Below are 121691 nucleotides of genomic sequence, written 5' to 3' on the forward strand. Positions count from 1 at the left end.
CACAGGAATGTTACACTGACCCCGATATACCCACTCAGGGGGAAATACCATGATATCCGTTGATACATTTAAACTACATCGTTGACGATATTTGGGTCTAAGTGTAGACCTGCATAAACTAGACTAACATCTAGTCTCTGAAATGAACATTTGTTTACAGATAAATACAGTTGTTAAATTAAATAACATATAACAAAAAGGAGCCAAGAGACTTTCTCATTTTCAGATCATACCTGATCCCCGATACTGCAGTAATCTAGACTTGCTAAATATTATAGACTTGCGTGGGCTGTATTGGATATGTTTGTTACAGGGTCTGTATAACAGACTACTGCATGAGAAGAGAGACCATATGATATCTATTATATGGTCTCTGATGAGAATACACGTATGCTTGTCTCAATCTCAACATATATTGATTTCTCATTTATATTGTTTCTGATGCTGATTTCATATGAAATATAGATAAGTGGATTTCCCTATTCTTTTTTCTTTGTTTGTTTGTTGCTCAAGAAATGGCACAGGACAACCCACGACAACAGATATATAATGTTGAACAAATAGTTCGAACAAGACATAAACACAGCATGACACTGTTCATCCGGAAACCGCTATTCCCGGACGAATACGTTTTGAATAATTCCAATGAATATGTCGAACGTTAACGTCGTAAATATGATATTAAATCCGTCTATTTAAAAGTCCGGATGATTTCCCTGGATTGAGAAGGTCTCACTCTGCACGGAGTATAATATTTAGCTTGACCCATTGACTAACATAGAGTAAATGCATTCAAATAGACTAACATCTAGTCTCTGAAATGAACATATCGTACAGAAAAAAAACAGTTGTTCAGTTATCTTAATAAAAATATAATAAAAGGGAGTCCAGTGACTCTCTTCATTTTCAGATACTGCAGTAATGTAGACTTGCCAAACATTATAGACTTGCATGGGCTGTATTTGATATATATTTGTATGAGGGTCTGTGAGACAGACAGGCCACCTAATTACACAATGCCTTTCCCTCCTTTGAAAAAAATACCTGGTGCTGTATGGAACAGAGATTGCTAAACCTGCATTTATATAATCTGGATTTGCTATTTTTTCATGGAAATACATATATTCCACAGTGATAGTGCAGAACTAGTTTGCCACTGATCAGTGACTTGCGTGTGTTCAATACTGTGATTATGTAATACTTGCGGAAAATGATTTTCGACTCGGGTTTCTATTCTATACAGAAGGACTAGCTTGGTTTGACATGATAATCGAGACTGGTTATCTCTGTCGTTGACGTTTCATATAAATTTGATAAAGCCGGTAATATCTTTATGGTTGGTTATAAAACAAATCCGATATGACCTGGGTGTCTCAATGATTTTACGAACACTTCTTTCAATTTTGAGCTATACCCATACTGTTCACACCACAACGTCTAGTGACACCATTATACACGCAATAAGTGTATGAAATATACCATATAGACTACATTTTGTTAAAATTATACCAAACCGTTTACGTTTAACGTTTAAAATACTGTTTCTTAACTGTAAAGAATATACGATGTATACATATATATGCAGATCCGTAGTGTGACATGACCACTTTGTTTCCAAGACCGAAGTGAATAAATTCAAGAAAATGAACCAAGTTTACAATGATTGAGCAAGTCTAGATTGCCTGAACTCGAAATTAAGTATTGCTTCAGGTTCCATTCGGATTTTATTTTTTATTTTGTAGGGATATATTTTAAATAGGATAACATTTTATGGGACTAAATGTTAGTCTAATGAATGCTGAAGATACCAACTTGCCGCCGACAGGTTAATTACAGGTATAGTTCTATCTGATCATAAGGCGCAATTCCTGTTTAATGTCTCTTTTATGAAACCATTACCACAAAGTGTTAACGAACCACCAGAGTTCAGCAGGCACAGTTAACCCTAGGGGGGCTGAGTATCGCCAGACCCCTGCCGATGACCAGGTTCACTTACCCTTAATCTACTGTAGCGAGTGTGTGTTAGTTACGCATTGTCGACCTCGTCTTATATGGTCAGGGAAAGTGTAAACAATATTGACACTACAACATAACGTCCCATTCCTTGTATGGTATGTTGATAGTAAAGTGATGTATTTCTACATCATTTTTTATCTAAATATCAGTATTTTACTCCAGATTTCTTTAAGCCCGACGAGGTCCACTTATTATTATCATCATCACCACCACCACCACCACCACCATCATCATCATCATCACCACCACATTATCATCATCATCATCATCATCATCATCACCACATCATCATCATCATTATTATTCGGAATGACGATGACATTAAATGACAGTCGGATACACAGTAGTGACGTCATTCTTGATTGATTTTCTGTGTTTTCGAGAAACACATTGTGATACAGCTTTTGGTGAACCAATTAAGTCTTGAATAATTGCTTTATGACTCATCGATCGATTACCATTCATAATGCGAGATAATTATTCGCGTTGTTCTCTTGAAGTTCTTCGTTTCTAAATCATAGATTAACGTGGAACATATGTACACAAATCATCCAAATACATTTGTAGAAATACTCCACGAAAGCTATAAAAGGTGTGATTTACTTCCAAACCTAATCAACGCTCCTCGCTTTGAAGTAAGAACAGGGGATGAAACCTGTTTTCTTTGTCATCCTGCATGCTGTGAACACACACACACACACACACACACACATAAACACACACACACACACACATTCACACACATGTAGATCTCCACTAAAACACGTGGGGCACTATGCTCTCTGGACCGTGGCAATCTCAACATCAAGTTAAGATGGCGACTCTGTGTCATGTGATATTGTTTTATCGTCTGCTTCTCATGTTACTTTGGCGCTCTATTCTTGGTCGGTGCATTCGCTGCAGGAGCTTCTGACTATCGGTGCTTACTAATTTGGGATACTTCCAACTGCGTGCAATGCCGGTAGGTCACGTGACGAACCGGCGTTGTCATATTCGGAAAGACTACAACTTTCAAACAGTTGACATTCTCTGTACGGAAGTTAGAAAGTGAATGAATAAATTTAGCACCGGTTGTTCACTGAGGCAGTTTTGTTCCCCTGCCTCTGATCAAGTTTCAGGAGTGAAACAGGCCGTTCGCGTACGCTCTCTCGAGCAGACGAGAGTTGGAGCAGCAAAAGTTTGTAGCAGACGATATCAGGTCGCGTCTTTCAAGTGTGACTCAGGGAGGTTCAACGCTCGTCCTTTCAAGCGAGCTGTTGTGTATTTTCTACCTGTGGCTGATTGGCCGATCAACGCTGAAGGTGGGTCGAAGCAGGCTGACCTGGAAAGCAGCTTACGCGGAGTAGTGGGAGCGATATAGTTATGAATACTTTGTGAACAGGCTGGGACGGTTATGAATACATGCTTGTTCACCATCTACTGTTGTTCGGCGAGGTAGGAAGGTCGCCTAACCCACCGCCTGTTGGGAAGGGACGACACACGACGATAGTGTGTGGACGCAGGAAACATTTGAGGAGTGTTGCATTACAACAGTAGGCGGCTGTGGGATAGATACATCATCTGCATTTGCGATCAAGACCTGCCACGAGTTGCATGACAACAATATTTCCGAGGGAAAACGCTATTCCAACCTAGTTCCCATGTTTGGATATTAACTACAGGTGCTATCAGAGGCTACGTTTGTAGCAGACGACACGGGACGATGAAACGAGAAGCCCACCTCTCGTGTCTTATTGTAATACTCGTTTTTGTAATAGCTTGCTCGGAGGCTTTGACATTCTACGGAGGCAACACAACGTATGCCAAATTTCCCAAATGGAATGCTTGCATCAACGCTTCTCTGAAATTCGAGTTCAAGTCCACAAGCGGAGACGGTTTGTTGATGTACACAGACGATAACGGACGATATGACTTCTTCCAACTTGCCTTGAAGGGGGGACAGGTAAGATTATGGATGAACGTGGTGGACGAAAAGGATGGTGTGGTGCAGTTGGTTGTGGGCAAGAACCTCAACGACGGCAGATGGCACAGCGTGGAGGTGAAGAGGAACAGAATGAACACCACCCTCTTTGTGGACAGCTACCAGAGTAGCATGATGTCCTTCGGGTCAGATTTCCAGTTTGGAGATATTTACGAAAATAATTACGTCTTCTTTGGTGGCATCCCTCCAGGATATGAAAATAATCTGAAAGGATTAGCCCTGCCCTCGTCCATGTTCGAAACGCGATTCAGTGGAATGATTAGGAATATCCTTTACTTCAACTGCACATGCATACCCGTGCGCGCTGAGATGCTTGAGAGCAGAGATGTGTCCCGGATACCCAAGGAAGCATGTGAGAAGAGCAACAACTGTCCAAGTCACTGTGCGTGTATCAGTTTAGATGGAGGCCCTGGATGTGAATGTTTTGAAACTCGACAATGTGCAGACCGTAAGTTCATTTACGTTTTCATAATACATATACAGTAAAGTACGGTTATAACGAACTAAAATTAGTAGTCCCTTGGAGTTCGTTATAACCGTGGTTCGTTATAAGCACATATGCAGCATAACTACAGCAAATAGTCGGGACCAAAACAGTAAGTTCGTTATAACCGTAAGTTCGTTATAAGCGTGTTCGTAATAACCGTAGTCTACTGTACTCTAACTACAACTACTTGTATGGTACACACACATATTCCCACATATATAACTGCGAGAAAACATTAAAACAGAGCGTTAAGTATTCATGCAGCTAACAGAAACCAATAACATCCACACAAAGGATTAACCTAAATTCATAATTTGTCCGGGTAATCCTTGGTAAGATATTTACAACTTACGCAGATTTATGACATGACCCGTAATAATCTTTAGCCACTAAGCTACCCGTGCCCTATTCAGAGTGCAATGAACATGGTGGTCTGTATTTTGTGTTCAAAGAAGACCTGATACTCCCACACGCGTTCCCTTCATCACACACTAATAACATTGTCGATAAACAGGCTACCCTGCACTCCTTCTCAACCAATCAACGGATAACCCCTCCTGATATTTCTACCATAAAGAGTCTATACATAATCAGTACATACGTTTTATGTCTTTGTACCAGTATAACACTATCGACAAAACACTGATCTACTGAACCAAGATTTTCAATGCTTTGGAATGTATACTGTTACAGTTATAACCTTTCATTACAAAACGAAGTCCATGCTTCCTTTAGAACGGTTTTATTCAAAGGTGTAACTAAGCTTTAATAGAATGGTTTTGAAGGACCCATGCTGATTCCTAACACGAAATACAATGTCCTACCAAGTCATACACACGCTCATATCAGCTGGCAACGTAAGGTTTAATGATAAAGTAGTCTGTGTATCCTGTCAAAGGAGCAATAGCTCCACAAACAGGAATGTCAACATCCCTTATTGACCAGGTGTGAAACGGGTGTTGACAGGCGATGCCAATAGCTGTCACTACAGAAATTGACATTTTTTGGTTGTTACAGTATGCAATGTTAACAGAATATATACATTGCAACAATTCATTATACCTATTTTAATTAGCCTTATAACGGTATATGCTAGTACTTATGGTCAAGCAGCATACAACCAAATTGAAACATTGAGACCAATTGCATCTTCCATGAACATATACACGGCAATGTTACCGTTGAAAATAAGGTATAAAATGTCCTACCAACTTATTGACCACCAGTACATGCTGGTTCGAAACGACAACGCAATATTCCACCAAAGATATTTCTCCTACACCAATAATGAGTCCATACATTCATAGCACTTCTATTTGATCGCGAGTATAACCTAATATTCCTAACACCAGGACAAATGTTCCCGCATACGGTTACTATTTCAAGCTCAGCATATATCAAGAGCACAGCTGTTGACAGATAATGATATATATATATATATATATATATGATCCTGCAGTCAATATGGGTATGCAACTCAACAAGTGCACTACTTCATAACAAAACCTGTTCGTGGGTAATTCATACCTTATAACAAACACCCGTGAAGGCATATGGTTCCAGGTACACATCGTCATGCCAGATTATGACATTAGACTCTGATCCTAAGCAAATAACCAGGCATACAAAGTTTCCGTTACATCATAGTGTAGTTGTATTGCCTCATCATGATTTGTTCAATCGGGGGAGTGGCTAATTCTTGATCTATAGGACAGATACACTGATAATACGTAATTGTAGATAATATGGCTTTACATAATAAATTAATCATTTGCCAGGAACATGTGCATTTTAATAATTATGTATTAAGATTTATTATTATTTATTTGAATTTGGACAAACTAAACCAGGTGACAGCTTGAACATGACCTTTTCAAGATTCAAGATTCAAGATTCTTTATTCAGTATTTTGGGCCATTTGGCCTAGAGTACAATTACAATTACAATAATTGCTGCGTCACGTGGTGTCAGGAAAATAAATACAATTAGTCGTATTTCACATTAAATACATGGTTTAAGTATAAGGCCAAAGCCTTTACAATGTTGATATTTTTGGAGTTGAGTAGATTACATAAAGTCATTATGGACATTGGATAACCAAGGCAAATAGTGGTTCTGACAGAAGAATATTTTGAACATATAAACAAAACATGAAATTCATCCTCTAAAGACCTATTGGTAGATATTGTATTTCAATGTTTAAGTTTGATATTACAGCACTTATTGCAAATGCGTGTCCTTTTAAGGTAATGTTCCATAGCGTTTTTGGCCAACCTGTTAATAGAGGATTAATTAATCCTTCATACCAATAAAGTACCAGAAGCAGTTGTCGGTCAACACATTGTTTACAAAGGATTATTCCATTTCGACTGCCCTAAATCTACACAAATGGTTTAACACACACAGCTCTATGATATCAGGGACAAGTCAAGTACAAACTCATGTGATTGTAATTGATCGAACATGCACCTGACCCTAAACAGGACCAACACCCTCAGTATTGAACCATCTGTTTCAAGTCACTGGCTCCTACATGGGGCATGTTGGTCCAGTTGGGTTTGTTTGAGCAAATATTGACCCTCCAGGCCTATTGTAACTAGAGTACTGCCTCAACATCAGGCCCATCCGCCTCAACACAGAACTTATCAATTACAGGTACACGAGTACATCCAATTGAGCAGCAGCTGATTTGTGTCAGAGGGATGTTGTAGGATCACGTTATATTGTAAACATTATTCCCAAGTCAATGGGCTTAGATGGTCGAGTACTTAGAAAACCATGTAAGCTGTTTCATAATACCATTGATCCTACATAGATATAGGAAAGGTTACACAGTGTCTCCATCCTTCAAAATATATATTACAACATGATCAAATTCATCAAGAGAAAAAGGGACACACTCCAAATGTTGAAATGTTACTTTCCATTTTGATATAAGAACTCTGGCAAGATGGTATCAGCCTCTGGTTCTATTAAAGTTAGGGTTCACCCAGCAACATGGTACATACCATCTAAATTAAGCTTCAATAACTTTGAAAAACATTATAAATTTGATTCTTTCTCCATAGATGTATAGAAATTTGTAATTATGTTAGACAGATATTCACATACATGCATGCATGGTTGTACATTTCGGATCCACAGACACTATGCATGCATGATTGTACATTATGGATTCCACAGACACTATGCATGCATGATTGTACATTTTGGATCCACAGACACAATGCATACTCATACTGAGACATGTATGAACGTCTTCTGTATAAATTCCAGGTTTCAGACAAATACCCGGCTGGGACCTTGGCCGTGGGGGTAAGCCAAGCTGTGTGCTAGACCAGCTGTAGGGGATGCTCAGATGTTTGTTTTGCTTAATACTATAGAAGCAAAGCATGTTTGTAGATCGTAATACGGTACTAAACATTTGATTGTTTTCGCATTTTTGTTTAGGCAAGGTCGCATGCCTTGTCGTTTTGCAGGGCAGTCAATGAAATCATTGTTTACATCATCTGCATCAAAGTAATGTTTGTTACAAGGCATGTCAAACATTATGTATGTTTTTGAAATTGGTACGTAGTTGTCGGTCATTGATATATAGTTTAGATGTTTGCAGTGATCATGTGTTCTCATCGCAACATCTAACCTTCATCTCAGGGCATCATACTCACTAACCAATGTACCAGCAGTCTCTTTAAAAATCAAAAGTCTTGGCATACACTGCCCATGTGTGTAGGACCTGCATATATGCAGTTATCATATTATGTACACTGTGCCATTTCAATACCTACATGTAATTCCAGTTCAAGGGAAAAGATGCTTTTGTACATATAATGCAGCGCAGCGCATCTCATATCTTTCATTGATAATCATCCATGTATATCTTATTTTTGATTATGAAAGAAGATATTGTAAAATGGTTCAATGGGTTACAACTTTCCTCCAGTATTAATTGCCATTTGTTAACATAAATGTTTAAGGAGAGAGGTTTACCAAGTGTTACATCTGAAAATGCAGTTCTTGACAATCATGGGGAAATGTATACATAAATACATTTCATTTTTTAAAAATACATAATTAACTTTAGAAATCCGAACTTTAAGATTCGTTTTGAGTGTCCTTGAGTTTTCGGTCCCATTTCCAAGCCATTTGGACGTACATTAACAGCGCGAAGCAATCGAGACGGGCGTCTCCTCTCTTCAGCCCGTCGTGTGTTGCACGGCACAATCGTTTCCTCAATTATCGCAATCGTACTGGTGTAAGAGGATGAAAACCTGGACCCAATTATGATATTTTGAATTTCAAATTTAGAACCATCCACTACGTTTGAAAATGTGAAGTTTGAAAAGGACAAATGTTATTCTTCGTGGTATTTCCAGATTGACCAGGGGGCTTGGTATTTTTTAATGACGTTCGTAAACAGATAGGTTAGTTAGGGCAACAGCCCAGTGCAGCTCATCTTTGTATAACAAATGAGAGGATGTTTAACTTTGTGATGCACCACGATGAAGGAGCCCCGCTGCTAATGTAACACATTGTTCGTACTCCGCAACACGTGGTCTCACAGCGGCTAAATCAATGGATATACAACTGTCCATAAATCATTTGACACACACTGACTGCAATATGAATGGAATGTATGACAATGGAGTCTTGGTGTATGCACTATATCAAGTTTAGTAAATAAGAAACATACCAGGCTGTCATATTTGTAAAATGCATATTTATGTGGCCATTTCAGATTTAAGCTAACCCAAAATTAAACAAAGTTGTTTTCACGGCATATACAAATGTTCATGTCACGAGTGGTCTCGTGATTTCATATATAAATAATTCGACAAATCAATGAGCATTAGCTGGAGCATTGCTTGGAATTTCAAGTCGACATTCAGAATGTTGGTTCAACTAAACGCTGAGATAAGAGAGGGTCGTTATTACAGACATGTGCAAATTCGTTCAACTGTACAAGTAATGGCTTGAAGAGATCAAGTGTTCAGAATTCCGATGTAGTTTGCCTGTTTTAATTTTTTACCCACTGACATGAGTAGTTCCGTGAGTGACAGTTTGGACGTGTATTCAGGATATTCTTTTTACTTTTCCCGAACACCTGGTGTCATTGATTTTCTGTTATCCTTTCATATAATTGTCTTTGTCTTTTACGCCCAGTGAAAGCTGTTTCGTGGGAAAATTGTGAATGGTTATTCCCTCGTGTTGACGTTATATTTATAGTCAGTAATCAGGGTTTGTATTGATTACTCTAGCATACATTTCAACTTGCATTATTCTGATGGAAGAGAAGGAAGAAAAATAATATTGAGCATTGGAGATAAACATTTTTGAACAAGGTGGATAAACGATAAAGAATAAGGAAAAGAGTTGAATAATATGGATGAAGTAATAAATAATAATAAATGGATCATTTATTATCGCCTATGGAGCAAAGGTATAAAGCAAGCGGGACATACTACATATATACATATTCTTGCAAAAGAAGTAATGAGCAACGACGAATAATAAACACGGAAGCTTATGAAGATGCGTTGCTTCACAATAATTTGTTAACTTATCCAATGCACAAACGTCTCTTTGGATGGAATCTACAAATGCGATGTTTTTGGCGACAAATGATAAGTATGAAATGTGGGGTGAGTCACTGAAACATCCCCCTTCCCCATCCCAAAGAAGTCATTGCACGGTACATACGTGTAGCGTTGAGAATCATAAGAGAAACCCGAATAACATGGCAGTGACGTTGTCATGACGACACTGCCTCAGTGCCAAGAGATGAGAAGGTTCTATGATGATACCATCATAGTTGACTGCATACCAAGTCCTGACAATGGCACATACAGGTTGCGGCTGTTTTTGGCAACATGAGTATTTTGCGAATGTCAGCAAGAAAAGCTTTCTCTAACGGTAGAGGACAACCCGTCCATGATCGTCGGCTCCCAGCATCATTCGATGCGATTATGATCCTCGGCGCTCATGGCTTTCACAGAATTGGTAAAGGTCTGAGACATGACTTTTCTGGTGCCGTAGTTAAATTAACTCACTCATTCACTCGTATAGGTGTGTGACCATGTTTCAACACACAGCATTGTTCGTCTCAGACAACGAATACATCCATCACCGTCACACTAAGCTGCATAGAGAAGGAAGCGGGTCAACAGTCATGACTGTCCTACCTGACGTTAATACCCAACTGACATTCTTGACCGCTGGTCAGAAATAACCGTGTCAATGAACGTGCCTCATAAGAACGACGGTATCTTTGAAACATGTAATGAAGAAATAAATAAGTGCTACGCTTACAAATTGATTTAGTAAACATAAATAAACACTGTAAAATATATAAAAGAAAGATAGTTGTTTATCGTGGCACATGTACATATTCATTACAACCAACTTTTGATATTATGTCATAACGTAATGCTGATGTATTACGCCTTAGTTTTAATGAGATGGTGAATTTGATAAGTGTTCCCCATCGCCTAGCAACAGCATCCGTGACTGGTATAGGGATGAAGTATAAACGTTCTTGTGTGCATACGTTGTGAGGAGTAACCTGGGACGTGGATGCTTATCTGGCGATGCAATTTGTGTCGGGGTAACCAGGTGTTGTAGTCCTGTACTGCTGCATTCCTACAACGAGAAGACGCGCATCCCCATACAATCTGGGAAGACATAGCCTCGGCATGACTTGCCCTATAGGATGACGAGAGGGGAGGAGGTGTGTGTGTGCGTGTGGTTTGAGTGGGGAGGGGGGTGATGGTGTCATATGGGTTAATGAGAATAACGCTCGAGGAGACTCAGGATCCCCCATATAAACATACTCAGCTCCAACAGGATACCACAACATGCATCTCGAGTTGTTTCACTTTTTTAACCCTAGGCATATGGATTCAGAAAGTTAGGATTATTTTGGTTTTACTGCAATGAAAGTGCTAATTATAGGAACATATTGACAGCTGAATGATTTCGCACATGGCTTTGGTACGATGAACTATTGCCGCCTGCAAATGTCCAATCCATGTCCAGCATCTTGTAAACAGTGAGGTTCGGAGACCAAGACTGATAGCCTTTGAAAGTGAACGTTAACAGTGATGATTGGCAATGGGAACTTGAAGTGCTGAAATAATGATTGCCCATTATGGAGTTGGAGGGTCATATCACCGCGGGTGACCAATACTTCGCGTTGTTTTATAGGATCATAATCAGTCCGCTGCCGCTGATGAATCACCAGAACGTTTATGACCACATACCTGTCCTTGTTCCACTAGGCGGTGGAGTAGCCTAGTGGGTAAAGCGTTCGCTCGTCACGTCGAAGACCCGGGTTCGATTCCCATGGGTACAATGTGTGAAGCCTATTACTGGTGTCCCCCGCCGTGATATTGCTGGAATATTGCTAAAAGCGGCGTAAAACCATACTCACTCACCCCATTTCATGGTGATTAAGAATTGACATCCGAACAAGCCTACTAATCTGAATTTATTATTACATCATCAAATTAAGACATAAACCCAATTTTCGGTATGCTGTTATATTACCCCAAAATAAGCCCTCAAATGAAAGCCTAGCGTGTATAATTCACTTCTGTCTATAGGTAAATGTATGTGTGTCCTTCTAGTACTTTCAGGTATAACTTCCACCAAACACTAAAAATCCCGTAAATTAGTTAAGGATGGGGAGAAACGACGACATTCCTGAACCATCCTGAACATCACTGGGCGACAGACGTGTCCTTGCCAAGCTTGTTGGGCAGGATACAAACAGGTTCTGATGTTGGCTAACGAGAACGAGGGATAACCTCTAGACCGTAACTACTTCTCTATTACAACATACAGGTTCAGCGTACCTTCTGAACTGGAATACGCTACCCATGAATACAGATGCATATGTTAATAGAGCTACCCGGCCTATAAGTGAAAGCATTTAACTAAGCTTCACATCAACAAGTTTTTCAAAAAGTTAATATATACGTGTGATGAATTTAAAACTTATATAGAGCGTTTACATTTCCCCTTACGCTAGTATGTTTTTTTTTCAAAACTAGACATGAACTGGCGCGGCTAAGCTGTTTTTTTCTATTTTATGATCTCTGGTTTAATGTAGTCGTTGTGGGATTGTGGGTGAATTGAATGTCTACTCTGAACTTTTAGACAAGGTTTTAGTCGAATGAGGTCGTTGTACTACATTTGTCTTGTTTCAAATGTGTTCCCGGGCGGTCAAATTATTAAATAGTTGAACCATTGCTTTGATATGAAAATCTGACAACAAAATCATTCGGTTGTACAGGCTCAGGGTGATGTCTTTGAAGGATAGTCATGTTTCTCATCAAGATAGCCGCGGGCGTTTTGTAGATGGTATCGTACAATCTCCCGCCCCCGTATGCATGACGCAAGGGGGTTTATATGTCTGATTTCCATCATACGTATTTATGTCTGGCGAGGCCTGCAGATGTCTCAACCCCCCGCCCCCTGTGAATCAGTTTCACGTGCAATATTATGCTTGAGCATGTGCGCATTCCTGTAACAAGCCCAGTGAAGGTGATCAAGCCTTGTATCGTAATCGGTGTTTATTTTTTTCGTATGTTCCTCCGCAAAATACTTCACTGCACACGCCAAAAAGCATTACTATTTGTTTTAGAGTGTTCGCCTTTTCGAGGGATGATTAAATGTGGACTAAGAATTTCTAGTAACCTCGTGTCATTATGTTGACCTCATTATGTGGAAAATGAGGTATGAGTAATGAGTATAAGAGTTAATTAAGTAAACTAACTCAATTAACTTTAATTGAAAAGGCGCCTTGAGATGAGAAGGGCACGAAGAGGCTTAGATCTATCATCTTCTTGGAATAAAATATGTCTCTTCCGGCATTCTTATATTAACCCGTCAGCACATATGTTTGTGTAACCATGAAATTCTGATTAAATGTTAAGTTAGTCCATTAATGGTAACAGCGCACTACCGACAAAATGAATTCATGAAATTTTAATACAAAATCTTGTTTCTTATAAATACATTTCCGCCAAATGAATCGTCTCGCCATGCAGACAATAAGTATTGCAAGTATGAATTCAATCTGCTATATCAGGTTCCTTTTTCACCTTAAAGGCCATAGCTGATAACCCCCCCCCCCCGAGATATTTGATAAATTAATGCAGTGTCATTTATACTTCTTCCTTGATTAAATCAGCTACAACAAAACATGCGATATATACATCTTGTCACAGACTCGTGCAATAAAACCTATCTATTCCAACGTGTGAAAAATGGAAATCAAGCATGCACCAAACCAACACGAAGACGCCACTATCACTGATGAGAAACATATATGCGTTTGATTAGCAGCCAGAGTAAGACTAACATAGCACGTTTTCACGTTTCAAAATTTCAAGCTGTCAAAAGGGACGTAACTCCTTGTCAACGGAAGTACCTGCAAGAACAGGTGAAGACAAAAATCTGATCCTTACGCTATGGGGAAACAGATGCCGTCAGTTTATCATGGAGGTCATCAAGGGAAAATACTTTCTCCATCTGAGTAGCCTTCTAAACTAGAAGATGAGCCCTGCCAAGATCACTGGTTTCCGCACACCACGGACCTAATTACAATTTCACGCCATTACACGCCATCATGCATTAAGCTTTTGGGTAGTGTTTCTGTTGTATGAAACTACGAGGGGCATATACACGTTTTTTCACATTTTAAATCTATTAAAGTAATTTCGCGTATGGGTAGAAAAGGAGAGAAGTGTGGACACAATTTGATTACTTATTAAATATAAAACGTAAAACGTGTTTATGCACATGTATTCCTTTCAGCACCGATTAAAAGAAGGTCCAGCGATAAAAAATGATCTTCATTTACCAGTGTATTATATTTCCATTCTTTTGTGATAACTATTTATCAAAATAGAATGGCTTGATACATAAATCAGCATATATCATAATACAATGGAGATATAATACATTGAATAAAAAGGATAATAAATATACGCGATAAATACTGGTGACGCATACGCATTTACCCTATCGCGTCCCCAGTCGTGCCCTTAAACGTCCATTTTAAATTATTGACGTACATGTTGTTTAGATTTACGTAAGGTTGCATTCATCAATCGTAAATTTAAGATTAATTCTGAATTTCATCTGAATGAGTTATCGGCCTCCCTCGATGAGCCCCGTATTGGTGTCTAGTTATACAGATGCCCTTAACCAAAGGAGCTCATATATATTTCACGCATCGTTAATAATACAAGCAACCTTTAAATTGTCAGATTTGTTTCCCCATGACAGGAAATGTCAGAGTTGAACACCTCTTTTAGTCCAGCGATGAGTGCAATCTCGCCGCCATCTTTACCGGAAGTGCCAGTGCCTTCTGTCACATGAACACACAGACTGGTCACGTGACATTTACAGTGGTAAATGTTAATGGTAGGCCTCTGTCTTGAACTTTTTGAAAATAGACACATAAGGACCACGGTAAAAGTAGAATTTCGAATATGGTTACGACTAATATTACTACGGTATGGAAATATATATTCTATATAACAGATTAAACTGGTGTTCATGCCATATTTGGGGCGATCGGGTAGCCTAGTGGTTAAACCGTTCGCTCGCCACCCTAAGACCCGGGTTCGATTCCCGACATGGGTACAATGTGTGAAGCCCATTTCTGGTGTCCCCCGCCGTGATTTTGCTGGAATATTGCTAAAAGCGGCGTAAAACCAAACTCACTCACTCATACCATATCGGCAGCCTCATGCTTCCTCGGCCATATACTGTGCAGAATTCCACAATTACAGGATTAGTTGTAGTAGATACGAATCCTATGTTAGATCTGATAAGTATCCTGTTCAACTCCTTAAATCATTCACCCAAAGGCTTCCCGAAGCTGTCACATCGAGTGGGGACTCAACGGTCGTTTTAGGGGAAGAATGCCTTCATTGTGTTTCTTTGGCCTGCAATATGAAGGTGTAATATATGTATTTTAGGAAACCAAAACGATTCCAGTTTTGCAAATGCAAGTCTAGCTATATCTGTTCCATCAGCACCGGAAAAGGCGTTTTTAGAGGAGAGAAATGTTTTGGTTAAATCTTTTTTGCATAGACTATATATTGATCTAGATGTATCTTGTCACTTGAAGGTTGGGGTTTGGCTTCGCATACACCATGTGTGTGGGAGTATCTCTGTGTTAAGATGTATCGCAACGTTCATGGCAAAATGTAAAAAGGATGGGGGATTTGAGAATTTATGGCTAGAAGGATTTATTCCCAAACCACCAACCCGCGAACCCGTGAAAATCCGGGGTAGAATAGGTCTTCAGCATCCCATGCCTGTCTTAAGAGGCGACTATGCTTGTCGTAACAGGCGACTAACGGGATCAGGTGGTTAGGCTTGCTGACTTGGTTGATGCATGTCATCGTATCCCAATTGCGTAGGTCGATGCTTATGATGTCAATCACAGGATTGTCTGGTCCAGACTTGATTATATACAGACCGCCGTCATAAATCTGGATTGCGGCGTTAATTAACACACAAGCAAACAAACCAAACCAAACCAAACCAACCTGCGAGCGAAACGGAAACAGTGGTAACAAGCTTGTGTCAACATGGCTACCAATACACGCTGGGAACATACTGACGCGTGAAACCTGAAGCCGAACTGACAATAATGTTCAGTTTGTACTGCTAATTCACAACCCCCTCTACTCATTGTGACGTCACACACTGAACGTGCCTGTCGAGTTTATGGCTGTATTTCCGAAATGACTTTTATGTAGTTTTCTCACATTCGTAACCTTCACATTGGGGTCAAAGTGGGGTCAACACAAGTGAATGACAAGGTCATAAAACACCCCATAGCGGCAACGAAAGTGTTTTGATCGTTCAAAGATGTGTCTCGACTCGTGTGTATTATTATTGGGTTGACAGTGAGTCTGTTGACATTTGAATTCCCGACTTGCGAGCTTTGTTTGCGGGGCAGGTACTATGGGTGCAACATTTGGTGATTCAGTGAGTCATCTGAGTATCACATATTCCTTGCAAGCACCGGCTTCTCTGGAGATAACACGCGATTACAAATCAACAACTTGCACATGTATCAACTCTCCTCGATTCTCGGAAGATCCGTGAAGATTTTTTTTATAGAATTGGTCTTCAGCAAGCCATGCTTGTCGTTACAGGCGACTAACGGGATCGGTGACCAGGCTCGCTGACTTGTTTTTCATGCATGTAATCGAATCCTAATTGCGTTGATCGATGCTCATGATGTCAGTCACTAGAATGTCTGGTCCAGACACGATTATGACAGGTCTTTGATAGACACTTAGAAGTTGGAAGAACATGAATACAAGACAATGTTTAATGGATAAGAACTACTTAGTTCTTTGTAACGACGCTCCAGGGCTAATTCTTGCCCCTCCCTATGCACCTGATGGTACAGACATGGTACATGGTACATGGTACATTCACCTGATAGTACAGACACAGCGTACATGGTACGTTCACCTGATAGTACAGAGACAGCGTACATGGTACGTTCACCTGATGGTACAGCCATGGTACATGGTACGTGCACCTGACAGTACAGACACAGGGTACATGGTACATTCACTCGATGAAGGGCAAGAAGTAGCCCTGAAACGAATATAGAAAACTAAATATAAAGTTGTTATCCACAAAAAAGTGTCATGTATTCAGAGACTAGAAGCAATGGCATGTGACGAGTCGTAAAAAGGTTTGGGTTCTGGACAAGCATGTATTATTGCACAATATGTTTTTTGCATATTATTTTGTAAGTACAGGAAGTAAATGTAATGATATACCTAGTGGCAATACCTTACAAGCCTGGATTATGAGTCCACGTAACGCTGTCTATCTCAAAATATTTCCATCTACGAGTTTTAAAATTCTAACTTGCTCGTCATCCGAAGGCCCACGTTCGATTCCCGTATCAGTCCATCGCTGTGGTATCGTTGGAATCTTGCTAAAAGCGAAACCAAACATCACTCACTTACTCAAAATGCAAATCCAAACGATCGTAAATGAGTTTGGGATGTTGTTCTTTAAATATATACATTATTCTCAAAATATAACGTGGGACTGTGAAATACCATGATGTACTGGTTACGAGTGGTGCGTCATGCGCTGTTATAGTGCAAGGGAAGGCAGAAGCAACATTACTACACAATCACTGTCTGCACACACAAGGCTCAGACAAGACCTAATACCCTCTTTGTCTACGGCCTACTCATGATGACTTTCACCTGGCTCAGCAAAATCTTTAGACTTGCTCGCGTTCCTTTGTAACAATTAATTTGATAACATTTACAGTAGCAGAATATGGGATTTACTGTGATTTGTGTATGTGCCAATATATTAGTTTAATACAACACCAGGAGCAGTGTGTTAAAGGATTACAATCGTCTCGAATTAACTTAAGATCCTTAAGCATTCTCTTCTTGAAAGACGCTCCACATGTGTTGGTTAACAAAGGGTTAAGCATTCTTGTACACGTCGTCAATCACTTGGTTTGACAAGGTCGTTATCGGACAGAGTATCTGGTAATACCCTATATGCAGATAAGTGGTCGGACTGTCGGTGACTTAGCCTGGTAACGAGTATCCATTGAAGATGAAAGCTAAGCGGGTGTTGGGGTTTGAGGAGGGGTGGTAAAAAAATGCGTGGGTTCATTCAGAATAACTTGGTCGTGGATACCCCGACGTCAAACACCGGGAGTGCCGACCCACATTCTACTGGGTGCAAACTGGGCGTGTTCCTGATTTTCCCAACTTGTAAGGGTATACCGTTACGATTCCCGTTTCAGAGATTGTTTACTTTCGTGAACAAAATATACAGCCACTGACAGCAATATTGAATAATTATAGACTGGGCAATTGCTTGGGTTTTGGTATTGAGTATTGAACGTAGAGTAGAGTTAAGAGTCTACTATATATCTATTGAGGAGTAGACACTCAACTGCTGACATCATATATCAAAGCTTAATGTGAAACTTTCTTATTCCGTAAGTATAAGTTACGATACGTTTGGTAAATATTGTATGCAACTAAACCCATGCAGTTGAATATACGTTTAAAAACATTACATATACATGCAATTTCTTTTAAGTGAGTGAGTATGCTTTTACGCCGCTTTTAGCAATATTGCAGCAATATCACGGCAGGGGACACCAGAAATGGGCTTCAAACATTGTACCCATGTCGGGAATCGAACCCGGGTATTCGGCTTGACGAGCGAACGCTTTAACCACTAGGCTACCCGACTGCCCTCAATTTGGTTGTAGGGTATCTGAATATAGACATGTCTGAACAACAAGAGTTTTGTAAGACAGGTGTGATACACTGCTCCATTACAAAGGACAAGTTTGGCTTGGTTATGAACACATCTAAGCATCTAAGCGAGTTCAGAATAGCCAATATCAACTCTATGGAAAATATTGTGATGAACATTTGTAATAACTGAATGAAAATAAAGTGATTAATTATTGTATACAATACCGCATCTTTTTCTATTTTGACTCCATGTTCAAATAACCTGTAGTTCACGTCGTTAAAGAGGATGTCACCGCTACAGTGTACGTTACCCCAGTCAGTGTACCGGTTTGTTAAACTGAGCCAGTAAAACAGGACATTGAAAGATAGACGTCCTTTGATGGTGTCCTAGATGTCCCAGACGTCGTACAGATCTCTCGACACTGACTGATGCAAGCTTTCAATATTACAGACTAGTAAATGTAGGGATGATGAATATACAAGAAGAAGTCTGGGATCTTACATTGGGGTGTGGAACATCAGATTCCCACGGAACCATTTGGTTATCGGGAGGCTATTGTCAAGGTGCTCCAGCCATAGCGTACCATGTCGGTCGACCTCGTTGTCTGACTGTTGGAAGCATAACATTATCTGTGTCAAAATGAAGTTTGGAGAAGGCGCAAGAGTATTGCTTATGGTAACGCTTGTGTCGATATGCCAATGCCTCCGTTTCCAAGGAATGCATTACACATATGCTAAGTTCCCAAGATGGAACACTTGTCACAACGCTTCCTTCAGTCTGGAGTTTCGAACCCAGGATCCTAACGGTCTCCTGATGTATACCGACGACACGGGGATGTATGGCTTTCTTCAACTCTCCATCGTCAACAGCCAGATGAGGTTGTGGATGAACGTCCCTGATGAAGAAGAGGGACTTATTTCTCTGACATCCGGGAGCAATCTCAGTGATGGTCACTGGCATCAGGTGGAGCTGAAGAGGGAGGTGATGAACATAACGGTAATCCTGGACGAGGATCAGTCAAGTATGATCTCAATACAAGGGAAACCAAGTTTCTTTGGTGGACAAAACAACAGCTTCTTGTACCTTGGAGGTGTGCCATTCAGGTACACGGAGAATCTTAAGGGTCTGCCAGTTTCTTCTTTCATGTTCACGGCACCCTTCAGTGGTGATTTAAGGAACATCTTTTACTACAACTGTTCTTGTGTACCCTTCAGACCCCCCATGTTATTGTCCCGTGGGGTCCAGGCAGTGCCCAGGGAGGCGTGCGAGGCGCTGGGTGTAAACACTACTTTGTGTCCTGCAGAATGTGCGTGCATCAGTTTAGATGATACTTATGAGTGCGGGATGTGCAGCAACTCCACCGATTGTGGCTACGAAGACGCCGTCGACGGTATGTTATATGTTACTGATGATGCATTTATGATAATACAGATGATAATGATGATGATGATGATGATGATGATGATGATGATGATGTGATAATACTGACGACGACGACGACGACGATGATGATTATGATGATGATGATAATGCAGGGTTCTGGATTATTTCTCCGGTCACCAGATACATGTTCATCGTTATCACTGTGAGAAATATTCGTTTTTCTTACCAGTTCCCCGTGGGGAATACCGCTAAAAAAATAATAAAATAGATATAATTTAACTTAAGGTTTTCAGTTTACATAACAAACTGCCCTTCCATATGATGAACTCTTTTTTTAAAAATAAATTCATGGTTCAAATGGACGTTATATGTCGAGTTCAGTCTTATTCAGAGCTTTTCATATAATTCATATAATTTAAGCCCCTTTTTTTCCCTATTACGCCCATTGAAATCTGTTTCTTTCGATAAGCGACACTGGTTATTCTCTGGCGTTGACGTTTTATATTTGCAATGTACGTCGTCAATCATTCCTCGCGAGATCCATTTTAAGCTTCAAGGATTAAAATAATTTACATTCTAATTCAACACCGTGCTTTCCCCTTTGTATCAATTTAGTTCAGCTGTATTCAAAGATTATTCAAGCACACAGTTGACCCATATGCACGCTACGCGTTTGAACACGTCTGTTACAGTAATATTTTCACTCACGTGCTGGTGGCTCTGTAGTCGTTGTGTACAGAAACGTATGTGTCAGCACAATACGAGGCGGCTGGTCAGAAGAACATGTTACGGCCCAATAGAAATATTGATTTTCTCGCATGACCGACTTCCCTGTTCAGTTGATACGCTTACAACAATCTGACTGGGTGTTAATTATTCGTAGGCTGAAATCGGGTCGTGGACAATGAATAAAACCGTTGCCATGACAATCAAATAAAAAAGGGGAATAACCGATTAAGTTTGGTTATTATCTCACTCGTTTGATGGGCGGTGGAGTAGTCTTGTAGTTAAACCATTTGCTCGTCACACCTAAGGCCTGGGTTCAATTTCCTAAATGGATAAAGCTCATTTCTGTCCCATACCATGATACTAATGATATATTTCCAATAGCGACGTAAATCTCAACTCATTTCGTTCGTATTATGGGTATTTTAAAATATAATAATTCAGCATATGTAGAAATATATTCATGTTTCCAATACAGCGAAACCCCATTTATACAATTACTGTTAGAAAGGGACATTTGTAAATACGAAATTCGGACGGGCATTCAACTGTCTGAAACAACCTATAGTCTACGTAATAACATCCCTACCAGGTTCATTTCTCAATACATATAAACATCAGTTAGCTATATATATAGCTGCTCGAGCTGTTTAGAAGTATTACGTTTATGCCCTCTAATCACTATTGAAATAGTTGAAAAAGATCGACGATTAATCCATATAATCCCCACACATCACTTAATCACATCTCGTATATCATAGCTGTGTAAACTCTACGGGAAGTTCGGGTGCTGTTATATTGTATGAACCCACTTCATTCTTAACCGATCGTGCGTAACTACGTTATGGAGCTAAACGTATAATCATTTCGAATTATTGAGTAATTATTGTCTCGCCCTTTGTTGAGCGGGTGATGGTGGCACGATATAGTTTATGTATGTATGTATGTATGTATGTATGTATGTATGTATGTATGTATGTATGTATGTATGTATGTACAAATGTATGTACAAATGTATGTATGTAAATTATACGTACGTATGTATGTATGAGATTTTGTATCGAGTTCATTTTATGGCGTAAAGGACAGGTTATTTTATACGGGTGACACCGGTGTGATAGGATACGCTCACCTGTTCGCGAACTCCTGGTATCATCGCTGTTAGTGAACACATGCTCACGATATATTCGGAATCGTAAAATGAATATGATTTTAGTAGATCTTTCTTATGATTATGGAAATGGTTTTGTTGCTTTTTTGTTTGTTTGTTTGTTTGTTTTTTAACGCCGCACTCAGTGATATGATGGCAGTCTGTAAATAATCGAGTCTGGACCAGACAGTTCAGTGATTGACATCATGAGCATCGATCCACACAATTGGGATGCGATGACATGCATCAACCAAGTCGGCGAGCCTGACCATCCGATCCCGTAAGTCGCCTCTTACGACAAGCATTGTCACCTTTTTACGACAAGCATGGGTTGCTATAGACTTATTCTACCCCGGATCGTCACGGGTCTTATTTTTGTGTACTGCTACAGTAGTCCTAATATCTTCTGCAGCATAAAACTCGATCTATTCACTCAGATTGTTTACATACGGCATTTATTTTATCCTTGCTTAATTTCGACAATCAGTTAATTAGAAAAAACCGTACAAAATGAATCATTTCATTATTTCAATAATCCGAAAAATTGAAATCTGACAAAATGATAAGCTTTTGTCTGTTACATCGTAAACGTAGATATAAGGGTCACCACTTATTTCTCCTCTTTACAATTACTGACATGAATAATGCATTCGTTCTCTTCTATAAAGTTGATATGGGAGCGCTCAGGTCATTCAATGGGAGCCTAGCCCGTTTACATACATCTGTCGCTCCTTTATTTATTCTTTGTTGAAATTTCTTCGATTACTGTTCTGATTTACATATTTCGAATACAACCAGGGCACCATACAATGAATACAGCGATGTTTGCAGGGTTGGCCTTTCAGTTCACTTCAATTCACTTCAATTCACTTCAATTCACTACTTCTTTAAGCTTAGGGTGTTGACATGAATTATCTTCTATCATGACAAACACGACAGGGTCTCGATCCTGGAACAATATCACACTATGACATTTGACCTCATTAATAGTGTAGGATATATGGGTCACGGTCAATGTCAAAGTCATGTTTTCGTTCTGTAACCAAGAGACCATACGTTTCTTAGTGGTAATACACTTTAGAAATCAGCAATTTTTTCTACCTCCACATGACAGTGACTGAGTATGGTTTTACACCGATTTTAGCAATATTCCAGCAATATCACGGCGGGGGACACCAGAAATGGGCTTCACACATTGTACCCACGTAGGGAATCGAACCCGGATTTTCGGCGTGACGAGCGAACGCTTTAACCAGTAAGCTACCCGAAAACCCTTCACGTGACAGGCTAGTATTGATGCAATGTATTAAAATTGCTATGTTCATTTTCAAATATTTATATATACTCGAAATACCTTCAAGATCACCCGATTATTTCAATTGACGATAGGTAATCTGCCATAGCTGGTTGGAAAACTTCTACCTTTTAAGGATACTCCGTGAAATAATTGTCAAACATGAATCAAATTTGCCCATACGATTTCTGCCAATACAGCAATCGAACATCACAATACCATGTCTTATATATTACAGCCATGTTTGTAAGAAATAGTCATGTTCCCAATACAAGCAATGTCCTATTCATTGCGATATGCTCCACAGAATAATGCCATACACATCGTTGTGGTTGATCTAACTACTGCGGAGAAGATTGTCGTTATATGCTAAAGAATACCCCAGTCACGACCCCCGTGGACTTGGCCTGGCCAACGTGGGTCGGCTTTTTGTTACCAGGAGTCGTGTTGAGTGAATGCGTTATTGTGGGTCCGTTCTACCCCTTTTGATTGGCCTACTTTACATCAAAGTAGGTCATTGAAACGTGAATGCTTATTCTGTTTGGACTATCATAATATGTGTGGTTTTCCCTTTGAACTGATTTGTGAATGAGTTTGTTTTTTAAGATATATGAAAAGGCGTGTCAGTTTGATTTGGCAATAAGGTTGAACACAGGTGGCTCTGTACTTACGTTAACGTTGTTTTATGGAAATAAAAAACGTCAAACGTTATCCGCCAAAATAGATTCCTTCGAGCGCAAAAGGCAAAAATAGCAGTAAAAACTACAGTAAACTACGGTTATAACGAACTCAAAAGGGACCTCTAACTTTAGTTTGTTATAACCGTAGTTCGTTATAAGCATATATATAGCATAACTATAGCAAATAGCCGGGACAAAAAATCAGTTCGTTATATCCGCCAGTTCGTTATAAGCGTGTTCGTTATAAACGTACTTTACTGTATACAAATGAATCAATGAAAATCAGTGATGACACCAGGTGTCTTGTCCACGGGCATGTCCTGCCACCCAGGAGCGCCCGCCACTCAACCAGCTTAGATAAATATGTGAGTGTTTGTTTCCTGAAGTAGTCCAAATCATATTGTAAGCAAATTTTCCAAAACGTCCTGAATGTGTTATTTTGTAGCATCCATATATCTTTCCCATAGTGCTTAATAACACAGGCCCTAAAGGAGACAGGGGTTAGCCTAGGTCCCCATCTCTCGATTGCTTATCATAAGAGGTGAAAAAAATTGATAGGATGACAACCTTGTTGACTTTGTTGATTACTGGTCATCGGAAATATAAGCGACGAATTCTTTTTCATCATCGTAAGATATCCATTAAAACAGTCCCCTGTACGATACCAATTATATCATAAACACGTCTATGAATTAATATTAAATAATGATGATACTACGAAATAGCTCAATCACTGGATTGTCTAGCCCAGACACGGTTATTTACAGGCAGCCATGATAAAGCTTGATAATTCTTACTGCGTCGCAAAACAACAAGCAACAACCTTATCACGAACGCACACTTCTTCTTGCTATATATTCACGATCATGTTTCGTCGTTATGTTAAGTCATGCCTCCGACCAACAAAAGACACGAGAAGGACCCTGGCAGGCAAAGATGTTATGGTCTGTGAACATTTTTCACATCATCTTTTTCAATGAGGATTGCGGATCTTTGTTGTTTATCATTGAGGCAAAGGAGGTTGAGACGTTAGACCAAGTGGTGTGGTGGCGTTGGTGCTGTTTCTATAAACAACACCCATTGAACCAACGGGTTCTGGGTGAACGCTTCAACACACTTAAGAAAATATTTACAGAAATAGATTATTGAACACCTGAAGTAGACATATGTCTCAGTAATTTGACACAGCGCATCGTGTTACAGAGGCTTGAATGTACATTTAAGAACAATGTGTCGTTCCTAATATGGTGCTATTAAATATTGACCATAGAGACTCTAAAGGGCACACCTTTGGTAAACCATTCTATTCAAACTGGTTGTGCCAAAAGGTCTGGATGGGCTCCAAATCTTGACGACACCCGTTAGTCCAGTGCTCCTCCCGGCTGGATAGTGTGATATAGTTATACGGATACCACTACGTTTGACATTGTACCGTTCGGATTAACGGTGGCGCTTTCCACTGAATAGTAATTACAAGGTTTCTATACGGGATATCTATAGAAACAGAAGAAACATGGCAAGACACACATACAGACACATGTACAGACACACAAAGGCACGAGGACGTATACATAGAAACTTGTTGATCTGCATCACGGTCACTTAACGTCTTGCCGTCGTTCCCCATCGCGAAATACACGTAAAACCCAAACCCACTTGATCCTCCAATACTGTCAACAGAGAGAGTTCCACGTGTAAGCTTGTTTGTTGTCATTGTGTATCAAGTAAGTAGCCCAGGGCAAGGAATTCTTTGTCTGGTTGGTTTCCATAGCCACAAGAGCAGGTTTCAGCCAGGGAGGATTGCTTCGTGTAATGCTATGTAGGTATCGATTTGTCATATCAATATTCACTGTACCAGGTAATGCTCCTGGGCAAGACGTGTTTTCACGCCTTCTTCGTGCTTCCAGCCATTCAGTAGTCTCCTGGGAATCTTCCGAATGCACGAAGGTCCGCTGACCACAACACATAGGTATTGAACAAGTTCTAGAATACAAACCTTCGTTTGCTTATTCCCTGTTTGCCAACACATTAATTTGAATCTACCGTTCAGAATTTCTATTTTTCGCCATTAGGCTGTTTCGTTACTGGTTTTAAGGGCACGTCTTTGAATATTTGTAATAATGTAAACTTCATACATGTAAAAACATGAAACAGGCAGCGACTGTAGATCATGATGTACTTACATGTGGAAAATGGGTTGGATGCAATTTAACAAACCACATTCCCTTACCTTTCTTCAACTTTTATTCATTGAAAGTATTCAAAATAACTGTATTTACATCATATTGTAAGTATTACACATATGTTTTTCATTAATGTATCTGTTCTAGATGTATCAAACCAGCCTTTGGATATGCTATGCAAAACCAAATTCTTTGGCTATTTGATTAAAATGAGTCATCCAGCTTCACGCTGGTTAATTAATATCAGACTGACCGCTTGACCGCTCCACTTGTAAACAACGGTCATGATGAACGAATTAAGTATCCATTATTTAGATGTACATGATGAAGGCATGGAAAAGCACATCTGGAAGGCATGAAGAATGTCGGGTCATCGGATGCCGGCGACTTGAGAGGGAATTCATTACAACACGTGCTGCTAATGAACGGTTATTGATGCATCTGCGATGTGGAATCTAGGGACCTGTTTACTGAGATATAAACATACATGAGAAAACATATTGTTTCTGCTAGGATATAAAGCACAAATCGGAAATTATTGGCAGGAAGTCCTTCGGAAACGCGGTATGTTACCTTCTGTGGTTCAAGGCGTCATTGAGATTGTCGCCTCAGGCAAATGATTCTATTCTTGCAACCTCCAACCCGGATATTTGAAATATATATTTTCTCGAAGTCAAGTTATTATTACCTGCTCTTAATGGTGTCACAGACACATTGCAGCTTTTGGAAGCATGAGCACCGAACGATCACACCTTAAGCCTCTGGTTTGAAAAATACGTAGAAATATCATTCTGGTAAAACGACCGCAATCTACCACTGCATAGTGGTCGTAAATTCAGTTGAAATTGAAATGTATAATTGCCTAATATATATTTACCATGCTGATTGAAAAAATCCGTTCCTGACAATGAGAGGTAAATATCTACGAAACGTGGTAGTAAACATCAATAAAGTGCATCACTTTGGGCTTTCCTCCTGAAATATTTCTGAATATGCAGTAATACCCAACCAACACACTCAATCACGCAGAGACAACCAGTGTTTGTTTTTGACGAAGGGAAAACCCGCAGAAAAAAACAGGCCATATCTACGTTGACGTGGCGAAGACCCGCTGAACAGACCAGTGTACGTTTACGTAACATATTTCCGAAGAGCAGAAACCGTGGCCATAAATCAGGACCATTTGTCAAAAGGTCACAATGCGATTATGGTCAGCTCATCATATCATCATATCATATATCACAATAAAACGTTAACCAGGTCACGTGCTAGCTGTCCCTCCCACGAACTTCATGACAACGTAAATATCGCTGGACAGAGCATTCATGCATCACGGCCGAAATAGCCATCGGTCACTGTCGAGTAATGCTGGTGCTGTTCCCCCTTGGCTGTCTATACCTCGTTTAAATGTGATCTCATACACATTTAATGCTCTTCAATAGTCTCCGTTCATGCACTATGCATAAATCGATATATTTATAGTGACGTAAACAAAACATTGGATGAATTACTTCCCGTCTAGGGTCAGATGAGGTCAAGCTTCTCATGACCTTTGCCTTCACATACATTGATACTGGCAGGTTAATTGGACACTGCTTACCTGTCGGGCCATGTTGCTCGGCTCAGGTGAGATACAGTGTCGCTGCTATTGATCCTCCAGGTAGCAGGTATGTCAGTTCACTTTGCCATACGCCGCAACAAGATCGATAACGGAACAGGTGTTACTGTATGGTGAGCACACGCAGTGGTGGTATATGGTCCTCTGCTAGGGCTGGACGGGTTACCGTGTCAACGCGTGTCCTGTTATCAGCATCAGATGAGCACGTTTGATATTTGACTCTATTGAACGATTTGTCATAGAGGATCATACATCTCCCTTCCTCTTTAACGATAATATGATAACGAGGGGATGCGTTTTACGACTTTTTCATCACCTAGGAAAAGGCTACATGTTAATGCTCAGATTACGAGTCAGGGCTTGACAGAAACACCAGTTTCTGTTAATAGGAAAAATTAACCCGATCCCCTAATTTAACGCTAGTTAACCAGTAGAACAGTGATAATCAAATCAACTCAATGTGTCACCTGTCACAATGTGTACTATATCATGTGCTGTTTTGAGGAAACATTACTGATACAGATATGTTGTCCACGGGGTATGTTGTCCACGAGGTATGTTGTCCACGGGGTATGTTGTCCACGAACTGGACAATAAATAACTGTCTTCGTGTATGGGTCAAATTACGTGGGGCACTTAATCCGTCCATTAGTTTAACACACATTTGGAGTTCATGATTATTAATAATATTATTAATTAACTCCAGATTCAATATGTCATAATATAATATTATCATCAGGCGTATTTGCTTGCTATACGTTGTTTGCGCTGTTTAAACTGCTATACGTTGTTTGTGCTGTTTAAACTAATGTCGCTTTTAAAAAAAAGTGACAAAATCATTGTATAATCATGCCTCTGATAATAGCGAAATCTGTTGTACTATACAATGAGTACATGTATGTGTTTATGAATTACTATCAAATGGGGTGTTCGCCAAAATGCGTATCCTGTCCCATCCAAACTCAAGAAATGTACGGTGTACAATCCTCTTAGGTTAGAAAGTGAGCCAATGCAAAACAAGTGGTGGACTAACCCCCTTGCCATGAGCCTAGTTCATTCAGACTGTACGTAAAACACATTATGTAAATTCCTTCATTATGCCGATAGATATGTATATGACATTAGATAAAATACCTTTCTTTCTTTAGCTGTTTCTAACGCCAATTTATGCAAATATTCGTATGCAAATTATATTTATGCAAATTGTGTGAGTCGCGGGTGCTACTCGTAGGACAGGGTATGCTTATCCTTTACAGAAGCACCTGGGCCCACTTGCACAAAGCGATCTTAGCGCTAAGACTATTGTAAGCCTATGTTAAAGTATGGGAGTTACGATCATCATAGCGCTAAGATCACTTTGTGCAAGTGGGCCCTGGTGTCATCACTGATTTTCAGTGATCCATTCTTATAATTTTCACCTCTATTTTGCCCTTTACGTCTAGTGGAATCTATTTCGGTGCTTAATCGAGACTGGTGATTCTCTGGCGTTGACGTTTTATATTAAATTTATATTTGTATTTATATTTAAATTTACTACCCTGTCAGTTGGCACAACACAACAATTTCTCTGATCCATATTTCGACGTGTGCGACAAACACTGGCTGCGTTTATCACTCCATAAATCAGATATAATCTGCAACGATCATTTTACATTTACAGCAGTGGTTATTATGACAAAAAATATGGAAAATTGGTTATTTCCGTTTGTGTACATACGTGGCGACCTTTGAACCATGTGACTTTTGGATCTAATTTTGAGGTCATTATCCACGTATATTTCGCTACAGAACATTAGCGGTGCATGACTCTACATACCGGCACATAGACGTCAGTGTGAGTGGTCTAGATACTATCTTATTATTCAGAGGCGGGTCGTTGCACTCAATGAGGGATGTTTTCTGAAGGAAACGTCACGTGGACCGCTGACGTTAGCCTCGATATGGAAGCTTAGCGTAGAGAGCCCTTAATCGACCACCTACGATTCATAAATTATTCATAGTTGTCTGAAAGATTTAAAACAACGTGACCCAGATAATTACTGAACGGTAAAGGACTGAATATTGAGCGTCAACCACAATCTACAATATTAGGCGTTATTAGGCAATATTGGACTAACATTTGTTGCGGAAATAAAGTTATCTTATTTTAAAATATATACCTTCGAAATAGGAAATAAAATCCAAATGGACTCTGATTAATTTACCAGAGGTGAAGCAATCTAGACTTGCCAAATCATTCTAGACTTGATTCATCTCTAATTTATTCTCTGCGGTCTTGGAGACATAACAACTTGTATGGATACTCAATACGTAATGTACACGAATAGGTGTCATATACAAATGAAGTTTTCCTCTTATAAATTGTGAAGAACAGCAACTTCAGCACTCAGAACGACAAGGGGCAGTGTGGTAGCCTAATGGTTAAAGCGGTCGCTCGTCACACCGAAGGTCGGAGTTCGATTCCTCATAAGAGGATATTGATATTGCTGGAATATTGCGAGAAGAGGCGTAAAACCATAAACACTCAGTCACTTATAACGACCTATCTGGTCATCCAGAGCAAGATGCAATTTGATTTCTTGATTTCTTTGATATCTGACAAAAGTACATTGACGGTACCTGCGAAGGACGCCTGTATTGTGCCTGGTTGAGTGTGTCATTGCCCCCAGATATTCACAAGCCGACTTGGAATGCTGCTGGCTGCGCCTTAAACCATTCAGCCACCAACACCCACTGCTGGTTTACTTACTGACTTGATATTGTTTGTTGTACAACGCCGCACTCGGCAATATTCCAGCTATATGACGGCGGTCTGTAAATAATCATGTGTAGACCAGACAATCCAGTGATTGATATCATGAGCATCTATCTTCACGGGATCCCTTGTCACAAGGTTACTTTGTCAATTAGGACAAGGATAACATGCAACAATGATACAGCTGTGATGTTTCTGTCTTCACTGACTTATTGTGTTAGTCCTGACAGTTTCATATGACAATCCGAAATTCGACGCTGAAAATAAGTGTTTAACACACCTATCCGATCTCACTAATGTATAATTCAAGAACAGTTTCATTATTTCTAAAGCTATAAACAAGTTATTTCTTCAAGGCTGTGTGACACATAATACCTCCAAGAGAAAATGAACTGCGCTCTAAGTAACAGATGCACAATACAATGACGTTAAGTACGCCAGCCATGGCACCCTTCCTCTTTTATCTCCGTCAGGTTGTATTCCTAGTCGCGTATGCATGTGACAGTCGAAGCGTAAAGAATGTCACCTAGCCAGAGTCGTCAGTTGCAGCACTGTGGGGAAGGGGAGTGGTATGACAAGGCCTCGATACGCCGGTAAAAATAGCGTCACAAAAATGAATTCCTACACCCCGCCTAACCTCGGGAAAACTCGAGGTTAAAAAGGTCAAACTGGCATATTCTATTATCTTTTGAGGGGTGGTTGTCAATAGCGCTGACCTTAGTGGATCGTTCGGTGTCACATCTTCATATACAGTTTTACCCCCGCCACAAGGTTATGGTGGATTAATCCAACTGTCGGGTTAGCTCCTTAGGTCACATGCTTTGTTTGCGGTTTAACGCCGCACTCAGCAATATTCCAGCTGTATGACGGTGGTCTGTAAATAAGCGAGTCTGGACCAGACAATTCAGTGATTGACATCATGAGCATCGATCCACGCAGTTGGGATACGATGACATGCATCAACCAAGTGAGAGAGTCTGACCACCCGATCCCATTAGTCTCCTCTTACGACAAGCACAGTCAGCTTTTATGGCAAGCATGGGTTGTGAAGACCTATTGCACCCTGGATCTTCACGGATCTTGGGTCTCATGGAATATTCCAGAAATGTCACGGCGAAGGCACCAGAAATGGGCTTCACACATTGCACATTGTGGGCAAATGAACCCGGGTCTCGGCGCGATGACCAACCTTCATCCTCTAGGCTATCACACAGCCACAGATACAATTGTTCATATGTTCTCCATGGTACCAAAAATATGCTTGTTTCCAACATAGTCGATATAACGACGTGACATTACCCGCATGCACATACATAGGTATGTATGTATGAACACATTGTGAGTGGCGGGTGCTACCGGTAGGGCAGGACAGGGTTACCCTAATGGCGAACACCTGGTGTCATCACTGATTTTCAATGAGCCATTTGTATCATATTCACCGCTACCTTGCCTTTAACGTTCAGTAACTGTAATCTGTTTCTGCGAACAATCTACACTGTTTATTATTCTCTGGCGTTGTCGGGTTTATATTTATAATAAACTCGAAAGTTGCGAATAGTATAGAAATTGCTTATTCAGCAATATTTATTCTTTCATATGCGTCATTCGCAAGCCGACAATGACAACGTGGTAGTTTAATGACACCGTCACTCACTATGACAACGCCACTATATATGTGTCATAAATATTTAGGTCATCATATGAAGAACCCAGTATTACAATAAAAACACGTAAATAACGTCCTCGCATTATAGCAGCTTAGAAAGTGGAATGTTTTTCAGACACTCGTGTAGAATGTGTCGGGCGTAATGAGATTCATGGTTTGACCCACTCCAGAAAACTTTGAAAGAAAATGCCCAGGGGTATCTTTGGCGAAGCTCGCAGTCCCTACTCTGCTGTTTTTACATGTATGTTTTCTATACAGTCGGAGCAGCCTTGGGTAACATTCTTTTAGGGACGCATTCTTGATTATATTTGCTGTGAATATGTTTGCAACAATCGCATATTTTCAGATACAGTAAACTACGTTTATAACGAACACGCTTATAACGAACTGGTGGATATAACGAACTGTTTTTGGGGTCCAAGCCAATTGCTGTATAAAAGGTGTACAGTAAACAGTAAACTACGGTTATAACGAACTCAAGTGGACCACTTATTTTAGTTCGTTATAACCCTAGTTCGTTATAAGCATATCTACAACATCTATACAGCAAATGGCCAGGACCAAAAATAAAGTTCGTAATTTCCGTCAGTTCGTTATAAGCGTGTTCGTTATAAACGTATTTTACTGTATATATGTATGTAACGAACTACGGTTACAACGAACTAAAATTAGTGGTCCCTTTGAGTTCGTTATAACCGTAGTTTACTGTACTCATAATTTCATAAGATCTGTTCAGCTGCCTTATTCCTAAACATGATGTTTTATTTCAAAATGTTGCAAACCACCATCCATCCCGAAACTCTTATATAAACAGCTTCAGTCGCCAGCTAAATCTTCTCCAGTGCCATGGAGATGAACGACAAGAAGCAATAATCAATCATAAGTGTGGAAGGTTTCGACGTTTTGGATGTAAAAGATATTTTTTCTCATATCAGATATTTAATGTAACTTATTACACTTGGTTTTAATACATCTTGACAGTGAAGTATCAATATATTACCCGCGAGTCAATCATCTTTATGATGACACGGGCGGTCGGGTAGCCTAGTGGTTAAAGTGTTTGCTCGTCACGCCGAAGACCCGGGTTCGATTCCCCACATGGGTTCAATGTTTGAAGCCTATTTCTGGTGTCCCCCGCCGTGATATTGTCGGAATATTTCTAAAAGCGGCGGAATTTAATACTCACTCATGATGCCTGGGTAACGTTATGTGCCGTGTGCAGCGACCCGTGTCGTGGGGCAGACAAGCTACCCCCTGTGTTAGCTTGACAAAGACTAGATTGTGCTGTGTCATTAATCTCTAGAATCACCACAGTGCCCCCTGCCAAACCCAGACAATCTTGATAGACTTGAGGTGGTTATATGAATGTTTTGGTTCAGTTTACTGGTTCTGTAAATACCGTAGGTACACATAACGCATGTTTTAAATTGGACAACACTCTATACATGTACCAGTTTGTTTCTTTGTTTGTTGTTTAACGCCACACTCAGCAATATTCGAGCTATATGACGGCGGTCTGAAAACAATCGAATTTGCGCCAGACAATCCAGTGATTGTCATCATGAGCATCGATCTACGCAGCTGGGATACGATGATATGCATTAACAAGGTCAGCGGTTCTGACCACCAATCGATTTTTTTCTACGGATTGTACTATCGACGCGTCACCACATCTTTGCCTGTATCGGCGATTGACTTAAAGCTAATTCGGATCCTATTGGCTTATGGCATAACAATGGTATCAGAACATTCCGGAATAAGATATTCAAGATAACCTGAGAACATATTGTCAACTAAGAAAGTCCAGCTAAGTCCCCTTCGGGCAGTTGGGTCCAGCCCATGTTTACAGAGGCGTGCAAGCCGACAAACGGCCCATGATTTTCTAAAGTGGTGGTTTGTCCATAGCCATGGTGTTAAGGGGCAAAGAACCAATGTATCATCTTTTGATGGAGAGCCGTGTCGTTACCTGTGTGTCGATTTTGTCAACAAATTGATGGATAATGACCCGTGAACGGCGAGACAGCCGTGTAGTTTCACACCGTGATTGTAAGGGAAGGGACGAGAAGTAGAAGGTTGGAAACTTGAGAAATGCTTTGGACGTCAAGGATCATCTGGAGCGTATTGGGTCTCTCGGTCTTTTCATTTCTATACTCTTAGATGCCTATAGAATCTAGACTACCGTTTAGTCCAAGAAATAAAGTTACCTTACTTAAAAATATATATCTACAAACTGAAAAAACAATCCAAATGGAGCCCACTGCTGAGTCCATCTAGACTTGCAAAATCATTGTAGATTTGAGTTGGATTCATTTTGTTTGTTTGTTGTTTAACTCAGCAATATTTAAGCTATATGACAGTGGTCTGTAAATAATCGAGTCAAGACCAATCCATGAGCATCGATCCACCAATTAGATACGATGACATGTATCAACCAAGTCAGCAGGCCTGACCACCCGATCCTGTTAGTCTCCTTTTACGGCAAGCATCGGTTGCTGAAGACCTATTCTTCCCCGGATCTTTACGGGTCTCATTTTGTCTGAATGCTCTGGAGACAGACTGTACAGAAACGAATGGTGCATCTAAATTCGTACAACTCTCACATGTAACATTCAAATAGAATGAAAACGAGTGTAATCATTCAGTATGAAATGAAACCACAAGTGTTCATGATAGCTATTTGAGAAAACACCCCACTCCACTGTGAACAAACTGGCGTGAACATTGTCACATGTACAATGAAATTCAATTACTAGAACTCTGTACTCTTTATATCGCGTGTTACGATGTAACAATACAGTATGCTATCATTGTAATATACTTATCTCGAATAATCCTTTTATCTCGAACAACGGATAACTCGAAACATGACAGTTTACATGACAGTTTACATGTCTGGGTCTCTTTGACTCAGAGAGGGTTCAATTTAGTTTATGGTGGCTGAAAATATTAAATTCTTTGAAGTACATCAGGTGACATCTGAACGACGCACCCCGGAGCGTGCGTGTAGGGGGGCGTGCGGGGTGGGGGGGGGGGGGGGGGGTCTCTCGGTTCATCTTGTTATTTCAGAGGGGGCGTACAGTGTCTCTTGACGCATGTCAAGTATTTCGCTACGTAGCCCCGAGGAATCTTTCCAGCTGGTTAGATATCATAGATTCTACTGGTAATATAGGCCTATTCTTAAGCTCCTATTATAGGATTCTTTGTCCTAGACACGACCAGATTCGGCGACGAGTAAAACTTATCGTTGTTTAACATAAGTTTAACCCGTAGTCGTGTGTTTTATTTGGCCACTCCTACACATGCATCATAGTTTTACTACTATGATAAATGCTTATATCTTGTCATCCAGAGGTTAGCGTTTTGTTCAAACCCTGTTCTACATGTTTAACGGAGGATGTACTCCAGTGAAACACGCCACTAAACTAGTGTCAGACCAACATGCCCCGAGCCAGGAATGCCTTGAGTTCATGTGTGTGGCCGTCGGCTAGAGAGGCTTGGTGTTATCAAGCAATATTGTTTTTTAATCACACGTGTGTATTTGTTGCTAAGATTGAAGTAACTATGACACATTCCACCCGTGAAATGTCACCACTTTATACACACACCCTACAACTCAACAGCGCCTACAACGCAGTCTTAACATTTACAGGCAAATATATTCCTTTGGGATCTAAAACCATTAACACCTTTCCTACAGATCAACATTTGGTCCCAGTAATCTTGTTTTAAAATATATATCCACAAAATAGAAAATACAATCCAAATGGAGCCCAGAACAACGCAACTAGACTTGTCAAATCATTTCAGACTTGATGTGGATTATTTTTTTTAATATATTGTCCCGGGTTTAGGAGACAGACCAACTTGCCGATTAATAATCGGATTAAAGGTACTAACGCACAGTTGTCAGTGCTTATCAAAATTAGATTTGCAAAAAGATTGAACTATAAAAATACAATATCCAAGGTTTAACAAGTGAGTTATCAGATTACCATTCTTAAAATAAAACACATTATTATCAGAACCTGTTCCTATGGTATGGATTCATTATCAAGGCGGGGGTTTCAAGTTCCTGCGCAGACCCGTCTCACACCAGCGTCCCTATCCCGAAAAGGATGCTGTGTGTTAATGTAAATGTAAACATGATTATATAATAGTCAGTTGGGGGTCTCATCCCCTTCCCAGACGCTGTGTCGAGGTACGTGCTACGCTGTGAGCCGAGTTGGAGTTGCGTGGATGGGTACATGACACAGGAGCAAACACGACACACCTTGAGTAAATTGAAACACTTCTCTTCTACATGTCCTACCTGAAGCGAGGGGTTCTTTTACAGAAACAACATTACGGGTGACGTAGCTCGTTACGTTTGTCGTCGAGAGGTGCATCTGCGCTCTGGTACATCACAGGAGTGGTTAGGAATTCATGCATATTGCACACATCTGTGACATGACTTTATTTTTAAGAAATATCGTTTTTCACGTCGGTACAAAACTGTTACTGCCGCGTATTGTTGGTCGTAATTAGATGATTATAGTTTTACGCCGCTTTTAGAATAAGTCCACCTGTGGCACGATTGAGGATGTGGGGGTTTCACCAGAAACTCGAACCCATTTTCTGGAACCGAGTGATCTGTAACTCTAACAAGCTTAAGGGACATATGCAAGGCATTGAAAGTGTTCAATGGATGATTTCTATGCGATATAAGAAGATGCGAATGACAAGGTCATACCCTAGTTATGCCTTAAGAATGGGATCAGGTTAACTTTCAGAAGACAATCGCTGATAACATCATGTGTGTGCGGACAAATGAATACCGCAATCTGGAATAGGAATCTGGCGTGACGAGAGAATTCTAAACCACTTGGCTACCCCGCACTTCTTTTATTATGTTAAATAGAGAAGACTTGGGAGCATGATCCAGTTGGGGTATCTTAAAGGGACTGTGCTGTGCTCTCTGGTGCCACATTTCAGTCCAGATCTGGATGTTGTAATAAGTGACCTGATTGTGTCTCTGTTAGAATAAGACCGCCTCCGTGGCCCAGCGGTAGAGCGTTCGCCCGGGGAGCGGAAGGTCCGGGGTTCGATCCCCGACCGCGTCATACCAAAAGACGTTAAAAGATTGTACTTGTTGTTACCCTGTCTGGCGCTCGGCATTTCGGGGCTAAAACAAGAAGTGGTCGGCTCGGAGTCAGTATACTGTGTCTGAGTGGGGTATTCATGTTAAACCGCGGCATGGTATCTCAGTGGGCTAGCACTATAAATCGGCATCAGTCCGGACTAGTACAAGCAGCCACACACATACACGTGGACGCGACGTTAACCCCAATTTCACCTCACCTCAGCTGGAATAATCTATATTTGTAGATTGATTATGCATCGTACAACTTTTGCGTACTGAGTTAGCTGACAACTAATGCGATCTTTGAACTGTTTGACTGCCAAATTACCACAGGCTAGACTCCCTTTAAAGTGACAGTGGTTGGTTGGTTGATTTGTTGTTTAACGCCGCACTCAGAAATATTCAAGCTATATGACGGCGGTCTGTAAATAATCGAATCTGGACCAGACAATCCAGTGATTGATATCATGAGCATCGATCCACGCAATTGGGATCGATGACATGCATCAACCAAGTCAGCGAGCCCGACCACCCGATCACGTTAGTCTCCTCTTACGACAAGCATAGTCACATTTTACGGCAAGCATGGGTTGCTGAAGACCTATTCTACCCCGGATCTTCACGGGTCTTAAACTAACAGTGAAATATGTCCCCATCATATTAATTATGCTGGAGGCTAGGTATACGCGAGTATCGAGAATACGTATTAAGTCGTACGTATTGAAATGAACGTATCCATTTGGAATTGTGTTTACAGAGTCACAAAATCACAGCATATTGCACTGATTATACTCTCCGACAGAACTATGTATGTGTAACGCCCTGTTTTGAAACACTGGCTTTTGAAACCGAACATGAATGCATTATCAACATTAAAAGGAGCCATGGTCATGCTCTTGCGTAACCCAGTCGTAATTAAGCTCACAGTTACACACATGACGCATCTCAAAGTCAACACAGACGGGAGTCCTGGCGTTGATTCCTCGGTGGTGGGGCGTTTGATTACTGTGTTTGTGTTCTCTGATGTAAGCGTCGACTTACATTGTTGAAGTTGCACTTTGTCTCCGAGCGGATAAACGACGTGTTTGAAGACGGCGGTTTTACTGGAACGCTGGTGTTGAGTTTTATAAAGACTTGATTTAAACAACGAGGTGCACATGGTATGAATGTATCATTCATATGTAGAATAACAATGCTATGATATGATATTATACTAATCGTGTTACAGCGGTCTTTGATAGTGATATGTAATTCAGCAGTTGGGTAAATCTCAGACAGTTCAATAAAGCAGAGATAATTATCTTAATCCTGTTATGACATATATAATGAATTTTGTTCATGGAACTTTGGAGAGAATTCAGGAAAGAGTAGGTCTCTGGTATCCATCCTAGCAACCGACTTATAGGCGCGTAGGGGAGATTGGTTTAAGCCGCGTTTAGCAATAGGACGGAATTCGAATAGAACACGGGCCTATTAGGGATTGATCAGTTACAGTGTGCAAACTGGCTGAGTGTGTCATCGTGCCCCGAGTGCTTGTTGTTAACCTGGCTAAGATTCGATTATGTACAGCATTCTCTCGTCACACCGAAGACTCGGTTCGATTCCCATTTGGGTACAATGTGTGAAGCTCATTTCTGGTGTCCCCTGTGAAATTGCTGGAATATTGCTAAAACCATACTCACTCACTCATTATTTACAGGTCGCCGAGATATATCCTGTACCTGGCCTAAATGTTTTTCCTATAGGCAGTCAATTGTACGAATTGTGTTGTCTCTGTGCACCCTCCGTCTACCCCATCCCCTCCTTGTCAAATGGCACCGGTAGTATTTCAAGCTTTGACGAAGTTAATGATCGACTGGTCTCGGATCAATTGGCGGCCATAGCTTCTCACATTCAACACGCTCAAACCCAACTTGTTTGTGTGCCAAGTCGAATGTTATCATGATTATAAATCTAGAAGGTAAAGATTAACCTAATGATTAAGAGACATTGTCTCGGTTCTCACATAGGGGACGCTAAATACACCGATATCTGGACTGGCAATATACTTCATATCGTGAAGCCGGGCTCCCCTTTAACACTCTTGATGGGTATACTGTGACAGAAATAGCTCTGTAATGCTTGACGAGGAATGCGGGAACACAACGCTTGTTGGAAATACCTTTAGCTGCACTTTACATCTCTGCCAATTCACGCCAGATGAGCACGGGGCGATGCAGACCGTCCTTGAAACAAATGCCACGGTTATTTTGTTGTAGGAAGTGATGTTTCTTCTGTAGATTGTCTGCGTATGGGTTTTGATGGATGTTGTGCTCGGTATGTTTATCACACGCTTGTAAAAAAACAGTTATGTTGTAAACAAACACCGTTTGTGGAGCTTCCTAGTTTCAAACCAATATGCAACACCCAAGACCTAAACTGTTTCGCCAGCAAACTGTACACCAGTTTGTTTAACGAGATGGAGGTCTTCAGAGGAAATATTGCGATGATGGACCCCCTGGGCAGGGCAAATGGCTGTGAGGTAGCCCTGTGGTTAAAGCGTTCGTTGTCACGCGGAAGGTCGGGTTCGATCCCACATGGGCAGTATGTATGTTGCTGAAAGTGCTAAAATTGCTTAAATTGGCGTAAAGTCCACCCATCCACCTGATTCCGTTAGTCGCCTCTTACGACAAGCATAGGCGGCTTTTATGGCAAGCACTGGTTGTTGAAGACCAATTCTTCCCCGGATCTTCACAGACTGCCTTGATATTGATGGCGCATACGAAACAGTCGATAATTCACTCATGTAATGGCCTCAAATAGACGGACATGTTCTTTTGTCTTCTCATCTCCATGACGTCGATTCAATATGACATTGCATCTATTAAAGCTAATCTGACATGCATTCACCAACAATAAGACATGTATTGACAACTTGACACAGTGTCCAACATCAGACACAGATTAAGTTTTAAAATACAGACACCATATCATATTTAAATGCCAGACATCTTTGGTTTGATTGCGTTATTGCATTGTTTAAAAGGCAAGGTAATTCAATATGCGTTTCTTTGTTCTTGCATGGTCAATACTCCCGTCATGTTTCATGTCCAATAAAACCAATTCACTTGATGAATCGTGGATGGTCTGTTGTATAATGAGCTGGAGGCATTGCGTTTGAGTTGATTCACTGCCTGACCCCTTTCAGATCCTTGAAACCACGCTGAGTTGAACTTCAATAATGTGTGATTACGCCTAATTGGCAAACTTGCCTCTTACCAGGGCCAGTACTGATATTTTCCAGCTGCCCCGCTATAACGCGTTAATTTGACGTTGCTTTTCAATTGAAAGGCAATTACACAGACCATATCAGAATGGAGGCATTGTGTTTTAAACAGAAATGGCAAGTGTCTACATTTGAAATAGTTTAGTGAAGACATGTTTGATGAGTGTCCTCTTTGCAGTTGTGTTCATGCAAGTATATTTATATATAGTGATTGATAAAGAATTGGATCTACGTATACAAACATGGTGATCGTAGCTGAACCTGTTTAAACACGTGTTACACATGTGGAAAATGGTTTCATTATTAATAAGTGAAGTCACGTAGCAGGCAAAATATTAATTCTGCAGAATGAGAGGGGGATATTAAGAAAATGCATTTAATTTATCAAAACCAAGATAGATGATAAGTCTTGCTGGCTGTACATGATATGAGCATTAAAATCAAGTTCAATATTTATTGTGTAATAAAAGATGTCACAGACAATAGTTTGCTCTGGAAAAATATATAAGGGTTGTAATAACTGACAAACTAAACCATACTTGCTGGTTGAAGTATTCGACACATAAAAATGGCTTCATTATACTGCGACATGGTCTTTTCACCAATGCATCACGTGACTGGCGAATGAGAGCGCCGACAGCATTTCAACAGTTAATTTATTTCTTGTCACGGTACAGCGACTAGGGCGAGATGACATTTTATGATTGCAATCACAAAACGCCAGAAAAGCAGTCATTACATCGGAGTACACAGAGGGCAGGGGCCTTTGCTATGTGTGACTCAGTGATAAGGGTCTAGTGACATAGGGTTATGGGAAGAGTGCAGTGTCGGTAAAAACATTACCCATGATTGATGGCTATATCAACAATTATTATATATCATAGAAGAAAAAGTTGAAAAGGAATTCAACAATATTTATTATTTTTACAAGATTTATTAATTTCTTGGGCGTTAACGATGAACTAAATACTTATCTTTGATGCTATGTTGATTTCTGTAGATACACAAGGGTAGCTGTTTGTAACCTGACGCTTTATTTTTTCTGTGTTGTTTATAAACGTTTCATGTTTCACTGGCCACACATGTTAGTTTGTTTTGTTTGTTTGTTTGTTGTTTAACGCCGCACTCAGCACTATTCCAGCAATATGACGGGGATCGATAACATGCATCAACCAAGTCAGCGAGCCTGACCACCCGATCCCGTAAGTCGCCTCTTACGACAAGCATAGTCGACTTTTACGGCCAGCATGGGTTGCTGAAGACCTATTGTACCCCGGATCTTCACGGCTCGCCACACATGTACATATATGCATAGGGGAACATATTTAGGCCAAATTTAGGCCAACATAGAAGTATGTACTGACAACTAAGGGAACAAATAACATGATTAGACACTGAAAGTGTCTGAGTGTTGTTTAATGCCAAAGTATGTAATATCCCAGCAATATCTCGGCTGTTGTACAACTGTGTATGGTCCAGACAAACCGGTGGTTGATATCATGAACATCCACCAATCCATCGCAGTACGATGATACACAATCAGGTTCACGTTTAACCAACCGATCTCAATTTCAGTTTTCTTACCCTTTCGCGAACACCGGTGTCATCGCTGATTTTGAATTTTCCATTCATATAATTTCCACAGCTATTTGCTCTTTATGTCAAGTGGAATCTGTTTCGGCAGAAAATCTAGACTGGTTATTCTCTTGCATTGACAATTTTTATTTACACCACGTATCCGTTGCTTGGAGTCTAATCTTTCCCGGATTCCACAAATCGTAGCATCTCATGTCTCCCATCTTCCTGTCAGCACTAAACACGTCTTGTTACCCATTATCACTTCACAATTTCAGTTATACCCCACGGCGTGTAAGATATGGACAAACATTTCTCACTATGGTGCATGTCCTCTCCAAGAACTTTCAACGGCTTTCAATAGTGACATGTCAATTGGATAACATGTCATATTGGTTTCTACAGCATCTTGTTTATAACACTGTCTATGGTGTTATCTCTCGATATGCTGAGTTCATAGTCTCCCCATCTGTCTGATAATGACTGACAGATCCCTGACTGGTTCGTTATCCTTGCTCCGTTAACGCGAATACACCACCTGGGCACACAAGCTATGAGACTGAACCCAGTTGAGCCATCTGGAAGCTGATACTGACCACTGGCCTTGTGTTCTCTGTTTCACTGATGGCTTCAGGGATTGCCCCATAGGGTGCTGCGATTGCCCCCACGTGGAGCATCTTCCCTGTGATAACAGATAATGGGAATCGAATAGAGGGTTTTGTTTACTTAACAGATGGCGTCCATCGAATACATAGATCTCTTTACAAGATGGAATTGGTAAATCCGAGCATTTTACTTCAAACAACGCGATCAGCTTCTGAGCTTGTGACTGTTTATCTGATGCAGAGTTCAAACCACTAAAGGAAATGATGATAAATATTAAATTAATTAATTAATGGGACAAAACACGCTTTTGCGTAAACCTGAAACCGAAAAGTGAGACAAACTTCGGGAAATTTGGCAGTCCCAGAACGTTTGGCTTAAGTCCATCGAACTCCACTTCTTTTGTTTTCTGGGGGTACGGGTGGCCCAGTCGTCTGAGGCGCCGCGATTCGCTGTGCAGAATTGCATCTCTTGGGCACGCCAGAAACCTATGATTGTGGGTTTGAATCCCGGTTCACCCCGATTATGTTTCTAGGTTTGTCAGCACCATACCCGTGCTCGTGGGTTTCACTGAAGTGGTAAAAGTCTGAGACCTGCATCACTTCAGGCTTTCCTCCCACATTAAGCTGACATGCGGCGATATAACTGGAATACTGTTAAAAGCGGCGTTAAACCCAACTCACTCACTCACACTCACTCTTTTGTTTTCTAAGTGAATTTATTATGTGTACTTATCCAGCAAATGTTTGCTTTGTTTACACAGACGCATTGTCTCAATGTCTTTCGTGGTACTCATCACAATGTCTAGATCTAGATTGGGCACTACAAGGTGGAACATAGGCCTTCTTTGAATCACTGGTGGGTCAGTTGACTAAGGAGTTGCGTCCCTTATTTTTGTCAGGAACATGCTCGTGGGTTCGAATCCCGGTTCGCCCTGACTATGTTTTGAGGCTTGTCAGCACCATCGCATGTAGGTTTCCCCGACGTCATAACGTCTAAGGTCTGCATTGCGTGGAGCTTCCCCTCACATCAAACATACACGCCGTGATCTAACTCAAATAATGATCAAAGCGGCGTTAAACCTAACTCACTCACTCACTCGTTGTACAGAAGCAAGTATGGTTTTACGCCGCTTTTAGCAATATTCCACCAATATTTCACGGCGGTGGACACCAGAAATGGGCTTCACACATTGCACCCATGTCGGGAATCGAACCCGGGTCTTCGGCGTGACGTGAGAACGCTTTAACCGCTAGGCTACCCAACCGCCCCTAATCAGAATGGGAATGTATCAACTATACCCATACACGTTGTTAGTACTTCATGAGATCAACCCTAAAAGTTGAACCGTGTTTCTTTTGAAAATCCCATTTAAGTTGTTTCCGATCCTCCCTTTGAAAAAAAAATGTTTGCGGATTCTAGGGTAGAATAGATCAGGTACCCGAATCTTTTCGAATGATAGGGATAGGTGGCTAATGGTGTTTGACTGGTTCCTAGTGTGTATGATATATCGAACCAGTGAGTTGCTTCTGCCTTCAACCATGGCTCCATTGTTTACAGGTCTGTGTCATATTTATAATATTGTTGCCCACGCCGTAAAATAACATTCACTGACTCACTCACCAGCTTGAATTTCGAAAGACCAAAGACCAATGTATTCTCCTTGAATAGGTAAAGTTCCAACCGATTGTTTCATATTAATCAGTTTATCGGTCATGCCACACTGAAAGAAGTAAGGACCAACCGATTCTTTCATAAAGCGGCGGTCGGGTAGCCTAGTGGTTAAACCGTTCGCTCGTCACGCCGAATACCCGGGTTCGATTCCCGACATGGGTACACTGTGTGAAGCCCATTTCTGGTGTCCCCAGCTGTGATATTGCTGGAATATTGCTAAAAGCGGCGTTAAACCATACTCACTCACACACTCACTCACGATTCTTTCATATTACAACGGTTAATTGCATGACAGTTTAACTATCGTATTATGAAAAAATCGGGTGATCCTTAACTTCTTGTGAGAAGTATATGAAACATTACAACGAACATGACATTTCACAATAGACACCGTCAACATCACGTACGTTGACATAATGTGAAATGTTGTCGATATCCACTCCAGAAGAATATGAAAGTTTCAATGCTTCAATGGCTTGTGATCACGTGATCTGTCTAGTCCCACGGCAATACATTGTGAAAGACTGATGAGTGTACAACACACCTTCCCGCCCACGCGCCATACATCGGAAATACTTAATGACAAATGCTTACCTGTGTTAAATATAAATATCTGGGTTATATATGCCATTACTGCCATTACAGCCTAAAATCTACCGCTGTTGTCTGGTGCACAATAGTGCCCTTGAGATAGGAGTGTTCTATGTCAAATGCACCTATGACCCTACTCTTGACGATAATGCTGCAGCATTTTTAGCGTGTCATGTTATATCTCATTTTAATACGTATAACAAATCATTTTGCTGGAATAGCACACCGCGATTCAAGAGGGATGTATATGTATATGTATATGTATATGTTGATTGTATTGAGGTATGGTTATTCTTTGTACAAAGTGCCACAAAAACCATCAATAAATCACTGTCATATTTTCAGTCCCTTAGACTAACACAGTCTATGAAAACATTTCTTTCAAATAATTGTATTTGTTTTATGATTGGTGTCCACTTTGCTTTGAGGATTAACAGTGCGGTTCCATATCAAGCGATATGACTTTCGCTCGGAAAGCAGAGCAGAGACATGAGCTTGTGTTTCCAGGAGACCATAGTCATATTTAGGCTCTGTAATATAGACAAATTCATTTACAGAGCCGAATAGTGGAAACAATTTTGTATTGTCAGCGTCCGCGCGTTATCTGATCTGCGTGCTGTTACTGTTGTATATGAATTAGATACATTTTCACGGGTGATGATTTCAAAAGATTATACGCAATAAAGTAAAGTATCACTTATGTAACCCCTATCTATAACATCTATAATTTTACGTAGGCTCTGTATCATTTTACAAGCAATGAAAAGGTAAAAGGTATCGTCGTTTTACATATGGGCAGCCGATGAACATTTCTATGTGGGCAGCCTATGAACATTTCTATGTGCAGCTCATGAACATTTCTATATGGAAAGCCCATGAACCTTCATATTTAAGCCGCTCTTGAACACTTATATTTGGCAGCTCCTAAACATTTATCTTTTGGGAGCTCAAGAAAGTTCTGAGTGGACAGCCGATGAAAGTTTCGATATGGATAGCTCACGAACAATTTTATTTAGGCAGCACATTAACATTTCTGTCTCTATGTCAGCTTATAAATATTTCTTTCACTGGGTCAGCTCGTAAACATTTCTGTCTCTATGTAAGCTCATAAACATTAATTTTCTGTGTCTATGTCAGCTCATGAACATTTCTTTCTCTATGTCAGCTCATGAACATTTCTTTCTCTATGTCAGTTCATAACATATTGTTCTCTATGTCAGCTCATGAACATTTCTTTCTCTATGTCAGCTCATGAACATTTCATTCTCTATGTCAGCTCCAAAAAAATTCTTTCCCTATGTCAGCTTATAAACACTTCTTTCTCTGTGTCAGCTCATGAACATTTATTTCTCTATGTCAGCTCATAAACATTTCTTTCTGTATGTCAGCTCATAAACATTTCTTTCTCTGTGTCAGCTCATAAACATTTCTTTCTCTGTGTCAGCTCATGAACAGTTCTCTCTCTATGTCAGCTCATGAACATTTCTCTCTCTATGTCAGCTCATGAACATTTCTTTCTCTATGTCAGCTCATGAACATTTCTTTCAACCGATAAGAACTGATAGGGAGCTGCTGAGATGACATGTTCCTCGCCAAGGCCACCATCAGCTCTGTAAATAAATTTAGGTTAAGTTCATTTTCTTCACAGGACAGGTGACGATACAAACTTAAAATGGCATGTATGGTTCAGTATAGACACATGTGTATAACGTATGGAGTTGCATGTATATATCTGCTAAGTACAGAAGTACATGTAATCTGATTGCACGGTAGCTATGCTTGGAAAGGAAAGCACTCACGTGTATTTACATAATATTACAAGACGACTAGAGGGGTGTATAGTTATCTCGTGTCTTTACACAACATGCTGTCTGATAAGAAGATTAACAGTCACCTCGGCCGTCCGAGTGGTGCTGCGGCGGAGGGTGTCAGAGTGGGGAACGGCGTTAATTAGCGAGTACATCACCTGTTTGTTGACGGGGGGAACGCGGGGGTGATGGGCATTCCCGTGTAATCGGATCTACCACCGACTGTCAAGGAGACTGGGAGTGCGGAGCGTCATGACCTTCTTTGGAGCCAAGGAAGACGGACGGGACTACTGCAAAATAGACTGACATTTAGTCTCTGAAATCTTATATAACACAATATCGTTCTTGAGCTTGCTTTCGTATGCATTTCTAGATATATTTTTTTTCATAAAATAAATATATTCCACGGTCACTGTGCAGGACTGACTGCAAGTGTACATCATCCGTTGTCCAGTCCTTTTGTATTGAAATTGATTAGAATGTGGCCCCATTGACATGCCTGTATAACTTTGAGGTAATACTATACCTTGCCAAAAAGGGGGTTGGTTGGTTGGTTGGTTGCTTTGTTGTTTAACGCCGCGCTCAGCAATATTCCAGCTATATGACGGCGGTCTGTAAATAATCTAGTCTGAACCAGACAATCCAGTGATTGATATCATGAGCACCGATCCACGCAATTGAAATCGATGACATGCATCAACCAAGTCAGCGAGCCTGACCACTCGATCCCGTTCGTCGCCTCTTACGACAAGCATAGTCGCCTTTTACGGCATGCATTGGTTGCTGAAGACCTATTCTATCCCGGATCTTCACGCCAAAAAGCGGAAATTGACAATCCATCATAAACAGCACGAAAGCTGTTTGTCACATGTATTAAGTCACGGATAGAGCCTGATAGATTTGACAGTAACCTTTAAGAGTTCAAAAAACTTATGTAAACAATAATATCCATTTCAATCATCTTGATATTCGTGCATGTACACAATTGTGATATTCAAAATGCTATCTTGATTGAAAACAGATCGAATGTTACCTTAGGCGGTTATATGCTGTAAAGTGATACGACAATTATGCACCTTCCAGAAATAGTTAATTACGTGTAATCTTTATTGACCCATTCACTCTGAAATGAACATCGTCAGCCTATACGCCCAGCATTGTAAATGTCATTCACTCCTGCTATAGACAACGCATGGCCCGGTGACGGCGTAATGACTGACAAAATGTCAATAGTTTACTATTTCCGCTCATTTAACGGTTGAAAGAGACGCAACTGCAGTACGTTCGTGATGTATAAGCTCTTATTCCGTTTTTGGATTGTTGCTCAACGCTTCAGTTAGCTATATATCAGAGTCGTACAACTCGATCTTTTTTAGGCCTCTCTTACATCAAACATGGGATCTGTTCTTACATTAATCCCCACAAGTTTGATGATTTGAGCATCGTATTACCATATGACTTACTTTATGTCAATAATATCTGTCAAATATACGTTACATCATCATGCTTCTCTTACATAAACTTCATATTGTAATATTGTACATTTAAATCAAATACTCTTCTGACAACCGGGATCGTTCACCCATGTTTTATGGAAATAAATGGACACATATCTTAATAGGTATACATAACTTTACTTTGTTTAATACACATCCACAATGTCATGCTACGCTCAACAATATTCCAGCAAAATGACCCGACAAACCAGTGGTTGACATCATGAACAACGAACTGCGCCATCGGGCTCAATAACAGGCCGTCCGCCAAGTAACCAAGGCTAGTTACCCAAACCTCTGTAGTATGGTCTTACAAACATGCGGTACTCGGGATATATTCTTCCTCGAAATCTTCATATTGCAGGAACATTGCTCTTTGCAGTATAAGGCCATTCCAACTCATAACAACACCGCACTATATAACGTAAATATATTACAGTTAAGGAGGCGGTGGGGTAGCCTTGTGGTTGAAGCGTTCGCTCGTCACGCCGAAACTCGGGTTCGATTCCCTACATGAGTTCAGTGCGTGAATCCCATTTCTGGTGACCCCCTTCGTGATATTACTGGATTATTGCTACAAGCGGCTTAAACCAAACTCACTCACTCACAAATGGTCCAGTAATACTCATTCCAGGATGTGTAGCAACACCCAATACCTAACCTTGCTCCAAGGATAAACTTAAAGAAATATCCATGGATGTCTAATTATTCTATCCTCCTTTATAGGCAAGTCTAGTATGTGAACAATACAGACTCTAGTCTCTTACAGGGACAACTTGGTCTTATTAATTACATAATCTAGATATTAAGATTTAAACTAAACATTATTACTTTAGAGACTTGTGCAAGTCTACCCAACACCCGACTTTGCGATTATACTTAACACGTGGACACTGGTTTAAAGGCATGATTGATTCAACTGGAGATCTTTCTTTCAGAGTTCACTACTCGTTACTATCTCCCAATGGACCAGCTGAACGGCCGTGATCTCTGGAACCCCTCCGGTCTGGACTCAAGAGTCTATGGAGGCCCGGATCTGATCCAAGGTGCTATCAAGAAGGCGATCCGACTGAATGGACGCACACAGTATATCCGAGTTACTGGCCCTGGTCACAAACGCGAGTGCTTTGGCAACTTGAAGGAATGCTTTACAGGTTAGTACTGGACGAGTTGTCTCCCTTAGACGTCAACTTGCTCCGACCTCACTGTCGCTGTTTTGTTTATTCAGTTCAAATACAGTTGAAAGACTTTTGGATTATCATACGATATAGTCTCAAAAGTAGTGTTTACGCGTGGTGTCGTATTAATCATAATCAGAATAATTTACCCTTTGTTATTGTCTTAATGGCGATACTAATGAGATAGGGGCGGTCGGGTAGCCTGGTGGTTAAACCGTTCGCTCGTCACGCCGAAGACCCGGGTTCGAATCCCGACATGGTTACAATGTGTGATGCCCATTTCTGATGTCCCCCGCCGCGATATTGCTGGAATATTGCTAAAAGCGGCGTAAAACCAAACTCACTCACACTACTAATGAGATGTTATATATATATATATTGGGGGTACGGGTGGCCCAGTCGTCTAAGGCGCCGCGACTCGCTATGTCCCTTGGGCATCCAAGAAACCTATGATTGTGGGTTCGAATCCCGGTTCGCCCCGATTATGTTTCTAGGTTTGTCAGCACCATACCCGTGCTCGTGGGTTTTACCGAAGTGGTAAACGTCTGAGACCTGCATCACTTCGGGCTTTAAGCTTTCAGGCTTTCCCACATTAAGCTGACACGCCGCGACGTACTGTTAAAAGCGGCGTTAACCCCAACTCACTTACTCACTCACTCACTCACTTATATGTTAAACATCAGGGGAGCTCAAGTTTCATATTCTCAGTTCTGTATGCTGAAATTGTGCTGAAAGATATGCTAAAATTCCCTTGTGTGTAGCCTAGTGGTGAAAGCGTTCACCCGTCACGGTACAGTGGTGGTTCGATCCCACGGGTACACTATAATATTGCTGGAACATGGTCTCATTAATATCTATCGCCGAACACGTGTAATTATAATGCAACCTCGTTACAGCGGAAAAAAACAGCAGTCGTCAAGTCTGCTATCCTTACCACCCACGTATAAAAGTACAAGGAAAATGTGTGGACATTATTATGAAAGTTATCAGGTGTGTTCCGAAAGGTTATGAGGTTATCAGAAAGCATTTTTAACAGCTGACCTAGGCTGATTTTCTTTGGTTCTTCAGTTCAAACGTTTGGTAGAAGAATCATCTTTGATCACGGACATGCTGAAAGAAATTTCTTTTGAAGTTCGAAAAATCACTTGTTCACTCATTAAAGCCAATCTTGTGTAGTTTATCATGTCAGATGTCTAATACTTACAAAGCTTGTTGTCCCTTTCAGTGAGTTGGGTTTAACGCCGCTTTTAACAGTAGTCCAGTTATATCACCACGTGTCAGCTTAATGTTGGGGAAAAGCCCGAAATGATGCAGGTCTCAGACGTTTACCACTTCGGTGAAACCCACGAGCACGGGTATGGTGCTGACAAACCTAGAAACATAATCGGGGCAACCGGGATTCGAACTGATCATAGGTTTCTGGCGCACCCAAGGGACGCAACTCTGCCCAGCGAATTGCGGCTCCTTAGACGACTGGGGCACCCGTGCCCCGTTGTCCCTTAAACATAATCTGATATTTGCGTTATACTAATCTTGCAAAGACTTCTGTGTCTTTGTAATTGGACAGTGGGCCAATTAGGACCCTCATCCTTCATCGCCCCTTACCCTACCTGCCCAATAACCTGCAGCTGATTTTAAAATGAAATCTGTGTTTAGGATACTATCTTGGAATGTGGCTTAAGTTCGAGGGCGTTGGCAACAGGCGTGGCGTGTACCTCTCCAACGGCGGCCACAGAACGGACGGCCACGGCATCGCCATGTACTACTCCAAGGGTAAGCTGGAGTACGTCTTCAAGAAGCCCGACGGCAACGAGTGGACAGTAATGTACGACAACCTGCTAGAAGGACGGTGGTACCACGTGGCTGCGTCTTGGTCGGACTCTATTGGTCTTGTACTGCACATCAACGGAGAGCAGGTCGCACATGATACGAAGCCCACGCGAAGATCTCCGGCCAGGTCGAATTCCCGTTATAACGACTTCGTCATCGGTCGGGCTAACGACAGGACGGGGACGGATCGTTTGGGCGTCATGACAGTGGATGAAGTGTTCTTTATGTCGATGTACAGGACCTTGAAAGAGATTCGAGAAACCGGTAAGTCCAAAAGGAAATGTAGGCATGAAGGAAAAGTAGGTATTTCTGATCCGCGCTTTAGTACACATCAATCACTCGAACCTTGTTATTCGCAACACGGTTGTACCGAATAAGTCGCCTCGAGGTCTCAGCATTGCATCCATGATAGTGATGATCATATCTAAAGATCAGATAGCCCAGTGATTCCCTACACTTAAGTCCATTTCCTGGTGTTCCCATCCCGTCTTATTTCTATTTGATTGATTGTGATTGATTGGTTGGTTGGTTGGTTGGTTGGTTGGTTGGTTGGTTGGTTGGTTGATTGGTTGGTTGGTTGATTTTCTGAACGGGTACGTAGGAACCTCAAAGTATATCTATTTCTGCCACCTTTATAATCGTAGCCTATGTATTGTTTTAATGTTTGGCTAAATTTGTCAGCCATCGCCAAGGACTGAAGAAATGATATAAATCCTGCTGGGGTCCATGCAGGTACCATAGTGCTGTAAGTCCCCATGGTCCCCAGTGTGGTGATCTGCCTTCAGTTGTTAGCGATCTATAGCCCCATTGTATATTGTGTTTATTTATTTATTTATTTATTTATTTATTTATTTATTTATTTTTTGTTTGTTTGTTTGTTTGTTTGTTTGTTTGTTTGTTTGTTTGTTTGTTTGTTTGTCTGTCTGGTCTCTAACCTTAAACAATGACAATAATAAACAATTTACTTATTCAGGTCCATTCTACAAATACAATCTCAACTTCGACAGACTACAGGGTGATCGAATTTCCACCCCTACGACCGAGGCGATGGTGAGCGCAGGGGTGCGGCTGGTCCCTGGGAGGGTGGGGAGTGCTGTCAACCTGAGAGGTGGGTCTGATTATGTGGACCTGGGGGATGTACACGGACTGTGCATGGGGGACCTCTCTAACTGCCGCTATGGGTTCTACGCGTCAATGTGGGTTTCGTTCACTCGACTTGACAGCAACACACGTTATCTGATGTCGTCGCCCAAAGGCGTCAACGTCTTCTACACCGACAACCGCCTCCACGCCACCGCCTCCATGTTCGACAGATTCTGGGAGACGTACTACCAGGTAAGGGAGATAACTCTGTTATAACTTGCCTTCAGCAAATCATGCTTATCGTAAGAGGCGACTAATGGGATCGGGTAGTCAGGATCGATGACTTGATGCATATTTTCGTATCTCAAATGCGGAGATCGATATCAATCACTGGATTGTCTGGTCCAGACAAATCATTATCATGTTGCAATTTCAGGGCATCACTGCAGGCGTGTGGTATTTCCTGGAAGTCTCCTGGTCCAGAGAGATGGGTATCACCCTTTATCTGAACGGAGTGCGGGTCGCTAGCCAAGTCACTGATAAACATAAGAGCATGCAGACCACCAACGACAAGAAGTTTTACCTGGGCCGTGCCAACAACCCCGAGAGTTGGCAGCGGGCAGCTAATGTTGCTATTGACAACTTCGAGGCATTCTATGCTGACAGAGACAAGCTACTCGATGTTGGCTTCATTGAAAGAGGTGGGTGAAGGCACATTTTAAAGAAAATTTTAAAAATGAAATTGTATATCCTTTTTTCGCCGGACGAAATGTTAGCACATAGGATAAATACCAGGAAATAACCATTGACCTAACCAATGAGATGAATACCAAACTGAATATGAAGTGTGTAAAATCAGTTTTTGCAAATTGAACTATCATTATAGTTATAACCTAGACACAAACGATGACGTTATTATTCAAACTTGTTCGAGACTTACACTCAACTAAATCTGAATTGTGTAATTTGTCACGTGGAACACATATTTTTATTTATTATTATTTGAAACCTCGAGGAATGATGAATCAATAGAAATCTATTTATTCTGAATATGATATGATATGATATGATATGATATGATATGATATGATATGATATGATATGATATGATATGATATGATATGATATGATATGATATATGTGTATCATTTCCTCTTTCAATTTAGTTGCTTTTGCAAATCTAACACACCCAGCAAGCTTAATATAAATGTTTTTGACAGCAGTGATTACTTGTATTGCAGTGCGCCCAGTTGTTTACAAGTTCCCATTCGAAAATATTGACGGAAATCGTATCCGCCATCCGTCTATGGTCGTACGAACCTATGGGAATCCGGATCTTGTTCCTGGCAAGCTCGGCAACGCTATTAAACTGGATGGTCGGGCCCAGTATGTCGACTTCGGCGACCACGCCAACACGTGCTTCGGCAACTTGGACAACTGTATCCATGGCGCCACCATCGCCTTGTGGATGAAGCCAGAGAAGTTCCAGAGGGACGCCTACTACTTCTCCACCGGCGGGAACGGCATTACCATGTGGTACAAGAACAAACGTCTCTACGTCTCCGCAATGACCTCCACGAACACCTGGGAGTTGTCGACAGATGCTGTGGATCCCAAGATGTGGAACCATCTCGAGGTGTCCTGGTCTGAACAGAATGGACTCCGCCTGTTCTCGGACAACCAATTGGTGGCTTCCTCTGACCAGCGCAAGCCAAGGTCATCCTCCAGTGGAAGTGACAGTGGCCGTGTGTACCTCGGGAGGGGTAACATAGACATGAGCTCGGCCAAATACGGCGAGGGTCAATTTGATGAAATCGAATACTGGTACTCCGATAGGGACTACCTGTCTGCCTTTGGCTACATCCACCGAGGTGAGTGAGGCATAACACACTCAAAGTCTATTCATGCGCGAACAAAGACAAATCTAACACTTATATATGATCTAACACTTATATATGATGACCCTATTTCACAAAGTGAACGTAACGCTACTGTAAGTTTATACTTTAACATGCTTTCGCAATCGTAGGACTATGGTACGGACCATACCATACTATGTCTTTGAGCTGTGGAAGAAAGATATTTTGTCTCTTGCAAAAGAATCCCAGCCCACTCCCTTATATGAAATGGCGGGTCCCTAAGATCACTTTGTGGAAACGTACCCAGGGTCTAGGATCCATCTTAAAGTTATGATAGCAATGCTCAATGCTTAGTCAGTGAATGAGCATGGTTTTACGCCACCCTCAGCAATATTCCAGCAATATCACGGCGTCGAACACCAAAAATGGGCTTCACACATTGTACCCATGGGGAATCGAACCCACGTGATGAGCGATAGCTTTACGTCCATGTTATCCCACCGCCCTCAGTTCTTAGACGCAATATCGGGAACAATGTTCACGTTATTATTGAATATCACATATTTGCATAATTATATTACCTTTAATCCCTTAACATGTGTCCTGAATATGGTAATTTTGGTAATTTTTATGTCTTGTAGGTAAACCAAAGAACTACATTATTGATATGGAAGAAATCCAAGGTAATCGTCTTGTCCACGCCTCTCTGCCAATCCGTGTAGTCGGTAACGCCCGCCTCATCCCCGGTAAAGTCGGCAACGCCCTGAAACTCCGTGTTGGCAGCCAGTTCCTGGATGTAGGAGATCACTCTGACGAGTGTATGGGGAACCTTAAGAAGTGTCTACAGGGAATCACCGTGTCAGCCTGGATCCGGTTCAATAGGTGAGGAGGACTGTCCCTTCTTCACGAGCGAGGGAACTGCGTAAAACAGTAATTTAGTAAACCGCGCTGGAAATCAAAGGTTAGGGTTGTAAGGTCTGATGGGATCTATGTGGGTCGAGTGAGTTTAAACGCCACTTTGAACAGTTCTGTTACATCACGGTGTGTCAGCTTGATGCGGGATGAAAGCCCGAAGTGATGCAGTGTCAGACTTTAGATCTGCCGACAAAGCATGAAACATTACCATGGCTAACCGAGATTCGAACGCAAGACCATTGGTTTCCGGATCGCCCTGTGTACAGAGAATTGCGGTCACTGGGCCACCAGTCTCCACGGAACATGTAGCGCTGGGGGAATTGGCTCCAAAGATTTGTGTGTGTGTGTGTGTGTGTGTGTGTGTGTGTGTGTGTGTGTGTGTGTGTGTGTGTGTGTGTGTGTGTGTGTGTGTGTGTGTGACCTCTGTCACAATTATTTTGAAGTCACCTTAGTCATTGGGTTACATGAGAAACATCTTGTTGCTCAAATCTGAACAAAATTGCAGCGTTACAGCGATTTTGGTTCTTGTTGTCACTTGTTATTATAATCCGCTGTACAACACACAATACTGCAAAACGTTGACACCCTGGTTTCTTAAAAAAAACGCCCTGTCGTAATCAGACACGACATTAGCATCCCAAAACCATCCGACCAGTTTTAAGGATGAGACGGCGATGATAACAAAACTGTTATTTTGTGACTTCATGATACATAAACATCGTTTAATAGATGTGTTGATTAAACTGATGAAGTAATCACTGTCTGTATCGGAAACGTCTACAAGTTCATCACACATTAAAGTTTCAATCAAACTGTCAACCTCTTCTTCCTATAGATTCGAGAACAACATGGTTTTCCTGTCTACTGGTCGTCACGGCCTCGTTCTGGTTTCCCGCAATGGCTACCTGTACGCCAGCGCCAAAGGTGGTACGGAAGTATCAATCCCTTACCCCCAAAAGGGCCGATGGTACTACACCGAGATCTCCTGGTCACCCGACCACGGCCTGGAGTTCTACCTCGACAATAAACTAGTCGCCAGTGACCCGGATGCAAAGCTTGAAGACATCAACATTCGTTACCCCGGAAGTTTCTTCGTTGGCCGTGGTAACCATGGTGATACACCAAGCGGAGGAACTACTACTGGCGGGAACTTTGATATTGACGAGCTTGAAGTATTATATGGCCGCCGAGATGACCTACTAGCAATGGGTTACATCGACAGACGTAAGTCTAATGTTAGACGCTGAAACTAATTTGAAGTATAGTCAGCCTACTAACGCTATGCTTGTAATAACAGTACCGATATAGGACTGCAATGTGACTTTGTGGCCTCTAGATATAGGACTATCACTAACAATAACTCAAATACGAACAATGTTATTTATATTTTCGTAATTGAGACAAGGATAATCAATTTATCATGCACAACCTTTAGAATTCATTGATTTATTTCAGAAAAAGAATCTTATCCGATCATAATAATGATTGCTTTGAGGATAGATATCTAAAATTTAAGTTCTGAAATATAAGATAGTGTGCATTATAATCACGTACACGACATTAATCAAATCAGGAAACACTGTGTTTCAGTCGGAAACACTGTATCCACACTGAACCAAATAAGATTATACCTATCTTAAAGATTTACCTGGGTACACCTGTGTTCAATTCCGGACATTGGTGTTCCATGCTGACAACACGTGGCTTCGCCTGATTTCTACAAATTGCACGGATGCCTCATCATTATACATGGTCAGACACCTTTAGGCTAAAGGGGCATTTCAATGTCAGAATGTCAACCATTGCCACTCTGAACTTTGATTACCTTTCTCGCCAGAAAAGAATATCAGTTATATGTAACATGCTGTTCACAATTTTAAATAGTTTAATTGCTTCAAACAGACAATTCTTGCGTTACCATGATTCGTAATGTAAAATTATTTGCTCTTTTTATATTGTCTGTTGGTTCAGTGTGGTGTTAGGTATCTATGGCATACACTGGCATAGACTCATCTCATGTTCCAGCTTTCATTGCTTCTTCATAACACTGCTTCATAGATATCAATGCTACTCATACTAGTGCCAGACTATAGGTACAGGGGGCCGACTGCAACCTTGCACCCACCTTCTACACTACTGTTCAAAACGAAGCTTCCCTCAGTCGCGAACCTGGCTTGCTGAAGGATACGGACATGATCAGGATCACTGCGGTGACCCGCTTGCGATTTAAGGGTTGTCAGTTTTGGGTGAAATATTTCGCGTCGCATCGCATCGCATCGCGTCGCGTCCATATTGGAATTGACGATCTTCACTAGATATTCGACTTTGCTGTTGAAACATTGTCACTGAGTGCGTGAATGAGTTAGATTTATCGTCGCTTTGGACAGTAATTCTTTATTTCACGGCATGTCATCTAAACGTGGAGACGAACGCCTGAAATAGTGAAGGTCTAAGACGTCCACAACTTTGGGGAAGCTGCGTATCATAAATATGGCGAATCTGGGATTCGAACCCATGATTACAGGTTTCTGGGGGACCTCTGTCTGACTGTCTTGACGACTGGGGCCCTTCATCATTCGGGACATTTGTATAAATCATACCAATCTTTTCAGATTATCTCCATGACCATATGCGCTTACATTTATACGGTCATACTGAGAACTTGTTTCATGCACACTACATGAATATTTTCACTAAAATTGAAAACCGTTTTTCGCGAATTTAATTCAAGTACGGTATTCGGATTTGTGGATTCAATCCGACCCGTGAAGATCCGGTGTAGAATAGGTTTTCAGAAACCCATGCTTGCCATAAAAGGCTACAATTCTTGTCGTAAGAGGCGCCTAATGGGGTCGGGTGCTCAGGCTCGCTGACTCGGTTGATGCATGTCATTGTATCCCAATTGCGTGGATCGATGCTCATGATGTCAATCACTGGATTGTCTGGTCAACGCTCGATTATTTACAGACCGGCGTCATATAGCTAGAATATTGCTGAGTGTGGCGTTAAACAACAAACAAACAAACAAACAAACAATCCATCCCAAATGATGTGTGCGCAGTGTTAGCTCTACCAGTCTCTTGTTCAGCTGATCGATGACACCTATAAGAATCTGTTGACCTCATAACCTCATAACTCTCTCATCAGGGGCGGTAGGGTAGCCTAGTGGTTAAAGCGTTCGCTCATCACGCCGAAGACCGGGTTCGATTCCCAATATGGATACAATGTGTGAAGCCCATTTCTGGTGTCCCCCGCCGTGATATTGCTGGAATAATGCTAAAAGCGGCGTAAAACCACACTTACTCTCACACACTCATCAGTTATCATCGCAAGAATGTGGATTCTGCTTCAGGAATATTCACAGACTCATTCACCTTTTACCTCCGACAAGAACATCTAAACCTTGCTGATTCGCATTAGATATATTTACCCGTTCATCAAACATAATCAGTGCCACTACTAGCTGAAAATTGCTGACTCGGCGTTATAAACATACCTTCACTCATTCTTCCACCCTGAACAACAGAGAAATTGTTTCAGCTGTCGATGTACCTATCCAGACAGGTACCTACATTGTTAATGCATCATAACTGCGCATGCTCAGTAGAACTGCAGTGACCCTGCATGGAGTTACGTACTAAATTCTAAAAGCTGCTGATATTCTTGCCGAAGACGTATCTCGACCGTCAGTATCGCTAATGAAGCTGTAAATCTGTCAGATAACAGTAGTTATTCTTGTACATTCAGTTTCAAGTAGCTTTGAGTAGACGTTGTGTTATAAACATACGATGTAACTGTGTAGCGCATTTTCGCGGCTTAATTACAGTACCTACTGTACTCTAAACCTCACTGCATGTATCACAGAGCTAAACATTTGGGCTTAGAAAATAAGGTTGATGTTGTGTTAAACCTAGACTAGCCACAACACAAACGTATCAATACACTAATACCTAATATAATGTTATTCCAATATATATTTCTATTGTTATACAAGATAAATATCACAAACCTATATCACATATCTATATTTAATAACATGAATGATTTCAATAACAATAGACAAGATCTGTATCTCACTGATATTTCCAAAATGTGTATATATACTCTCTGTATAAATGTATAGTTTAAACAATAATTATTCGTGTAGCATCGGGTATTTTATTATGTAGTGCTGTAAGATTATTCTCTAGCGTTCAAGTTTCAAGTTAACACTATGTATTTCCTATTGCCTATATTCTTCTTGCTGATTTTAATGCCCCTAAAAGCTTTGGTTCCACAGCTCCATGGGGAAAGTCTCAGAGTAGTGTATCTGCTTAGGCCTGGGTAATGCTCTGTCTCACTAGAAACGCATGCATTCCTCTCTTAAACCTTTTGACACCCTTTAAAAACGTTTTGGTATGTTTTGATATGTTTAAAATCAAACTGGACTCTAACCCAAAGTTTGAATTGATGGTGACATGAAAATAACGCATTCCTTTTTATTTGTTTTTATTTACTGTATACGAATTGATAAAAGAAAGAGGATACACATCTTAAAACGTCTAGCCTGGAACAGTATAGAATGGAACCTCTTCATTCTGGACACTTTGTTATCCGGACAGTTACTCTTCCAGACATCTGGATAGACATACATGTATATATTCAAAGGGACATTACACTGTTAGCAGACAAGCAATGAAATAAAACCCAGGTGATTTCATCGGGAAAGGTATAGTCCGAATTAACGGGGTTCCACTGTACACGAGTTCTGTCCTCTGAAAAACTTTTTAAATGTGTTCAAATTATTATTATTATTTTAAGCATTGTTTAGACGTTTTCGACGTTTTCTTTTGGCGCCACCTCTTCTTTTATTTATGTTATGTGCTTGCGTTATTATGTTATTTACCCTGAACATATTTATTTCTTAATGAATGCAACCATATTAACAATTTTAGACATGTCCTTTTTTTTGCAAAATAATGTTAAAAGCAAGAGAAAGGTTTTGGCCGTGAAAGCTAAAGGGAAGCAACTCTTGCACGACGAATTTATACTTGTACGTCGCTTCAATCACTAACTGAACTCGCTTTAAGCTTGTGAGGATGGCCTCAGACAAAACGAAAAGTAAGGCTCGAGTAGAAGTTTTTTATCTATATTATTTGTTTGTTATGCTGCCTTGCCTTAGTCATAGCTAGTTAAACAATGTTTTGTTTATTTTCATTGCTGTGCTGTGTTTTGTTGTTTGTGTGTTTGCATGTCTATTTTGACCTGTTTTATGCCTTCTTTGGCCTTGAGTTTTTATATATTATCTATGAATAACTCAGTTAAAAAAATATAAATGTAATCAATTTTTATTCTTGAAGCATATGTTAACTTGCCGAACACAAACAACAATAATTTACAGTTATAAAGACGTCATAACATATACCTTTGACGTGTAAATATATGTATGCATTTTCATTTCAACATATTCCATGTACACTTAATGGAAGTCATTTTAAGTTGCATATTCATATAGAATGGATTCACTATAGGCGATCCAGCCATCGTATCATATCAAATAGTATCACAGCGAAGCCTGGTTTAACTCGAAATGTCGTTCAAGAATGTATAATTGTGATCTTTGAGAATACTGATCAACATAATTGATGTTATATAGTACATCGCTTGTATCGAACTTTGGATAACTCGAAATATTTGTAAAGGTCGGGTAGACTTCGAGTTAACAGAGTTTCAGTATGTATATATCACCTTGAAGATTATATGTATGCACATATTATTGTGTATTTATGATTAACAAGTAGTGCACGACTATAGTGTATCATAATCCTAACATCATCATCATAAGGAAGATTAACTGACAACCTCGAGTTCTGTTTCTATGTATCTGTAGCTGCTGTCTAACTGAACCATTTGGCATAATGGCATCATTTGTCTTTTCCACCAACTATAAAGGGATATTTTGAAGGTTCGGTCACTCTAGTGCATTCGAAACATGCAACGTTAGTGGACGTGGGACGGTGGCGTCAAATTAATACCGGAAATACTCACTTTGGGTTGTCAGTTTCTGTTCAATCATGTCATAATATAAACCTTCCTTTTCAGAGATCATCCTTTGTATGACTTGCATAAAACAAAGCACGTTTATAGCTCAGAAGGGACGTAATTCACGCATTTCGATGCTTATTACCAAAACTAGTTTTTTCGCGAACACCTTGTGTCATCATGTCATCACGAATCAGTTCATACAATTTTTACCACTATTCACGTCCAGTAGAATCGGCTTCGGCAGATAATCCCTACTGATTGTTCTCTGGCTGGGACGGCGGGGTAGCCAAGTGGTCAAAGCGTTCGCTCGCAACACCGAAGACCCGGGTTCGATTCCCGACATATGTACTATGTGTGAAGCCCATTTCTTGTGTCCCCCGCCGTGGTATTGCTGGAACATTGCTAAAGGCGACGTAAAACCCGATTCACTCACTCACTGAGGTTAGATCAGCATCATGGGTTTTCTATCCATAAGTTTAGAGAGAAACATTCAGTCAAGGTGTTGTAGTGTTGTAATGTTCCTGGGGAAAAAGGGGAATTCCATTGTGATATATCTAGGCCACGTGTTACTTTACGTCTATCCGTCTTTGGGTGTCGGTCGATGGCTTCCCGTGAGTGCCTTCTATCGACCCTAATATCTACAACAAATACTGAATTCGGCTGGTGCCATGATAATGGTTTCCAGGATAGGTATCAATACTTCTAGGATCTTCTAGGATCCCGATCGCCACACCATACAACAGAATGTCTAAATACAGTAAACTACGGTTATAACGAACTTGAAGGGACCACTAACTTTAGTTTGTTATAACCGTATTTCGTTATAAGCATACATGTATATATAGCATAACTATGGCAAATAGTCGGGGCCAAAAAATCTGTTCGTTATATCCGCCAGTTCGTTATAAGCGTGTTCGTTATAAACGTACTTTACAGTATGCTCATGAAAAACTGAAAGTCAAATGTTGCGTGATTAAATCGCATTTCATTCAGCTACGTGTTCATCCACCATGTCCGTTCAACTATATCTCCAGACACATATACTGATATCCGCCATTTGAGGAAAATTGTAGAAAGTTAACTTCCTCACAATATCAAATATACAATGCAGCAGTATTCAAGCATGGGTTAACAAATCAAACGCGGTTACGTCCCTTTGTATGTGTCATTAATATGTGATGTTAGCAGGTAGACATTTAACTTGCATTGCATGATCTATGTCTTAGTCTGTCTCTTGTTCCTCCTCAGCGGATTTCTATGGCTATGAGGCTTTCTTCATGGATGAGGCAAATGGACCACTCGTGGTTCATCCCAAATATATTGTAACTCTAGTCAATGGCGCTCGTCTTCAAAGAGGAAAGATCGGTATGGCTGCCTCCCTGATTGGAGGGGGGCAGTACGTGGACCTGGGACCCCACAAGGACAAGTGCATGGGTAACCTTGTCCTCTGCAAACACGGGATGACAATGACCTTCTGGATTAGGCCAAGGAATCTGCGCGAGGGGGACGTGTTCCTGTCAAGCCCAACATACTCCGTGTACTACCACAACAGAGAACTGGTCAGCAAGTTTATGACTCCCGAGAAATCTTGGACCGTATCCACTCCTGGTCTGGCGAGGAACAGATGGCAGAGAGTGACCCTTTCCTGGCATCCCGTTAAGGGTCTGAAGATGTTCCTGGACGACAAGGAGGTGGACAGCGCTGTTGGAGTTGAGGAGGCTCAGGGAGATGCTCCAGTTGGCACCAACATCTTCATTGGCAAGGCTCTGGATGATAAAAACCCAACAAACACTGCAGATATCATGATGGATGAACTCCAGATATGGGATGATGACATTGATCAACTTAGGAATTCGGGGTTGTATGGAGGTGAGATTCAATAAAGCATCCAGCAGGTCTGTTACCCTTGGTTCACAAGGTTCGACTCCACTTTTGTCTGGATTTGAAGCACTGTAGAAGTCACCCAAACAATTCACCCTTCCCTCGCTTCCCCAGAGGTCTTGATGTAATCCCTGCTCCCTCTTATTGGTAATGTATACACACTACACTGTCGTAAATGCTATACCCCGCATGACCTCTTTCCAATTCTTGAACACGCCTTCTCTCTATTGATTCATGGATGCCAATTTGTGCAAGTCCAAGTGTGCCAAGTCTCGTAGCTTAAATATCTTGATCCCTATAGCTTGCAAGTTTGCAATGACCTTTACTCTTTTACTCTTTTCATCCTTTAGAAACTCATGCGTTTCTTTGTTATCACTCTCCGCGAAGTCTCTATGTATTTATGTCGTCACCTGCATGTTAACTGTTTTAAGATATCCATCAATGTGCATGTACCATGGATTGTTTGCATGTTAAATCGAAATATTCAGTCATAAAATTTAACTGAAAAGTCTGCACGACGTTGATGTTCTAAGCATTCATCGTTGATATCTATCTATCTCACTCACGGGAAGGGGGGAGCACCGAACTAAATGTAGCGACACATGTACCTGTGCGTCCAGTATTTTTGTTTCATCATGTGTTTTGGGTTCACCACGTACCAATTAAAATATTGGATGCAATGCATGTATGTCAAATATTCCAAGACAAATTTGTATCTTATTACAATGGTACGTAACATCACTTTTTATGATGAGGAGGCCTTAGGTGGAATATGATTTTGAAATATAATGTGTAATGATGACCTTGCTCTGTTATCAGTTGCTCCTAAGGAAACACGTATTGACCTGTCCCAGTACAGAGGCGGATACATATATCTAGACGGGCGCACCATCCGAGGATACGGTGGAATCCAAACTGTTGATGGTCGTGGTGCTCCTTCTCTGAGGTTTAATGGCAACCAACAGTACCTGGATCTTGGTTCCAACTTCACATGTGCGGGTGACTTGGAGACCTGCAGACAGGGTGCTACAATTCGGTTTGCAGTACGACCTAACCGTCTGAGGAATGGAATGTACTTCATCGATAGTTTTCCCGTGACTGTGTATTACCGGGACGGTCGTTTAAACGCAGAAATGCAGACACCGGACAGAAAATGGGAAGTATCTGCAGCAGGCTTCGACCAAGGGAAGTGGCAGGAGGTTGATCTGTCCTGGCATCCAACATATGGTCTAACGATGTACCTTAACGGACAGAGGGTTGCTTCTCAGAGAGTCCCGACCTTCAGAGCACCTGTGACTAACCGCGAACACAGGACTTTCTTTGGGGGCCCGCTCGTGCCAGGTCAAGACAGGACCTACGTGAACGCTGTCCTGGAGGATCTGGAGGTGTGGAACTCTAGGAGGGAGACTATCCCCGTCTATGTTGCTCCTGTCAGACCAACGCGTGCACCAGTCACCCAGAGGCCAACTTTGCCACCCCGGCGGACTTTGCCACCCCGACGCACCCTGCCACCCCGTAGAACCCCTTCACCACGTAAGTACAAATATTAGCATTTTTAGAAGTTAATTTCGTGTGAAACCCACGGACATGTGTTGTTCCTTTAGTTTGGAGGAAATCCCTACTGACAAACCAAAACTTATATTGAGGGCGAATCTGGGATTCGAACACACGATTATGGGATTCTGTCACGTTGAAGGGATGCAGCTCACGACTATGGGATTCTGTCACGTCGAATGGATGCAGCACTGCATAGAGAAGACGTCCCTATGACACCTGCTACCATCTTGCATTGTACAGTTTGTGAACACTCTATGCATTGTACATATACTTCTGTTGTGAATATATTTTAGCTTTGTATCCATTTACATTCTATTTTATTAGGTTTTCCCAGACTACCGAAAATGGAAATAAGTAAATATATAAATTAATATATACCTAGCTTCTTTTGAAATCTAGAAATTAATCTTATTGTTAAATGATATACTGCTACATTTCTTTATTTCTATTTTCTTTGTGTTTTTGCTTGTAATTATCATGCGATTTAATCATTTTGGTATAGAGTTACATCCGAATTTAAGTGTAGAATGTGTGATGTATTCTCTTATAGTTACAACAGATCTGCTGAGCCACTCACACTTGAAACAAACGTTTACGCTTCCACTACCACAGAACGCATAGTTGTCGACTAATAGTTTCATTTGTAACAAATTCATCATTTGTGTAGAAATTTCAATTGTAAATCGCCGTTTCATTTAGGTTCTCCTTTCAACTTTTGGAAAGAGGAATGTTTTCCGTTTATGTCAGTCTCGTAGATTTTCATATTTGTTGCGTCAGTTATATTATTCCTCCACTGTGAAGGTATGTTGTTTCTTATGTGTACATGGTCAAGAATTGTCCCTTTCAGTGTGACAAATTCCTATTTGGTCACTTAATAGTCAAAATGATGTTAAATGTATCTCTAAGAGATCGTACTTCTTCATATAACCAATCTTTTATGATATATAAACAAAAATTCGGTAAATTGATGGTTCAGCCTTAATGTCAGAATCCCAGTCATGATGTTATGGTCTTTGGTGTTTATGGTCTTTTCACGAACACCTGGTGTCATCACTGATTGTCAAGGAATCTGTTTCCACCGATAATCGAGATTCTTTATTTTCTGGCATTGACGTTTCATATGGGTGTAATATTATCCCAAGGTGTGCAAAACTTCTTCCAAAAGCGATTGTCTACCTGCATATCTTAATGTTTGCTCCAGGCTGACAACAGCTCACAGGATAAGCAATGAGGCTGGAGAATGATTGGTTTGCTAGTGGCACGTCAAACATGGTAATTTAACAGATCCTGTTAGTTTTGTTTTCTTTATACTTCCAAACAAGCTCATGTAATTTTTTTTATATGCCTTATTGTTTCACACTAAGAAGTGCGATATTTTATTTAAATATTTTATTATCGATAGCGGTGTTTAAACTTTTTCTGGTTCCATCTAAAAGCTGCAGTGTCATTGCAAATTGTCCAAGTTTATGTTCAGTGTTGTTTAAATGGGCCTAGTACCTCAACTTCTAAAATAAACAATAAAGGCAATAACTGGTTCTAGATCCACGTTCATTTGTGAAGAAATGCGAGAGATTTGTGTTAAACTTAAACTCGAGACTCACATATTTGGATGCCCGGTTCGAAACTGTATTTTATAGTCGACGAAATCAATTGCTTTGAGACTGTGTCAAATGCTTTTTGTTTCGGCTTATATTGGAGACTAGTTATTCTGTGGCATGACCTTTTGAGTTCACAAACTTTAAAATACTATCAAACCTAATATCGCGTTTTCTCCTTTTGTATTTTACGTCATGTCATCCCCAATACATCGTCCTGAAATTAACACCCATTTTATTCTCATGGATCAAGTGTTGAATGTTCGCTGGGAAAAATAAATATTCATTATGTTATACATGGGGTTGACATTGGTCTCCTTTCCTATCTCTTTCTGCTTTGGGGATTAATCCCGCTGTGGTTTAGTATGTCATGTATAGTGCTTATAGTTCCGATTTTCTAAATGACAAAAATAGGTTCTCACCCGCTTGGTACCAATTGCCACAAACCGATTTACTAATAGTGTGAAGGTTTTCTTTTTTCTAAAATGTCTAATTTTAGAATCTAATATTGTGATTATTACTTTAAATAGGAAGAAGTCACGACTGGTTGTTCTTTTGCTTTGACAATTTCGATTTATCTCTTAGTTAAATTTTCTCTATTTCAATCATATCATTGCTTTCCGATTTTGCCTTCCAATCCTCACAAATGATATATGAATCGTTTTCAGAAACATGAATATTTGTAACCACTCTGTTAAACACATTAGCCTGGTGTCGTCACTGTTACATTAAGGTCCATATACGTTTATAACAATGAGTTATAATACGTGTTAGATATGAACAACAGTAAAATTTTCATCATCAACTATTTTCGCTCTGTTAACATCAGTTTTACAAGTATTGTTGATTAGTATTGTATTTCCAAAAAACAACAAAACATGTAAACAAACAAAATCACATGATAAAAGTGGCTTCTGAAAACTAAGGACAACGTCTTGAAGAAGTGAATATTTCCCATCATATCTCATCGTACTGTAGGACCATACATTGTGTGAACAGCTACATATTCCCGTGGTTGTGATTAATGATTTCCTGTGAACTATGTAATTGTATTACGCTTTGCGTAACAGTTTTACATTTTACTGCGGACGTTTGGGTAGACACAGAAATTTTAGAAAACACTTATCAACAATGAAAATATTAGCTCCATAAAGACACGTACACGATGTGACGTATGCAACATTCATTACTTGAAACATCCCTACTTCTTTGTAAGTAGAACTGGAATAGAACATTGGTCAGCCCAGCCAGGCGCTGTTCACAAACTACCGCATTCGCCCAGTCACAAAAATGGTATTTAACATACATACGCCACAGTGGTTCCTTAATTTAGTATGAGACCACAATCCCTATACCATATCAAGTCAGCTGACATACCTGCCCTTCTGTTTTACTGACAGCGTATTGGAGGCATATGGTTCTGGGGATGAGAGTTCCTAAAGGGAGGTAACCTTTCGAGCAACTATGTCATGAGCACAGGAAGTAGGCCACTGATGCATGTGTAAAGGTATAGGGGCGTGTTCGTTTCTGATCTTCGATCGCGGTACATTCTTTGAATCTGCTAGACTCTAAAAAGGCAGCTCCAGCTAAAGCCTGGTCACTCTTTTCTACAAATCCGGGTATCAGTTCACATGGGCGGTATTAATAGCAGCGTATGTTATCTATAAAAGAAAAAATGGTATGAAATATAGTTTAATGCTGTCAGTCTACATTTACTGTTCCAAAACGAATTGTATTACCCTTTCTAAAGCCACACGATAAATCCCTTCTGATGCTGTATTTGTTTAATAAGGTGTAATTAGTGTACTCCGGTTACGTTTAAACTTCTTGAAAGAATGACTCCGGAAGTCACAATTGAGAGTAAACAAATGCGCCCATTTCGACGGTACTCGAGGAAGAGGTATCCCATGTCGGCAACAGTCATTGCGTTGCCATGGGAACCAAACTAACCATGCCTGAGGCATATAAATACCTACAAGAAAAACTAGGTAAGAGTGGCACGACCGGTGGTTCGGCACGTGGGAGGTTTCATAGACATCACCTAACTGTGTAGCATTACAAAAATATCATGAGTAACGTCTTTATCCGTCCAGTGGATAAACATATGCTATCTGAGGTACATACTTCCTATTGCCTTAATCCTGTGGCGCTGGTATAACGTCATCGTATATTTTACACTTTACACAATTCTTACCGAACGAACATGCTTTGTGATTGTTTTGGGTCAGGCTTAAAACTAGCACATACTTTTAAAAAAAATTACGTAAATTGTGTGAGTATCGGATGCAACCGGTAGGGCAGGACAGGGGTAGGGTAGGTGGTGGACAGGCGTCTAAGGCGTTAAACCCTTAAAAGAGCTGAAAATTGGAATAGAACTGATCCGTTGTCCGCAGTAATAATACCAGGATCTTTGAGCATAGCACTATGAGCAATCACTTGGGACTTAAAGGCATCACTAAATCACGTTTGATCATCATTACTTATCAATCAATAATATTTATCAGAAAATGTATTATTAATATAAAAAAAACCCATTTATTTGGTCAAATAACATCAATCAAGTTTATTCGCCAAACAACCAACGATAATACATGAGTATTAGTATATACATATACAGTATACAGCATTAATATAAATGTGAATAAGCCGTAAGTTAACAATTTCATTCGTCGCACCATCGTCGTACAGCTGGTATACTGCTGTATGCGGCAACAAACAAACAAACACACCATACGTCGCGGCGCCACTCCTTAAAATATCAGTTTTACCAGGCGAAAACGCAGATATAGTCATTGTATCTCAACGGGACATCCACAGTTTATAGCAGTATTCCTATTTATTCCTGTTTATAGCTTTATGGCTGTATTCCATCCCTATATATATATATATGGTTTTATATTTAAACATATGTACTGTGATTGCGTATACCACGGTGAAGCATAGCATTGATCATCCTAGGAATGACGCCTTCCCCCGTATGAGCCAGCGTGTAGCATGAGTAAGAACGTGTATTTCGGTGTAGATGTATACACGATTTATAGTCAGTCTTTGGGAGTGAGGCACATTGTAGGTGCTAGATACACGTCTACTATTAAAATGATACCAATGGTAAGCCACCTTGGTCAATGAGTCCATTAATTTCTGTCGTTTAGATTAAATTCGGTAGGGTGTCCAGGTCCCACTGACGTGGTTGGTTGCTCTTGCCTTGTCTATTATAAAGATAGAATACCTCCCATGGACAGCCTTAAAGCAAGGCTATCTGATACTTGGATGCGGGTGTTTTTACTCTCTGGTTTGCCTGGTCCAGATTCGACTAATTGTAATCAACTGTAAAACTGTGCAGAGTTGCGTCCCTTGGGCATGCCAGAAACCTATGATTGTGGGTTCGAACCCCCGTTCGCCTCAATTATGTTTCTAGGTTTGTCAGCACCATACCCGTGATCGTTGGTTTCACCGAAGGGGTAAACGTCTGAGACCTGAATCACTTCGGGCTTTCCTCCCACATTAAGCTGACACGCCGCGATATAACTGGAATACTGTTAAAAGCGGCGTTAAACCCAACTCACTCACTCACTCACTAACTCAAACGAAAAAGGGCAGTATGGTAGTCTGGCTCGTCACGCCAAAGACCCGGGTTCGATTCCCGACATGGGTACACTTTGTGAAGTCAATTTCCTGTATTTCCAGCCATGATAATGCTGGAATATTTCTAAAACAAGCGTACAACCACACTCTCACTCAAACGTAACAAAGATGTTTTGTATATATGTCCCTGTGGATTCCACATATTTTATCGAAGGCGCCATCAGGACAAAAACGCTGAAATAATTAAACAAATCTATATTTGTCCCAAGCTGCCAACGGAACAGCCCAGACGTGTGTGCGATATTCACAACAAATGGCATCCTGTGCTTGCCCCAGAGAAGCTTGAGAATAACATAAAGCTTTTTTGTTGATTTTGGGAGAAGCGACTTGCAAATGTATGTTTGTTTTCCCCCGCTCTTGTCTTCCACAAACATTAAATATAAGTACTATCGCAGTACACTAGGTTGTGTTGGTACCTGTGACGTACTTCGAACATTAGCGGTAGGGAATGTACACGCGTGACATGCAGCTAAAAACATTATTGTAAACATTCAGGTTGATTTGAATACAGATTCAGCTGAACTAGAAATATATAAGGGCAGTGAAACAGACTCATCTGTTTCATATTTAGATATCTGCATAAAAATTCAGTGAAACAAAATTTCTTCGACAATTTCAGAGAGCGTCATATTGCACTTGCTAAAAATGGTTTGGTGGCCTTGTGGTTAAAACGTTCGCTCGTCACGCCGAAGACCCGGGTTCGATTCCCGACATGGGTACAACGTGTGAAGCCTATTTCTGATGTCCCCGCCGTGATATTGCTGGAATATTGCTAAAGGCGGCGTAAAACCATTCTCACTCACTCTAACCTTTTCGACAAACGTAGAAACATTCTATCAGGGCCCTGGGTGCTACGACAACAACCGCAGCACAACTACTGTCGTAATTCTATGTTAAAGTATGGGAGTTACGATCACCTCAGCCTAATGTTTGTGGAGAGGGACTCAGGACATCTGTTCCCACTTAACGTTGTGAAAAGGAGCCTCGGCAAGTCAAGTTTCACATTTAGTCTCCTCCTCACCCCCACGGAACGTGTTTGGAGACTGCTATTGAAACGGAACACATTGTGATGTCAAATATCTTAAACATGTGTGGTTGAATATGTTAGACATATTTTCGATATACATGATGATATAGGCGTAAATCTCACGTCAAAGGTTTCCGACACACTGGGCTAAAATTTCACTTTGAAAAAATTAAAAAAACAACTACAATAACACCAAGGAGACGATAATATGATCACTGTGTTATCCGAGTCCTGTTGTGACAGGTCTTGACGAGACATAATATTGAATTAAACATGAAATATGTAATAAAATTCACAAATATACAGTTATATATTTGAAAAATATTTTGAATGAAATCTTAGGAATATTTAGAGGGTTGGGAGAACATGAAGACATGAAGATTTTTTTATGGGTAAAAGCTTTTTTCATTGTTTGTAAAAACTTTTTCATCCATTAATGTCTGCTTGGTATATAGATGTTGATTTCTTATTTTCGTGGTTAGATAGTCTGATCGTATTGTAACAACTTTCAATGATGAAGCTGGATATTTAAAATTCAAACCCGATTTGCCAAGTATGATAATACATGAAAGTATAGCCTTACGGTAGCAAATCGAGTGGTAATACCACGTTATCTCCTGCATGGCATGACGCGACTCCTTAATCAACCCCATCTGGTAGACTTACGCCTAGTCTCTGAAAATATTTAATTTTGACAGAAACAGAATTCAACTGAAAAGGAGCCCAGGGGAGATGGGAGTTTCATTTAGGGCGATAGCGTTACAGTAAGGGCTGGGCGGAAGGGAATGTAATATGGTTCAGGGACTGTGAGACAGACTACCCCACTTGAAACGTCAGCCTCCCCCCTCCCTTTCGCACACTTGCTAACGCGGTAACCCCGGCCTACCTCCGACAGTTGGTTTATCATACTACGCTCAAGCCGGCTGCTGAGTCAGAGGGGATAGAGGAGCTATTTACGGCAAGAAACTTCAGTGGATACCGTTTCTCTGCCATTCCTTCTTTTTGAACATCTCTAAATGGAGTGACCAACATGTACGCGCTTGGATTATTAGGATTTTTCTTTTGTTTGGGTGAGTTTTTAAGTTGTACCGATCGGTTAACCGTGTTGGGAGGAGTCCGTGTATACACATATTTGTTAATGTGTTAATTTGAGGATGAAAGTAAATGAGGGGTGTTCAGGTGATGCGAGCAAGATGGTGGATGCGAACGCTGGGAAGGCTCTGTGTGGGGGACGGGTGTGAGTTTGAAATTTGAAGGTTAAATGCACGTTATGTTCTTTGGAAGCATCTTCTTGGAGGATGCTGCGTTGACCGCGAAAGGTCAGCACCAAAACCAAATCACCACCTTGACACCACACAGGTGGTTAACGGAGAATAGAATCCATTATTGTAACAAGTTGTTTGGCAGTCGGTGTCACCTTCCATCATGCAAAGGTGAAAGCAACATACTTGTTTTTTTTTATATATATGTATTATTCTTCAGTGAAAAAGTTCTTATTAAGTTTGACTGTACAGTCAATTTTATTAAGCACTTTAGCTGATAATTATACTGAATAAGTTTTTGAATCATTATGACATTTAGAAGTGATACACATGGGGGGGGGGGGGGGGGACGTATGGTTGTCAACTATATTATGAGGAGCAATGTTTCGAATTGTCCTGCACCATGACTGTGGAATAGATATCTAGATATGTATACAAAGGCAAGTCTAGCCATCTCTAGCTAGCTCTGTTTCACATGAAATCAGCATCGGGGAAATTATTTGTTTCAATTAAGAGTCGAGAAGGGTAGTGTGTAATTTTAGACTACATAGGCTAAATGTGAGTACGTTTCGGAGTCTATGCTTACCCCTTCATCAGGTGAATAAATTGAAGGAGTAAGCAAAAACTCCGAAACGTTGTTACTCCTGCGCATGGGTGTGGAATTTATAAATATTTCTTCTTTTTTTTTAATAAAAGCCTCGGCAAATCTAGAGAAACTAAACCAAGTCTAGGATGAAAGGTTCTTTTGAAAAAAAATATTACAATTATTTTAAAGAAATGTTTTCATAGACTAAGTGTAAGTCTGAAACGTGTTCCTCCATTATAATGAAGTTGACATCCATAAGGTCCCTCTCTGATATATTGAGTATTGAAATGAGGGATGGGTCAGTGAGAGATGGGTCAGTGATGTGATATTATCCGATATCCTGCTTCAATCCATGTACCCCCTGCGTTCCTGCTGTCTTATCCATGAAATGGGTTCCTGAAGGATGCAGAGTGCATCCTCTCAACACTATTTCGATCTGGTTCTCTGCCAGAGTATAAACAAATCCGCTAAGTTTCAGTCATTTCTTCAGGGGGCCCTGTTTAGGTTCGGTATGTTGAATATTGCATAGATACGTTCAAAAGTTATAACATGGCTGTGATGCGTTCATTATTATAACACTAATTCCTGAAATGATTTGTTTGTTTGTTTGTTGTTTAACGCCGCACTCAGCAATTCCTGTAAGGTGGTGAGGTGAAATGGGGTTTAACGTCGCGTCCAAGATTATTGCACTTATATAGCAACGTGCATGTACGTGTGTGTGTGTGTGTGTGTGGCTGCTTGTACTAGTCCGGACTGATGTCGATTTATAGTGCTAGGTCACTGAGATACCATGTCGCAGTTTAACATGAATACCCCACTCAGACACAGTATACTGACTCCGAGCCGACAAGTACTATCTTTTAACGTCTTTTGGTATGACGCGGCCGGGGATCGAACCCCGGACCTTCCGCTCTCCGGGCGGACGCTCTTACACTAGACCACGGAGGCGGTCCCAATTCCTGTAAGGAGAAGAATTAAAGCTGATATTACGGTTGTAAAGCCGTGAGCTGGTTCTACGAGTCTGTGGAGTTCAGGTTGGGTGAGGGTAGGGGGAATGGTGTTTTGTTATACGGTGAAAGCAACACATGTCTGACAAACCTTTGACATACTTTGTGAAACTCGACGTTTGCTTGTCGGAACTCATACATCGACTCATTGTGTCATATATTGACATGTATCATATCTACAAAAGGCCCTCCTTTCTTCGCTCTACATGTAAATATCACTCCGTTTATCTCACAATCCGGCGATTTCATAGTCTCGGCGTACTTCCTTTACAAAGCCCATCCGGGATTATGGGGTAGTTTAGTAGTAAAGTGTCCGTTCATTACTCGGAAGGACGGGGTTCGGTTTCCCCTTGGGTACAATGTATAAAACCCATTTCAGGTGCTGTAATATTGCTGAATATACTCAAAAGCGGCGTAAAACATACTCACTCACTAAAGGCCAACTGAGGATTTGTTCAAACGAACAGAAACAGCTGAATACGTTTTATGTTGAAATTCCCATTAAACAGAAGTCAGAAGATACCGATTCTTCAGTGGTCGCACTTGAAACGTTATAGAACGAGATAGCAGCGACCAATCAAGGCTGCTGTTGCCGACATACGATAGGCGTCTGTAGCGGTCCAGTCATCTGTATGATCTGTAGCAGCTGAGGGAGGAATCTTGCCTGTAACACATTAACTGATTACTCGACAGCTAGCGATTGTGTTGGTCACGTCTTATATCACCTGAATGATAATCCCTGAAGCAGTGTTTATTCACGACCATCATTAATCCGACCCATATTTATAATACGCCCAATCCCCTGCTCAAAGAGATACCTTATTACACTGGTCAATGGATCAGTTAGTCCTGCACCATGACCGTGGAATATATTTTTGTTATGAAACAAATATATCTAGAAATGCATACAAAAGCAAGTCTAGCCAGCTCAAGCTGGCTCTATTCCACAGCATAAGGATTTTTATTTTATTTTTAGAGTCAAGAAGGATATTGTGTAATATAAGATTTCAGAGACTAAATGTTAGTCTATAGATCAGTGTACACTCGATTTTCATTTTTAGCTCCTGGTTGAATACAACGCAACCCAACACTAGTGTATTCCTCTCATTCTACCGGGTACCCATTCACTGCTGGGGAAAATTTTCAACACATGCCTAAGACAGAACGTGATACATATGCTTCTGTGTGGAGCAAGGGCCTAGTCCTAGAACCTCGGGGACGAACTGCCGAACACGGTCATCCGTCCACATAAATAAAAATATTTCCATAATCATAAAAAATCCGAAAAAAGCCGCGTACAGGACATTGGGGGGTGGGGGGTGGGGGGTGGAGGTATATGAACGAGCAGGTGAATTGTACATTATACCGTAGGAAATCCCAACACTCGATTCCAGATTGTATGGTGTTTTTTTGGGGGGGTTGAATAACAGAATCGTGTCAAATTCGATTAAGGAGTGACTGATTAAGTATGGTTTTACGCCGCCTTTGCACTATTCACGACGGGGACCGACGCAGGACAATGAGAATGTTTGGAAATACATTAAAGAAGGTTTGTGATAGAGCCAGGAGCACCACGGACAAGTGACTTACATCATGTGATGTGACTGTGTAAATAAAGATGGACGTTGCCATTGACACAAAACCTATCTGTGTCAGATTGCCCTAGTTTTTCCAGCCATATATGTTTGTATACTGTATCCCTTTTTGTGTGTGTACTGGACACACAGCCGGTCAGTTACCGGACACTCAGCCGGTCAGTGAAAAGTGGCCGGTACATTCGTGAATATATTTGCCGTATATCACAACAAGTACCACCACCAGAGAGTACGTAATGTTACTATCACTGACATTGGAGGGGCCAATTTACAAAGAGAGGGTTTGAGAGAACCTTACGTGTTCGACTTTTATTTTGAAACTATGTTCTTTTTTAGTGTACAAGTTAAATGGAATGGTAAAATCACTTGAAAATTTCGGGTAATCTATATCACTCATTTACTTTAAATTATTAGTGTTGAGTGAATTATGCCCTTATTTTTGTCTATATCGAAGTATCGATGATCAATGTAAATACACAACTGTATAAGCGCTTAAGTATCGTATAGATAGATACTTATTGCAAAATGATAAGATAAGATAAAATAATATTTATTGCAGACATTCCATTAAGGAAGAGATGCATTTTTTTAAATGACAAAACACAATGATTCGTAATATATACAAACATATGTTTCTCTTTTGACAAGCATTACTTAAAATTATCCTAAGAAACAGTGTATCACCCAGTCTGCATTTGAAATCGATATGACGGCAACGGTAAACCACCATATGTTTCCGTATCTCTGAAACCATCAGATTTCATATTTATACTTCCGGGCACTTTCCCCCTCCCCCCTCCCACGTGCATATCCACCCACGCATTCTTGACCCCTGCAGTGACTTCCTTTATCAGCTTGGCGAGTTGACCTGCCAGGTGGCCCTAGATGATGGTGGGGGTCAGTTGCTTCTGATAGATAGCTGCTGCTGCTGCTGAACTAATGAATGAAGGATGCTGATCACATTTCATCTTGTACCCATACATACCGCGGTTACCTAATGTTGCAGCCTTGTTCACGCAGATAACGCGTCGGTTTGATTTCAACACGTTCAACACATACCCCCACCCCTTACCCCCACCAGTCATGTTAAAAGAGCTTGTGAGTAATTTGCCTGGTTTGCGTGACTATTTGGGACTTAGGCCTGTGATATATCAAATAACGCATACTTCATAGTAGCGTTCAGTCATATCGAACGCAATAGTTCGCATGCGTGCCTCATTATGGTTACATAAATTATGTCCGTGACTGTATGTTGTACATGAGTACTGCTGAATTACAAAACTTCTTCAAAAAGCTAGCTACACAACAAAAACAATAGCTCTCCATTGGTATACAATATATTTTCGTGTCAAGATCGGGTGGTCAGGTTTGCTGACTAAGTTGATGCCTGTCATCGTATCCAAAGTGGATCAATGCTCATGATATCAATCACAGGAACGTCTGGTCCAGACTCGATTGTTTATAGACAGATGTCATATAGCTGGAATATTGTTGAGTGCGGCGTTAAACCAAAAAACCCAAACAAACAAACAAATCTATTGTGTATGTCAATGTATATTTAGTCATGTTCATGTTTTGTACCCTGCCCCTTGTGGATGTTTATGTAAAATAAATATTCTTCTTCTTCTATTTTATAATGACCATATTAACATCCCTTATCAACCATGTACTATACAACGAGGTACAGTGTCAAAGGAACGACTAAAATATAAAGGCACACAGCCACTTACTTATCTGAAATCAGCAGATTTAAAGGCACACAGCCTGGAACTTATCTGAAATCAGCAAGGCTATGATTAATCAGGCCTATTGCCCTTATGGAAACCCCGCCATCCCCCTCAATGCTCCTCCTCCTCCCACCCCTCCGCCTCGAATCCAAACCGAATGTCTATCTTGTGAGTCTCTGGCACTTATCCACACAGCGTCTCTCCTCCTCCTGCTGATAGCCAAGGGGGGCTTCCCTTCCAGGTGGGATGTTGGAATGTTTCGCTATTTACACATCATTATCAATGAGTTTGGACAGAGCGAGCGGCACTATTTTTAGCAAATTCTTTAGGGGTGATGTACCTTTCGGAACAGCAGACTTGTACAGGGATTTAATTTTGAATTTCTTATAATCCAACATAACAGTGAGTTTGGTTTTAGGGCCACTTTGAACAGCTTTCCAGTTATATCACGGTCAGCTTGAGGAAGTCATGCAGGTCTCATACTTTTAGCACTGAGGTGAAACCCACTAGCACGGGTATGGAGCGGACAAACCTAGAAACGTAATCAGGGAGAACCGGGATTCGAACCCATAATCACATGGCGCCCAAGGGACGCAACTCGGAATAGCGAATAGCGGTGCCTGAGACGACTGGGCCACCCGTGCCCCCTTCCACATAACCCAAACCGATATTATTTCTTGACAGGATATTGTTTTGTTTTTGTTTGTTGTTCAACGCCGCACTTAGCAATATTCCAGCTATATGACGGCGGGACAGGATATTGTGATATGGACTCGGTCTATAATGGTATGCAGTTCTGTTTCTCGGTTTTGTTGTATTTCAGAATATAAATTTCTCAAGCAGGTGGATTTTCTTAAACAATTTCCCCTTAAAAGGACTGTGTAAAAGGTCCGTGACACTTTCTCAACGCGAATCCGAATTCATGAATAAAAACAACATGTGTATAAAACATTTAATATGGTGTGGCATTCACTGGCAAAAGTAGGGTTATGCTTCTCAGTGTTTAACATAGCTCTACAGACGAACCAACATTACTACAACACACGTTTCCAGTCCCAAAGTCAGACGGAGAGGGTTATGTCTGACAAGTATCATGAGTCATGTATAGGTATATCTACACGATATGTTATCATTCCACAAACTGTCCTAGCCTTGCTCCAAGGCTGTACTGAAAGATAAATCCATGGATGTGTAGTAATTCTATCCTCCCAATAGACAAGTCCTAATATGTGGACACTACACTCCACGTGTTCTTATTATTTACATAATCTAGAACTTATAAATTAAACTAATAATTATTCCCTTAGAGACTTGTGCAAGTCTAATACTGCTCTTGTTATTCTAAGTCTGAGTGTTTATGTAGGGGATATTTCATTACTCCATATAACACAGACATTCCCCTTTTGTAAGCATACGCGGAGTAACAAACAGTGTTATCTTTTGTGTCCTTTTAGAAGCCAGATGGACCTCTGATTCCCCGTTCCAGGGGCTTAAATTGGAATATATAGTAAACACGTGAATGTGTTTACATTTGATATTTGATATATTCTTGGGAAAAGAATGTATATTTGAACATATATAAGAGACAAGATTTATTGCGCAAACGTTTCATGTAGAAAGTGACTATGTTCTATAACTATATAAACAGATACATAACAAGAACGAGTACAATTATGTTATATTATGACCAAGGATTATCTATAATAATTACTTCGGATTTATTTGAAGTTTTATACATGATAGCAGTTTTTATGTTACCTGGATCATTATTTGAAAAAAGTAACCTAAATATTTCTGTGAGGTTAAGGCTTTCAAAATACATATTTTTTAAGGACAGTGGATTAAACAGGGAGTATATTATAACACGTTCCAATATTAGCCATTTTCATCACATATGTCTCCAAATATAATAATATTTTAGACCTCACTGCAATGTCAGCTAACTGCAATAGTAGCTACTGCTAGTTGATAACAGAACAGTAGGTAAAATGACATTGGTGCGAAAGACGTTCATAACGTTTCTGTTGTATATTGCAGATATGTTTCAGCATGATCACATGATATTATTTCAGGCTTTGAAACACTAGCTGTAACCATGTCTACGATGTTGAAGCATGATAACAGTATATGGTGTCAGTGTTGATCAAGTAGTAGGTCAGAGAAGCAAACGAACTGCTATGTTTACAGGAAGCCATCTTGTGTGTGTTTTCACAGCTCTGACCAAAGGTCACGGGGTCGTGTCATACAGAGTCGTATAAAACAAACACTCGCACATAGAACCTCTCTTCATCCCCAACAACCCTACATAGACTTGCTGAGGCTACATGCAAATACTGGCACAATGGGCCTCTCTGCAATGGCGGATCCAGTATTTTTAAAGGAAGGGGTCCAAAATATCAAAATCATGACTTCAAGTTTTCAAAGGGGGAAGGGGGGGATCCGCCTATGTTCTGCATGTTGATACAGCTTGTTATATCTACCGAGGTTTTATGCAGATGTTAGATGCAGATACGTAGAACTTTTGTAATTTCTTGAGACAACCTCACATAGATGTCATGAGATTGAGAGCAAAACCTTGCACATTTTAGAACTGGCTTATATATACGGGGATTTACACAGTGTCCACTCCTTGTTTTAGGTTTATTCCCCCAGAAAGGCAAAAGAAACATTGCAGTCAATTCTTACAAACAAATGTCAACAATTATAACTTCCCAGACTGTTTTTAAATCTTTAACTTCATAAATAATTATAAACAACGATACGAAATCAGATATATGGTCCAGCGCAATAAAACCCTAAAATAGCCGGATAGTGGGCGTGATATAATTGTTCTTGATTTGTGGTAAAATAAACACCCAAACATTACTTAGTTAGCCAATCAAAAGCCTTGGGGCAACCTTAATTCAGTTTATTTATAGAGCCTTGTTGATCCTTTCCGAATTGAGTCTGATGTTATGACTTTTGTTAAATGCATTTCAATATCAACAATTTCCGTTTAAAGACACGGTCCACTGAATGAGACGACTCCATGGTTTTGAGGGTATGCCTTGTAAGACATTTGTGTCTTTATTCTTTGCGAAACATAGGTGCTGAATCGCTAAGATAAGATGAGATATGAATATTGCACTCTCACATGCAACACTTCCGCCATTGCTGTAATAGACCACCCTGTACCTATGGCGGTAGGATGCTCATAGCCTGTTTACATAATACGGTGCCGTATATGTCGTGTTTTCCCCCAACACCAATCTACGGTCATCCAATCATATAAGGCATGGCGGGTTTCTCTTTCAACTGCCACAGTCCTCTTCCTTCAGCCCAACAGGCACGAAAAGCCCCATAACAAGATCCAGATGGCCGCCGTCACGTGATCCGCACATATGTGCAGAACCATGACGTCACCAGTCTTTGTGTAGAATCACCTATTTAACCCCCATATGCTATCATAAAGCCACGTGTATGACAATCTTTAACGTCAAGATGGGAGTTTGTAACTATATGCCGACTCGTCATGAAAAGCCACGGTTTGATGAGAAACAATATGTGAGCTATAGAACGAAAGCCTTCTTTCGAGTTGAGGATGCATTTTAAAATGGAATTAAATGGAACACTGTCATTTGCATTACCTGACAGAAAGGGTTAATGTTTTCCACGCACAACACTAAGAAAAGCTGTTCCCAAAAATGAACAGCAATTTCCCACGAAGATGTAATTCATATTTATTTATGTGAATATAAATCGTCAACGACAGAGAAGAATCAGTCTCGATTATCTGCCAAACCAGATTCCATTGGACGAAAAAGCAAAATAGTTGTGAAAATGATATGAATGGATAGTGAGTGAGTGAGTATGGTTTTACGCCGCTTTTAGCAATATTCCAACAATGTCACGGCGGGGGACACCAGAAATGGGCTTCACACATTGTACCCATGTCGGGAATCGAACCCGGGTCTTCGGCGTGACGAGCGAACGCTTTAACCACTTGGCTACCCGACCGCCATATGAATGGATAACTGAAAATTAGCAATGACACCAGGTGCTCGCCCAAAGTAGCCTGATGAATGAAGATTTTATCCCAAATGTACACCATATGAGTTCAGGTTTGAAACGTTCATACAATTGCTAATTTAAGCAGCTCAGTTTTTGGCACACATGCACCATGTACTTGTATACTCCCTAGGGAGTTGATCCATTAACCTGGGTAATAATGTTGTAGCACTATGAACAAATGGAATTTGGCGCTTTAGATATGTACTCTAGATAAACTTTCGAGATAACTCTAATCCCATTTATTTCGAAATAACTAGAGTTTGTATAGTTTCAACAGAATTATACTCCCTTTTTAAGAGGACGTCCGACCTATACTGTTAAAGCATCGGGAGACAACAATCAGAAACGCATCCATATTCAAGTACTTCCTGGTGTACAATGCCCCTCCTGAAATAAGATCAGGAACTCATATTACGCATCCTTTGTTAAGAGTTATCACTGAAAGCGGATACTTCATAAATGTGCCCAACACTTCTATTCTCACAATATGTTCAAGAATTAGTTGACTGGCACATGGTCAAAGAGGAATATTACAACCAACAGCAGCTACCTACCCTACGTATTGGTGAATTAAACATAACTCACTCACCCTTCCCGAGAAGCAATTGCAATAATAAATCGCATCGTAATGTTATCGTACCCCGAAGGGTGACAGATTGATATTACATAGATAAAATATAATATACGTATATGATTTTTAGATATGACTCCATTCGTACAATGCCGTATATTCTCCAAGACCCTTAAAAATAAGTTTTAATAATCAAGCCTAAAATGAGATGCCAAGTTTAGATTGCTTCAATTCTAGGCATTGTTCTGGGCTCCATTTGGATCATAATTTCTATTCTGTAGATATATATTTCAAATAAAATAACTTTATTTCTGTGTCGAAGTGTCAGTCGACATACCTTACTTTGTACCAATGTTAACAGGTAGTTTGTAAAAAAGGTCACCTGCTTTTTCAAATAAAACTGTGTTTAAACCATGTACGTAAAGCTGAAATATTATTGGTTGTCACCTAAAAGAACATTCACTCACTCACTCAATCTGAAAAGAAATGCCATTAGGAATTCTCCTGATTAAGTAAATTCTGTTCCTATTATTATATCGATATTTAAACAAACAGTAGTATACTGATCGGGTAAGCAAAAGAGCAACAAAGGATCGATTGACTTTACTGATGGTACGTTCAGAAAACAAGAATTTTTCATTTAAAGCCTTAACTGGCAAGGATGATATTTGAGTGCTATGTGTGAGAGGATATGGATCATAATAGACCTTGACATAAGTATAAGTGGAATAAGAGTAGGGAGGAACATAACGATGCGGGATGTAATGTAACCTCGACCTCTATTGACGAGGTTCATCTCACCGATGGCGCGCTTATTTCGCGGTCTTCTCAATGGGTTTTGTTGTATCTACAGCTTTTATATTCCAACCGGAAACCAACCACAGTTCCAAGCTCAGGAGCCAGGGGGTATGTGTTGAAAATGTGATGGGATACCTTTAGAAAGTGTGTTAGAAGACGACCTTTGGTATCACTTGCTACTGCGACAGTACCGAGATACTTCTGGTTCAGTTGTCAGTGTGTTGGGTTTAACGCCACCGCTTTAAGCTGCACTTGTGTCGTGTCGTTTAGTGTAAGATAAAAGCCAAAGCTAGCAAATCGTGGTTGCTTGTCACCTTGATGAAACCATAGGAACAAGAAAAGATCATCATTGCGGATCTTGGATTCAAACCCAGAAACAGTTGACCGTGGTAACGCTAATGGATGCAAGTCTGCGAAATACAGTGAGATCATTGAATTGAGTTGGAAATTTATATGTTTTTTCTTTCGTTGCAGCCATCACTGCTGTAGCTCCCCAGAGACCTCGAGTAAGAGGAACCACAGGGGCGAGAAGCGATGGGACAACGACTATCATTAGACTGACAGGTCTCGGCTATGTCACGTACAGCTTTGCCAAACTCCCAAATGAGTTTATCCGGCAGGTTGACGAGGAGGAGATTAACTTCTGGTTCCTCACAGACCAAGAGGATGGCCTGATCTGGCTCCAGGATGACCCGGGACGCGTCATGTATATGAGTATGAAGGTAAAGGTCAAAGATCGAAGACCATATTTTGGATGTAGTTAATTTTCATTGTGGGGGTGACTTATTGTTATTACGTTGCTCTGAGGCATCTCAGGAGCTTACTGATACACCGATTATAGTTGCTGTGGACATGTGCTGGATCCACCATGCAAGAGTTAGATTGTCAGTATTGTCAATTCCTCTTATGCCAATGGAACAACTAGTTGTAATAACAAGAAAAACACACACCAAAAAGTACATTCACAAATTTGTAAATTTTAATTAAAATTGGGAAATGCATACGTTAATTAATAATCACAGATTGACATTTTGAAAAAAATATAAACTTTTGAAATTTCACGCAGCTTCGTGTAAACGCCATGTCAGTTATGCCGAAGTCGAAACAAGTTAATGACTGCTTGTTGGAATCATACCACAGTAGCATGTCGTGCAATTTAGAACTTTACCTTGGAGAGTTTTGGGGTTTCTCGTACATTTAAGAGTAATGTGGCAAGAGGGATATTACATTTGAATACAGTAAGGTAGATTGTTATCTCTTTCCTGCTTTAAACTCTTAATTCAGCCGAAACCACAACACTCTTAACGGGTTAAAGTGAAGATGGTATTTTCATGCCTTCACTCATCTTTGTTGCAGGATGGCTACCTCCGATACGTGAACGATCAGGACCCGTATGGTCCACAGGAAGTGATGATCAGACCCCAGAATGGCGTCCGCTTCAATGATTGGTCATGGCACTTTGTCAATATTTCCAGAAAAGGCAGAGACGTAAGTACAGACCATTGCTACATAATGTGAACAGGGGGCACTGATGGCCCAGTCGTCTAAGGCGCCGCGATTCTCTGAGCATAGTTGCGTCCCTTGGGCACGCTAGAGAACTATGATTGTGGGTTCGAATCCCGGTTCGCCCCGACTATGTTTCCAGGTTTGCCAGCACCATACCCGTGCTCGTGGGTTTCAACGAAGTGGTAAAGGTCTGAGACGTGCATCACTTCGGGCTTTCCTCCCACATTAAGCTGACACGCCGTGATGTAACTGGAATACTGTTAAAAGCGGCGTTAAACCCCCTCACTCACTCATAATGTGGGCGGGGGGAGCTGACAAGCAGTTAAAGCGCTCGCTTGTCACACCGAAGACCCGGATTCGATTCCCCTCATGACTGTAATGTGTGGGGCGCATTTCTGGCGTCGGCCACGGTAATTTGATTGTAACATTGCTAAAATGAGGGTTACCCCATACTCTGTCACTCTACTAAATGTATAAATGAATCCGAAATTTGACAATATCTTTCGGTTTGACAGATTGACAGTGAACATTCGTTATTTTGTCTGTCATGAACCTGATCGGATGTGTCCTTATTTACCTATATTCGTTATCGCTTTGTATTTAAAGCCTATTGAGGGGCGGTGGGGTAGCCCAGTTGATAAAGCGTTCGCTCGTAACGCCAAGGACCCGGGTTCGATTCCCCACATAGGTAAAACGCGTGAAGACCATTTCTGGTTTCCTCGCCGTGATATTGCTGGAATATTATTAAAAGCCATAAAAAACCCATACTCACTCAAGCCTTTTTAATGTATAATATATATAAATATGTTGTTTTGGTACAGATTGAAATCAAGGTTGACAATAATCACAGAGCTCGTTACACGCTCCCACAATCCAGTCGGAATCTTCAATTCCTGACTAAGGCGGACGTGTACCTTGGTGGTCACCCAGATCCTACTGACATCACCGGTGGACTGGTAGAAAGGGGACTTAACGGCGGAATAGCAGAGGTCATCTACCACACGAAAACCCCTGACGAACTCGTCTACGTGAATCTCATCTCACAAGGACGACCGAGCATCCACGGTCCCGGAGTCACCTTTGTGAACGGTACGGTCGGTCCTGGCAGGGTAAGGCCAAGCCGACCCCCACCGACCCTACCACCACGCACTCCGAGACCCCCTGTCACCCCTCGACCAAGACCCGTCGGACCAGGGCCAATCACGTTCAGGTCATCCAGCGTCCATCTCGAACTGCCCAAAGTCCAGCTCAACAGTGGAACAATCATGTCATACAAATTCCAGACTATCAAAGAACGAGGCCTGATGTTGTACACCTACGGGAGTCAGCGGAGACCTGATGCCTTCTTCGCCGTTGAAATGTATGACGGCAAGCTCTACTTCGTATACAACTTCGGTGAATTCGCACATCGGATTCAATTTTCTGAACGCGACGTATCAGATGGTCAACAACACACGGTTGAAGTCCGCTTTTACAACGACTACATCATCTTAATGCTGGACGGAAAACAGAAGAGGATCGACCTGAACAGCCGAGAGGGACTTCCCATCGCCTTCCAGCGCGCTCTGTATCTCGGGGGGTACACAACGTACAGCAACAACCTCGCCGAAAGCAGTCGTCTCCCTTGGCACATTTGGTCACGGGATGGGTACCAAGGTTGTTTGGAGGATTTCCAGATTGACCGCAAGAGAGTAGATCTCCACCAAAACGTCATATCCCAGTACCTGTTCGGCAACGTCGACCGCCAGTGTCTTGCGATGCCCCGAATGTGCCAGCTGAGTCAGTTGCCCTGTGTGCATGGAGTATGCAGAGACACCTGGGACGGCTATGTATGCGACTGCTCCAACACAGCCTACACCGGCAAGAACTGTGACAGAGGTAACGTATATAACGTATTTTGGTTACCTAAATAAGACCGCCTCTGTGGTCTAGTGGTAGAGTGTTCGACCAGAGAGCGGAAGGTCCGGGGTTCGATCCCGTGCCGCATCATACCAAAAGACGTTAAAATATGGTACTTGTTATTTCCCTGGTGCTCTGCATTAAGGGGCTAAAACAAGGACTGGTCGGCTCGGAGTCAGTATACAGTGTCAGGGAGGGGTATTCATGTTAAAATGCGGCGTTGTTTCTCAGTTGGCTGCACTACAAAATCGGCATCCGTCCGGACTAGTACAAGCAGCCACACACACACGTGTTCATGCACGTCGCTGTATAAGTACAGTAGGCTCGACGTAAAACCCGAAGCTGAAGGGCAAAATATACCATACCTCTAAGTTGATTTTATCATATCCTTGATTTTCAATTGAGAATATCACAAGTTAGGGATATTGCTTACTCAGCACTCCAAGAGTACAATCTATATGATTTTATTTTTTATAATATAATTTGATGTAGACCACTTCTGATGGGTATCTAAGACAACTTGTCGGCACAACTTTACAACATTTCAAACATGGTAGGGGTCATGTGGTTGCAAATTCATTTCTAAACTCAATCTTCATTGAACCAATTATATGTACACAAAATTACCCAGCCATAGGTAGCTTTTTACAAACTGTCGCACGAATGAGAACATATTCAAATTTAACAACAGTCTATTCAGTTTTCAATTACATAAAAAATCGGTGTTTCGTTTGTCTCCAGTTTGTATCACCAATTATATCACCAATTAACTGGGATTTCAAATCAATCAATCAATCGACCAGTCAATCAATCAATCAATCAATCAATCAATCAAATGGACAGTCAGTCAAAAAGGTTGCTTCTACCGAAAGATCATAGGCCAGTCTTATACTTACGATAGATGATAACTATGATATACAGTCCGTACTAGAATGTATTACAGATTCTGTATGTGACAACTGTTCCTTATGTCCATTTGATGGCTTTAACAACTTCCAGGTTTCTTACTCATGATTGCTATTTTTCAGCTGCCCTGGTCGGGTCATTGAACGGTCAGCAGTTCGGCCACCTGCCAGTTCTCTCACTGGGCACCCACACCAATGACTTGTCCCTCCGCTTCAAGACCCCTCTCAGCAACGCCTTCCTATTCCAGACCTACACGGGGGAGTCGGACGAGTACCTCCGGGGAATATTAGAAGATGGGCGTATCAAGGTCACTACAAACCTCGGGGGTGTAGTGAAGGTATGGAATAAACAGCATACGATTTGCGTTTTTATCAGAATTTTGATCGTTTAAGACCCATGTTGTGATGTAGTTTTAAGTCGCGAAACGGTTTTGTCGCTTTTGTTTTCTGTATCCACGGACCAATATTTCACTGAAGTGTAATAAACTTTGAATATGAAAAACATGCTTCTTCATGATCGGAACATACATACAAGGGAAGTAACTCTTTGGCTGTCTTCAAAGAACCAGCTCCAGCAACACCAATTAAATTCATTCAATTCATCATCGATAGATACCGAGATATCTATTCGCATAGTTTTTATATGATCGTTTCTTCAAATTTAACTACCGAAATGGTTAAACACCGCTTTCAGCAGCTTTGCACTAATGTTTCGGCGGGGACAACAGGAACGCTTACACCTGTAGCCAAGTGAGAAATTTGAACCAGGATCGTCGACGTGACGAGTGAACACTTTAACCACTAGGCTACCCCAACGCCCCGTTAATTATGCATAAATAAAAGCGACAATTTTTTTGTGTCTAATAATCATAAGAATTATTTGCCAGTTGCCACAAGTAGAGTCCATTGTACGATTCCGACTATATGTAAGCATGTGTTTATGAACAGCTATCAAATACTGATGATACCAGGTATTTGCGGAAAAGAACGGCAACATTGCACATATCGAAGGTTATTCTTAGATAGGTATTTGTTGCGAAAACATATTTCTACCATAAAATATAAACCTTCCTACGAAAATGGTGAACCGGTTTGTGAAATTTGAGAAATTGACCGAACACTTTTCCCCTTCAGACATACTACGCTGGGGAAGGTCTGAATGACCTCGATTGGCACAACCTGTACATTCGTCGCCGTGGAAACCAGATAGAACTGTGGGTGGATGATTTCCCATCTCAACTTGGTAAGACGTTGTTAAGCAGTGCGCCCGTAAAGATCCGGGTTAGAATACGTCTCCAGCAACACATGCTTGACGTTGTCGTAAGAGGTATCGGATGGTCAGGCTCGCTGACTTGGTTGATGCATGTCATCGTTTCCCAAACTCATTGATCGATGCTCATGATGTCGATCACTGGATTGTCTGGTCCAGACTCGAATATTTACAGACTGCCGCCATGTAGCTGGAATATTGCGGCGTTAAGAACAAACAACAAACAAATAAACGTTAAGTGATTGCATTACTTTCAGGGTATTACATATAAGCTGTATCAACATGATCCTTTTGATGTTGGAGTCTTTAAATACACAGTAGATGGGACAGTCAGTAAATGACTATCGCCACACTTCATGTCATTGACCCCGATTCCTCCATACGCCTCATGCATCGAGCTGTGTTTGAAGAGGATTCTACTCTAAGGGAGATAACTCGAGTAATACTCGCAGGTGCTATGACCAGTCAAACCCAAACAAAGAATCATGGTAAACTACTGCTCATCCAAAATTACTCAATTATTACAGCTCATGTTCCCCGCCACCTTCAGATACTACATGTCCACTTGTATGGTCCTTTTGCTAGCTGATAATATTTCAAGATTTTAAATGGTATTTGTGTTTCCTGTTGTTTAAGAATTATTGATGAGAAAATATGTCACATTTCTGTATGTAAATTTGCAACAACATAAACACTTTGCTATTGGGAGGAGAATCCAAAATGATGTTAGAATACACGTTAATCGTTGCAGTTCAGACGTTAGAATGTGGTACTTATTGATACCCTGCCTGTCGCTCGGCATTAAGAGCCTAAAACAGGGACTGGTGGGTCGGAATCAGTATACTGTGTCTGAGTGGGGTTCATGTTAACTGCGGCATGGTATCTCAGTGGGCCATTACTATGCTTGTCGTAAGAGGCGACTAACGGGATCGGGTGGTAAGGCTCGCTTACTTGGTGGTGCATGTCCTCGATCCCAATTGCGCGGAGCGATGTTCATGATATCAATCACGGGATTGTCTGGTCCAGACTCGGTTATTTACAGACCGCCGTCATGCAGGGGTACTGAGTGCGGAGTTAAACAACAAACAAACAAATTAGTGGTCTAGCATTACAAAAAACAGCATCAGTCCGGACTAGAACAGGCAGCGACACACACACACACACACACACACGTGCATGCACGTCGCTATGTAAGTGCAGTTATCCTGCATGCGACATTGAACCCAATTTCTCCTCACCATAGTCATAATTTTACTGATCACTTTTGGATTAGAAGTGTCCTGATTTTAACCGACTATTCATTTTTTTCAGCAGTGGACTCTAAAGCAGTCATTGATTACATATGAACCTTTATATTTCAGGTAATCTCAATGGCGAGAATTTCTTCTTCGATATTGAGCGAATATATCTAGGAAGCCTGAAGGGTTCTGACGTCAATGTCAAGAATTTCCAGAACTATATCGGATATATGCAGAATTTCCGCATCAATGAAATAGACGTTCTGAATGAACTTCAGAGGATGGGAGCCGGCACTGTGAACTTCACCATCTCCACCATCCCACAACTTCCGCCCCTCATCTACCACCCTGTGACCATCACATCTCGCAACACGTACGTCCAGCTCGAGACTCTACGAGTTCCCCCGAGAATGGTGCTCTCCTTCATGTTCAAGACCCAAGAGTCGAGCGGAGTAATTTTATTCAATGGCGGAGTAAACAGAGAATTCATCGCACTGGAGCTTTATAACGGATATCTCCATTTCTCCTTCAACACCAGCGATAGCGCCCCTGCCCTAAGGATAAGCACCCCCCAGTCTCTTAACGATAATAAATGGCATCAAGTCATTCTTCGACGTAATGAAGACGGTAAGAGTTTTACCGTATCAGTGGATGAGTACACGTCAACGCTTGAGAGTGAAACAGCGGACGGGCGACTTGATCTTCAGGGGCCTCTCTACATCGGCGGTTTGCCAAAGAGTATGTTCTCGCAGGAATACGTAAAGAAGGCACTCCTTTCCAAGAGTGGGTTTCAGGGATGTCTGGCTTCCATTGACATGAGTGGTGCTGTTCCCGACCTTCTGAAGTATTCTAGGGGGAACCCCAACGTCATATCTGGCTGTACTGGTAAGTGTCGTCCCAGTGATACTCCAACTCCAATAACTCGAACATCCTTAACTCGAACGTCTATAGCTCGATGGTCCGTAACTCGAACGTCTGTACCTCGAACGTCTGTACCCCGAACGTCTGTAACTCGAAAGTTTGTAACTCGAACATATGGAACCCGAACGTCTGTACCTCGAACATTTGTAACCCGAACGTCTGAAACTCGATAGTCTGTAACTCGAACGTTTGCAACTCGAACGTCTGTACCTCGAAAGCCAGTAACTCTAAAGTCTATAACTCTAACCTCAATCTTTCGATGTATACAAGATGTTACCTCGTTTCTTGACCAACATTTTAAAATATTCTTTATCAATGCCTGTCTTCTCTTGAATACTTGACTGGTCGAAAGGTATTTGATGATGTGAGAACTCTCAGTGCAGCGAAACCTCGTTTATTCGAGCTATATTAACACTATATAACTCTTAGATGATTTAATGGGTAGTCCCTAGGGACCCTATTGGCAAAATGGTTTAATATCAGCGTTGTCTCGAACTATTAACGCTGCCACTGCATAGCTGCACACATGGAATTTTAAGCTTTAATTCATATTGACGGGCGTAGGGGTAGCCTCGTGGTGAAAGCGTTTGCTGGTCCCGCCGAAGTCCGGGTTTCATTCCGCACAATGTATATATGTATATATTGATGTTTCTTGCATAATCAACATCAATGTCAGAAGATTGTGTCTAGTTTTCTGTGTACATTGTCCTTCCAGATGTGATAAATGAAGTTTGTCTTGTCGACTCTTGCAAGAACTTTGGTGCCTGTGTGCCGACTGGTGACCGTTATTTCTGCGACTGCAACATGACGTCATACATTGGAACTATCTGTACAGAAGGTATGTTATATTGGAAGTCTACTATCGAAATATCAACGTAAACACGTATTTTAATACCGATTGCGATAAATCACAGGTCAGATTTTGGTGATACTGGCACAGCCAGGCTGGTTTGGCTCATCATCAGCTATTATTATTATTATTATCATCATTATCATCATTGTTGTTGTTATTATTATTATTATTATTATTATTATTTGTTGTTGAACTAGGTAAATTATGTCCCATCTGTTTCTAAAACAACTTTTCTTTTGCAAAAGTAAGGCTCTACTGTAAGGTGAGTTAATGCTACGAAAATACAGTGACCCCTTTGCTGTTGTTTAAACATAAACATTAACAGGACGATAGTCTTTTCCGGTTTTAGAAGAATTTGTTTTACCTATTATTTGTCTGTTGTTTCAGAGGCCACTGGATTCCGATTCATGGAACAAAACAAAGTCGGTATTCTGGTGTACACCTACCCTCCGTTAGAGCGCCCCAGCACAATGCACGACGACATAGCGCTCGGTTTCATGACGTATGAGAAGGATGGTGTCCTTATGCGAGTGAAGAGTCAGTACCTGGATGATTTTATTGAGCTGCGATTGGTAAGTTGCTTAACCGAATCAACAATATTGTAGCGATATTGACTGTGTGGACATATAGTACAAACAAACAATCAGGGCGATAAATACTTTTGTAATTTGCTTGAGAAACATGAGTGAGTGAGTGAGTTGGGTTTAACGCCGCTATTAACAGTATTCCAGTTATATACCCCCTGTCTGGGGGTGAAACAGGGACTGGTCGGCTCTGAGTATGCAGTGTCTGAGTGGTGTGTCTATGTAGGGAGTGAGTTGGGTTTAACGCCGCTTTTAACAGTATTCCAGTTATATCGCGGCGTGTCAGCTTAATGTGGGAGGAAAGCCTGAAGTGATGCGAGTCTCAGACGTTTACCACTTCGGTGAAACCCACGAGCACGGGTATGGTGCTGACAAACCTGGAAACATAATCGGGGCGAACCGGGATTCGATCCCACAATCATAGGTTTCTGGCGTGCCCAAGGAACGCAACTCTGCACAGCGTATTGCGGCGCCTTAGATGACTTGGCCACCAGTGCCCCCTTGAGAAACATGAAACTCTAATGTGTGTTAATGTTAACTGCCCCCGTGGCCTGACAGGAAGAGCGTCTTCCCGGAGAGCGGAAAGTCGGCGTTTCGATCTCCAGGATGGTACTTGTTGTTACCCTTCCTGGAACTCGGCATTCAGCGGACAAAACAAGGACTGAACGGCTGGGAGTCAGTATACCGTGTCTGAGTGACAATTGACAAATTGATTGAATTCGTAAAATATTTCATAGCATCTAAAACCAATCAGAATGAGGTGTGAGGAGAAATTGGGTTTAACGTCGCGTCCAAGATTATTGCACTTATATAGCGACGTGCATGTACGTGTGTGTGTTTGTGTGGCTGCTTGTACTAGTCCGGACTGATGCCGATTTATAGTGCTAGCTCACTGAGATACCATGACGCAGTTTAACATGAATACCCCAGTCAGACACAGTATACTGACTCCGAGCCGACCAGTCCTTGTTTTAGCCCCTTAATGCCAAGCGCCAGACAAGGTAACAACAAGTACCATCTTTTAACGTCTTTTGGTATGATGCGGCACGGGATCGAACCCCGGACCTTCCGCTGTCCGGGCGGACGCTCTACCACTAGACCACGGAGGCGGTCCCAATCAGTGTGAATGAACGGTTGTTATTTTTGCCCCATTTTGCAATATCTCGTATCAGGGGACGCCAGGAATAGGCTTCACACGTTCTATCCATGTGAGGAATCCATCACGGATCCTCGCTGTGACGAGCGAACGGTTTAACCAAAGGGCTACCCACCACCTCATCAACAAATGCACATATTTTGTTTGAATATTTCAAATTTAATGATAATTGACATTGCATATTGATGAGAGATTTTCACTCCCTTTACAGGAAGATGGGTACGTCGTGGCCGACTACTTAACAGACATTAACGGAAATCCTCAGCGAATTGTTCAATCAACCAAGAGGTTCAATGACGGGAAGTATCACCAGGTTCGCTTCTTCAGAAACAGCAACAACGCTACCCTGTTCGTGGACACTTTGCCTGGAAAGATCCTCCTGCATCCTAGTACGTTCTGTATGGAGTGAATGAGTGAGCGAACAGTGTTCAACGCCGTTATTAGCAACATTCCAGCTATATCACGGCGTTTTGTAAATGATTATTCAGTCAAACCAGAGGCCTTATGCCTACGATGAACATCAGCTAATACAACAGAATCTGACCACATCCAGGTCACCTCTTACGTGAAATATAGTCCCGGGGATCCGTTTTGTACTGGTCTTATGTAATTCAATTCTCAAACGAATCTTCCCATCACAGTTATTGAATTAACGTCGAAATGTATGTAAGTATTTAATTGTCTTGGCACATAATGGAGGATTACAGCTGTTTTCAACAAACACTTACTTTTTACGGAAATTGTGTGAGAAATTGTGCAGGTGCCATCGATAGAGCAGGACATGCTTAACCTTGGTGTGAACTCATGATGTCATCCCTGATTTTCAATGATCCATTCAAGTAATTTTAACTGCTTTTTTTCCTTTTACACTCAATGAAATCTGTTTCGGTGGATAATCGAGACTGGTGTTGAGCATACATTTTTCAACTCATGTCAAATCGCCATCTCAAGTTTTCTCCACCAAGCATGTTTTGTTCAACGTGTTTGTATTTTTCAGCTCGACATGGCCTATTCGACAGACAAGGGACCATCTATGTTGGCGGTTTTCAGGAGAAAGGGATAACCAAGGGGGCATTCAATGGCATCATCGCTGGTGAGATGACACTGCACATTTTGTCTGCATTCTAAAACATAAACATCTTCTTTCTTCTTCACATTTTTTTACAAATATTTTTTTATTATATCTATTTCACATTTGTCTTTTGTCTATTTGACTATTATCCAGAAAAATGTAAAATATATTTCTTCTTCACATTTGTCTGGATAATCGTCACACGGATGAAATAATGAACTGAAGGATACGTTTTACGTCATGATGAATTGCAACTACATGATGTATATATACAGTAGACTACGTTTATTACGAACATGCTTATAACGAAATGGTGGATAAAACGAACTGTTCTTTTGGTCCCGGCCATTTGCTGTATATATGCTGTATATATGCTTATAACGAACTAAAATTTGTGGTCCCTTTGAGTTCGTTATAACCGTAGTATACTGTACTGAATAAAAAAGTAAGGTATCATGAATATTTTTGGGGATATTATATTTGTAAGTGAAGAGGTTTTTTTAAAAATGTGTACGGTTTATATAAAATATGTCATCCCTAACTTTGTGTTTTCAGTATTTTACCCCAAACCACCGATGCATATTGATTACCCAAACTTGATTTGTATCCAGGTGTCCATATCAATGGCTTGCACGTTTTGGATAAAGCTGTAAATAAGCAGAGCACCCTCTGGTCTGGAGATGTTGTTGAAGCACCAAAGCCATTTACGTTGACGTTTACGTAAGTGTGATATGGAGGGAGTGACAACTATGTACTCGTCTATGAATGTATTTCAACTATTTCACCGCCCGATGTGAAATGAAAGCCCAATGTTACACGTGCCTTAAGCACGTTAAGCATTATTGTCCAACATATGTAAAGCTCATTTCTGCCCCCCCCCCCCCCCCCCCCCCCGTGATTTTGCTGTAATATTGCTTAGAGCGGCGTAAAACCAATGTCAATCTATCATTATTATTATTATTATTATTATTATTATTATTATTAATGTTTCAGTGCCACACCAAAACCGCCCACCTGGGTCACGCCTTTAAACCCCGTAATTCCACCAGGTGGAGGAGTGACACCCAGTCCGCCAGTTACGGGCGTGGTTGTACCACCTGGCACTGGAGGTGGTGGTGCAGGGTGGATTGGCGGAGGAGCAGGCGGTGCAGGCGGTGCAGGCGGCGGAGGCACGGGAGTCGGCATTGGTGTTCTTCCATCAGGAACAGGAGGGTCCGGAGTGATGACAGGACCTCTCGCTCAGCCTGTGGCAGCAGCGGCAATAGCTGCCCCTCCGGTGCTGGCCGCGGGGGGACCCAGGGCAGGAGTCGTGGTTGGAACAGTCCTTGGAATCTTGGCTTTGATGAGCAGTTTGATGTGGGCTTTCTATAGATGCAAGCCTGGCTTTTGTGGTGGCTGTGCAGGGCCCGCTTCTGCTAGTCCGATAACCATATCCCCACCAAGACCTGGAAACAACCTTGGTGTTGTCCAAGCCCTGAGCGGATCAGGTGCTGGCGCAGGTGCAGGAGCAGGTGCTGGCGGTGGAGGGGTCAAGATTGTCAATGGTTCACCAACCCATGGAGGGGGTGGTGGTTCCAGTGCTGCCTTCTCTAACTATTTCGCCTCTTCCTCCCAATCAGGAGGAGGGGGAGGAGGTGGAGGAAGCGCAGGTTACGATTCCGCAACTCTCAGAGCCACGAAGACATTCACAAGTTCAGGAACAACAATTGGGACGCCCAAGCCAGCAAGAGCAAATCTCGGATCAACTAACTCAGCAGCCAGTGGCTATTCATACAATCAAAACACGATGGGTCGGTCTGTAGTAGATGGCGCCACAAACGTTCACGGAGGAACCTCAGTTTCATCTTACAATTATGAAGGCACGGCTGATTATGACATGGCACCCGGAATAAGCGGATCGGCAGCAAACTACCAAAGCAATACCATGGGCCATGCTGGATACTCCACCTCGACTATGTCATCCAATTTTAACTACCATGTACAAAATGTAAGAACAGTAACTGGACAGCAACAAGTACTAGGATACGGATCATCAAATTTTGCTGCGGCACCTGGGGCCATGGGGGAAGAAGTGCGGGTTGACTGTTGTCTTATTACTGCTGATGGGCGGAGTGTCGTCACAGGATCCAGCTTGGGGCCACCTCAGGTCTGGGATATGCAGGTACCTAATATTTAATTACATCCACCCGATTGTAATAGCTATTGCCACATATTATTCGTTGACTCTTGCAAATAAGAACAAAAACAGTCTTTCTGTAATCAAAAATATATACTACTCAATAGAAGTTAAGGATCACCCGATTCTTTCATATTACTACAGGTAATCCCTCATTTCAGGGCAGATTAACAATTGTAATATGAAAGAATCGATGATCCTTAACTTCTTTTGAGTAGTATATTACGTCAACGCCGGAGAAAAATCAGCCTCGATTATCTGTAGAAACAGATTCCATTGACGTTGAGGTAAAATAGGGGCGAAAATTATATGAATGAATCACTGAAAACCAGTGATGAGACTATGTGTTCATGAACCTTGTCTATAGACTTGTCGCTAATTATTAAAGAGGGACAATGCTCCAGGAAATGTTGGCCACTTTGTGTCTAGCATTAGAGGTTATGACTGGTGTAGTTATGATGCTTGAAGGCCTGAATTATCACTGAGAAATAATTAACTGTTCGAATGGCATGAAAATAACGGTGAATGATACATGCTGCACGTTATTCATGTGATCTGCCCACCACACCTGTATTCATCATGACAGGTTGCATCATTAGAAGCGGGTGAAATTCGAAACGTGAACGCTGGGGAATAATCTCGTAACAGATTCCATAGGCAGTAAAAGGCAAAATAGGGATCAATCTTATATGAAAGTATAACTGTAAATAAGTAATGACACTATGAGTTAGCGAAAAGGATCCTGTTCTGCTCAACTGGTAGCACCGGCCACTCACATATTTTTCATTAATAATATAAGTACCAGTGAGCGATGAAGGAGGTGTGAAACTAATTTTAGTTACTGGTGTTTGTGATACTTGTATATAGGCAAAAATGAAATATATTATTTTCTCTGTGAAATTAATATAAGTATTAGCTGCAAGTTAAATTAATTAAGTTTAGCAATCAGTTGTCTGAATTGGTTTATATCAAATTTGCTAGGATTATCAACTGGCCCAAACCTAGTGATCTTAGTGCTCTTTAACCATTTTGGTCCAAAGAAATAGTATCATCTGGAGTGAAAATGTTCTGACCATTTTCAGTATTTTAAAAACACCCTAAGTGACGATACGCGTCATTCAAGAGTTTAACATGAACGTCTATGTACATGAAGATAGTTAAACCTTGTTACTCCGTACACCTACTTTCTAAAAGTATATTGTAGAGAAAGAACACGCATGGTGGGTTTCTGCATTATTCGGACACCCTTTACTCCGGACGATTGATCAATAGAAGCAATGACTGGTTTCTGTCAGGTTTTCCGTGACACTCACTAATACATCATGTGCTATTGTTTTGTTCCAGAGTGGTGAATTACTGCGAATAATGAAAGGAGATACTCTAGGCTCGACTAACTTACACTTGGCCTGCAACGACAAACTGCTGGTGGGGGCTGTGAACGCTGACTTAGAAATCAACAACTTCTCCACAGGCAAGGGGGTCACGAATAGGATGCTACAGGTGAGGTTCGGAGGATCCCACTCCAAATGTACTTTGTTTCACTGGACGGCTGCTCTGGGGCTTATACGTATGCTTATACAGTGAATAGAGAAACGGCCACACTTAATAGTATCAGGGAGCAATGCGAATCGTGCCATGTGTATGTTTGTAGCCTGTCTGTATAATCTCAGTATCCAAGACTGGTTATTCTCAAGTTTTTGGTCTTGCCCATATGTAATCTTGTAGTTCAAGGATTGGCAATGTGTAACAGTCAATATATTGTTCATATAACTGGTAGTCTTGAGGTGATAGGGGGCAGTAGGGTAGCCTAGTGGTTAAAGCGTTCGTTCGTCATGCCGAAGACCCGGGATTGATTCCCGACATGGTGCAATTTGTGAAGCCAATTTCTGGTGTCCCCCGCCGTGATATTGGTGGAATATTGCTAAAAGCGGCGTTAAACCATACTCACTCACTCACTCATGATATCAAGAGCATTCACACATATTTATGCACACACAACAAGCAGGGGGTGTTTTGTGAGTCACTAACTTCTATTGTCCTTCAATCCAGATATGGGACTTTAGTTCCGGTCGCCCTCTGGAGATGGCGGAACACGAATACTGCTCAGCGTTGTGCGTCATGGGTGACGGAGACAAAGTTGTCTTCGGCCGCACAGACAAGTACGGTTCTGGAACAGAGGTGATTCTCTGGGATCTCATGGGCAACCAACCTATAAAACATATGAGATATGATTGCCCAATCGGAAATAATGACTTTGTCAATTACCTAAACCTATCTCAGAACAATCGGTACGTGGTAGTAGGCTTTACCAATACTTTCGACAATTTCGCCGAATATGTTGTGTTTGATATGACAATCACCAGCTATAATGTTATGGAACCAAGCTGCCGCCGTCTCGACGCCAACCCTGACTGCACGGCTGTTTTGCCACGTGACGAGGCTGTTACTGGATTGCGTAATGGTGACCTGGTTATCTGGAGCTTGCGTACTGGTGAGGCCAGCCGTCAGTTGGTTTCCGGTGCAAGTGCGCATGCTCACAGCCGTGAGGTGAAGGCCGTTGCAGTGTCTGATGACAACAGGTACCTGGTGTCGGCTTCTGCTGATGGAACGCTGAAGGTGTGGGATATGACAACCGAGAGACAGATTCACACTCTGGCTGGACACTCTGATGAGGTGGGTACATGGTAGCTAAGAACAGTCCTTGAGTTGGCTGTATGTCAGCCTAATGGGTGTGAGTGTGTGTTTGTGTGATTACTGAAGGGATGCAAGTCTTATGAATCCCGTGTGCAAGGTGTCAGACCAAGAAACATCATCAGGTGGTGGTATTCCATGATCATACGTTTCTGGCAGGTCTAAGGGACGCAACTCTGCACAGCGAGTAGCGGCGCCTTAAGCGACCATTCCCCATGAACACTAAGGGTCACTAACTAGACCCTTGAAGATCAGGGGTAGAGTAGGTCTTCAGCAACCCATGCTTGTCGTAAGAGGCTATTAACGCGATCTGGTGGTCAGGCTCGCTGACTTGGCTGATGCATGTCATCGTATCCCAATTGCGTGAATCGATGTTCATGATGTCAATCACTGGATTATCTGGTCCAGACTCCAATATTTACAGACGGCCGTGATATAGCTGGAATATTGCTGAGTGAAATTCTTCATAAAGAAGGAAGTGATTTTACTAATTTATAGATACGTCGTCGATACACTTTTGGAATGATGTGGCATACATGTATGCTTGGAAATAGTGCCTAATTAATGCAGTATTGTGTGTAATACATGTTGTAAAAGTGAAATGAAAAGTATGACTTGGCAGCGCTTTTTATTATACCAGAGACCGCCTCCGTGGTCTAGTGGTAGGGCGTCCGCCCGGAGAGCGGAAGGTCCGGGGTTTGATCCCCGGCCGCGTCATACCAAAAGGCGTTAAAAGATGGAACTTGTTGTTACCCTGTCTGACGCTCGGCTTTAAGGGGCAAAAACAAGGACTGGTCGGCTCGGAGTCAGTATACTGTGTCTGGGTGGGATATTCATGTTAAACTGCGGCATGGTATCTCAGTGAGCTATCACTATAAATCGGCATCAGTCCGGACTAGTACAAGCAGACACACCCACATGTGCATGCACGTGGCTATATAAGTGCTATATAGGTAATCTTGGACGCGAAAACCCCATTTCACCTCACATACCAGAACCAAGCGGATCATGGATGTAAATGCTACTGTCAGTTCCAAAGGACTATTAATATCTGCTCGATGTAGCCTAGACTAACATTTAGTCTCTGAAATCTTATATTACACAATATCCTTCTTGACTCTAAGAAAAAAAATCCCTATGCTGATTTCAGGTGGAATAGAGCTAGCTTGAGCTGGCTAGACTTGCTTTTATATGCATTTCTAGATTATGTTTTTTTTCATAAAATAAATATATTCCACGGTCATGGTGCAGGACTAGATGTAGCCATGCCCATCATTTAACGAAAAACAGCATTTGTTACAACACCGATAGGATTTTGAAATTCGTTTGACAGACTATTTGCTGTAACCGAGTAGGACAAACCGGATTAGACATAATGTACAATTTCCCTCACTTCTCCTTTGACAGGTATGGTGTGTAGCGATCTCCCCCGACTCCGAGATCGCCGTGTCCGGATCACGTGATGGAACCATCCGTCTGTGGCGTCTCAAGAACGGGTCAGAAATCTGCGCGTTCAGCGCCGGCGTGGACGTATTCCACGTCACCATGAGCCATGACAAGAGTACTATTGTTGCTCTGGGCGACAAATATGGCGCCAGGAAGTTGATCATGTTGCAGGTCGTGCGCAGCAAGATTCGACGACAGCTGAGCTCTTAAATACGTCTGTCTAGAAACCACGAGTTGCCTCCCTTATCTCCTGTGGCTACAGTAATCTCACGTGCAATGTATTTATTCAACAACCGTTATGCTGCTTTTAATGATACCGTGTAATGCGATTTAATGTAAATTTATTATTACAACATCTGGAAAGCCAAAAATATGTACGTATTCCTATATCACCAGATATGATACAACGATCTCATTATAGTTCATACCTTTGTATATGTATATATTTTGAAAGGCAATTAAATTGTTTGTGTTTTTTTTTAGAAAAACTCTAAGCTATTGATTTGAAATTCTAGGCTAAAATTTTAACACTGAATATAGTAACGACGTTTCTGAACATAGACATGTTTTATTTAGGTTTTGATATCGGTAATATGAAATTTCAACTTAAGATGGAAAGAAACGAGAACGTATGTAGATTTTTTAAAACAACGCTGCCCCACCCTTACTTTCAGTCCTATTCGTTTACTTATATCTTTTAAGTGAAGTATGTATAACTATACCTGGGTTCTGGGATGTGTGCATGCGTCTATTCGCACGTGCACTGAGCTCAAAGTGCATTCTTGCCATACGCCCTATTCCATATTATCTCGATAAACATTCAGAGTGAGAGAGGGAGCGGGAAGAAATCAACAAGCATAATTGTGTCGAGTCATTAAGTACCTACGCACGATTCTCTTCAAACTGAAGAGAAAATGGAAAATACTCGTCATGTATAATTGTCATAATATACCAACGATTCATAAAAATTCTGAAGTCCAAAAATCAAAGATCAACGATCATGAAGTGAGTCACTTCCGGTTAAAGCGGAAGTATGTAACCGGAAGTGCGTACTATGAATCTCCAAAAAACTGAATAAAGAACTATTTTGTGATACGTTTACGTGTTTGATGGTGCTACCGTTCATGTATCCTTCCAATAGTGCCTAGATAGTGCATAACAAATTACCACGAAGTCTTATAACTCGACAGATAGTTGTGACACACTTAGTAATGCTCTATGTCTTGGATGTATTGTTCTGTAAGATGCTGTTAAATCTTTGGACTTTTTATTTGTATTTTCATGCAGTTTAATATATTCTTTTTACATGTATATGTGTATTTCTGAAGTACGCCTGCCATTATTTGAAATATCTTGTGATTGTATGGCATAACACATTAGAAATAAAAAGTTTGTATGATTAAAATTAAGGCTTGTTTATATACGTGCTGTGTTTTGTTGTATTTAGAAGTGCGATAGGATTTCTCAGTCTTTTTCGCTCACTGACCTAATTTGATACTGGCCAGTTTGAGTAATACGCCGCCATTCAATGTACACAGTTGCGTCCCCTAGGTCTACCAGGATCCGCTTGTGGGTTTCGAATCCTAGATTTGCCCTGATTATTATTATTGGTTTGCTGCCTCGTATGTGCTCATAAATCGCCCATGTTAATAGCCGGAATCTTACAATGGACTCTGCTTTACGCAGAAAATTCTTATGATTATGGAAAAGGTGTTTTCGTGGTACATCTACATTATGTGTCACTTTAGACTTTTTTTTTACATTAAGCTGACACACCGTATGCCTACATTACTGTAACAGCCATAAAACAATACTGTGGGTTTGTTAGTGAGCTGGTTCAACACAATTTTCCAATATACATGTTGAGGTCTATGAGAAGGATCAAACCCGGGGATTCAGCGGGAGTAATGAATGTTTCATCCACAAAACTGCTCCACCGAAATAGGGCGCTGAATGTGAACAGCAATGTAGGTGGAACTGAACTTTGAGTGCGGCGGTGGTAAAAGTTAGCGAAGTTATTATATGTGGATATTCAGACTTGGACGGTCTCTAACCTCCAAACTGCTTCCTGTATCGTTTGTGGGACGATCAGACACGAATATAATATATTTCATTGTAACGTGTTCCACTCTAAAAGGGAAAACAACAACGCTCACAGGACAAAGGTAATTTTTTGGCCACAAGGCATCAGCAGATGCTGACACGTCTAAGGGACACAACTCCACACAACACGTTACACCTTTGGCTAATCCCTAACCCTAGGATTTGCAAATACACGGATCTTCTGACTGATCTGTCACTGAACCACATCAATTGATAGAAGCGTCTGTAAAATATAAATCCTAAGAAGAAATGCAAATAGTCTCAACGCTGATGCGACCCTATAACAGTCATGGAGAATATGAGTCCGTGTTTAGCCATCTGTGTTTTCTTGATGGAACCCGTCAGGTGATTTATACCTGGTTTATATATCAGCATTACCTCATTGGCGAGTAAACCATAAGCACCTGTTTTTGTCAGGCTGTTTTCAAAGAAAGGCATTTCGAGTATAACCTTCAAATGGACTGCAAGATGATCAACATGGCAGATATTGGATTTCAAAGTTAATCACTTAATCACTCATTCATAATTATAAAGCATTACATAAATATATAAATGCGAAAAAGACCAAAATTATAACATTGAAAAATTCATGCATGGGTGCAATAACACCTCATTTGAAAACCAACGGTCTTTACTACATATTTAGAAACATAAAAAAAATAACATTATCTTCAATATATATATTCCACTCCTATTCACATTCTCGTCTATCTTACTTTTTATACTGTGTATTATCGCCTACTTCTATTTCAAATGCTTGAAAAAGCCCCACTACCCCAGGTCACGTGTGGATGTAGGGGTTTCATGTTAATCGTGGTTATTTTCTGTAATAAAAAGAAAATAGAAAAAAATGAAGAAAAGAAAGAAAAAATCAAACTAGTTTTGAGGCTTAAAGTGTAGACTGGCATTTAGTCCTAGAAATAAACTTTTCTTGTTTAAAAATATATCTACAAAATAAAAATAATAAAATCAAAATCAATCTTAATTTCGAGCAACATCGTCCTAGACTTGAGTTGGACACCTTTTCAACTTTCTTCTCCTGGGCCTAGGAGAGAGACTACTTAAAGTGTATCCTTCATGGATGGAAAAAATGTAAATCCATATGAATGAACATTAAGGTGTCATGTACCAAAAAGGATTTTAAAATGTTATTTTTCATGTTTAATAGCATGACATGGCACAATAGACACATGTACATGTATGATTATTGTTGCATGTTCAAATTTTGATACTTAGACATATACACGTGCTGTCAAAAGGGCATGATATTATTTAAATATGGTCAATAAGGTTCGTGAACTGAATTCCTTTTATATGTCCAGTTTCGTATAAATATGAAACGTTAACACACGAGAATAACCAACCTCAAAACGGTCGCCGAAACTCTGCGAACATAAGGCCCAGAACATAGCTATGATACCCCTATCAAATACATTACCATCGAATAACTATTTATTTCTTGTTTCATTTTCAAATTTAACCACCATCAAACATGGGTGTATACTTTCTTTTGCCGGCGGTTTACATGTATATATGCCTAAGTAGATCGGCACCTTGAAGAGTCCAAATAAATCAATCGATATTATAACATGATACACTTATTATGGAGCCGCGATGGTAACAAACGAATTTAACAAAAATTTAATAATGATTTTCAGTTTTTTAAGTTCTGCGGCACATTGTTGTCGTGATTTGAATGATTTCAAACAAATTATAGCGGAGACTGAGCCGGTCATTGCTCATGTTACACTGTGGTTACCATGGAGAAAACGACCATATGTCTCTGTATCAACTTATAACGTAACGAATGCCTGTCAAGACTAATACATTGTTAAGAACATTCTCAAATAATAACAATCATTCGATGATTTAAGTTTTTAGAGAAAGATGTGATACCAAATATTCGATGGCTTAGATATTTTGAGAAAAAAAGTAAAATCAGTTAATCGATGACTTAGATATTTAGAGAAGTAAAAACAGTTATTCGATGGTTCAGATATTGAGAGAGAAAAAAGTAAAAATAATTAATCAATGACTCAGATATTTAGAGAAGTAATACCAATTATTCGATGACTTAAATATTAAGAAAAGTGAAAACAGTTATTCGATGGTTTAGATATTTAGAGCAAAAGGTAAAAACAGTTATTCCATGACTTAGATATTAAGAGAACACACTAAAAAGCAAGTATTGGATTATTTAGATCTTCAAGGAAAACAGTAAAAACAATCATTTAATGACTTCGATATTTAGGGGAAATGTAAAATCAGTTGTTCAATGCCTCAGATATTTAGAGAAAACAGTAAAAACAATTATTCAGTGACTTAGATATTTAGAGAAGAAGTAAAAACAATTATTCAATGCCTCAGATATTTAGAGAAAACAGTAAAAACAGTTATTCAATGACTTAGATATTTAGAGAAGAAGTAAAAACAACTATTCAATGCCTCAGATATTTAGAAGAAACAATAAAAACAATTATTCAGTGACTTAGATATTTAGAGAAGAAGTAAAAACAACTATTCAATGCCTCAGATATTTAGAAGAAACAATAAAAACAATTATTCAGTGACTTAGATATTTAGAGAAGAAGTACAAACAATTATTCAATGCCTCAGATATTTAGAAAAAACAGTAAAATCAAATATAAGATGACTTAGATATTTAGAGAGGAAAAGTCAAACATACATCCCGACATGTAATATATTCATTTCTTTTTTCTTGTCTCCTCACTCAGCCTTTTATATACCTATTGTTATTATTATTTTCATATATTGTATTAAACACCATCTACCAAATGCAAGAAGTTGCATGTCTGTTCCAGGATGCGATTTCATCATTAAGTATATACGTTCTTATGATCTCATGATATAGGGTATATATAGTTGGCTCAGGGGCGATGGGTAGCCTAGTGGATAAAGCGTCCGTTCATCATTTCAAAACCAGGGTTCGATTCTCCTCACTGGTGTAATGTGTGTTCCTCGCTGTGATAAGGCTTTAATACTGTAAGAAGAATAAACTCTCTCCTCAATCATATATTTAGATACTCTCATGAAGATCCGGGTTACAAATTGTTTTCAGCAACCCATGTTTGTCGTAAGGGGCGACTGAGGAACGTGTGGTCAGGCTCTCCAAAATGCGTAGATCGATCTCATAATGCCAGTCGATTATTTACTGATCGCCGAAATATAGCTCGAATATTGCTGAGTGAGGCGTTAAACAACTTGTAAACAAACAAAAACTCATTTCGTTAACCATGCGTTATCAACACGTGCCTACACACCAAGGTTATATTATACAACTCCCAAGTTACTGTTAGGACAAATCACAAGAATATGGCCTTTTTCTTTCATTCCTGTAGATCATTCCAAGTAGATCATATGTAAAACCTGGTCTGACTTTCACATAAGACACATCTCATTTACATACATGCAGATATAATGTAGAAAACAAAGAGTGAGTGAGTCAGTGAGTGAGTGGGTGGCTGTGTGACTGGCATGGGTTTGAGTGAGTGAGGTTGGGTGTTTGGATAGGTGGGTTTGAGTGAGTGAGTGGTTGGGTGTTTGGATAGGTGGGTTTGAGTGAGTGAGTGGTTGGGTGTTTGGATAGGTGGGTTTGAGTGAGTGAGTGGTTGGGTGTTTGGATAGGTGGGTTTGGGTGAGTGAGTGGTTTGGTGTTTGGATAGGTGGGTTTGGGTGAGTGAGTGCTGTCAGCAGTTTTTTTCAGCCACATTGTGACAAGAATGTATAACACATGTACAATGTATGAACAAAACTTTGGACAAAAGGCAGAATAATATATACAATTCGGGTTATCGACCACCATCATACTGGGGAACTGTCGGTGGGATCGTAGCAATGCACTGCTCCGCTTTTACTAATGGACACATTAAAGATAAATGATTTGAGAACATTCCACCATATTCCTTAATTTGCACTTTGACGGAATGTGTGAAATGTGGGGCAAAATACACTATACATCACATTTGATTTTATCATATGTTTCATTTTCAGTTGCAAGTATCTTCAGTTAGCGATATCACAAGTGCACTGTAATGTCAACAAGAAAAACATACTTCTACATGGTTTAATTGTTTTGAATACAGAGTGACTTAAAACTAAAATAAAAATGAAACAACATTCCCATAATACACAACTGGTGATGGGTCTCTCAGACATCTCCAACCTCTACGTTGTCTCAATCCTACTCTACACGTCTGATTATCCTATCTCTCTGTTGTTCTACTCCACATGTCTGATCCCCCTACCTCTGTGTTGTCCTACTCTACATGTCTGATTCTCCTACCTCTGTGTTGTCCTACTCTACATGTCTGATTCTCCTACCTCTGTGTTGTCCTACTCTACATGTCTGACTCCACATGTCTGATCCCCCTACCTCTGTGTTGTCCTACTCTACATGTCTGATTCTCCTACCTCTGTGTTGTCCTACTCTACATGTCTGATTCTCCTACCTCTGTGTTGTCCTACTCTACATGTCTGATTCTCCTACCTCTGTGTTGTCCTACTCTACATGTCTGATTCTCCTACCTCTGTGTTGGCCAACTCTATATGTCTGATTAACCTACCTCTGTGTTGTCCTACTCTACATGTCTGATTCTCCTACCTCTGTGTTGTCCTACTCTACATGTCTGACTCTACATGTCTGATTCCCCTACCTCTGTGTTGTCCTACTCTACATGTCTGATTCCCCTACCTCTGTGTTGTCCTACTCTACATGTCTGATTCTCCTACTTCTGTGTTGTCCAACTCTACATGTCTGATTCCCCTACCTCTGTGTTGTCCTACTCTACATGTCTGATTCTCCTACTTCTGTGTTGTCCAACTCTATATGTCTGATTAACCTACCTCTGTGTTGTCCTACTCTACATGTCTGATTCCCCTACCTCTGTGTTGTCCTACTCTACATGTCTGATTCTCCTACCTCAGTGTTGTCCTACTCTACATGTCTGATTCTCCTACCTCTGTGTTGTCCAGCTCAACATGTCTGATTCTCCTACCTCAGTGTTGTCCTACTCTACATGTCTGATTCCCCTACCTCTGTGTTGTCCTACTCTACATGTCTGATTCTCCTACCTCAGTGTTGTCCTACTCCACATGTCTGACTCTACATGTCTGATTCCCCTACCTCTGTGTTGTCCTACTCTACATGTCTGATTCTCCTACCTCTGTGTTGTCCAGCTCAACATGTCTGATTCTCCTACCTCTGTGTTGTCCTACTCTACATGTCTGATTCCCCTACCTCTGTGTTGTCCTACTCTACATGTCTGATTCTCCTACCTCTGTGTTGGCCAACTCTATATGTCTGATTAACCTACCTCTGTGTTGTCCTACTCTACACGTCTGATTATCCTATCTCTCTGTTGTTCTACTCCACATGTCTGATCCCCCTACCTCTGTGTTGTCCTACTCTACATGTCTGATTCTCCTACCTCTGTGTTGTCCTACTCTACATGTCTGATTCTCCTACCTCTGTGTTGTCCTACTCTACATGTCTGACTCCACATGTCTGATCCCCCTACCTCTGTGTTGTCCTACTCTACATGTCTGATTCTCCTACTTCTGTGTTGTCCTACTCTACATGTCTGATTCTCCTACCTCTGTGTTGTCCTACTCTACATGTCTGATTCTCCTACCTCTGTGTTGTCCTACTCTACATGTCTGATTCTCCTACCTCTGTGTTGGCCAACTCTATATGTCTGATTAACCTACCTCTGTGTTGTCCTACTCTACATGTCTGATTCTCCTACCTCTGTGTTGTCCTACTCTACATGTCTGACTCTACATGTCTGATTCCCCTACCTCTGTGTTGTCCTACTCTACATGTCTGATTCCCCTACCTCTGTGTTGTCCTACTCTACATGTCTGATTCTCCTACTTCTGTGTTGTCCAACTCTACATGTCTGATTCCCCTACCTCTGTGTTGTCCTACTCTACATGTCTGATTCTCCTACTTCTGTGTTGTCCAACTCTATATGTCTGATTAACCTACCTCTGTGTTGTCCTACTCTACATGTCTGATTCCCCTACCTCTGTGTTGTCCTACTCTACATGTCTGATTCTCCTACCTCAGTGTTGTCCTACTCTACATGTCTGATTCTCCTACCTCTGTGTTGTCCAGCTCAACATGTCTGATTCTCCTACCTCAGTGTTGTCCTACTCTACATGTCTGATTCCCCTACCTCTGTGTTGTCCTACTCTACATGTCTGATTCTCCTACCTCAGTGTTGTCCTACTCCACATGTCTGACTCTACATGTCTGATTCCCCTACCTCTGTGTTGTCCTACTCTACATGTCTGATTCTCCTACCTCTGTGTTGTCCAGCTCAACATGTCTGATTCTCCTACCTCAGTGTTGTCCTACTCTACATGTCTGATTCCCCTACCTCTGTGTTGTCCTACTCTACATGTCTGATTCTCCTACCTCTGTGTTGTCCTACTCTACATGTCTGATTCCCCTACCTCTGTGTTGTCCTACTCTACATGTCTCATTCCCCTACCTCTGTGTTGTCCTACTCTACATGTCTGATTCTCCTACCTCTGTGTTGTCCAGCTCTACATGTCTGATTCTCCTACCTCTGTGTTGTCCTACTCTACATGTCTGATTCCCCTACCTCTGTGTTGTCCTACTCTACATGTCTGATTCTCCTACCTCTGTGTTGTCCAACTCTACATGTATGATTAACCTACCTCTGTGTTGTCCCACTCTACATGTCTGATTCTCCTACCCCTATGTGGTCCCACTGTGTATGTTTGATTCTGCTACATGTAAATAATGTAAAAACAATATGAAAAAAATATGAATAAATCAATGTGTATTTATGTTGCTGAGACAATAGTATTTCAAATAAGTGCTCTTAATAGTCGTATCTTATTGTAAAACTGCTTTCATGACTTTAGTAAAACTTTCGGATAAGAAAGGGATGCCTGAGAAGGCGAGGCAGTGAGTTTGCTTTACCCCGATAATAGTAGTTTATTGAACCCAATACACGGAATTGAATTTTTTTTCTTTTGCATGACCAGCAAACGACTTAACCTGTACAGGCCTCATCTCATATTTTAAATGGAGTCTTTCGGATATCTCCACTATTCTATTATAAAAAATCATAATTATATGTTCACAGTATAACGAAGGACTATATTGCGTTGTAAACAGTACTGCTCCCATAACATGATGTTCAGTGACCGAGTTACACAGGGCCGGTCATGTGTGAGTTGTCGAGAAAATCAGAACAGTCACACAACAATATCAAATTTTGTTGAAACTTCCCGAAAAAATGCAAACTTTGGAGCTGGTAAAATATGAAAAGTAAATTTAATTTGTTTAAAAAAATCAGCAGACGTTCTGAAAAATATAAACCTTAATGTTAATTAAAACAGAAAAAAACATCAACAGGGGCGTAGTGAAAGGAACCATATATTCATATATTCCCCGTAACCCGGTGTTTGAATGTAAATTATCCATAGTGAATGGGTGTGAATAATGTTTATAGCCGTATCAACTATTCGCGGTTGAAATTCTCTACAGAGTTGAGAGGTTTATTTAACATAAACATCATGCTGATGGTGTTACGATCTCCCCTGGCTGTCTAAACATAACATCTTTTCAGTTCGGCGTTTATGCCTTAACGAATGCTCTTCAATATTCGTCTGGAGTGGCAGGAAATCGCGATGTTATCTTCTCGCACCGCGTTGTCTCCTAATTTGCCAGGTAGGTTTGATTGCCTCGGGCCAGACAGCCTCTTCACAAATAGGTATTGTGTCAAGAGAAACACCTCGTTGACAATGTTCAACATGACAGGCTTATATTCCTAATTATATACCGCCATTCACGCTTTGACCCTTTCCGTCACCAGGGGCCGCTCGCATGCAGGGACCAGCAGCTGGAGGTCGAGGGTCGTGTGATTTGATTGGCTGATGAGATGTACGAATTTGGCCATGTGATTAAGTCAATCTTGATCCCTCAAGGTATGAGAGAGTTGTTGATACCTTGACAGGGGACGCGTCCATCTGTAAGATATTGACGGCGTTTATGTCAATTTGACAACTTGTCAAATGTTGCGCATTTTACGCCATATAATTAATTGGATCTTCATTGATGAATAAGATCTTTGAGATTGCCGATACGGCGTTTCAAGCGAGCATGACTCATGTCTTATTTATTTCTTTTTGTCGTGACGATCAGCCTAAACGAGTACCATTCTGGTTAATGAAATCTCCTAAAACACACAGTGAAACACAAGTAAATGATATTTCATATAGTTTATTTGACAATTGTAGGTATTTGAACATTTTTGTGACTTAACGTTACTGGAAACCAGTCTATTGCATGAATAAATACCCAAGTGATAAATTGTCCCATCAAACATATTATATCAGTCCATTCTTTTTACATTGAAATGAGATATTGTCTGTACTTAATGGCCGAACAGGTAACAGTAGATGCCATCGTTGGTGTTATTATTATCAATACTGCTTCTATCATCTGTAAACAGGTTTAAGGAGTTTGCTAAGTATGAAGATTACCGACCAAATTCGCGTCCAACCAAAGTGAAGCACTGTATAGTGAGACCCGTTATTCCGGACGTCGGGACAAGTACCAGAAAACATTGTATTCCCATTTAAAAACATAACAAAATAACTGTAACATTTCATTCTCATTTCAAAACAAAATGTTTCAGAAAACAAGTAAACAATACGTTGTGAGTAAAAATGGCTTATTCGGGTACGAGAAATACAGTAAACTTCGGTTATAACGAACTCAAAGGGATCACTAATTTAAGTTCGTTATAACCGCAGTTCGTTATAAGCATGCGTACAGCATATATACAGCAACTGGTCGGGACCAAGCGTGTTCCGTGATCCGTCAGTTTGTTACAAGCGTGTTCGTTATAAACGTAGTTTACTGTGCATTGTGTGTCTAGTGACCCAAAGTAGTCTCTTTCAAAATTACATCCACCCCCTAAACAATTAAGCTGCAAGAGGAGTTCAAGCTTAAAAGAGTGCACGTGGATTTCTATTATTTCTATTCCAGGTATTACCGCTGAAGAACTGGTCTTCAGCAACCCATGCTTGTCGTAAGAGATGACAAAAGGGATCGGGTGGACAGGCTCGCTTATTTGTTGGTCCGCTTCACTGATTTGGTTGTTGTTGATGAATGTCGTCGTATTCCATGATGTCAATCTCTGGATTGTCTTGTCCTGGTTTGATTATTTACAAACCGCAGTCATAAAGCTGGAATATTGCTGAGTGCGGCGTTAAACAACAACCACTGTAGTCATTTGTACAAAGGCGACATTGTCTCTTCTTTTTTTTCAACGTATTTATTCATTATATATATGTGTGTGTGTGTGTGTGTGTGTGTGTGTGTGTGTGTGTGTGTGTGTGTGTGTGTGTGTGTGTGTGTGTGTGTGTGTGTGTGTTTTCACGAACATTGTTAGGGCCAGTATATGACAGTGAGATGAAGTCGGACAGAATGCATTGTTACATGTTGTACAGAAAAGTATTAATATTTCTTGACATATGGACAACGTAGACATTGCATCTTCTTTGGTCACCAGTAGCCGATTTCATATAGGGTAAGCAGTGAACGGAGGTGGTGTTTGGTGTACTTCAACAGAGTGAGTGAGTGAGTTGGGTTAAACGCCGCTTTAAACATTATTCCAGTTATATCACGGCGTGTCAGCTTCATGTGGGAGGAAAGCCCGAAGTGATGCAGGTCTCTGACGTTTACCACTTCGGTGAAACTCACGAGCACGGGTATGGTGCTGACAAACCTAGAAACACAATCGAGGCGAACCGGGATTCGAACCCACAATCATAGGTTTCTGGCGTGACCAAGGGACACAACTCTGCACAGCGAATCGCGGCGCCTTAGACGACTGGGCCACCCGTGCCCCCGGACTTCAACAGAACATGCTCAGCTAATGATGAGTGAGTGAGTGAGGTTTGAACATTATTTCAGTTACACGATGACGTGTCAGATTGATGTGGGAGGAAAATTAGACAGGATGCAGATTTTAGAAGTCTACCACTTCGATGAAACTTGCGAGTACGGGTATGGTGCTGACAAACCTTGAAACATAAATGGGGCGAACCGGGGTTCGAACCACGACCATAGTTGTCTGACGTGCCCAAGGACGCAAATCTGCAAAGTGAATTTTAGCGCCTCAGACGACCCGCCCCCAGCTCAGATAAGATTGCCAATTTGCCGGAGCCTAGTACCCATGAGTTGAGTTTAACCGGATATACAATGTCGAACCATCGAATGTAACTTGCGAGTAAAGCCCAACTTGACTTTAGGTGAATCATATGAACAGGGGTATAGTGCTACAAATATAGGAGCAGATCAGGGCTATTCTGAATTCGACCAACGACACGAATTCAAGCCTACATTTAACATCATTGTAAACCTAATTGTACTGAACCACCCAATCCGCTGTGCAAAGGAGAAGACTTATTATTTAAATGTCATGAATCATACAGCATACAATTGCTGGACATTTGGTGTCGACACGTACAATGTGTGACCAAGGAGATACCGAAGCCTTTATGAAGTAAAAAACAGATGTAGATAAAAAAGTATTTGTTTGTTTGTTTGTTTGTTGTTTAACACCGCACTCGCAATATTCCAGCTATATGACGGCTGTCCGGAAAAACAATCGAGTCTGGACCAGACAATCCAGTGGTTGACATCATGAGCATCGATCCACGCAATTGGGATACCATGACATGCATCAATCAACCAAGTCAGCGAGCCTGACCACCCTATTCGCCTCTTATAACCAGCCTTGGGGCGGTGGGGTAGCCTAATGGTTAAAGCGTTCGCTCGTCACGCCGAAGATACAGGTTCGATTCCCCACATGGGCACAATGCGTGAAGACCATTGCTGGTGTCCCCCGTCGTGATATTGCTGGAATATTGCTAAAAGCGGTGTAAAACCATACTCACTTACTCATGTATCACTATAACCAGCATTGTCGCCTTTTATGGCAAGGGTGGGTTGCCGAAGACCTCTTCTACCCCGGATCTTCACGGGTGAGATAAAAGGGAAACACTAAAATATAAATAATATCAATACAAGTATACTCAATCATACAACCCCCAAATCCGCCTCTCCACCCATGTATTTATACTCCTACCAGTATATATGCATCCCCATCCACCTACTATACGTACACAGCCATCTGACTGCATCTACGTCAACGTCGTATCTCCTCTATATACGTCCAACCACAGCGTCTGACAACTCATTCATTATCACCATGATGTATCAAGGATGGTGTCACGGTTGAATGAGCTTGAACATTTGTTCGATAAAACCACACAAGTCCTATGATGGAAAATAAAAGAATAATGATCATAATTTCATTTGATGGGATGTATTAGTTCCTACGCTAGCAGGAAGAGCATTGTAATCACTTTACTCTGATTATGTTCATTCTACTGACGACACGTTTCAGTTATTATGAATGATGAATTGATTGGTGGATGTCAGTCATGCGCGCAGATCCGTATCCCTCCCAGTCTCAGGGAAAGGAGACCCGCTGGGTGATAAATGATGTTTTCCCACAAACGAAATCAAGACTATGGAAATAATGGGAAGAATAATCGATTACTATGCACACGGTGTGATAATAGAATTGTTTGCACCAGATGAAACTGACTCCTGCTGTGGCAATACGCTGAACAATTGAACTATGCTCTGCACTGAGTACACGTGTTTCATTTGGGATTCGTTGGAGAGAAAATAGAAAATATTTCTGTGACATCCCTACATAATATCTTCTTTTCCCAATTGTGACGATATACACATACTGTTACCCATTGTCTCTCGGACAACTATTGAGTGAGTGACTATTGCATTAATCCGCTTTTAACAATAATGCAAGAATATCAAGGCGGGAGACACCAGTAATGGCATTCTCACAATTAACATGTGGATAATCGAAACCGGGCCTTCGACGTGACGAGCGAACACTTAAACCACTATGCTGCCCCAAAGGCCCCTTGAACAATTAACGTTAAAAAAAGTCTTTATAAACATCTGAAAAAAAAGTAATGTCTACTGACTAAACTGAGGGGTAAAGGAACTATACCCATTGGTTGATTTTATCATGTTAGATTTTCAATTGAAATATCTTCAAATACCGATACTATATAATAAAATGAACAGTAAAGGCGATTTGTAAGCACTCAAAGAATACTTCTATTTTTAGTTTTTAAAATATAATTAGATTTAAAACTTTTAAAAATTTGAAACAAATCGCATAATGTACAAATGCTGATTGGTATCGTAGACATATTATACAGACACCAAAGTCGGTTATGTGATGCTAGGGAACAGTTTCATGGTAATGGTTATTTGTCTTCCCTTATACTTGCCACCACTGTGCTTCCATGCATCATCTGATACGATCAGGTATCAGAATGAGGTCAAAAACACACACATGTTCCCAAAAGATACATGAAAGTAAAGTGTAGGAAAATAAAGAAGATCCGGAAACACGTTAATCCGGGCGGTTGAACGGTACTTACGGTATTTTACGTAGCCCGAAAGAGGTGATATTTTCTTCAGATATGAACAAAAACATGCATGTGATTTTCAACAATCATCCTCAACTTTTTGTTTGTTTGTAAATAATCGAGCCTGGACCAGACAATCATGAGCATCGATCTACGCAATTGGGATACGATGACATTCATGAACCAAGTCCGCAAGCCTGACCACGTTAGTCGTCTCTTACGACAAGCATGGGTTGCTGAAGACCAATTTTTACCCGGAATCTTCACGGGACTCCTCCTCAGCTAGAGGATTCCATACCTATGTCTCCCACGTATGTTTTAGTACAAATTATGTTTAAGTTTTAGGATAACAGATAAACATGTATGGCAGCTTCGACTGGAACGCACAGTTACAATTACCAGTTAAGGTTTGGTTCATTCTTACGTTCGTCATTCTGATTCCAATGTGGGACTATGCTATCTCATATTCCTTGATGAAATCGGGACACTTGTTTATAATCGGGGTAAGATGTGTCTAGAACTTGGATGTGTCGAATACCCTCTTCTCACGAACTCACTGCTTCATATTGACAGTCTATCTTTTTAAGCCTTTCCAAAATGGCGATCAGTTACGACGTGATATTGATTTATTTGTGAGTACATATATATTGAATGTTAATTTTGAATAAACACATTTGAATGTTACAAATTAGACGAATATACAATTTAGAACAATATTACATGATATATATTTTGCAATATAGGTATCGTCGTTAAAACGCAGTATGAACCATACATGACTAGATTGCATGTAATAATATTCGTAAAATGATGTTAGGTTTTCGTAAATTCACTTTGTTGATTGTCTCGATAACGATTTCCATGTATCCACGATTTTGGACTATACATAAAAAAGATGACAACTTTGATTGCACCGGCGTGTGAACCAATGAGGCAAACTCAGACAAAGAAATTCTTGAATTACTTATACAACAATCGTTATTGCCGTTGTTGCACTGATGCCACGATGAAGACGCGACTTCCCCCACCATAACTGTTGTCATGGCAATATCAATATTCCAGTGTTTAAACACCAAAGACTTCTCTTGGTACAATTACCATGGCAGCAATGCTTTGTGCGGACCGCTCACCAATGGTCGGACTTTTGTTGTTGATAAAAGTATTGCAATTGTAATTACAGCCCAGCATTGAATTTGAATAAGATATGCGAGTTTGTTTCTTATTAATTGGATGATGTTGAGCAAACATTAAAAACGTGTTCCCGTTGCTATAAGACAAAATATTGCACTGGTGTGTGCCTCCATCAGTATATCGCCATGACGACCGTGATGGAAATCTTTACTATAATACCGCCATGACGGCAGTGGTATGTGCCTCCATCACCATATCGCCATGGCGACCGTGATTGGAATCTTTACTATGATATCGTCATGACGGCGTGATGCGAGTTTATATCATGACGGCAGCAATGCGTGTCTTTTCCACCATATGTCGATGACGGCACTGAGGAACGTCTGTACATCCTTAACGCCGTGACGGCACTGAGGAGCGTCTGTACCACCTCAACGCCATGACGGCAGTGGTGTGTGCATCCATCACATATCGCCATGACGACCGTGATTGGAATCTTTACTATGATATCGCCATGACGGCAGTGGTGTGGGCCTCCATCAGTATATCGCCATTTCGATCGTGATGCGAGTTTATATCATGACGGCAGTAATGCGTGTCTTTTCCGCCTTAACGCCATGACGGCACTGAGGAGCGTCTGTACAACCTTAACGCCATGGCGGCACCGAGGAGCGTCTATACCACCTTAATGCCATGACGGCACTGAGGAGCGTCTGTACAACCTTAACGCCATGACGGCACTGAGGAGCGTCTGTACCACATTAACGCCATGGCGGCACTGAGGAGCGTCTGTACAACCTTAACGCCATGGCGGCACTGAGAAGCGCCTGTAGCACCTTAACGCCATGACGGCACTGAGGAGCGTCTGTACCACATTAACGCCATGACGGCACTGAGGAGCGTCTGTACCACATTAACGCCATGACGGCACTGAGGAGCGTCTGTACCACATTAACGCCATGACGGCACCGAGGAGCGTCTATACCACCTTAACGCCATGGCGGCACCGAGGAGCGTCTATACCACCTTAAAGTCATGACGGCACTGATAGGAATTGGTACTATTATAATATCCATGGCAGCAGTGATACACATTCGTACCACTCTCTCAGTGATTGCATTGGCCAATGTCGGGACGACAATCTCAATGACAGCAGTGTCGAGTAACAATCATCTCAATAAAAGCAGTGACGCATGTCGGTATCACTATTTGTGTCAGAGCAGTGACGCTTATCGGTATCACTATCTGTGTGAGAGCAGTGATGCATGTCAGTTTCACTATCTGTGTGAGAGCAGTGACGCATGTCGGTATCACTATCTGTGTGAGAGCAGTGATGCATGTCAGTATCACTATTTGTGTGAGAGCAGTGACGCATGTAGGTATAACTATCTGTGTGAGAGCAGTGATACATGTCAGTATCACTGTGTGACAGCAGTGATGCTTGTCAGTATCACTATTTGTGTTAGAGCAGTGACACATGTCGGTATCACTATCTGTGTCAGAGCAGTGATGCATGTCGGTATCACTGTGTGACAGCAGTGATGCTTGTCAGTATCACTATTTGTGTTAGAGCAGTGACACATGTCGGTATCACTATCTGTGTGAGAGCAGTGATGCATGTCGGTATCACTGTGTGACAGCAGTGATGCGTGTCAGTATCACTATTTGTGTTAGAGCAGTGACACATGTCGGTATCACTATCTGTGTGAGAGCAGTGATGCATGTCAGTATCACTATCTGTGTGAGAGCAGTGACGCATGTCAGTATCACTATCTGTGTGAGAGCAGAGACGCATGTCAGTATCACTATCTGCGTGAGAGCAGTGATGCATGTCAGTATCACTGTGTGAGAGCAGTGACGCATGTCGGTATCACTATCTGTGTGAGAGCAGTGATGCATGTCAGAATCACTATTTGTGTGAGAGCATGCTAGCTATGACGCGTGTCAGCACGTCTATATCCCCATGACAACGACGCATGTCACGTCTATATCACCATGACAACGACGCATGTCACGTCTATATCACCATGGCAGCAATGACTCGTGTCAGCACCTCTATATCAGTATGAAAAGTCCAACTGTGTTGTTTAACACCGCACTCAGCAATATTCAAGGTGGTCTGGAAATAATCGAGTCTGGGCGAGAGAATCCAGTGATTGACACCATGAGCATACATCCACGCAAATGGGATCCTACATACATCAACCAAGTCAGCGAGTCTAACAACGCGAACCCGTTAGTCGCCTCTTACGACAAGCATGGGTTTGCTAATTACCAATTCTAACTCGCATCCTCACGGGTGTGTACCACTACATCCCCATGGCAGCAATCGCCCTGTCGGTAATCGTATGGTTACGACAACATGGACACGTATCAAAATTGCATTCATTAACGCGATCAAGATTGTCCAAAACTGGAGAGAAATAATAAACTTAAATAAAATTTACAGATAGAGCACAACAATGGAAAGAAAAGTTATCACAAGTTTGCATCAACAACAAACAAAAAGTCTCATCGGTGACAGAAGTTTTGATTTGGTATTCATTCAATCGCATTATTGCGACAGTTCACAGCTGGCCATAGCCAATAATTATAATTCCCTTTAAGCTCCGGTGACACCCAACCTTAATTAAACCATCCATAGTCAAGTTCTTCTCGCTATCCCATGTCTGAGAGCGGCTAATGTGGCTTTTGGAGGAGCACTCGAAATGAAGTCACAAAGTTGCGGCAGAGAGGAGGCCATCGCGGACACCACCACAATAATTGCATGGCGCGGTCCTCTCCGCACGCACATCACATAGAACAATTCTGGCCGTGCGCTCGCGAACCCGTGCTGCTGATGAATGTGATTGATGATGGCAAGGATAATTGGACCCGATCAAACGCAATCCAACTTGAGCTCGTGTCGATTACCGATAATGAATTCTCCATAAATAAACACTAAAGACTCCGTTTTTCCAAAGTTCCGGAATTTTGCCGGGGTAAATAATAGGCTAGGGCCAGTGGAGTAGACAGGGGCAGAGGAAAGCTGTTATTATGAGCTGCTCCCGAGTCATCAAATGGCCCAAATCATCTTCAGCTATAAATGTTTTAATGAAGTAACGGTGCCCAATTCTCTTCCGAGGCAGCACTTAATATCAATTTTGCTCCTGCTATTTCCACTCATTACGCCTGACCCCCCTTACAACAAGGAGTGGAGGAGATAACACGAACCGGTCGTGTCTTAGTTTCCGTAATTTAACCTTATTATAAGACACTGCGGCCAGTTGTTAGGCAAATAGTGGTAGTTTGATGTCCACGACGCATACGAGTAACTTTTCTTTCTAACGGAAGAGCTCCGTTAAAAAGCAAAATCTGCTTTTGCCGTATGGTAATCGTGCCCGCATTTTAATAAAACTTTCATTAACTGCTTTTATAGTTGTAATTATGTTATTATGGGTAGTTTTGAGAGATAACGATTCCCCAACAACTATCTTCAATTTTGTAACGTTATGTATACAAGATTGATTTTTTTATTCAATGCATTTGTTTGAAAAGTCTCGAATAAAGACTTGAGTTAGTGTTTTTTCCACTTCAATCGAACAAAGCTACAAAAAGGTTTTAATACCAGAAAGTGCACGAGAGTATTGATTTTCACTTAAATCTTTGAATTTTGTGTTTATCAAAAGGAATGATACATCAAGCTGTAAAATAATCCCCCGAGTAAAGAGATAATTATTAAGAAGGCGAAATGACATTCATATTCCTTTGTGAGAGTGCCTATTATTCATAATTATACGTAGATGAAAATACATTGAAGTGAGCTAATAAACTAATTGTGTATGGTAAGGAATTATGGGCATGCGATTAAAACAAATCAAGAAATAAAAATATATTACAAGAAAATATCGACAGAGAAAATACCCATGATGTTTGGTGCCGTTTTATTCCCAAGAGGACATGAACATGTGATACAGTTACTGTCATGCATGTTAAATCGGTTCAATCGGTTTATATCGTATAAATTAGCATCATACTTTCAACAGTTCGCCCGTTAGTCTTGCCTTCTTGTTTTTCCAAGCCACATATAAATATCTAGACAATCTGGTATCAGGCATATTTCGTAACGATAGATAAATAACGAGTCAGAGTGAAATATTAATAATAATAATAATAATAATAATAATAACAACAATAATGATGATGATGATGATGATGATAATAATAATAATGGTGATGATGATGATATTAATAATAATAATAATAATAATAATAATAATTCACGAGGTCGCGAAAAATGTGAGGGTTCTGTGTTATGCTTCTTACAGTATTTAAACCTTACTGTAAAAATACCGAAGAAGCTTCATAAAAAAAGACACTCCTTGTATATCTTTGATTATAAGATTAATCAAAATGTAAGACATGATACATGTTGAACATAAATATAACACGAATTTAAAACGGTGAAGTAGTCCGTCTCCCGGACCTTAGGGAATATATTAAACACAGGAATCCAACAAGTCTAGACTGCTTCAGCTCTAGGAAACATTGTTCTTTCATGTTGGATTTTATTTTATATTTTGTAGATAAAATTATACATTTTTAAATAACATAACTTTAGTCTAATATTAAAGCATCGGATCCAGTTAACAATTTGCAGGACCATAAAAGGTATATGATATATAATTACGTTCATTATCTGTGATAACATTAACAGTTGTTGAATGAGATAGTTTTAATAATGTTCATGATGTCAAATATTAACACACTCAGAGACAGGGGTGGCGAGGAGGAGGGGTGCGGATTGTGGTTACGGAAGGGATGACATTTGCGTTTGGTCATTAAAACAAATAATGTAGTTTATACATGTAAGTTTAAAAATGAAAAAAGTGATGAAATGTGTCCGTGTGCCTTTGAGGTTTTGCTTTCATGCACATAAAAAGCGACAAACCCTTTTCATAATCGTGAGAAATCTCTGCAAAAATCAGAGTTCATTGTACGATTCCGACTACGCCATTACATATGTTAATAAATCAGGTGTTCATGAATATGGTGTTGAAATATCCCGCTCTAATGGTTTCACACGTCACAAACACATGCAAAGGAAAGTCGAGTATTCGACTAAAAATAAAACCCAGGGGAATATAGGATACAAGTCAAAATAGGGATCCATTTCACTGAATTCATTGCTTGCCGTCCAGTTGTGAGCTCAATATATACAACATGAAACTGTAATACAATTAAAACACATTTTGTCCTAATTATATAACTGAATCCATAATAATAAAATCATATCTCAATTTAAAAAAAAGAAGACAAAACTTATAAAACATATGCACTGTTATCGAAAAAGCGTCAACAACTCTGTAAAAAGTGCATTGTAATAGTATCAATCGTACCAATTATTTATCAATAAATTCATTAATCAAGCTTGACAATCAGTAACATATTACCATTTAATGAATATCTTCAAACACAACAGCACTTCGGATCAACAATCTAAAACATTTTTTTCAAAAACATACGATCAGGAATTCCATGACCAGACTTGTTGAATTCTTTCGTGGTGATTTCAAACAAGCATACCCTATTCAAAGTATCTGTTTCATAAAATGTGTCCTCCAAGGGTTAAAGTAAAGTGGGAGTTTCGAGGGCTTAAATGAGTCATA

At 40.9% G+C, this 121691-nt stretch overlaps 1 protein-coding gene across 5 annotated transcripts; it reads left to right on the top strand.

Moving 5' to 3' along the window:
• The first annotated feature begins 3050 nt into the window (after positions 1-3050).
• Positions 3051-101692, top strand: LOC139463927 (uncharacterized). Of its 5 annotated transcripts, none has more exons than XM_071245367.1 (27): positions 3051-4445; positions 7761-7799; positions 49301-49516; positions 51197-51634; positions 52344-52705; positions 52890-53154; positions 53695-54324; positions 54954-55194; positions 56063-56451; positions 62584-63120; positions 63952-64665; positions 65014-65043; positions 83027-83274; positions 83909-84040; positions 84880-85936; positions 86986-87200; positions 87997-88105; positions 89494-90255; positions 91007-91129; positions 91532-91716; positions 93096-93273; positions 93882-93977; positions 94568-94676; positions 94950-96117; positions 97477-97632; positions 98182-98805; positions 100231-101692. In XM_071245367.1, exons 1-27 carry the CDS (start codon positions 3719-3721, stop codon positions 100477-100479), a joined length of 9999 nt encoding a protein of 3332 aa, XP_071101468.1. In that variant the 5' UTR covers positions 3051-3718; the 3' UTR covers positions 100480-101692. The 5 variants fall into 5 exon arrangements, with proteins under 5 accessions (XP_071101468.1, XP_071101464.1, XP_071101466.1 ...); XM_071245363.1 differs by having other exon boundaries at positions 3052-4445; positions 62500-63120; XM_071245365.1 differs by lacking the exon at positions 65014-65043 and having other exon boundaries at positions 3052-4445; positions 62500-63120.
• The last annotated feature ends 19999 nt before the right edge of the window (positions 101693-121691 follow it).

Source organism: Haliotis cracherodii, unplaced genomic scaffold, assembly GCF_022045235.1.
Source record: "Haliotis cracherodii isolate W230 unplaced genomic scaffold, xgHalCrac1.p SCAF_16, whole genome shotgun sequence".
NCBI lineage: Eukaryota > Metazoa > Mollusca > Gastropoda > Lepetellida > Haliotidae > Haliotis > Haliotis cracherodii.

Excerpts from the sequence above, each read along its gene's own strand:
- LOC139463927 (XM_071245363.1), top strand. The coding sequence starts at position 3,719 with ATGAAACGAGAAGCCCACCTCTCGTGTCTTATTGTAATACTCGTTTTT. Across the intron at positions 88,106-89,493 it reads TGATTTCCCATCTCAACTTG|GTAATCTCAATGGCGAGAAT; the intron begins GTAAGACGTTGT and ends TTTATATTTCAG. Across the intron at positions 91,717-93,095 it reads ATTTTATTGAGCTGCGATTG|GAAGATGGGTACGTCGTGGC; the intron begins GTAAGTTGCTTA and ends CTCCCTTTACAG.